Genomic DNA, 124035 nt, shown 5'->3' on the forward strand with positions numbered 1-124035 from the left:
TTCTACTGAAAAAAGTCTTCATTTTCTTTTACATGCCTACTGAAGACTTGTTTCTTCCCTTATAGGAGAAGCAGCAAGAAGTGTACCGAACTTGTGCCCACACATCCCTTCAAATTATTCCTTCTTTTGTGCTCCCATATGCAGAAAAGCAAAGTTTGCTACTTACACTTCAGGGAAGTCCTTACATGCCAACACCTCATTGCCATTTCATTGTGTAATGCAGGCCAGATCCTGGAAGACAGCTTCATAATTTTGGAGAAGTACTATACCTTGGAAGGAGGTTGGTTCACTAGATACTGAGAAACAGATCAGAACGCAGCAGAAAGTTCAACTACAGAACTTGTATGTACCTTTCCTAAGCTGTGCCACATATGGGTATACTCTAAGGGCTGCTTAAATCACAACGAATGGGTGGAAGATGCCTCAAAGAAGAAATACAGACTCACAAACCTGGCTGGTTGGGGCCCACTGAAGTGAATGAAAAGTGGCAATGACTGGGGATAAGACAGGAGTTGTCCCCTAGGACAGTATGTGAGGTAAATGAGGGGAGGGGATAATCATTACAGATTGCTAAGAAGGTATATCTTAATTAGTAGGAGAGATTGGATCATCAGGATCTCACAAAAAGCTACTAAGAGAAGAGCTCAAGTTAAAAGATGTAATGAGAGGCAGTGCAGGAGACACTGTTACTGATGGTTATGAATTGCTATGCGCAGTGTGCATCTATGAAAACTGTTGCTATTAGGTAGAGCTTTGAGAGTCTTCTTTCTTCATTACTTACATTTTAGCTGTTCCTCCCTCATTTTTAGTGTTGCTTATTTCATAGTGCATTCAAATAATTGCTACCTTATCATTATCTTCCTACCTATGAATCTGAAAAAAAGAAAAATACAATAAAAGAGTAGGTCCTATTGCTATCTGGACAAGCCTATCCAGTGCAGTTAGCACTTTTACCTAATTATTCCAAATACCTTACAGATAACAATTAGGGCCAGTAGTATCAGCCTCACTTTCCATTAACACACTTCAGGTACTAGTCTCAATTCCATGAGTGTTTTTACATATATTTCTACATTCCAGTCTTTCTCCAAATCCAAGAAAGCAGCATATCCTCAGTTTTCCTCTCTTAAAAAGTCACTAATGGAACTTCTCTCCTCTAGGCTTTTCCTCTTGAATACATGACTCCTATCACTGGTCACCTGGTATTGGTAACATCTTTCCCATCTCATTTATTCATGTCTTGATTCCCTACCCTTTACTCATCTCTCTAGCACCTTTCACATCAATAACTCATTTCCAACATCCCATTTTTCACCTAACACACCTCTACACATCAGTGTTTTACAATCACCTAAATTATATGGAACATGACAGAAGATAAATAGAAGGTAAACAGAACCATTTGTTCTCCTTTCCTCCTCCAGCTCTTATTCTTTGTACGCAATGTTTATGAAAGGACAACAGCAGTTGCCTTTTGGGGAAAACACAAAGGCAATTTCTACTGCCTTTCAGTATGCTCTAGGTCATAGGCAACAGAGAAATGCTGGTATACATCAGATTCATGTAATATGTTACTGCATCTACAGATACAGCTGTAAAAAAAATATATAGAACTCACTGCTTAAAATCAACACCTTATAGTTTTATTAAATATGGATTAAAAACTTCTGTTCTTCAAAATAGCTTTAGTTTACAAGTATTTAATTTTTGCTGAATATAACCATACTACAAAGAACACAGAAACCTGTAAACTTAAAATATATCTACCAAAAAACGAAGCTGTTCCAAACCAGGCTCTGTAAAGTTGTTGTGACTTTAGAAGAAAGCTGTTTTGCATTATCAGAATGTCTTCTTAACACATTAAGAAAAAAATCTTTTCAGGGTAATAATGTTTTTTCTAACACATTATTTTCTATTATAATACCATTAGAAGTAGCTACTACTTAGACTGTTACTGAGTTCACACATGTTCTGTTGTACTGCATGTCATAATTTAAGTGATTGTCTATCTATAGAAATTTTTAAAAATGCAAGAATACTGACATATTCTTTTAGAAGCTAATATCTGAAACCTTTAGTTCTATCAATGTGTTTGTGATCTGCAAATATATACTTTTTTTTTTTTTATAGTGACATTACTTCTGAGTAAGTCAGGAAAAGCAGGAAGTGTGTTCGATTATACTGCTTTGATTTTCAAAATACTGTGTTTCTTTGTATCTGTGTATATGAGGTAGGATTCAATCAAAAACATGGATAGCCAAATAAAACACCTTAGGAGATGCTATCCATTCTCCACCACGTAAATTAGACATGTTAAAACTAATCCCCCCAAAATCACATGATTACTGAAACAGTGATGTGCAGGGGAGGGGTGTGGAAATGTGTATTTGCAAGCCTTTCTTCCTTCTTTGAACGTAACAAAGAGATGATACTGCTATCCCCAAAGAATATAAATCTTCATTACAGAAATGAATGTGCTATTAAAAACTAGATCATAACTGTAGTGAGGCACTGAATCAAAATGCAGTTGTGAAACATTTTAATTACTGCATACACACGCTGTATGATACTGTTTATCCTACGTATACAAACATAACAGCATTTGAACTCTGTGCAGGTTAGACCTTATAGATGACAGAATCTGAAGAACTTTAAAGCAAATTGTTTTGCTCTATGTTTCTATCCCAGCTGCCAACAATCAGATTCTTAGTTCTCCAATAGCAACAAAATGTCAGAATCTCTACTGTACATAACTGATGAAGTGTTTTAAATATGTTGGATAAACCTATTAACACAGCAGGAAGTTTATTTATATCTGTGGAATACAAGTCACTTCTGTCAGCATTAGGAAACCACACCTAAATTAGTAAGCATCTTTTGTGAAGGTGACATCCAACATAGATGCAAAGACTGGAGTAGCAAGCTGTAAGCATAGCAGGAAACACACACATTTGGGTTCTTCTACTTCTGCTGATGACTGGACAGATGGTCTTGGTTAGGTTACTTCTATCATTTTGCTCCTCATATTGGTAAAACAAAGAGCCAGTCTAGAGTCTAGTCCTGATGGCCATCAGAAACTCATCTCTATGATGTGCTTGTGGATATGCTGCTTTAGACAACCACGCTATTACACCTGAATATATTTATTTTTAAAATTCTAGGTAAAATACTTACTGTACCTACCTTGATGAGGTAGAGATGCATCCATCTCTACAAATTATTTTAATGCAGAGACAGGTTTTCAAAAAAATTTCCATGCACAAACTCAGAATTTTGTATGTCTGGGGTACACATTTACAGTACACAGACTTTTTACAGTACATGCCCTGTGTGCATAAGTGTTTGAATATTCAAACATATCTATGTATTTGGTTATTGGAATAGGACAAATGCATTTAAGAACTAATCCCACAAAACCACAGGCAAGTAAATTTGCAGGATCCAAAGCCTACTGTATATTCACAAAGACAAACTTTGATAATTTCTCAAAATATATACACACAAAATAGTAGTAACAATAATATTGCACACACACCTCCATGTAAAGTTTTTGGAGAATCTCAGATGACAGATGCTATGCCAGCATGAAGTATTTAAGTTTTTTGCAAGTTTGTCACAAATCGAACATATTCATATTTAGTGGAAATATCTTTAATATGAGTGCTTTTTTGTTGTAAATTTTAATTTTTTTGTTCACATAGATTGAAATGTCAAAACAGCAAATGTCAACATATTGGAAAAAAGTTCAATTTTGCTATATAAAATAAAGTCAATTGGCAGAGTCATGTATAGTTAACATAGGGATCTAGTTTATCCTAGGTGGAAAAGGTGTACTCACACTACAACTTTCAAGCAGTTTCATATATTTCCTTCTCTATTAGTGGATTATAGGTAGTCCTAAATACTAATAATTTCAGTCAGTGACAAGTTAAAAAAAAATAAAAAACATGCTTCTGGAATCTAAGTGAATTATTCTTAAACACTAGTATCAAGATGACAGTCAGTTTGCATTTTACATATGAACTCAAGATCACTGAAAGTTTCCTGTTGCATTGCAGCAAGAAAAGGAAACATAACACAAATAAGCTCGATTTGCTGCAAAGTACAGCAAGATACTTCGGGAATCTCAAAAATTTCATACTGGAACTTGTTACAGTGAGTTCAATTTGATTTTTTAATGTAATACAGTACATTTTTATAAACTTAACATTATCATTGCAGAAGAGCGTGCTAACTGAACGTTAGCAATTTATCTTTTTATACATAATTATACTCTACTGTAGCTACTGTATGCAGATCTCAAAATGTTAGTACATAAAATATTCATTTTCTTTATATGAGATGAGAATGAACTTAAGAGGTTTGAATATAAGAATGAAATATTTGCTGTGCCTTTTTCCCAAGGAATAATGAATTACATATTATAACCCAAGAAATCAACATTTAAATCGCGAAACTATAGTTTAAATTTACATGAAACATTATGATCAGTAATGTGCATCAATATTCAGTGAGTTCAACCTAACCATGTTTATGCACATAAAGCCTCAAGAGTCTGCAGTTTCAACATCAATTTTCATATTTTTGTATAAAATGGACTTAAAGGTACATCTTCCATAAATGTTTTCAGTGCAATTCTGTCAAAGAGGAAAATATAAAGCTAGCTTTCAATTATTTTATACCATAAAAATCAACTTGCATTTGCACTGCCAAAGCGTAAGTAAGCCATTTTAGTTGTGCCAACTACTTCAAAGTCAATTAAAATCACATCTGCCCTTTTAGGCAGCATTCCCCCCATACCTATGGGTATGAATGTTGAAAAGCTGAACACTGGGGAAAAAAAATAAGGAGAGGCAGAATAATCTAATTGTTTAAATATCATTTTTCCATCAGTAACAAAAAATGCATAATGAAAAATTCTAAAGGTTTCTTTACTAACGCTAATATAGTTTGGAAATCAGTAAATCCATGTTTCAGTGTTATTCTAATCTTTACACGCCACCTTGCAATTATAACTTATTTCTTGATGAATTATATGAAAATGCTCCATTGTCAATGAGATAAAAATTTAATAAGTTACAAATTGATTTTTTTCGTATGTTGTCCACTGTAAGGAACCAAAAAAAGAGCACCTGAAATTATAATATGTGCTTGGCTAAGCATAGTGTAGTAACCTATACATTTTGGTTCAAAGACAGTTTGTATAACTGCATACAGGATACTGCCATAAGCATTTTGTGTCTTTTTTTTTTTCAGATTATATCTAAAAGAACAAAAATCCAACCTCTCTACGGTAGCACAAATAAAAGTGGAGCTTCATTCAAATTTTGAATACCTTGACTGTAATCATCTACAGCTGGTCATTCAACAAAAAAAATTTAGCTCTTCATACCAAAAAAATTTGGCTCACAAAAAAAAAAAAATTACAATAAACTCTCAATAGAAGGTTCTCATGAGGCAACCTACCATATACTACTGCTAAATACGAGTTTCCAAAAAAACATTACATCCCATTTTCAGCACATTTTTCATAAACATGCAACTTCACTATAAAATACAAAACACTTGGCTCTCAAGAACAGCTTTATAAAGACACACTGCATCAATAAAATTTTTCTTTGTGATTAACTTTACATTGTAATAAGAACTGTATTTTCACTAATGTTTATATATCAGATTTCATATTATAATGTAGTAATAATTTGCTCTGTGAACATCATGTTCAGAAGGAAATATCTATACACATTAACATACTAGACTATTAAAAACTCATTCAGTTACAGAATTTTATTGATACAGTAGATTAATAAAAACTGATAGGGAAGATAAAATGGGTAGGGTATTCAGTACATTATTTAATAACACACTTTTAAAATATTTTAAATCCTTTTTGAATTTTCAATGCCACTAGAAGTCCAGAAAAGTCTGGCATCAATACTGAGGTGTAAAACAAGTCAAACAACTTCTTTCACAATTTGCATCTCTTGTATTATTCTCTTCAACATTGTTCAACTGTAAAAGTAATATAGCACCTCTGATGATAGCTAGGTGCCTAAAAGTAAACACTAGGTTAGATTCATAAAGGAAACAAAGATTGTTTCATTTCTTTTTCTTCTCAACAAATAGCGGCAAAAGACAGTGGCACTATTTGTTCAACTGATTTTTTTTTTCACAGTTAAATGTCAACAAGAGTACAAATACAAACACTGACAGATATTGCTTGAGATCAATGTTTAACAAACTCTGTTCTTTTTTTTAAATCAATAGATCCAATAAACAGTGGGGCACTGTCAGTTTAAAGCCGCTGATAAAAGCTATACAAGCACTTTATAAGTCAGAAACATTAAAAAAGAACTATTTACAGTTTTCTTCTTTAGTTCATATGTCTACAAAGCCAGCGCACATTACACTTCACAAAAATCCACAGTTAATGATATCAACATGTGTGTGGCTAAAGCTTGTGACTTAGGGACTGCAAATGCAGGGGCAGTAAAAGTAATACAGGTTTTGTCTTTTTTTTCAGCAACCCCATTTAGTGCACTAACAGCTTCGTTCAGTCTCAAGCTTTGTATTAAAAGCATTCTTCAAAACTTTCACCTGAAAGGCTGATAACTGCATATTCACTCATCGCCTTTCCCTTTTGGAAGTTCTGCGACGCACCTGTTTGGGAAAAGGTATTTAAAATGTTTTTACAAGGAAAACTAAGTTTTGAAAAAAAAATCTCAGAATAAATATATTTTATAATAAAAAACGGTTACTCTCACAATGTGCAAATAAATGTATACAGTATCATTCATTACTCATTTTTTCTACAGGTAGAAGTCTCAGTCAATGACCAGGATGCAACTATGTTTAATACTAATGATCCTGCATCCTTCAGATATTAAAAAATAATCCAGCATCCTGTTTTGGGAGTTTTCACATACCCAAATGGCTTAATCAGATTTGTCCTAAAGTGTAAATTGAAGCAATCACAATTACATTTTAAGTATTATTAACATAACTAACAAATTCATATGAAACAAATTTATATTTATTTCAACTTATCTTCATGTGCTAGTAAGAAAAAGAAATTTGTTTAAGATTCTGCTCTGGGATTCCATGGTTACCATCCAGTACTATTCAATACTTTCTCTTTTGTACAAGGAAGCATTACTTACTATTATGATCTAGCTGAGAAGAATGGGAATGAGTTACATGGGATATAATTCTCATGAGTTACTACCCAACTCAGGTATCTAGATAATAAAGCTGCACAAAACAGAAAATTCAGGATGCTTGACAAAAACTGACATTTTCTAAGAAATGCAGATTCTCTAAGAAACTACAGTGCAGTGCCACTATACAACACAGACAGTTGAAAACCACCTCATTTATTTTAAAGGAGAAAGGTTCTCCTGTATCAAGAACAGGAAAAGTCAGTCTCTGCACATCAGTACAACAGAGGCCACCCCAAAGAGACTCAAAAGGAAGTCTCATGCTTTCTCTTACATTGATTGTGGAAACTTCCTCTTCTTCCATTACTTCTTCCTGGGGAATGTCATCACTGACAGGTGAACTGCTCTGAAATACATCCATCTCTTCACTAGATTCATTTTCTTTACTGGCTGCTTGTTTGGAACGTCCTGCACGGCTACAATCAGAAGAAAAATAAAGATCAGTTTCACAGTATATGGGTCTGTGCATGTAAAAACTTTGCATAAGAACAAGCATTCCATCTAACCTTCTAAGAACAGTCTTAAGATTTTGCTTTACATATTACTTCTACCACATATGGCTTTCTACTTCATCTGTATACAGAATAGTAGAAGTGTAACTTGGAGGCTGAACAGTATTTGAAAACAAAATTTTTCCAGAATAAAGAGCCAGGAGTACAAAGCTTAACAATTTTTGTATCTATGGGACTCAACTGAGCCCACTGGCAAGAGAGATTCTTCTCTTTAGTGCCAGAACACAGGCTGAAGAAGGCTGATGCAACAGTGACAATGGAGAACAGGAAAAGCTTGAGACTGAATACTTTTTTTTTTTCTCCATCTACTGATTTCCATGAACAGATGTACTCCACTTCTGCAGCAGTATATATACCATGTCATTTGAATAGTTGCATCTATATTTTTACAGACCTAGAAGAATCCATATTACCATTTATGAAATTAACATTATAATGAACCTAAAAGCAAATCTACCAAGCTAGCTGATGCTAAGTCAAGGATAATCAGTCAACAATATCCAAAATTATCTTTGTTAGTTAACAATTACGGGAGCTGAACCATAAGCAAACACATCCATTTGCTTAAAATAAGAACTATAGACTTCAAAAAAAAAAAAAAAGTCTGACTAGATATGTATACAAAACTACAGCTGCATCTACAGTAGCATTTTAGCACAGTTTGGAAGTAAATCACTGAATCCTCCCCCTGACAGTACTTTGGTTTGGTTAACAAAGCTGTTTTTGTGCATGCAAGTTAGATCACTTTTTGGATGAAATTAAATCAGAAGCTCTGTTCCAGGTAAGCAACACACAAATCCCCAGTGGAGACATACAGATCCAAACACCTGTCCTTTGACTCTTTCAAACCATACATGTGATAGGAATTTTCAGTCCAGAGGACCACACTAAATTAGTTCAAAATAAAAACCCCAAACTGCATATAACAACCATAGCACAGTAGGTGCTTTAGCACCAACGAACATGACCTCTTTTGAAAAACAAGACAAAATAGCCCAACTGAGGTCTTTCATGAGGCTGATAAAAGCAACAAAATTGAAAAGGAAATGAGAAATATTCACAATCTAGGTTCATGTTTTTGCATATTATAAAAAATAAACCAGCTCACAGGTGCTGGTAGGTAACCCTATTAACTATTAGAAATAGGTTATACACTATAACCTCACAGTTAAAGACCCTGATTCATTGGCCCACACACTCCAAATCCTTCACAGAACAGCCTAGAAAGCTTTAGGCATTTAGGCTGAGCAGCATTGTGTACCAAAAGGGAGAATATATCTAATCTATCATTTTCCTTCACTTAAAACCCCTGTAGATAATACATGGACAGAAGGGAGAAAGGTCTGACTACCATCAGCTCATGTTAGCAGCCACTTTGAAGACTGAGGAGTCACTGCTGCCTAACCTTTTTCTTGCAAATTTGAGAAGTAACAGTCTAAAGTAGGGGTCTGACCACAAAATTAGAAGACAAACAACCGCCACCCCAAAACAAAACAAAAACACCCCACCAAATACAAAGATTTTTTTTGAGATTAAGTCTAGAATAGACCCAACAACTTCTGAACCCTTAAAGCAATTTATTTGGGCTCCTCATGCTACGAGCTACGTACAGACACATGAACGAACCATTCTGCCGTTGTTATTGATCATGCGTGCTGATATAGTTTACTTTGTATTTACCATGGGATAAATTAGCTCACTGGGAAGTTCACTGATTTCACTAAGAAGTAAACCAGAAGCTACTTAAGTATTTACCAAAGGCTACCTCAGAAAAATGCCACATAGCACGCCACCCAACAAATAATTTGTTTGCATGTCCTCTACACATGGTGAATTGGCTGCCTGCAACTCTTGTTCCACTGCTCCTGTAGCAGAGACTTCTATAGTAACCAAGACAGTGTTGGGACCTGTGCTTCCAGTTACAGAATATGGGAGTGGGAAAGGTTTGACTATGAGGCAGGAAAACAAGAGTCTTGGTCCAGGAGAAGACTGGAAGGACTGGGATACCAGAGGTCCAGAATGTCAGCACAAGGAATTAGATGTGAAACTGGAAGCTGATTGGAGGGGACAAACTTATTCAGGCGAAGATCTGGGGTACAGGAAAGTAACTGCTGGAGACAGGCAGATTGGTACATTAAACTACTAGAGGACCACCAACATGCTGATATGTCTGGAAGCTAGAAAAACTAAACTAGTTGCCAACAGAATAATACATAACCCCAGACTTGAGATGTGTATAAGTAGTGTCCAAAGCAATTCAACACCAGGTTCAGGAAAGGTATCTTGCAAATCTGCTCCATGAGCTGCAGACTGATGCCAATAGGCCCAGTTTTTATTGTTGTATCCACTTGTACACTTTTGATTTACATATATTGTATATATTATAAAGAAAAAGCTATAGTTTCTACAGTAAGTACAAGAAAATGAAGCTAGCCACAGTTCACCTTCATTTTAGAGACAGTATACATTAAAATTTTCAAGAACAATTATCCTTCATAGAGCGTAGCACACTTTATTCATTTGGAAACTATTCAAGTGGATAATACATTACCTTACAACAAGGAGGCCACAAATTAGAGAGGTACTGAAAATTAGTTTAAAAAGAATTAGAAAAAAACCAAACTATTCTCCACAACACCTTTTCCTTAAAGCAACAATTTGATTCTTCCTCCCTATCCAAAATGAACCGGAACAATTTTCTGCTCCTTGAAGTCGTCACAAAGCCTTATCCTCAAGGCCCGCATGGTAATATTGACTTTTCTCCTAGAAGAGCAGAGCTACACATATGCTACCTGAGCATGTTAAACTTTTACTTGTAGCCTATTGCTCTGATTTGAGATGCTCCAGGAGAAGCAGATAGGGAAAACATTTCAGAAATAACATTGGTAATTTATTTTCATAACTGTCAATTTAAGTATTCTGAAATATTTTCAGTAAATGATTGTTTTGGGGCACAGAGGTATATTTTAATTTTTACTAAACACAAATTCAGAAAATATTCACCACTTACACTTTTTTTTGCTGTGATGGTGGTGTTTTTGATGGCCTTCCTCGTCTTTTCTGTGGCGTAGACTGTGCTGATTCAACTGTACTAGTTTCAGATGGTTCTGCTCTGTTTTGAGGAAGACCCAAATTGCAAAGTATCAAATTATAACTAGTGTTCAAGGATAAAAGAGATGCAGCTAACAAGAAGATGGACTTACCTCTGTTGCGTTCTTTTCGGTGTCCTATTTTGCCTGCCTTTTGGTTTTTGTTCCATGTTTTCTGTTTGCCTTTCTTCCTCCTCTTCCTCCTCTTCTACTGCTGCTGCTGGTGTTTGCTTTTTTTTGCTCCTTTTTGATGACTTTGCTGTTGGTTCTTCCTTTGGTGTTCCCCCATTATTTGCTTTTGGAGGGCGTCCTCTTCTGCCTTTCTTTGGTGGACTGTTCTGTTCATCCTCACTTTCTATCACATCTTCTTTTAGCCTTTTTTCCTCTTGCCATTGTGATTCATCAGATTCTGAAACAACTGCAGGTCTCTTCCTTCCCCGTTGACTACCTCTAAGTTTCTGCTCTTGCCCCAGTTTATTCAGGTCATCTATGCCTAATTTCTCTTCTGAGTCTGTGATAGTTGCTTTCTTTCTTCCTCTAGGCTTCTCCATCTCTGACTGAAAAGGTAAGATTACATCTTAAAATTAAAAAATTAAACTGCTATAATAAATTGTCAAGTGCAAAAAAGCTATGGAAACTTCTGAAGAACGTCTTAAAGTTGCTCAAGATGACAGGCAAAGATTTTCCATCATATCCAATTCAAGAGCCTTTGCAAAAAGTATAAATGCACATATAAAGATAAAATGCCAGAAGCAAGAGAGAAAGACTATTCTAAGGATAAATAGTTAAATCACAGAAATGTGTAAGGTCTTCATTTGTATCCTCAGCTGTGGCAAACACAATCAGTTAGAATATCTATAATCATATTTTTATCATTAGGAAAATAAGAAGATAATATATAGGACAGAAATGGCCAATCTGTGGCTCAAGTCTTTTTATAGGTTGATAGGCGCTTATGCCTGGCTCTCGCACTGGCAATGGCAAGGCACTAATACAGGAGACGGTTGGCAATTTGAATCCATAACATTGAAGGAAGCACGGAAGTTTGCAGTGCTTTGACAGCTACAACTGTCAGAGCTACACTGAGACTCAACATTTGCTCTTCTCAGCAACAAAAAAAAAGTTAGAAGAAAAGCAGAACCATTTCTGAATCATAAGCTTTCAGAACACAACCTATTCCCTGACCTCTCTACCATTTAGCTCTCACTGTATATGGCTCTTCACTGTATAAAGATTTCTAGAGGTAGCTGTTAGGTCAGGCAGATGGCCCCTGTGGTGTAAGAACAATCTAGAAAAAAAACGCTTTCTAGTTTGGGGATTGTGCTTACTGGGGTTAAAAAAAGAGATATATGTTGACCCCACTTACCATTTCATAGGGACGAAAGTCCAAATATTTACTGTATTTCAGTTTCATACCAATGTTTATTTCAAACGAACATTACCCTCTTTCAACAATACAAGCACTCATTTATTGATATTTGTCACATTGCAACTTAATTCACACAGTAATAGTTACACCAGTTAAAATCACACTGGACATTTTTTTCCTTCGCATCACTTCTTATGACTTAAGATAGAAGTTAGCTTACAAAAATGTCTCTACTTTAGCAGTAAACCTTGGTCAAGAAAAGCAGAAAGAGCAGCTCATTGTTCCCTGTTCTACTTGCTTTTGCAGTGATTGCAGACATCTCTCACATTGCAGCTGCTTTTATTAATTCTGGTTGTAGCTGAGTTTCATAGTAAAGTTTCTTATTCAGGTTTAGCAAAGTGTCACACAACCTTAGAACTAGCATGTTATTCTACCTTGTAATCTGGACAAACATCCTGAATTATGACATCTTTAAAATAGGAACTTTCTGGTCCACAATTAAAATTCTGCTTCTCAGTTGATGTCATGTATCAACATAGGAATGTAGTTTTTTTTTTTTTTTTTAATAACAAAGTTAATATTCCATCAAGAGCAACAAAAGAGTGTATGACTGAAAGTGAAGTTAGCTCACTACAATTGCCTTACTCCCTGCAATCTAAATTGAGTTGTTAAACTAGTTTTGGAATTAACATAAGTGAAGCTCACCACAAACTTTAAGTGACAGAATATCAACTAATATATTCCAGATTGTCGTATAAAGAATGTGTGTGTGTTCAGCTGGCAATATTGGCCTGAAATTTAAGCCTGAAAGGGAAGCCAGGTATAGGAATGCAAATTCCAAAGTCTGTTATATTATGACTCATCGGGCTTTGATATAAAATTCTAGATTTTTCTGGTTTTGTGCTATGCTAGCTTGTTTTCCCCACAACCTATCACAGCTTAAGATGGTTATGTGCACTTGAAGGCTGGCAAAAATATAGGGCATTTTTACCAGACAGTAGCTTTCTATGTCCTAAGCAACCTGGAAAAATGCAGTGGAGAAGACTGTCGTCACTGCTATTTTTTTTTTTTTTTTGAACCGTCTCTGACATTTCCGTATTCTATTAGGTCAGACATCACATATCGTTAATGTATTCTAGAAAACACAATTAATGAATTTTATCTTGTTCAGACTATTTTTTCATGCATATCCCAAATTACTATAGTATTTGACAAACTGCCAACTGTTATTAAGGCAGAAAGAGAACTGAAGTTTACACTAGTGGTATGTGAAACTAATTTATTAGAACTGCTCTTAGAATGAAAATAAAGCAGTACAGTCATAATTTTTCCTTGGTGGATGATTTTTCTGTATTCTGATATAGTGACAGCTATAGATGCTACAGACTTGAGAGAAATATTTAACTTGTTTTTAATATCAATAAATATATTTCAGCCCTACATTTGTGGGAGAGTACAAATACATTTTCATAACCTTATCAGAAACTTTTAGCATCGCAGACCTATAGAAATACAGAAACTCACCAGTAAGAATTAAAGATAGCCCTACCACACTCAAAAGGCCCTGTAATCATTCACTTAAATCTCTCAAAGATACAGAAGTTGCAGAATTACTCCCAAACAATGCTGATGCTGTAAAAAACACATACCAGTGACAACATTTTGCTATCCATGGAGTTCAGCAATGTTCTCACAGAACAGCTGGTTTATATAACAGTATAAGCAGTGTGCTTGTTAAGCATTAAGACTACTTAAATCCTGCGAGATTGTATTCGTCTATAACTGTCAGTTAGCTAGCTTACTCTGCCCTAAAGCCAGAGAAGGACCATTCCATACACAAGCAGATTTAAAATCATGCTACAACTTCTACTTGTGATACCTGGCACTCAGGACTACGCACTTTTCCTGCCTTCACTGCTATACAACAAGTTTCATGCAAGAAAAGATTCAATATGGCTACTGAGACATCTTTTCCTTTAACATCTAAATCCAATATCAAATCATCGTCCCCTCCTGGTATTCTAGATAACTAAAGAAAGAGCAGTTGCTGTTCCCTTATAGCTGTTGAAAGGAACATATAGCTAGCTGGAAAAGGAGAACATGCCTTAGCATCAGTAATGGGAAAATATCAAAAAAAGGTGAGAATTACAATACCTCAAACCTGTAATGAAATATTACCACTTTGCTATCTACAAGCCAGAAACCATATCTAAAACAGATCTTCATATCCTCAGAGGCCGTATGAAATCTCAGAATGGTTAAACCACTCTCCCTAAACTCCTACATAGCTAATCATTCTCAAGCTAATTGAATTAATTCTTGCAAAGCTGTATTTTGAGTAACCAAACACACATTAAAACAATAAATCACTGCATATTAGGTAAAAAGAGTCCAAGTACACTGGCAAACTGAACATTCTGAATGTTTCATCAATGAATTTGAGCATGAGACAAATCACAGACTAATCCTCATCACCCTCGCTCCAACAGCGCCTGATCCTATCAATATCCTGCAAATCATGACAAGTAATCTCGACAGCTTACAAAAATTGTCAGTATGATACAAATGTAACATGCATATCCAAAACGGACAAACTGAACATCTTTCATTGCATTTTCATCTCCAAATCTACGTACTTTTTGCAGTAGCTTACACCATCAACGCAGTTTCATGTAAAGTCTGAATTAGAAAAGCATATCTGCTTGAATATCAAGTATCATCACGTTAACTTTTTAAGTTCTGTTGACTCAAGATGAAACATTTGCAATACAGCCAAACAGCTCACCCTTACAAGATCAGAGTCGTCTCTTTTGTCAGTTTTCTTCCCTGGTAATGGCGAAGTTAGTGTGAAATCTTCATTTTCACTATGGTCCATTTCAGTACTATCAAGCCTAAAAATCAAGAAATTTATTCTACTCATTACTATAATACAGCAAACACTCATTTAAAAAATATTAGTCAACAGCAACAATCTTCAGAAAAAAAAAATCTATTCCTAAATCAGGAACGATCTGGTAGAACCCTGGCTACTATAGCTATCACATGATATCACAAGCCAGAACAGCGAAGTCTCAGGACAAGACTGTCAATCTTAAACCACATTGCATATATTTCCCAGTCAAAAGAAGAGAAAATTCAGCTAGTTTTGAAACAGAAAAGCTTTACTGAGTTACAAAAAGATCTGTGCATCTGCATATACTTGCATACACTTTTATATATCAAGCATGATATGACTCCCACAGACAAACCAACCAAAGCATGCATACTATGGTTAGGTTTTGCAATAAAACAGCGTATTTAAGTTTCATAGACCAGTTCACCCCTCAGCTTTCATTTGTTATTTGGCATAGCACAAAATAAACAATTTATTTTTTATTTTAGTTTCTGCATATGTAAATGGAGACAATGACACTTTCCCTGTCTGTAGAACACTGAGACCCACAGATAAAGCCAGTATGTGAAAGCCAATACAGAAGAATCATCAGCTCTGTGGCTGAAGGAGCATAATTTTTAATAACAGCGCAGAGTTTTTAGGGAAAAGAAATATGCTATGCACTGAAAGCAAAAGGGACATTCAAATACACCAACTCTTAACTCCCTTTCCTGGGCATTCCCTAAGCTGAGAAAGACATCATTATTCTTGCAAGTATAAAATCTGTAATAGCTATGACATATTAGAAGCTTGGTATTAGAGGCTGTCTTTATACATCACCTTAACAGATGCAGCATTTCATGTATAGTTAGTCATACCGATTGAATCATCATAATCAGTTACACAGAACTTCCCCCCCCTCCCCCTTTGGTGTCTTCATTCAAAATACTGACCAGTTTAACTTACATGAACTGAGAAGATTATAAAGAAGCCAGAATAGCTTAGGCTGTGAATGCAGCTTTTTTTTTTTTTTTTTTTTTTTTTAAATAAACTGGATGTAGAACAATATTAGCTTCAGATTTGTTTCACTGGGTAGAGAGGAACCTGGACTCCAGCCTGTCTTTAGCCAGTAACATGAACCTGCATGAATTCTAAGAAGCAAGTCTTTCCATGGACTTTCCAGGGACTTGAAAAGTATTTGTTACAAGATATTGCACTACATTTAAAATTCATATTAAGTATTAAAGAGTCACAGAAGAATCAAATGAAAAGTCTTAGTTCCAAACCTAACCTTTCCTCAGTCTTGAATTCACGTGAAAAAAGATGAACAACAGGGGCTATGCAATCTCAAAATACTTCTGTGAAACAAATTAATATGACTTTCAGTTAAACAAATGAACATTGAAAGATACTGTGACTGATGAAGACCCTAGAAAATCGACACAAAATAAGGTATGAATTTTACAGACAGCTAATTAGAAGATAACCTCCCTATCATTACAGTATATTCCTATCCATCACAGAAGTAATCTAAATTCCAAAATGCTTATTCTTCTGAAATCTCTCAAGTTTATTCTCATCTGCAAAGTCCAGGACAAATTTATACAGGAGGAAGTCAGCCCAGATCACCACAATGCCTTATCTGTCCTTGCTGTCTACGGCATGTTGTTAACATTAGCAACCTTGTGGATTCCTTGCTCTAGGAACTGCAAATGTATAAGCTATGAGGCTCTCCTCCTTCCTTTCTTCAGCCAACCTGGATACAATTCGATTGTATTTATGTAATTGTGATTGAAGTATTATTTTTTTTTAAGAAATTTATTTCTGGGGTTAGAAAGCCAAATTTTTCATTTCAGTTATACTGATATGTGGTATTCTAACTTCAAAATAAGAGAACAGAATTCTGTCTCTCACTTAGAAAGTGATATAGAAATATCCAAAGCTTCCATTACAAATACTTGAAATATCAAAGCTGCTTTGTTGTCTACCAACCTCCCTTTGATCCTTCCTGGAGAGCTTGGATTTGAACTGCTGCTGGCATTGCTTACAGTTTCCATTCGTGAAGATTTGGATTGAGACTGCTTGCCTGCTGACGAAAGAGGCTTATTAACTGCTCCAAGAACATTGGCTGCTTTGGGCTGAAACCAAAAATATATTTCCTTTATTTTAATCTATACATTTAGACATTACATATCTAGCCTGAAATAAAATGTACTATGCCTAAAATATTCACAAGTTTCACATTCTGCAATCAGTATCAATTACAACACAAAGTGACAAACATTTAAATACAAAAGTTACAACAGAAGCCAGAAGTTCAGAGAGCTGTAATCAAATAGCTAGTTGACACTACAGTGTCAACCCTCTCAACCCTTATTCAGTCATCTTCTCATTGCTGGCATTGGGTGCTCATCTGACTTTGCAGCAAGCCACTTTTTGTGCAGTTTGTTTTCTCCTGATATAGCTTCCTAAACCAGCTCACCATTTTTATCAGCTAAGCACCTGTACCTGCAATACAGAAACAGCAGGAGTAGGACAGCCCTTTCAGGAAGTCAGCCATTAGACTGGCTTAACTGTAATGACAAACCACACTAGTTTCAATTAGGAATGAATAAGTCCCTCAAAATAAAATATTCTGGAGGAAATTCTGATGCTTTATGCACAAATTTAAAAATGGTTAGGTTTTTAATAGGTGCCAAAATGGCTTCCAGACATCAGTGAAGTCCAGGCTATTTATTTAAGTGGGTTATCTTGCAGACATGCCAAATACCTCCAGTTCATACCAACTTTCAAGATAGTTGAAAGAGTTCAGCTGCTCCTAAAGAGAATACATGTTTACGGCAAACACACATGAACAAAAATGTCAAACAACTAAAAACCATTCCTATCAGTGAACTCCAAATTTCACAGTACTTAAGATGATCCATTTTCTATTTCAATATTGGATTGTGGCTGTGACTTACGTTGCTGACAGCTGAAAAACGCACATGCACATCATAGCAGCTTTGAGTGCTCCTTTTTGAGATATATATGCCATAGATGTACTGATTATGTTTTTACAGGTAGAGTGAATTCTACACTTAAAGCAAAGAACCACTTTGTGTTGAGTATGAAAAACATGGAATAGTCTCTCCAAAAATAAACTGAATTTTGTTCTCCAAGGCTTGTTAAGAATTTACATCTATTAGTTTAGAGCTTAACATTAATCAATAAGAATATACAAAAAAGCTCAAAAGCACAGGTTCAGACTCAAAGAGGACTGGGCTCCATACTGAGATTCGCCTGCACTAACAGTTCTCCCTTAACACAGAACCCACACTCAAAGCCCTGCTGCCCTCAGATATATGTAGCACTGTTCCCTGCTTATATCCACGTCACTGATGTCCACACAAGCTAGTCTTCCAGTCCCTTAAGACAAGACTCCCTAGACCAGCTCTCATTCCATGATGTTCTGGTGATGGAAAAATGTGTAAAATTGTAAAAATTATAAAATTTTGTGTGTCTAAGTACACTTCCACTGCTTTTAACCCAGTTCCAGATCAAGAAAGCAGCAGCTAGAGCACCTAGCTCTAGAAGTTAAAATACAAACCCAGGATATTTCATGGTAGCATAAACTGTGTATTTAAGAGTTTCTACACATATATCAGTAGAAGAAGGGAGACTAAGGGAAACATGGGCCTGCTGCTGAATGAGGTAGGGGCCCTAGTGACAAAGGACACAAAAAAGGCTGAGGTACTCAATGCCGCCTTTGCCTCAGTCTTTACTGGTAAGACCAGCCATCAGGAATTCCAGGCCCCAGAGACCAGGGAAAAAGTCTGGAGAAAGGAAGGCTTAACCTTGGTGGAGGAGGATCAGGTTAGAGAACATTTAAACAGACTGGACATGCACAAGTCCATGGGATCTGATGGGATGTACCTATGAGTACTGATGCTGAGGGAGCTGGCTGATGTTATTGTAAGGCCATTCTTGATAATCTTTGAAAGGTCATGGTGATTGGATGAGGTTCCTGACAACTGGAAGGAAGCAACTGTCACTCCTATCTTCAAGAAGGGCAAGAAGGATGATCCAGGAAACTACAGGCCAGTCAGCTTCACCTTGATCCCTGGGAGAGTGATGGAGCAAGTAATCTTGGAAACCATTTCCAAACATATGAAAGACAAGAAGGTGATTGGAAGAAGTCAGCATAGATTTATGAAGGGGTAATCACTCTTGACCAACCTGACAGCCTTCTACGCTGGAATGACTGGCTGGATAGATGAGGGGAGAGCAGTGGATGTTGCCTACCTTGACTTCAGTAAGGCTTTTGACACTGTCTCCCATAACATCTGTATAGGTAAGCTTGGGAAGTATGGGCTAGATGAATGGACAGTAAGGTGGATTGAGAACTGGCTGAACAGCAGAGCTCAGAGGGTTGTGGTCAGTGGTGCAAAGTCTAGCTGGAGGCCTGTAGCTAGCAGTGTGTGCCAGGTGTCAATATTAGGTCCAATCCTGTTCAACTTAATCATCAGTGACATGGATGATGGGACAGAGTGCACCCTCAGCAAGTTTGCTGAAGATACAAAACTGGCAGGAGTGGCTGATACACAAGATGGTTGTGCTGCTAGTCAGAGCTTGACAAGCTAGAAAAACGGGCAGAGAGGAACCTCATGAAGTTCAACAAAGGGAAGTGCAAAGTCCTTCACCTATGGAGGAATAACCCATGCACCAGTACATGCTGAGGGCTGACTTGCTGGAAAGCAGCTCTTCAGAGAAGGACCCAGGATCCTCGTGGTCAAAAATTTGACCATTAGCCAGCAATGTGCCCTTGTAGCAAAGATGACCAATGGTGTCCTAGGCTGCATTAAGGAGAGTGTTGCCAGCAGGTCGAGTGAAGTGATCCTTTCCCTCTACTCAGCACTGATGAGGCCACACCTGGAATGCTGGGTCCAATGCTGGGCTCCCCAGTAGAAGACAGACAGGGACATACTGGAGCAAGTCCAGCAAAGGACCACAAAGATGATTAAGGGACTAAGGGACTAGAGCATCTCATCATATGATAAGAGATTGAGAGAGCTAGGACTATTTAGCCTGGAGAACAGAAGTATATGTGTATTAATATCCCATAAAGAGGATGGAGCCAGACTCCTCTCATTGGTGCCCAGTAACAGCATGGGAGGCAATGGGCACAAACTGAAACACAGGAAGTTTTGTCTGAATTTAAGGAAAAACTGTTTTACTATGAGGGTGACTGATTACTGGAACAGGTTGTCCATAGAGTTTGTGGAGTCTCCATCCTTGGAGCTATTCAGAAGCCATCTGGACAGGGTCCTGGTCAGCCTGCTCTAGCTGACCCTGCTTGAGCAGCGGGGGGTTGGACTAGATGATCTCTAAAAGTCCCTTCCAACTGCAACAACTCTGTAATTCTGTGTTTCTTAACATTGTCATATTACATTTACTATACTAAGTTCAGAACAAACTAGCAAGAACGCTCGATGTCAAAAACTGGATGAGGGAACTTAATACTGACTACCTATCAGAAATTTCAAGATACATAACTTCTTTTTTAAAAACTTTTGAGTCTTCAATAAAAAGTGAATCTCTAATCCATAAAGTTCAAGCAATCTTATTTGTAACCTCATGGTGATTACATGTTTGGATCAATAAATGTTAGCTTTCACCTTCAAATCAAAAGATGTTCCTGTATGTATACATTTTTTCCTGATATGCAGTCTTCCTCTGTTAGGAAGTTACTAACTCTCAGCCAATGCTTCATTAGCAAAGCTAAGGCTAAGATACTGCAGTTTCATTTCTCTTGCAAGGTAGCAGATCAAAGTTTTCCTGCAATCATCAATAGGACACATTAATCCATATAAAAAACAATTTTTTTCTTTGCTAGATTTCATTCTAAAGAGTGTCTACTCTCTTAGTAAACAGAGAGCATTACCATTGGACAGAATGCATGTTTAGAGAGAACGAACTGATGTAACCATAGAACATTAAATTTGAAGTCTACCTAGTTATCTTCTAAGCTATTGCAGAATGGTACTCAGCTTTCACAAAGATTAACTTCTGGGACTTTTGAAGTTATTTGTTTTAGAGGTTCCCACAGCTGTCACTTCACATATATTATTGTGGTCACCTGCACAAAAATCTTACCTATTTTGTAAATTTGTTGGGGTTTTTGTTTGATCGGTCTCTCTTTTTTTTTTTTCTTCCCCCAGACACATCAGACTATGGCCATTATTACTACCAACCCAGCATAAATACTAGCAGTTTTCCCTTTTATCTATCCTTTTCTCTCTATCCATTCACTATTGGTTGGTATATAAACCCTTCAGGCAGAAATCACAAACTCTTGACAAGTTTAAGAAAATATGTACTGCACAGGTCAGTTTTTCTAAGAAAAAAAACACACACAGAGAAATACATACACACCTTTCCAGGAGTGAAAAAAGACTTCATTTCTGGAGGAAGATAGTTTTTTGTGTTACTGAAATTCTGTAAAGAAGGGAAGAACAACAACAACAACCAACAAATAAGATAAATAATTTTTGGAGGTAGTACTCACAAAACAATATATTGGACTTTCTTTACATCTTCTGAAATGTTAAACTTGAACAGTAATATCTCCTTAAAAAGTGTGCACACATATATAAATATATATATATGAAGATACATACATACATCTTCAACTAAATTATAACAGGGAAAAGTCTAAAGTTACAAGAATGTTGTAATAAAACAAATTATAACTATTCCTAAAAATTTAAATTGACTGTTATCTTAAGAAAACTTAAACTCCAAGGTATACCTTGTCAGGTTGAGTAAAATATCGGGCTGGAAGTACAGGGTCTTTAGGGGATTCCAAACTGTATGTTGTGCTCTTTGACATAATGATATTCATTGCTACATCACAGACTGTGTAGAGTTTCTGTAAGTAATAAAAATTTAAACAAAAAAACACTTTAGAAGTTTATTGCAAATTTTGACAAAAACAATAGGTTTTGATTACAACACTGGAAGTACTCACAGTTTAAAACAATCATCTTAAACACTAACACTAGAATGCATCTTAAACAGTATATCACAGTATTAAATGAAAGGAGCAAAAGACAAACAACTGTACACCCAGCAGTTAGAGACAGCTTTCATGTTCTTTCTACACTCAAAAATGGTGTACTCCATGGTTTGGAAGACAAAGCTAACAAATCTCTGTGGGGGAAGAATAAAGAAGTTACAAACAAAAATTTGTATATTATGTGATGCAAAAATTTAAAACAGGATGAGGGGTGGATACCTTTGTTATATAAGACAAATTAGAAACATCTGATGAGTGTAGGAAGAAAAATACATGCATCTGTATTATCTTGCACTTTTTTAAATATTACAAAGCAGAAAACACTTCACTGGATTACATAAGGAGTAAAAATCATAGTTTACGTATATGTAAAGGTAGTGTCTGATAATGTTACTGAGACAGAAACAGAAGAATGACAGTTACAACTCCCTTGTAAACATGCAAGATCTATTGGGGCACAGAAAAACTGATAGAGAAACTACAATAAATATAATCATTACAGTATACAGAATATTACCTCCCACACACAATTTTACTGAAAGACATTTTAAAGCTGGTGTGTTAAAAAAAAAAAAAAAAAAGAAAGAAAAGAAAAAAATAGCAACTCCTTTCCAGAACTAGGTTAGACCTAAATGCAATTTCCAATCCAAAGCATCACCTACTTCATTCATTTTTGGATCATCTGGTCCCTGAGCATCTTTAGTCTGTTTGATATTTTCTACCATTTTTCTGATAAATGCATGACTGTTGTTTTCATTTTTAGCCATCAGTATTTCCAGTATGAACCAGAGGCACCTAAAGAAGAAATGCAGCATTCTTCATTAACAAAAGTGCAAAAAAACCCCACAACATTTTTAAAATAAAAGAGAATTTGAAAAAAAATGGTTTACTCTAATTCTACCAAGTACTACAAATTTGACAGTCAAGCAGTCTAACTTCAGGAAACCAATTCACTAGAAGAAGAAATGAAAGCAGGATGAGCAGAATAAAAATCCTTCAGGAGAGAAGGTGAAGGTCCCTCTATAAGATACCACAGAGCACTAAGCAAAGCATAGAATATTGTGAGGAAAAATCATATAAGAAAAATACCATCATTATTGTGCACTGGAAAATTTATCAAGGTACTCAATAAATTAAAATTTCATTTAGAATAAAGTCAGAACATTGTAACCCTTGGAAATAACAGTATTAAAAATAGTCTTACTCTTTAATGTCCTTGAGCTGTTCAATGTCCTGGACTTTGACATAATCTGGATCATGAGCTAGAAGGTGGATAGTATAAGGAACAACATACTCTGGTAGAAGAGACAACAGTTTCTCTGAAAAGCAGAAGAAAGATGCATTAGAAGACTGCATATCAAGAAGTGTACTTTTCGACTACATAGAAAAGAGCAAAATTTAAGGTCAGCATATATTAAAGTGTTGATATATGTGAGCCTAGCATTGCTTTGTGATGCTACTGTTAATATGGACCTCATCACTGATGTGCAGATGTTTCATGTATGAAAAGAAAAAAAATCAAGATTTTGTTTTAAGTATCTCTCAGGGCTGGGTACTTTCTAGCTACCTCAAGAATACAGCTACAGCCCTTCCCCTCAATCCTTTCCTCAGTTCAAAGCCTGTATTCTGAGAGACTTTGGAAAAAAGAAGTGAAGATAGATTGCAAAATTCATGTTAATTGTAATGTCTGGGAGCAACACAATTACAGGATGAGCTACTATCCTTTTTTTCGGACATGTCAGCATAGAGCCTTGCTGTCGAGAATAGAAAGTGCCTTTTTCCAAAATAAGTGAAAATAAGACATTACAGTCAAATTGCAGTAGTGTCCTCCAAACCTAAAGCCTTCCTTATCTTTTTAGAGAAGGGATGGGAGGTAACCTGACAGCTACAGTGACAAAGTAGTAGTGGACTGAGTCTGAAAGGCTCAATCCCTCGAGACAGAGTAGCTCAACTGAGCTATAACATCCAAAGCTTTCAAATTTTTTCTAGCATCCTGTGAGAGTTGTAACTAGTCTTAAGCAAGGTCATGTAGGAGAAAGTCTTCCTTGCTTCAGTCCGATGACCAGTTTTCCTCAGGAGATTCAAAAGTGAGAACTGTTGCCAAAAGGCCCGTCAGAGTCATGAGTATGAAATACACGTTCCATTAGGGAACAAACACAAATTCCTAAGCTAACTAGCCTTATGCCGAATGAATTTTTCAATATCTCAAAGCTTGGTGAAGAAAATTAGAATGAAAAAGCTTATATCCCAGAAGATTGCTAGAACAAGAGACATTGCTATGGTAAAAGCATCTGATCTTGACTGCTTGTGGCATATGCAAATATATAGTATAAACATGCCTATGAATAAACATTTGAACTTATGTAAGAAAGGAGGCAAATTCCTGTCTCTGCTTTTGAAAGTATCTAATCACTTTTTGGAGCAAGTAAGAATGAGGGCTGAAACACATGACTAAGTCTGAAAAAAAATCTTGTTTCAATAAGCTTTTATCTATCCTGTATTAGGTTGCAAATAACAAGTCCAGACATCTATAAGTCATTATATATAATCATATATGAAAACTAAACACATTAAAATGTTGACACTTATTTCCAGTACATGTATTCATATGAAATGGGCTTGACAACCACTGCGTACCTCAAATAAAATATATGATTATTGCACATTTCACAAGATCAACTGAACGACTGCCATGCAAAAGTCAAGTCTTACTCAATCTATTCTATTTTTAAAGGTCTGCATAAATAGGGAGAATGCACAGGCTATACAAAATACTTAGATTCAGTCATAACAGCATAGAAAGCATAGAAAGCATTCAAAATTAATGAAGGCCCACAGAAAATACTGACAAGTTCCAAGCATTGGAACCATTGCAGTTGATGCAGTTAACTATAAAGAGTAATACATCTACTACACAGAATCTAAACCATCATGAGATTTAAAAGAAAAAACAAAATCAACCAGCTTTTTTTATATTTCAACTTCTATTTAAGTAATTGAAATCCAATGTACTTTGTGAAGCAGTTAAGTGTTCCAACTGACATTCCACTATTAACAGTCTTCACTCCTTCAAATACTGTCCTGCATTATACCCATTGGCTATATGCATAACAATAAAAACTGAAGAGGTGGAGAGAAAGAGAGTACATCACTGATTTCAGAATACTAGTAAAACTGGCTTGCTTTAGACATGTCCCAGGCAACTCAACTTGCTGTTATTTGTACAAATTTGCAACTGCAATAGAATGCTCATCAAGAGTTCATGAACTTAAGTGTTTAACTTCTGCTTTATATACTTTCTAATATAACTATCATAATTGTTTTCCAGACCCAGCTGGAACTAAGTGAACCAGATCCAAACAAAACAGAAAAAGAATAAACCTTCATGCAAATGATACCTAATCCCAGGCATGACAAAAATATTGTTTACACAATCTTCCCTCATCTTTATCAAGCTATTTAGTCTGAAATAAGATTGAAAATCCCTTTAAATAACCAAAGAGTCTGGCTCCAGATATAATTAATATGTCATTTACTATCCAAAGCCAAGCCTTAAAGAAATAAGGTACATAGAAATGAAAGTCACACATAATGAAAGACACATAACGAAGACATTGCCTGAAAGGTGCAACAGCTTTATAGATATGAACCGCCAGCACTTGTAGCTAAAATTTGCCCCCAAACCCTTGCAACAAGCATCTATGAGCATTTCAGAAAGAATCTTGTTAAAAAATAATAAGTTTATGCCAATTTATAATCTTTCACTTCCTGACTTGGAAGTAAAAGCCTCGCCTTAGTTCAAAAACAGGATTTCTATGCAAGACGTAAGTCTCTACCCAGCTGGAACAGTATTTGGTGCACCATCAAAATAAGTCTCATCTTGAGTGGCCTCCACTCTGAATTGGACTTAGACGTCTGAGAGTGATTCCTGCCAATCTATAAAATGGTCAGTTTGGAGGGAAAAGACATTTTACTATCGTGTGCCAGTCTTAGAAGGTGCTTCCTTAGGCAAGGTATAAAGAAATATGTCATCTTTTCAACAAACACTGAAATCCCAGTAAATACCTGAAAGGCAATCTCCTTACCTTCTTCAGGTTTAAAAAAGCACAAAATCACCAGTTTGTAGATTTAAAAAAAATCTGCTTCTTTGATTAATGCAGTTTTCAAGTCTAGCTTTTTGTTGACTCTTTTCAAAGTATGTATTATACTCATTACTACCACGAGTTACTGCACAGCCAAGTAAGGAGAGAAATAGGCATTCAAACAGTATTATCTTACAAGAAAGGGGCTTCAGCTACATTACTGTAATAATGATTTTGTAAGATATAAGCAATTCAGGACTTTGTTAAAAGCTCAAACTTGTAAGTCTGAATATCACAAAGATAACATTGTAATTCTAAAACATCTATATCTAAACCAGAGTCCTCATGGATTATAGTGCACCTCAAATCAGTGGAATCCCACAGTAGTCACTTGGTGAGCCTTTCAACAAGGAAAAAAAAAAAAGAAGAAAGTCACATGCACCTAATCTCTTCATTTCTTCTATAGATTTTTTGAATGCAACTTTGCAATATCTATTTTAATGTAGTTAAGAAATCAGCAATTACTTTTAGTTATATGAGAATTATTACACATTCCTCCTGCAGAACTGAAAAATGATTTCAACCTTCAAGAGGCATAGTCTTAGGATGACTTAGAGGTGCCTGCTGAATGAGGGTTTTTTTTGTTTGTTTGTTTTTGGTTTTGGTTTTTTTTTACGTTATTGAGTAGGGAGAAAAAGGAGGGTTTTTTTCTTCCCCCCCCCCCCCCCCCAAGTCTTATTAACAATACACAAATGGATTTCTCCACATACATAGCCCCCGATCAAAATCTAAAGGGGACTGAGGTATACATGGACTGGCACAAAGCTCTTTGGCTAATATAAAGTCTATCCTTCATAAATGCAGAATTAAATCAGTTATTTGATAGCATCAGTGAGACCAAATTCACAAAAAAGGTCTGGTCTATCCTGTGACAAAAAAGAAAGAAAGAAAGAAAGAAGACTTCATTTCATATAAGACCAAAGCCGAGAATCATCAGTAACCTTTCAAAGAAAGCTTTTCATAAAGGTCTGCTTCAAGCATATGACCATATACCAGTATTGTCATATTGTACGTACATTTTTGGGGGAAAATCAAAAGGGGCAAGACAGACAGCTAACACTGGTCCATAACAACTCACAAGCATATCATGATACAGACTGCTGTCACATGGAAGGAAAAAAAATTATATAAACTGATCCTGAAGCACATACAAATACAGTCCTTAACCAAAATAAGCTACTCAGTACAGCAGCTCAAAGACAGTCAATTTAGTGCAGCATTTATAGTGTCATTAAGGTTGCATATTACTTATTAGTGAATTAAAATAAATCATTGTCAGTTCATTTACAACATAAAAAAATCACTAAGTTCTGACAGCACACATAACAGTGCCTTTGAACAACTGCTTTACTACTAATATACCTAAACCTCAGCATTTGCTAAACTCCTAACAAAACTGAAAGATTTCAGAACTGTTTGTTAAAAGCTCAAAAGAAAATTTGGCCTGCGCGTGCAGTTTTCATTAAATACCGCTAAGTGAAATTCACCACTAGTTTACAGCCATTCCGCGTATATAAACAGAAAACCAGTATTTTCCCAGTCTATTCCTATTTGCATTTGAACAGCAGTTATACTGAAAAGTGACTTCTCTTTTCTTACCACTAACTGCTGCATGTTGCTTCAGATACTCCCTTCTGACATTTATGTTCTTCACAAGGCATTGCCTAGCATGAGCTCTTCTCTCTTTCACCGGATCTTTTGCACACAGTGCACAAATGGCCATATATTCTAGTGGCAGCCGTAGTCTAGAAAGGCCTTTGTGAAGCTTCTGAGCAAATATTTGTCTCACTTGGTAACATTCATCCTATTAAACAAAACAAACAAACAAAATAAAACAGTAAACTTTCAGAAAAGTAACAGACTCTGGAATGAAACATAAAAAGCTGGGTAAATATGCCAAAATCAGTTGCAGACCTTGCAGCCATAGAAATGGCTCCTATCTTTTCAGAATGTCTTTTTATTCTAATTCAGAAGGATCATATTGAATAATCAGTGGAAATTTTCCTGAAGGTCTGGAGGAATGTTAAAGCTCAGAAACCTTGAGCAAATTTCACACTCAGAACCCAAGGCCTAATTTAGCATAGTACTTAGGCATTAAGTTAATAAAATTGCTTCCAATGTGACTGCTTGCTTTGCAGAGCCAAAGTTCAAGATTTGCACTGAAACAGCATTTAGCTACCAGTAAATATTATTTTGGATTTTACCACTGCGATGTCACAAATTTTCCTCAAACCATCAATGAATAAAATTCAACAGAGTAATATAAAGGTCATATGCTTGAGAGTACTAAGCATTTCCATTATAATGCAGAAACCTGGCAGCCAAGACAGATGATGGAGAATAACGTGCCCACTAGTTGTCAAAGTACACAAAGTAAAATAATATGAACAAAAATAATCTGCATATTTCAAGACATCATTCAGTATACCAAGACAATATACCAATATAGTGACAGAGGCCAAGAAAGGTTAGTAGAAGCAGGAGCAGAAAACAGTTACGAGACAATAAACAAAAATGAACAGCCTATTATAAATGAGACCACCAAAACAGCCTGGCATATTTAACCTGCCGAAACAAAGGTCAAGACTATCTCTAAATACGAAGAAAAAAACATTAGCAGGAATAAACAGCTATTTTATTTAAACGAAAACACTGAGACCAGAAAAAAAAATTTAGAGGGTTCCAGCCATCAAATTACACCAACAGGGAGAGCAGAGAGAAAACCTAACCATTGATAACATGGAATCTGCTAAATTCCTAAACGGGATGAAAGATGTTGTACACCAGATAAGACTAGCTGCTCCTCCTCCTCCACCTCCCCCCATCCAGCAAATATTCAAACCCCATTTTCACTCTAGGCTTCAAGGTGTAGTCATCTTTTGCAGACCCATTATGAATCCCCAAAATGTTTTCTGTAGCCAGAGCCGAGTGATGAAACTGCAGCCACCCAAGACTACAACCCTGGTCTGTAACACCCCCTCAAGATTTATTGCCTCTTTATATAACCTATCTTCACAGGAAAGCCACACCCCAGCAGAAGGCTAAAATACAGCCCTCTCCTGCTCATTGACACTACCTAAGTCCAAAAACCTTTTAAAGCTCAAAACAGACCTGAGCCTTGCAGGTGCACTGAAAAAGCAGCAAGCTTGACTCCAAGGACAAAGGCACCAGATGCCATTGTGTGGCACAAATTGGAAGGATTTTTATTTCTTTTTTTTAATCTTCTAAAATAGAGAAAAACCTTAAATTCAGGTCAGTACACTAATTCACTGCTGGGAAGGGGGACCAAACCCAATCCAGTCCTACATTTTTAACAGAATACAGCTAAAACCCACACACAAGCCCAGTTTCACCTATTTGCTCTCTGAATTGAAGGAAGCCAATAGAAGGAAACCCAAGAAAGTTTTTAAACATGAAACTTTAGCAGTCTAAAGATTTATTCAAATAACAATTAGAACAGCAGTTTCAACAGCAAAATTTATTAAATCTTGTGTCTGATCCTGAAGTCTGTTAAATACCGAAGTACTTAACACTATGCTCAATTATTTTCTATTTCATTCAATATGAAGCTTTGCTGTCAACTGAATTTGTTCAGATGAAAGAACGTAACTACTGGTGAGGTTAGGGTTTGGCCAAATGTATGCATAACTTATTTTAGAAGTGACTACAACTAATTTGTAATTAATTTAATCATCATAAATTCTCTGTTTACCAGTGCAACCTTAATAGAGGAGTGAGCAATAATATTTAATTGTGTGTTCTGCACTCTAATCATTTGAGATCATCAATACATTATTACAAAATGACAATATCTCAAAAAAAAACCAAAAAACAAAAAAGACACAGCCAGCACAGACCCATAGCGGAACTTGTGCAACCATTACGAACCTTAAAAAGAAATCAAACTTTTTATTTTGTTTAATCTGTTTCCTGATCTGTCCACTTAAGAAAATTTGCTATAAATTAAACTATGGCTTATCAGGGCTGGCCTTGATGCCACGTGGATGTTCTGACTTGTGACGAGACACAATAGCATTAAAAAGGAATAAGCTCTTAGAATGATATTAAACATCTACCTTCAAACGGATTCTAATACTAAACATTCTAAGCATACATATACATGCAAACATCTGAAAATCTCGGATATATGGATGGCTGTTTATGGGAGACTAATACAGTACCACCTAGAAGTGCAAAAGTTCCATTAGCATCAACAGTTCAAGAAGTCATTATAATCACTTCATATGTGAGTATCTGAACTCAATGGACTGGCAGGGAAAAAGGAAACTGAAGAAAACATCAAGAAGATCTAGAAAAGTTACTTATATATAAATAAGTATACAAAATCCCTTGGGAACCTCGGAGGGAAATGGAGGGAAACCTCCTGTCCTGATAGAGCTTACAATCTAAATTTTGGTAAACACATAATGAGAAGGTCACAAAAAGACAAAGAAATGTCAGTAAATGCGGAGAAGAGTGACAAAAGTGATATTACAGGAAGGCATGATATTAAAACATTTCTTAATCTTGATAATCCTATTAACTGCTTTTCATTTAAATCTCATCTCTGAAAATTCCCTTTCAAAAATTCAGGACAGGTGAGCTCTGAGACCCAAAAGTAGCAAAAAAGGTGACCACACATACCAACATCCACAAACAGCTAAGACAGATACAGCTGGCAAATAAAAAGTGGAAAAAAAATGAGAGAGAACCAAATGACAGAGGGCAAGAAGCTTATACCTGATACACTGAGAAGAGTGTTAAACCAATAAAGAAAAATTCTGAGAGAGGAAAACTGCAAGGTTAACATTTAGCATATTTATAATTTTTAGAAAAGAAACAGATCTTATTTGTCACTACAATAAGTGGCTATTTTCCTCTCTTCTAGTTTTGTTCTGAAGTGTAAAAACCTTTAAAATTAGTTTTGACATATAACTAATATCACTATTAATTTTTGAGATAGGAAGACTGAAGAATATCAGTCCTCTCAGGGGACATGAACCTTCAATTATTGGCATTGAATTTCTGCTGCATTTTTGTTAGACTTCATCTGTCTGTCTCTCTCCCCCCCCCCTTTTTTTTTTTTTTTTAAAGTTTTGTTGCATTTCCTTTTGCTTTCATAGCATGTTGGAACTGAGGAAAGGCTCTTCTCATATAGGAGACAAGTTCAAGAGCCACACAAATTTTATTAAACCAATACAAAAGCTTAATATGGACAGTCTTATTCCAGTATATGAATGATTTTTCTAACCTAACCATACCCCATTTCCAAGAACTTAACTTAAAAAGGCACTCCTATACCAAAAAAACCCTTGATATTCATACAGGAGCTATACTTTATACTTTTTAGTATTAAAAATCAATTTCAAATATCCTGACATTTAAAAGCTCAAACACATTTTAAAACCAGGGACAGGAGTTAAGGTCTAGAATGGAGTATCATTGTTCCTGACAACATCTTCTGGAAGGGTTGCTTCCAGAGGATCTCTTGACTTTTGTAAAGCCAGTAAAATACCAGCAGTTGCACAAGTACCACATATATGAATCCCTTCATGATCTCCTTACTCCTCTTGGGCTTACTAGAATATATAGGAGGGGAAGTGATGGCAGGGGCAAGAGGAAGAAGTTAATTTCTGAAGAATTTACAAGATTTATGAGGCAGGAACACACAAGATTTCTGCATTTCTGCTTATATTCTGAAAGTTATTTACCTGTGACCTTGGGCTCACAGGTAGAAATCAAAGACAGTGACTCCCTACATTTACTGAGAAATCCTTGCTATCTCTTAATATTTAAAGAATGGCAACTCCCTTTGCAGACCTCAGCGTCCCAAGTATATTCTACCAAGGTTTCAAGAAGCCAACATCTTTAACGTCATCACAGTCTGAAGAACCTTATATCATCTTGTTTCAACTTTTAATAATGTCATAATGCAGTTGGGGCATTTTTAAAAGAATATTGGATTTCTTGAGAATATTCTAACATCTCACTGCTTTAAGTTAGTGTTCCCCTACTGTGAGGTATTGGGGTACTGTATATAGTGGTGTACTGGGTAGAATTATAGAACTACTTTTCTCTAACAAGATAGTTTAAGGATTATGGAGAGAAAAAATAAATTCACGTCAAGTCTGAGGGTTTTGCATAAAATCAGAGATTAGCAGCAGTAATGCACAACATACAGAATGAACATACACACTCAGATATTTGCTGAAATCCACACTTTCCCAGTGTGGATATCCCAGTTTCCTTACATTTATGGCTAGTGCACACAACTGGTACTGTTCTAAGGTGATGATTTCATGGTAACAAGGTTCCTGTGCCAGTTTCACAATAGCACTCCCTGCAGCCAGCCTCAAGCGAGACATATCAGGTTTACTGAAAAATAAGGACATAGATACAAGGGTTAATTAGTTAAATATATACGATATAAAAATAATTATTTGATTAATTAGATCCCATTAAGTTGGCATTGTTGAAAAACAAGTATTAAAAAAAGAAGGAAAAGTGGACTTTGCTTCCCCTTTTCAGAACAACAACAGAAGTAATTTGAAACCAGAAGTAGTTTCCCAGCCACCACATTTCAGGGGCTATTACCACAAACCAATTACGTTGCACCAACTTTGTAATGAAAATACTCCTTGAAATTTCCTAGGAAGTTTCACATGCATTTGGTTCAGTTTTACTAATGCCTTGGATCAGCGCAGTCCAAATGGCCCTTCAGAGGCCTGATTTGGCCAGCAAGATACTTCTGTCAAGCATCCTGATGTTCCTTTATCAGTGGTTCCTGCCAAAGGAGTAGTCCAGTTCTAGTCCCCTGAGTTGCCAAACCTATTCCAGCAATGATAGCTCAAGATCCATGCTGTACCTCAACACCTATTAAGATCAATCAAGTATTACGATAGGTGACAAAATGAATTGTATTTCTAAGATGATGTCAGAAAGTATGTGGGAAGTAAAAGTTTTTCAACATGTTGAAGGTAGTTTTACTTGAGTTGCATGCCCAAATTGCATTCCCACATACCAAAAAAACCTCCAAACATTTGCTATTTGGATTGGTCTATAACCTACTACCATGTTTACAAAGGTCATCAGAATATCAAAAGTATGTTCGCATGGCCTTTACAAACTGACATCCACTTAATTTGTGCATTAATAAACTTAGTTTAACTTCTAGTGTTTTTAGAAAACTCATTTCAGTAAATTATTACTTCTGCCTTACTTCAGTTCAAACAGTAAAAAAAAAAGTATTAAGATGTTTTATGCCTCCTTGTTATTAAAGCATGAATGAATTCTATTTAGAAGTAATAAATACAGCTTTTTCCTCTAATAAGTTGGAGCAGGAATCAAGGTTTATTCTTATTCATAAACAAACATTTATTCAGGGAAGATAAATAGTGTTTAATTCCTTAATCATTTGCCCTTTATCCTTAGGAACAGAAACCACTCAGTCTTAAATCTGTTATCATTAAAACTGTATAAAGCATTTCAACAAGAAAAAAGCCACTGTCAAATACAGTTAGAGCACGCAATAAAAATACCTGAAACGCTTAAAGCTCAAAACTATCTAGTCAGGCTTTATATATTTCTCTGTATTTTATGGAAATCAAAACTTTTTAACACACACATAAATCATGAGTAAACATGACAGGACAAAAGGTGCACTGACTTTCAAACAGGGCATAAAGACAAACATGGTAATTTTTACTTAAATGTTAAATTTTACTTTAAATTGCATCTACTGTGATAACTGAAGCCAATAAAAATTCAATTTTTGCACTCCAATGACAATTGAGCAATAATGACCTACTATTACAGAATGAGTAAGCCAAAGGGAAGGATAAAATTAAGAACTTTCAATCTTACTCAGCTTTGGCAATGATAACATTTAATTCTGAAAACTGAATCAAAGAGATTTCACATAAGTTGGCTAAATCTTTAAGGAGTATGTGTCATATTTGCATCACAGAAATATCCACAAGCATGTACACAGGAAGGAGGAAGAGGACAGTGTCAGTGGTTAGTGTCATTCTTGCAATTAAAAATGGCAATCAGATCCTTCTTATTCCCCCAAGAGGAATAGGCTGAAAAAAACCCACTCTTCATCGAGGATTTATTTTTGATCAGATTGCTGTAGTCAAAAGCTTTCTGATCTAGCTTATTCCAAAACATACAGGCTGAAATAAAAAATTCAGTCCGATATAAATGTAGTTTTCAATCTCTTCTAATCATTTTGAAAGTTAGTACCAAGGATGCCTTTGTCCTAACTAGTTATCAGAAGCTTCCCAAGAACTAAAAGGGGGACCTGGACATTTATTTTCCAGATTGCTACTACCATCTCTGAACACCAGATGTTTGAAACAAGAACAGAAGTGCAACCCCAGGGAAAGATGTTATCAAATGGAAGACACTTAGTCTTAATTATGGTGGTAGACTGCACAAAGATAATCTAAATAAATGCATCTTGAAAACATGTCTGGTGCATAATTAGCTATCTTCTCTCACTTCACAAACCAGTAGTTAACTGTTTTTTCCTCCCACAGAAGGCAAATGCCAGTGTCCAATTTTGTAAGCGTCTTCCAAGTTCCACGGGACAAAAAGTTTTTCCCGAATACAAGGTCTTTGACACTGCTGCATGTCAGATGGTACAGCAGATTATAGCATAGAACTATGAAGCTATGAAAGCCGAAGTACTTAAGTCATTTTCCTCTTGGTAAACTTCAACTTGAGGAAAATACAGGTAGCATTTCAGAAAAATCTCAATTCAGATTCATACTTAATATCAAAACTTTCTGCACCAGCTGGGTCCCCAATAGTCAAACACTCTTATTTTATGATTATAGATTAAAGCTGAAATCCCATTACAGAGGAGGCATGTAAGATCAAACTATTTTACTTAACCAGAAATAGAAAATTAGTACCATCTTGAGTTTGAAATTTTTAAAACTGGTTTTGATTTATAAAAATCAAAAATAAAGACCTGGAAAGGACCCTTGAGATTTTTTTTAATGAACCAATTCAAGATTAATTAAACTATTTCTGACACTGGTAAATTTAACCTATGTACACTAACATTACAAAGCAATTATTGTCTAAAAATTACAAGTAATTCAACATAGTCAACAATGTCATTACTTCAAAATGAGAAGGATAAACAGCAGTACAGGTAAGTTTGTTTGTTTGTTTATTTTTTTCCAAGTGGGGCCTTATCTTTACTTGAGATTCTGAGCTTGAATCATGCTTTGAAATTCAATAAATCCCATTCCCTTACACTGTCACTGAAAAGTGCAGTTGCATGGAAAGGAAGATGGAAGCAGTCATTTTTACAGTTGATGAAGAAATGCTTGCTCCAGAAAATTTTGTACAAACTTCTAACAATGTGGAACACTAAGATTAGAGCATTTTATAATGCCAAAACAAATGGCACTAAAAACAAGACCATGGCAACAGGATAATCAGCCCACATGAAATCAAACACCTGAAACCCACCCCTTTTTCAGTTAACTATCTTTAGCATATTATACATTATTGTTTAAAAGACAAATACAAGCCACGAACCAAAAAAATGACACTACACAGAATGACATCAGATCCAGCACAGTTTAGCAGGTTAGGTGCTGTATTACACAGATACAATTTTACTTTTTCCAAAACCCACCTAAACTGGAAGAAACAGTGTCAGATTTGCATGGTAGGGACCACTTAGCAGTAAGTACTGCCAGACAGAAGATATCATCATGTTCTCAGTGGGTGAAGAAAAAGAGTCAGGGCAGCGTCAGCTAGACACCAGCAAGCCCCATGCAGAGCTAATGCACATGAAACATGATCCCCTATGCTTCAGGTTTTGGGAGTACTTGTTAGTGTAGGCACTATAGCTTTCACAAATGGAAACAATGCAGATCTGTACTGCATACCACTTACAGCTTTCCCAAACTTGGAAAAGCAGAGATCCATTTGAGAAGCTCTGAATAGATCCTGCTATAACCTGTGTAAGTATCACAGGTTAATGACTATTCAGAACACACTCAAAGACCAAACAGTGATCAGAGGAACAAGGAGATCAGGATCCAGGAAGACAGAAATTAAGGTGGGGAAATGAGACACCCTAATTTATTTGTATGAGCTAGCTACCCCTAAGACCAAACCTGAACTATTAAGCCACTGCTGCCCCTGTTAAGAAAATGTACTAAGGCAATTTAACAGAAGAAATTACCTCTAGAAGGTTTTGCAAACAAAAGGGGGACTACAGAAATTATTATGAGATGCCTGGGGGTAATTTCATGATTAAACAAGAGTATGTTGGGATTGTACAGGACTTACTGTGGGATGTTTAGAGGAAGGGACGAAGGCAGGGACAGAGAGAGATCAAGGCTGATAAAGGAGGAAAAAGTGAGGGAAGTGAAGAGGAGAAGGCTATAAGAGGGGTCTGTCACATGTAAGCAGGACTGCTGCTCAGAAGGCCTGTCTGACCGAGCCCTGCATTTGATCACTGCAGTCTGTCCTATGTTCAACTCTATTTCTCAGCATTTTCTATGCAACTCTGTTCTCTTTTCTGTGTGGGAGAGAGGACAGGGGAAGGTGGGGTGAGAGAGGCAGACAGCTCCACTATCAAACTTCAGCCTGAGCTAGTTAGTGAATAAGACAGCCAAACAGAGGAAAGACCAGTGAAAGGAGGCCTTCCTTGAGCAATCCATCCTTAGGATTGAACTATGTGCACTGTTTTATGTGGGTACCTATGAAGAAGCTGTCCTCCTGCTTATGTTCACCTGTTTGCAGCTGGCTGCATGTGCTCTCCCCTTCCCGCATCTGGAAATTACACTCAGCCTTGCTATTGGCTAGACCTGGAAAACTGGAAGAAGGAGCAGCTCTCATCTCCATCAGACCAGGAGACAAGGAATCCCCTGGGTCCTCCTGTCCAGCAGATTCAGGTATCTTTAAAAAGTAGTAAAGCCTGTAAAGAACTGTAATAAATTACTCTAGCTTGACCCAAACTGTTTTTAACACAGAACAGCTCACATGTCATTGCAGCTGTCTCCCTGCACTAAGTATCTCAGCCCCATCATTAGCTTGAATAACAGAGCTGATCACATTACTATACACAGTTTCTATCATTATTTATAGTTTTGAGTACAAAAAGAGTGGGTAAAACTTATATTTCAAAAAGGTGCACTGTATAGAATCATCACTCCAAGTGTGACAATGTGCAGGACCTAAAGAACTGACAGTGTTCATAGCTGACTGGATAAGCCAGCTTCCAGCAAAGTGGTCCCAGCAGGTATGCTGAAAAACTAACTTTACTGTCACTTTTTACACTTACTGACACTATCCAGCTATGTCATATTGAAAAAGCTTCCACAGACACAATTTTCAATATGTTTGGCAAACAGTAATGGCTGACAACTTGTCTCTTCTGCTACAGCAGAGGATTAAAAAGTCACCACGGACAACAGTAAGCTGTCTAACAACCACCTAAAAGGAATTTATATATTAGGAGTTAATCCTCTTTATACATTTCCTTCTTCCTTTCCCTTTTAGCTCCTCAAGGGAAGACAGGCTGCCCTTCAAGCAGAAGTGCCTTATCTTACGTACCAGGTATTCCCACCTGTTTTCCCGCAACATGCTACTATTTATTTTTTTATTTGAAAGCCTTCCTACCAGCCTTTGGCACATGCAACAATTTGTCCATCGGCAAGGGCAAGCTGCATAAAAACTTAAAACCAATTTACAATGGGAAAGAGGAAGCTTACTGTTGCAATATGAGTAATAGGCCTTCAAAGGAGGAGATAGAGGAAAGAAGATAAAAACATTAAATACTGCTATATCATAGCTACAATGTTAAAAACATTACACTCAAACTTTTATGTAGAAATTCAGCCAAACTTGCTATTAGTTCATATAAAATTAAGTAAGATGTATATAAATTGTTAAGCAGTCTAACATAACAGTTTAAGTACTACTTTGACTAAAATGTGTGCATCTCTCCCAGCATCTCAGACATCAAAAAGTTACCATCTGTTATGTACCTAATTTTCCCCTGTTCTGTCAAGTCTCCATCACTGTGCAATATTGTTGTTAGCAACCTCAAAGTAGATGTTCCCGATTTACTGTGGTTGTTCTTCATTCCTAGCAACCATCGAACCATCATCTTGATGGCCTGAATCTGAAAGAAATTGAGAAATGGGAGAATCAAATTACATTATGTGCCTTATTTTTTTTAAAAAAATGTATACTTAGTTTAATCATATTGCATTTTCCCAAGAAGTTTTTATTACTGAGAACACTAGCCTGTGAAAGCTGCAAAACATCACTTAAAGTATTGTACACCCTACTGAAAGATAGCTAAGACATACTCCAACAAAGAAAGCAAGTTTTCACCAAAAGTCTCAAAGCAAATGAAAAGCATACAACCTCTAGTCAACAAAGGTTGAACAATTTCTTCCATTAATCAATCACATCTTCTGTCCTGTGAAAACATTATCTTAATTGACACTATAGCTATTACTGTGGAATAGGCAAAACAATTTATACTCGTTAATGAAATGTTACTTATTAAAATGCAAAACAGATTTTCATATAACTTCTGTGCTTAAACAAGCCCTACATAATCTTTTTAATATATTTAATATAACATTTAATAATATAATATAACACTATTTAATAATTTAACATAACATTTAGATACAAAATTATTTAAGAAATGTAAATTAAAAACATTTCATAGGCATTATAAGTGTTTATCAATCCATATTAAAGATAACCAGGTCCTGGAAAAGTGTGTTTCTTTCATGGCTATTTAAGGAAAGGCCTCAAAGCCTACTACTTAGGATGTGTCCTTTTCCAGAGGAAACATTCAGTATTTTGAGGCAAGCTTCTAAAAGTATGCAGGATCCAGCTACCACGAAACACTTAATTTTGCACATACTCCTTTAGCGAAAACAAAGCATTAATTTGAAGATTAAGCTCTTTTTAGTATCTGAATCCTTCTGTTTTATAATTTTCCTTAGATTTGAGAGCAGACACAATAAAGGAACAGAAAGAGTATCATCTTACAACAAAATAAAAACGTTCACCTCAATCAAGCAGACATCCTTGAAAAGAAATGCAATTCAAAACAGAATTCAAGAGCTCTGCAAAAAGTATGATAACTATAGAAAAAAACAGAAGCTAGGATTGGAATGAATCTCCTGGGTGCTGAATCCAGTTACCTTCTTTTAATATAGATGTTTTTGTACACAGTATCTTAGAATTTTCTCTTTAGCAGAAAAGGCAATTGTAATATGTTTATATCAAACATTCGTAATATTACTGAAGCTCTCCAGTTCGTTATATGGAAGAGATCAACTATACGATCAAAACTGTCACCTTCAGATCTTAAAATTCTTTGATTATAATCTATAACTGAGTTTATTTTTAGCACTGCAGCTCAGCTACTCCAGCTACAGTACTCATCCTACTTGTAACACCAGCAGGAGGCAGGATGTCAGTCACTCAATAACTCAAAATTCATATACAGTTTGTGGAACAAAACTGAAGCTCATTTTTCCCCTAACCTTTGACAAATCTTCCACCAAAATAGCTGGGAAGTTCCAACAGGATGATCTGGCTTATCATAATAATAGCTCTTTCGACAGTTTATCAGTTCAATTTCTTATTGCCACAACAAATAGCAGTATCATTATTGCTTTCCATTTGGTGGGGGGAGAGAAACATGCTAGCTCTATTTGATAGTCAAGTAGATGGTGTATGAGTCAGCTCCACTCCTAGAACTGTCTAACTGCATTGATACAGGACTGCTGTGCATAAAAATTCAGCCAGAGCACAGTCACATGCTAATTTGCACCAGTACATCTCTGGTCAGCTCCTGATGACTCTCAGCTTTTGCTTCTCTCTTCCTCCTTCACCCCAGTTTACTGTCAGAGTCCACTCTAGTCTTCCTCACATGAAGCAAATGCTAAGCCCACTTCCTCCACAATTTTGTTCTGCTCCAATGCTGTTCCTTATTTCTCTGCTGGCATTAATGATGCTGTGATGACACTCCAGCAACTCTTCAGAATTAACATATTCCCATGAAATTAGCATGAGACATGAGAATTCCCCAGTCACTATGTTTCACTACCTGAAGACTTAAACGTGACACAAGTTGGCATTGTCGTCATGCTTTAAGTTTTCTCTTCACAGTCACGTAGAATAACTATCAAAGGATAATTCAGGTTGGAAGGAGTGTCCAGAGGTTCTCAGTACAATCTCCTGCTTAAACAGGGTGAGCTATGAAGTCAAACCAGGTTGTTCCAGGTTTTATACAGTTTGGTCTTGAAAGACTCCAAGGATGGAAATTGCACAGCCTTTCCGGGCAACCTGTTCTACTGCCTGACTGTTCTCACAGCGATGAAGTTTTTTCCTTATATCCAGTCTGAACCTCCCTTGTTTCAATTTATGCCCCATGAGCCTAGAATCTTCCTCTAGGATTAAAAATGAAGGTTTAGATTCTATACAAAACAAAAACATCAGGAAAGTCAAAATTCCACAATGGACACAACCATCCAAAAGGCCATGAATGATTCCCTTATACTAGATATAGGAGGACAACACAAACTAGGTGTATTTTAAGTGCAAGCAAGAGTGATAGGATGTGATCATTTCTTTCTAAAATGGTGATTTAGCATGATAAGTCTCTGACTTGGCATATGAGAAAATTGGCTTCAAACCCTAGCTTTCCATAAACAACCAGCAGCGTGCAAGTATTAATTTTGTAAAAAACAAAAAAAAACATAAAAATGATAAATAATAAAAAAGAAAAGTGATAAAAATAGCTGCAGAGTAATTGTAGCCCCTTTCTCTGACCTAGGGTTATCATCATGTCTCCCTTGTAAAGGTATAATGACCAACCATCCCACGTAGCAGTCCTGGAAAACAGTCCTAGAAACAATGTCTCCCTACTGCATCAGCATTATGACAACAGCTAGCGGAGGTTTCTACTACTTTAGTTTCCAGACTGCAATCACTGCAGGAATATCATAAAATTTAGATGTTTGTGCAAGACTGCAAGACTGAAAAATGAAACAGCAACTAAAAGCACAACTAGAGAGACAGGATTAAAAACCAAATACCGCAGTGCATATGGAAGGAAACAACAAATACTACTGCTAATTTATAAGTCTATATCCACTGTGCACATTCCACCAAAGTATTCAAGACTGGTCACTGCCAAAAGAGACTCATGCTTCAGAGCAGACACTCACATGCTAGGCATAAGAATACAAGTTTAACTTATACAATAATTACTCTAATTCGTATTTAATAGTGCACTGAAACATTTTTCTAAAGACATCACTTCATTTAGGCTTAGCATCCAAAAATATGCCAGCCCACATCTAACAGCCGCTTTACTTATTAAGTTGGACAATTCCTCCAAACCTAAATGAAGATGTAGTTTTGTGTTCGGACCCTCACCTTTTGTATTTAAGCTATTAAAAACTTCTGAAAAAGCTGCTGGCTTTAATATTTCCATTAAATATATTATACATTATACAAGGGGAAAAAGACATTTTAAACCAGATTAAAAAAATACTTTGTCAGAGAGATCTGTTTATAGACTAATCAGGTGATCTGGTGATCTGTAGTGCTCCTTAAATACAGGCTTCAGTTATAATCCAAACCAAGAATAAACTTGAGATGACTTTTAAGCAGAAATTGTAGGAAACATTTCAAAGCTTAAAAGAATTTTTTTTTAAAAAAAAACTTTAATACACATCGCTCTTCTCTGTGTACAATGTAACATATTTACTCTTTGTGAAAACTGACAAAAGCAAAAACAGCTTTTTCCTTATTCCAAGACACCACTAAAAGTTTCTTGGAATGTCTTCAGAATTCCAATAAAAGCATAAACTTTAAACAAGTCTCTATCGTATTTAACGGTTAAGCAGAAATAATTAAGTGTGATAATATCTGGCATATTTAACTGTTGCACACCAAACATAGGACCATAATAAAAATTCAGTAAGATATATATGTAAATTCATTTACACATTCTTCTCTCCTGGCAACCCAATCTCTCTATTCTGATAAAGTCCTTAATTTAAAATTGTTTCTCTTAACTTTTAGAAGCTGAAAAGGAAATGGAGAAAAGCAGCTTACAGTTTTAGGAATCTTGACATTTAACATATTAACTATTACACACTCAATCACAGAAAGACATATTAAGTGCTACTTACTTTAACAAGTGTTTCAGGAGAAACTTCTTCATCTGGAACCCAAAGTTTTGTCGTCTTTTTTCCTGGAAGCTAAGCCAAATTTTACATTTTGTTACACTACTGTTACTTCACTGAAACCTGCTGTAATCTCCTGCCTCTTGATTGCTTCTGTAAACAATACAGCAACACTTACTGGTTATCTTTATGCCTTCTGTATTTTATAGAGGTGACCAGTATAGAAGTGAGGTAATATTCTTACCTCACTATTCAAACATCAGCAAATTTAATGTAGTAACTTTTTTTTTTTAATTGTTAATTCCTGAAAACTGTGGCTTTAGAGTGCAAGATACAAAACAGCTATTGCTCTGAACTAATGTTCATTTTCAATAACCGGTAGACTGGGACCTCAAGTGCATAATTTTAGACAGTAATTACCTCCCTAAATGTAGTTGGCAATACATAAGTTTTTTTTTATAATCACTATCAATACAAAAGTATCAAACAAATTAAGAATCAGTCTTGCATTTAAACAGTGTATTTTAGTTTCAATGCATCGTACTTCCTAAAAATCACAACCTGCTTGCTTAAGACAAGAGACAAAGTGAGTGAAGCCAATAACAAAATTTCCCATTTTTAACAAAGGACAGGACATAGCTGATAGTCAACTTGTCATTTTTGTAATGACTATAAAATTAGTACTACCACCTTTTCTGTACTGTGGGCTTTCAGCTGGGTCAAATGATACATGCAGAAAACCAGAGACAATTATATGCAAAAGGTAAAAGCAGCAAGTCAAAGGGTTTTTTTTTGTTTGTTTTAAACAGGTACTTTATTTGATGATTACCCTACAGCAGGAAAAGGGGAACCTTAAAGCAAGATTTAAAAAATACTTACCCTGTCATTCATTAGCAAATCTTTAACAATAAAAGTGGCAACCAAAGATTTCAAAGGGGCAGCAAATTGATCAGGTGCTAGCATGGCTATATGGCCAATAGTAACCAATGGTGTGATGAGATGCTCAAAATTGCTTGGATCCAGACTCTTATGCAGTGGCTAGAATAAAAGCAACAAATTCAGATATTACTGATGAAATCTATGTCTTATTAAAAACAAAAGAAATTAAAGAAATTAAAAGAAAATAAAATTCTGTACCAAGCTGCTCACTCTAACAATTGTATTAACTGTCCATTTAACCCATCTATTTCCATTCCAGAAATGGAATCTTAAAAGAACTACTAATCATTTAGATTTAAAAACCACATTCATCAACCTTACAACAGGCTTCCCAGGAATCACAAGACAAGGCAAGAAGACAGACAGGAATTGCGAATCACATTTGGGAAGAATTCAAAAAGTGGTAGTCCAAGCAGGACCATTTGGGAAACGGTGTATTAAAAGGATATTTTCTTGTTGAAGAAGTGGGCATACTACATCTCAAGATGGCAATTTCAGTAATGAACTATGATTCATCCTTCAAGATAAAAGGTGGATGGGCACTAATTAAAAAGGACATTGGCAGTTATAACTATAAAATCTGTGCAAATAGTTTCTACCACAACTTAGTTTTCCATAATTTCTGTAACCATTTAAACATTTTGTGCTAGTCACAATAGGGTTGATGAGTGGTGTTTGGTTCCTGTTTCCAAGAATAGTTCCTCGTTCCAGCAGACAGTCCAGCACTTCTGCTTGTTTGTTTTTTAGTAGATTAAAGTAAAGCTAAGGAAGATGGATGATGGGACATTAAAAACACCCTGCCTTGCTACCATTTTTGAGGCCAAACTGTATGGGAACAAAGGCAGAAGGAAAAAACATCTCCTCTAAATTTGATACAACTAACTTACAATATGAATTGCCTCTACGCTCCTTAGTTTACGTATGCAATACGAAGATTAATAAAAAGTAACCTAAGTATTTTCATCTTACCTCAAATATCTGTGCAAACTGTGTTTCTTTGCTGGAAAATATTGCATGGATGCAGTGAATGGCATACTTGGCTTGACGAGGGGGTCCTTTTTTAGCTTTATGATGCAACACTGGAAGCAAAGCACTAAAAAACAAAGAATCTTTTCAAAAATTGTAAAGCTTTCAAAATATTAAACCAACAGAAATGTAAATATACATATATGTATACATACACACACAGAACACAGCACCTCTTCAAACACGCTAATTCTGGTTTTAGCAACTTCTTTAAAGAAAGGAAAACAGGCTATTTACATGGCTTGGAAGTAAAATAACTGGATTTTGTCTACAGATTTATCATATGGCAAAACAAACATTCTATCTGCACAAGCTACTAAAACGCTTTTGGGGAATTATTCTTGTCTATATGTCCTCACTCTGTGAATATTAAATTGCAAAGAACATTTTTACACTGCCATATACTTAATTTAGAGAAAAAAGTATAAGTAATTCTGAATGGCGATGATACAAATTAGAGTGGTATCAGCGACATGTCAGTTATCACTTTTTTGATATATTTATTGCACTTTTATCCTTCAAAAATTAGTGCCTTTTAAAAATCATTCAAACTCTTTCCTGTTTTATCTGAAGTAATACTTTTTCTCAAAAGAACGCGGGATAATAATGTAGCATGCAAAAGGAAAAATCAAAACTTCTAGAATCCCAAATAATAAAGAACACCACTCAAACAGAATAAGAAATACACTTACGATCTTATATGAGGAAAGTCTTCTTCAATTTTGCTTCCTGTGTTTTTGAAAATTTGTAAAGCAGCTTCTGCCACTTTTTCATCATCCATTTTCAAGCAAGCCAGAAGAGATTCAAAAGTTTCAGCTGAATGAAACGAGATAGGGTGTGTAAATGAAAGTACCTGCCGAAATAAAATGCAAGTCACATTAATATTTTTCGAAGGTCTACTTACACAGAACACCACATCAAGATTTACTTTATACTGCCATTTTGGACTATTTACAGTACTGTGTCTGTTGTGATCACATGATCCTTATTGCTCTTATTCTGTCCGTTTTTAGCACCTCCTAAACTTCTCTGATTCTATATGTGATCTCACCAGCTTTAACTGACTTCTCCAGTCTCAATTTCTTTTCGTATAATTACAAGCCTGTACTTCTCAGTGGCTACATCTACATCAGCAAGTAGTGCGTTACAGTAGGAGTAGAAATGTAATTGGTGCTAAGGAAGCAACGTTCATACTTTATGCATTTCAGAGGTTTTATTTCAGAGTAGCTGTGGTCTGACTGAACCAACTTTAGTTACTGTAGCACAAAGTGTGCTCCTGAAGCATATTTCCTAGTGCTGTTTCTCCAAAAGAAATTGAGTTTGTGCACTCCCAGGCTACTCAGCAAGGCAAATAAAGCATGGTAAGCAGGACAATTAGAAAATTCACTTCAAAACACATTCCCAACTCACTTAAAATACTAATATAAACATACCTGTAATTACAGGATTACAGCATTACCATATCTTCTTCTCTTCCCAAAATGTGTCATGCCAGTTCATATGAACATGTAGGTACCAACCTTGAATCCTTCTTTTAAATACATTGACCTCCATGACATAACCCATTCTTACTCATTCTTACTCAAATTTACTTTTGTGCTACTGGTTTTTCTCACTTTTATCTTAATGCTCATATTTGGCTAAAGAATCACCTGCCCCCAGATGAATCTACCAGGTCCTTAGGTAATCTAAGATACTCTGAATGCTTCAGTACTGCAGCCCTATGGATCCTGAAGTGTCCTACAGTTTTGGACATCTCTCAACACTATCATATAATTGAGATGGTATGATGGCACAACTACCTGGCTGTGCAAGTACAGGATAAGCTTACACTACACAGTATTGTTCAAATAAACTTAATGGTTTTTGCCTAATGTAAGTGAAATGAAAAACCCTATGTAGTTGCATTTAAAGAGCTTCAGACTTTTAACAGTATTTGTAAATAAAAAGTGATCAGCCCTTTTCCTCCTGGGGGAAAAAGGGAGAATATGAAGATGAGAAGTCTCGTACAGTGTCCTGGGGAATGCATCTTGATGGGGTTTGCTGTATTAACTGAATATCAACAGGGATTACACAGACTAGAAACAAAGACGACCCCGATTTATGTGGAACTCGGGATACCCACAGTACTGTACAGATATATAAGTACAGGTCCAGAAGTAGTATGGCTACATTCACAAACTGCTGTGTCTGTACTAGTTAGCCCTACCCATCAAAAGTATCAATAAACTGTTTAGGAGTCCATTCTAATATCTTTGTACTGTTATCACTGTATTTACAGTTTGGAGATGCTCTCACAGAGCCAAAATAACTGTATTTGAATCCACAGCATAGGCACAGATGTCATCACAAATCTTTTTTTTTTTTTTAATTAACACTATCATAGGTGGCTAATGGTAGGAGAGAAGAGGCTGGAACAGGTTACCTCACAACCAGCACACAAGTCCACTTACAATCTGTATATATACTGAAAGCTTAAATTGTTACTCTAGTGACTGCATGTACGTACAAAAGCATAAAAACAAACCCAGGATAGAAACCAGGAAAAAAAAATTCACATTTCAATGATCAAAACTCAACTGCTGATATCACACATGCAACTACTTCAACTTTATATTTCAACTTTATTTCTAAATGATGGATAAAATAACCTTAATGTCTGATTTATAAAATAACCTTAAAATAACCGTAAATGTCATATACAATGAGCATGGAGAGGAAAAAGACACCTATACTACTCTTTTGGATAACTGCCACAATGATTATGATTGAAGATACTGAGTGCTAATTACAAATGCATTTTAACAAAGTTGCTTTAGAAAGTTTTCACATGCTCACTGATCACCAACAGTATACTTGCCTTAAGCAATTCAAGACCTGCCCTGATTGCCTGATCAGTAGGTACACCCTCATCTTCATCATCGGCTGTTCCATCTATAGACTTATTTACTTGCTTGATAAGAGCACTGAAGAGAAAAATTAAAGAACAGTCTTATTACCGCAATTCCAGCCAATATGACCACTTCATAAGTTTAAAACACAAGTTTATTAAATAACTTATTTAAAGCATGTAAAGCATACGTTTATTATAAAACAAGTGCAAGTCAGCTACGTACATAATCTGGTTGCCTAAATCAAAGATAATGAAACATTAATTTCAAAAATGTTTATCCATCATGAATTAGGAGCTACATATACCTTACTCTGGAAGGATGACCAAAATAAGGAAACAATATGAGCATTACAGTAAGAAATTCAGATAAGAGTTATGCTGAGGTTACTAGCTGCTATGGATTCTTATAATTGATGGAAAACAATCATTAATAATGTTTAGCCTATAACCAAGAGACAAAATAACTGTTAAACAGCTGTGGTAGGAGATGATGAGAAATTCAAAAGACTTATCTCCTCCACATTTCACGTTGACAGTAACACTTGTTTTTTCTTACACTGTATCCTAAGAAGGGAAATGGTGAGTATCAGACTGAGCCTATTAGCAAGTGCTGTAGGCAGCTTCTCTGATGAGGAATGAACAATATTCAGAATATTTCTTCAGTACACACTGCAAGTGCTATTTATAATCACTGGTAGTAAACCAAGGGAGAGACCTCCTAGTTAGACTTTCAGTCTTTTTTTTTTTTTTTCCCACTAACTGGATATTCCTAACTGGATAAAAATAGCCTCCTACGAAAAAAGAATTTAAAGTAGTCTGATAGCATCAAAATGAAGCAGAAATTTAGTGAAAATTTACAAAGTTGGGAAAAGACCAGTTCTGTAGCAAAACTAATAACAACTGCCTTTTTACTATTTAAGTTTACTAATAATGTTTCTGAAGCAGATGTTAAATGAAATCTCAAGGTTCCATTATGCTATACATACGACAGGCAAAAACTGAAAAGTTCAAATTTACTACAGCTGGAATTAACAGATAAGAATTTACCAGTATTTAGAACCAGTTCTCTCTAATAGGCCACTACATGTTTCAAATAAGGCTATTAAAATAACCACTTTACCCATTACTTTTTACCTATAACTTTACCAGCTTACCCCTCCTTAAAAACTTAATGCCTTAACACCTTGAACTTCTGTTTAAGTCACTGTGAACTAACATCCTATTTGGAAAAATTTTAACAAAGTTTTCAAATAGCCAAGGATAGAAATTTCTTTAAAAATAACTACGGCACTCATAAAACAAACTTTCTCAATCAGCAACAGATCCATTTTTTCCTGAAAGTTCCTCCTAGTTGTGCTGAATGACAAATCATTTCTTTGTACTGTTGCACTCTGAATGAGGAGGCAGAAACCCCTAAGAAAGGGGAAAACAGAAGAAAATACTGAAGGTCACTAGGCTTTAAAAACTTTTTACAACCTAATCCATTACTGTTTGTTCTTAAAGGCAAAATTAGAAACCCCAATTTCAAAGCTTGTGATCTACAGCCATACAAAAATATACCTGATGGATTCAGTATCAATGTGAACAGGAGCAATTCTCTCCAGAAGAAACTTTATCATTTCCAGGAAAGGATTTGTTGGTTGTTTTGGGTTGCCCAACTTCTTTGTAATTTCCCTCTGCAATATAAATTTTAGTTAAATTAAATAATCAATTGAGTTCCAAAAATATTCATAAATATTAAGAGCTATTCTTACCACACATCCTTCAGCCTGTTTGCAAGAACATGTTGGGCTAACAAGCATTTCTAACTGACTTCTTATTTTTTCATCATCTTCTAGAACTTGTGTAAACTTCTTCATGAAGTCCTGAGCTTTGCCTGGATCAGGAAGGTTTCCTTTAAGTAAGAAAAATAAATAGTCATTTATTTTTAATAAGTATCAGTATTGTAAGTTACACAAGTTTGGAATTTCACACATGTGTGCATACATACTTTCTTGGAAAGCTAATCAAAAAGAAGCAGGGGGAAAACCCACAAACATCCTAACTCGTGTAGATGTATCTATGAGAATACCTACTTCAAAAAATGTTTATGCTTGCAGACCTCCCCTGGCTATTACATTTGTCTCCCTTTGTGCTCCCCTTCCCTCATGCTCCTTATTCAAGCTTCCCTCATATTCACCAAGGCTTCTTGGTCCTTTTAATGACATTAACAGCTTAAGTTGACCTCAGAATCTCTACAAGCAACAATAAAAAAACCAATATTCCGCAGAAAAATAAACAAAGTATTTAAGTACCTGATATGGCAAGCATCAAAAACATCAAAAGGGTATTTTTGCTAAATTACCCCTCCACTAAACCTAAACTGTCCATATGTGGCTTGCAACATGAAAAAAAGATATAAAAATGCACATCTTAAAGAGTATATTAATTTGATATTTGATCGTACATTTACAGGATAATCTATTGACAAAAGTATTAGTATACTGTTTAAGATGTTTCAGCTTTCAGGTACAGTAAGTGTTAAGCAAAGTTGGCACAGATAATTGTATAAGATTACAGGATAGCTTGTGGAAAACAAGTTCTACTAAGCATTCATTTTGTTGTTGTTTGGGGGTATTGGGGTTTTGGTTTTTTTTTTTTTTTTTTCTGAAAATGCAACCTAGAACCAAAGGAATCAGAACAATTACAAACGGATCAGCTTTTATATTATAAGAAAAAGGAAGAAAGCATTTGGGACATAGCCAAAGCTAGTAGCAAGATTTAGCTTTTCTGAAGATATTTTCAAAAATGCATATATAAGTAGTATCTCTTTTTTTGTTGTTTTTGCCAAAACAACAGTTTGCATTAAAAAAAAACTTGATTAAAAACAACATTTTGGAAGTTTTTCTTCCTCCCACTAGTTCTAATGCTTTGGGCTGCAGCGGGGTGGGGTTTGGCAAGAGTTCACATTACATGGGAAGTTCTTCAGTTTCCAAAGTGCCTTCCTGCTTCTGAAATCCAAACTCCTTCATATTCCCCAACAGCATTTACGGTACCAACACCTCAAAAACAGGTAAGTTAATAGCTAGTTTAATGTCAGTTAACATCAGTTAATATATATTCTATGATAAATGCTGACACAAGTGTTAACTTGAGATCATCTACATTTTGAATTAATCAACGACAGTTAGAAATGCAGCCAGAGTATCATATGGTTAGCTTCATAACTGGAGATATTTTACAAGAAGAAATTAATTCCTCCTTACAGGTGTCTTGATAATTCTCCAAAGCATAGTGTTGTATTATGATTATCAAGATTTGTTATAAAAGTGCATAAACTCATCTCAAATGATTTTAAAAGAGGAAAGCAACATATTTCAACAGCAAATTTTAGACAATTTTTAATATACTTCAGCTGACTTACTTGTTATAACCATCACTTTTGAGAATATAGCTTTACTGCTGGCATCTGTCTGCAAGTCAAAATAAAAAAAGTATTAACTAAAAATTTTACATTATGTATTTTCACTTGAATACAGTGCACAATATTCCATAATGCTGTATTATCAGCAAGTAGGCCCCATCATTTGGCTAGTACATGAGCTTACTAGCAATCAAAAAGCACCACTGCGAAGTTAATGCTAAACAGTTACAATAAGTAAAAGATGAATCATGACTACAGTAACACTCTTTTCCTCACATATTTGTATATAAAATATTTTTTACTACTTCTTAATTTACTATGTATTTCATGAACAGAGCAAATGGCTTTTTTCCTGCAACAGTGTTTTCCATGTAAAGGCTCTTTATTTTTAAATAAAAACTGAACAGCAAGCATTAAATTCGCCTTATCCTCTTGTTCACATACTGATTCTAAATAGTCTCAGCAGTATCTCCCACCTTATTGTAAAGAATGGAGCAAGTCGATGTTAAGACTATTTCTACTGTAAAGCTGAACAAGGAAGACAGACAATATCAGTGTAATTACAAAAATAACAACCAAGGACCATAATAATAGTAAAATATGGAAAGATAATTGCATTTCTGGAGATCAGTGAAGCCAGTATTTCAGTGAAACTGACTCCGATTTTTAAAAAAAGTCCAATAGCTCCTCACAGGCACAATAAATGACACAAAACAGACTTCTTTCTCAATTTTTTTTTCCCATCACCATTTCTTAGGGTACATGTTTTCAAATTTCACATGAAAAGTCCATCTTAATAATCAATTCCCTTTAACATGTAAAGAAAATAGAAGAGGGAAAAAAAAATTCACAGCCGTGTAAAACTACACAGCAAATGATTTTCTTTATAAGACTATGTTTCTTACAAATGAGTAGTATTCTGCAACGCATCACTTACTGCTGCAGGTACACAAAACAGCTTCTAAAACAACTTTTTCCCCTGTTAGCTGTAATCTACAGCATTCTATAGACAAGGAACTTCTGTGGAATTCTGTCAAAATATGACAGAAATACAAGTAGAAATGGCAGAGGGAATCCTTAATTGTAAAGTTAGGATAACGCCTTAATCATCTTCATAAAAGTGTTCTAAGGTGGATGAAAGAAAAAACAAACAAACTCTTCATTGTTAGGTAAAAATAAGTGTTGTCAACTCTGAAATCCTCATTCTTAAAGAAGATGAAAATGAGAATCTGAAAATTTAAGCTTGCAGCAGCAGAGTCAAAAAGCACACAGACCTAGCAGCTTCCAAACCATAATGGAAACAGCTCTTTGGCCGAATGACTTCTGAAAGAGCAATCGTGATGAGACAGCTTACAAAGTCTGCAAGGCTTCATAAATGAAAGTAGCATCAATTATGGCCTACAATTATCAAACGATATTCCTCTGGGCAAAATTTTAAATGAGAGCACAACCGCCATTTATGAACTTTCATTCAAAAGTATATAATATTAAAGATATTAAAGAGCAGTGCTTAGCCACCATTGCTAGAACTGTCTTTTAGAGAACTCCCTTTATAACAGACAAAAGTAATTTTTAGGCTTGCACATTACCTTAAAAAAAAAAAAAAAAATCAAATCAACTCAGAAAGGAGGCTCACCATTGTTAAGAAAAGCTTTTCTTCTGCAAAGTACTTAACAGGAGGCAAATAAGGACCTAAGCTGGGCCTTTTCATCAGATTCAATCAGGAAACAACCATTAAGAGGTAACATTGCAAGACACTTCAGTATTTTCTTGAAGATGGCTTAAAACTATTATGGAGGAATGGCAAAAACATCCAAGACAGAGGTCAAAGTCTTTTTCAAGCAAGCCCAACTTCTTTGCATTTTATTAGTGAAGACTGCATATAAATTTCAAATGTAAGGTTCAAACAAGCCATAATTGGCTCTGGAAACAGCAAAACTACTAATTATTACAATAACTTTAGCTAACACACATGAAAGGGCTTGTTTCCAGAGAAGTATCCTTCAAACTTTTTCAATTCTCAGAGTAAATTTCTAGGCCCTGGACTAGGTACTATGATAGAAAATAAAATTTTGAGTTCTATCATATATTTGCACACTTGCATGTTTAGACCCACACAAAAAAAGAAAGAAAATAAATTAATTAGACAATTTGTGTTCTCAAACATTGCAGAAGTTTCCACTTGCAGTCTTGGAAATATCAGAATATAGCAAAAATATAGCATGAGATTAAGACAAACAATGTTTACAGGGAGAGTCATCTCTATCTTGCGACGTGGACACCTGGCACATAATTCCTGCCATTAAGTATACAGAACTTTCAGTCACTTTCTAGCAGGGGCAGAATGCTATCACTTTAGGGAGGGGTTGGCTGTCACAGTTTAACAGGCATGTTCAGATGAGAAGTGAAAAACCACAAAAATCAAGCCTGCCTTACAGAATTCAACTAATGATGTCAACAGATAGATTTTTCTTCTGAGTCAAAAGAGAAGCAAAAATACCAAGAACAGTATCATGGAGTTCCTTTAGTTCAAACTGATTTGGTCATCTAACACTGGCTAAAGCTCCCAGTAGAACAGCCGTTAAGTTGAGCAAACTGCTAATCATTCATCCAAACACGAAATAACCTGAGTCAGAAGTATTCTTACAACTTCTGAACATGACAGATTAGAGATGACCAAGATATTTCTTTTCAGAAGATCTAGTGTGGCATTTTATCAACATGATCTTGGATTCATGATACGGAAGAGCAGCAGCATAGTTGCAGCAAACAAAGCTTATATCTTTAATGTAGACATAACAGCTGTAACACTTTTCCACATGCGAACATGCAAGTTTAATTATTTCATTTAAATTTATATCACCATCATAGGAGAACAGGACAAGCTGTGAATTATGCTTTTGCCCTTCAGAAGAGTAATTCATTTTAAAGGGAAGTTTGATGTCTACTCTGTCCCCAATTAGGAGAAATTATGATCAACAGAAATGGAAAATTTCTTAACAGACTTTCATTTTCCTCAACACTGAACACAAGACAGCTTGCCTGATTTACCTGAAACTGGGCTATAAATCTTGCCGAAAGCTGTGGAAGAACATAAGAATAACACAGAATTCAGACCACTCCACTTTTCCAAAACTGCCCAAGTTTTACGTTCTTCTGATTTAAAAAACAAATAAACAAACAAACAAACAAACAAACAAGAAAAACTTTTTCACTCTTCCAAATTCTTCCACATTTCCAAAAACTTCCGAAACATTTCAGGCCAAATACATACTTCAAATTAAAAGGTCTTTTTTGCAAGACATAAAATAGAGCCTTACTCATCTGTCTATCCAGAAATGGACAACACCATGATCAGTGCATAACGAGGTAAGATACTGGTTTGAGGACAGATTGGAAGAGCAAAGTCTCTTGCAGCAATATTAACAATCCCAGGAAAGAAAGCAGAATTAAAGATAAGTTAAAAGTAGAAAGCCATTCTATACTGCTCTATTGTCAAAAATGTGTGTGACAAGGCAGCAGGGGAGTAGAGGGGGAACAAACTAAAAATCATGAAGAATCTTCAGCAGTTACGTAGGGGAAAAAGGTAAGGAAGAAGAGCTAGTACCATCTTATGCTTAAAGGTAGGTAAACTGAAGCAATTACCAAGAACAAAGACAACTGAAGCATCTCACTAAATATCCAAAAGTTGTTTTTTGTTCATTTGGTTTTTTTTGTTTGTTTGTTTAAGATGAGAATAAACAGTGGACTGGAAAAACTCTACTTTAGATTTAGGATCACAGTCCACTTTTAGATTTAGAATCACAGAACAATTTAGGTCAGAAGCGACAATGGGAGGTCACTTGGTTGAAACACATACTCAAAGTGGGGCCAACTTAGATCAAGTTCTTCTGGGACTTGTCTAGTTGACTTGAGTATTTCCAAGGATGGAGATTTCACAATCTCTCTGGACAACCCGTTCCAGTATTTGATTACCTTCACTGCACTTTTTATTTTTCTCTAATATCTACTCAGAACTTGCTAGTGGCAACTTCTGTACATTGCTTCTTGTCCTGTCACTGATCATCTCCAAGATAGCTCCCACAAACTCTACACTGGCCTCAGGGACAACACTTACAGGAGAAAAACGAACTAAGCCATCATGAATAACTGGAGAAAACAGTGCAGAGTGAAAAAGTACATATGGTAATATTAAGCTACATTCTAAAACGCTACTAGTTCATTTCAATTTTGTTTCTCGAAATTAAAGAAAAAAAAGTTTCCACAGTTCTGAATGGCCAGTGAATATTTGCCTCAACATTATTACCACTTTTACTGTTTAGACTCTTTCCCCCTTCATTTCCACTGTGATTATGACAATATACACTCAAATTGAGGGGAAAAAAATGCAAACCATCACAGTAAGAAGAGTTTTGCTTAAAATAGTTGAGCATATCAGACTGTCACAAGCCCCCTAAATTCTCACATGTAGCCCTGTTACCCAAAAATATCTAAGTTTAGCAAATTAGTACTTAAGAGTGAGATATGATGAAAACCACATGGATAAAAATGTGGACACATCAACAGCATACACTGTTTTAACTGTGATGCTGATGTTGGCATCTATTAAAACTAGATGTTTAATTCCATGTCATATCAGATATTTTACAACTGAGAAGGCACATCTCTCTGAAAACCAAACAGAGAAGGCTGAAATTTCACTTTCAACTGAAAAACAGAAAATACTAAGAAACTAACTCAAGTTCTAGATTATACAGGAGTGTATTTAAATTAGATGAGGAACATAAGAAACAATTAAAGTATTGTTAAAATTATTTGAATAAGGTCACTGAAACAGGATGAAATATTACTGTATGTGCAATTACTTCACTTATGATTTAATACTCTATTAAAACATATTTTAAATGCACTAAATCAAAATTATGAGTTTCACTGCAATCAATTTCATTATAACTATATGATTGAAACAGTAGGGGATTAATTTTGATTTGATGAGTCTTCTTCTATCTGCAAAACAGCAGCATTGCCAAGTAGATACATTAGATAATACAAACACACTTCTAAAAATGCAGTTACCATCTCTTCCTGTTCAAGTTGCTTCAGCAAATGGATAATTCAGTCATTACGCTGCATTAAATTTATCTGTGGTATGCGAGTATATACTCATGTAGAGCATAAAATTGACAAATATATGAATAGAAACATGGCAACGCTTTATAGTACACACTATTTCTTTTCAAAACAGCACCAACAGATTAAAGTTAAGTTCTACTCCCATTCCAAATCATACCCATCATTTTTATTTTCTATGATTTTTCAACATGAGTACACACACATAGCCAAAACAAATATGAGTTTTACTTTATTGGGATATCATAAATAATTCCTCTATAAATGTCACTTTTTTTCTACTGAGTAAATATTCTGTACAAAGAATTTAACTGTAGTCTGACATTTTCAACACAACATTTAAGAAGTTTCCAAAGAGGAAGAAAACCAAGCCATTTGCTGTGATAAAAATATTCAGATTTTTTTAAATGTTACTAATCATGCATAAGATAAATTAAGATACAGCAGTAAGTTTTCTTAATAATTACTCAGTTTGGCAGTCAAAAACAAGTGTGCTGTTTTTTCTTTGATTTTCAGGAATCAGAACAATCCTGGCAAGATGTAGCTCTCAAACATGAAGAGGAAGTATTTCATTAACAGACAAAGGACTGACAATCTTTAAAAACTTCTAATCAACCCTATCTTTTCACTCTTACTGAAGAAATGTATACACATTTCCTACTGCAAACAGAGTCTAGTGGAATTTCAGTTAAATTTCAAAATATTTCATATCTATCATTAAGAATAAGCTTGAGATACTTCAAATGCTATTTTTTACTAGAATTAAACAAATAGCATATTATTTTAAATAAAATTGTATATTCAATGGAGGACAAAGGCAAACTGAACTTACTTTGGGCTGTTTTATCAGGTCAACCAAATCCTTTACTTGATGTCGTAGCAGATTCTGACATTTCCACATTTCATTCAATGCTCTAAAGGAAAAAATATATGCATGTTTATATAAAGTCTGAAAAAGAGCTGTCAAAGTCTTCTATACAATAACACAACTGTTCAAAAACAGCCTTTAAATTCTTTTCAACTTCAGATGACTCAGGAAAGTGCTTACCACCTGAAATTTCATTGCTCTGTGTGTCAAAGCCTAAAGTGTTTCCTACTGGAGTGATATGAAATCGGTCAAATTAGACTGGAATGAAGTGAGATTTTGAAATGAGTTTCATTTCAGATGCCTAACTACACTGCCTTTAAAAGAGGGAAAACAAACTGGTATGTCTGGGCTATAAAGAACTCATTTGTACAAGCCTGCGATTATTCTTCTAAAAACATTCCAGGGAGCAGGCTAAAGCAGATGTTTAAGACTTTTATCATCAAAACAATGTCTTTCTTGCATATAAAAGGCAAGTAATGGATCAACAAATGGTGAGGAATAGGCAAGATTACACTTGCAAGAAAAGCATTAGAGACATTGTACAAAACTGAAAATTAGCACACTTTCTAGAAAATATAACCTCTCGGGGGGGGTAGGGAGGAAGAATCACAGCATTGTTTGAACAACTTCTAGAATCCACAAGTAACAAAAGTCAGTTCTATTAAACTAATTGACTATACTAAGTTTATAAAATATATACTGTCACATATGGCAACAACAGAAATTGGAAATTATTTGTTGCCCAAAATAACAAGTACTGAAAAAAAAAACCTATGTTTTGTATTTTTGTTTAACCAATACTAAAGAAATCTAATACAATACTAACCATTTTTATTTTTAAAATATTATTCTTAATTTTCATATGTTATACCACTGCAGTATTTTGACCCAGGTAATACGGCAAATATAGGGGATTCAAACATCATTTTATGGAGTATTTGAAAGCTTTGGGGTTTTTAGCCATTCTATGGTATACAGAACTTTTTCCAGTCTGCCACATGGGAAAAAATATATTCAGTTTTCAAGCGGCATGCTACCATTAAACAGAAGCAAAGTAAAACCAGCTAAATTCAATCAAATTGTGAACGTGATACACAGAAGTAAAATTATCATTAGTCAAATTCATTTTCTAAGCAACAGAAGGCAAGTATTGTAGCTCATAAGACAACCATAAATAAAACACACAGTGAAGGGAAAGAGGCCAACAAGTAATTCCTTTCCACCTTTAAGTCATCCTGGCTGCTAAATGAACAAGTAAATTAAGTCAGTAGTTGTCAGATAGGTCTAGGGCTCACAGATGCTCCCACAAACTTACGCTATCTTTTTCAGTGCATAGAAGGACCGAAGTGCACTCAAGCTTTCTTCCAGACCTTCAACACTTTTTAGCTGCTGATGGTTAAAAGGTACCATGCCTTGTTAGAAAACATCCTACTATTTTTTTTTCCAAACTCTCATTTGAAGAATATATACTGATGCTATATTCAATTTACTGATAATTCGTGAACTATTTTTGTCCACTGGCTTAGGCCACTCATAACAATTTAGAATTAACTTAACTTACAATAATAATCCTATTATACAACATTTCGTAAGAAGTCAGTAACAGCACATACTTCACAGCATTTGAATCCAGTGTTGCATAAAGGTAATATAAACATTTCATTCGTTCATTTGTTTCCAAGTTGTGAGGGACCATGTACTGAGCAAAAATGCGTTCAACAAGTAATCTGAAAGACAGCATTAAGGAACTTAAATGATAAGGCAAAAAAGGTCATAAACTGCTAAAATAGTCATTCAAAAATTCTCAGACTTACTTAGATATCAATCATTGCATATAGAGACCAGGCTATTCAAAGAAAAGTTAAAGGTCAAGTCACTTAATTTCCAATAAAACTCTGTGTAAACAACAAAAAAAAAAAAAACCAAAAAAAACCCCACTATCATTATGGAAGAGGTAACACACAACCATTAATGTTAGCCGTAAAACTATTAAGAAATGGTATTATCAAGATCAAATGTAATAATCTGGATAGGAACCAAAGGATTTTAAGCAAAGAACGTCTCTTAATTATCAGCCCAAAGAGATGTTATTAGTGAATTTCATTAATGTCACTATTGGGATCAATAATTTATTTTCATTAATGGGCCTAAAATATAAACAAAATATCAGGTGTTATAACGTGTGATATAATGAACACAAAGGAGAATTCAGATATTAGTCAGAAGGAATTGAATTTTTTTCCCCCAAGGATTGAGTTTATTCAATTTCTCTTGCTTCAAAAGTGAAAAAATACAGTACATTCACATGGAAATTAACAAAAGCTTCTGCTTTTACGTTTTTACACTGAGGATGCTTATTTAGAAACAAGAGGAGAGAAAGACTGGGTCTATCAGTTACCTAGGAAATACTGTGAGCCAAAGGAAAACCGAACCCCTGTTGCAATCTTAAATACCAAGAAGGCCCAAGCCTTATGTCAATTGAGGTCAGTGTCAGCAAAACAGAGTATATGGGTAGTATAAACTAGTCATTTAAGTTTAGGCTGGAAATGAGAAGTCACACATAGGCATAAGTTAAAGTCTTCCAATTGGAGCAGGTAGTCAAAATCCAAACCCAGCTAGTTTAAAAAAACCTCCAAAGACGTGGATGGATGGGACTGGAACTGGTGATCTGAACAGCTCCTTCCATTTCTGTGGTACCATGACATAGTTGCTTATTCTGGAGATGAATTTTGAGGGTGCAAGTTTTTGACAGTATTTGTATGGGGTTTATGTCATTTGTGTTTGATTATGCTGCGAAAGCCAAAGGCCCACTTCCAAAGCCTACAAGACCCCTTGATTAGTCAAGGCAGGCTCGTTTCCAAAACAATGGAAGCTGCCCCAATGTGCAGCTGTGCTTGAACTCAACCCACCTCTTCACAAATTTACAGCTAGGTTGACAGAGGCACTGTTTTCACTACAAATCCAGAGCAAGGCTCCAATTCATAGCCATTAATAACAAAGGAAAACTAAATTTTTACAGAGTGAGATGCCTTAACCGTTGTTACTCCATTTACTAATTAGACTCATTTTTAAAGCATGCAGGAGCAACATGCAGGTCCAAAGTTAAAGTAAGTTAAAGCAATGAATTTATTGAATTTTAGCGTAAAATCAAAAAACTACTGAAATACAGATGAAAATCTTTCTTACAGAAGCAGTTGTGAAGTACAGCTAAGAATTTCAAAATATTTCAACCTAACTCACTTTTTAGAATCACTTGTGGCCTTAAAAAAAAATAAAAATAAAAAAAAGCAAAGGAAAACACTTGGCTACAACCGTATCAGATTATGCACTGGATCAAAACATACAGGATTAACAAGTCTCTTCATTTTTGTCAGTGCTTAAGCACAAAGAAAAACAATCTGCATACACATTACCTCACTTAGTCACAGAATTGCCTAGCTTTTAAAGGAAATAAAGATCAACTTACCGGTCATCAATACTGTTTTGATAATATATATGCAGAAGTTTGTCCTTGATCCATGAAATCTGTTTTGCAGCTTCTTTTCCTGCTTCTGACTGTAATGAATATTTCTTGTATATCTGTGCAAGTCCCATCATAGCTTCTTTCCTCACTCTCCACTTAAAACAAAAAACAAAAAAACAAAAAAAAAAAAAAGAGAAAGAGAGAAAGAAAAAGTATTGCAGTGTAACAGCTCAAAACTCAAAATAGAAAAAAACTGAGGAATTTCCTGGTAGGTATTTCTGATTCTTTCCAAAATAAAATATTTTCATTTATGAAAAAGTTAGATTGAATTTTAAGTGCAATATTTACTCATTAAAACAAATATTGCATCATGTGTGTTGTTGCTACACATTTCAACATCAGTAACTATTATGCATATATGTTTCCTTGAATTTAGAATTTAATTTCGAATTCAAGCTGGCACCCTTTCTCAGGGATCTACACTTAATACCTGCCTTTTTTTTTTTTTTTTTTTTTTTAATGATTGCAACAGGGGAAAAGCATGTCATCAAATGAAAAAAAGAGGAAAAAAAAGATCAGGTGATAACAGTAATTGTAAAAGTTTGTCTTTAACATCCTTTAACATAGCAGCAAATAATGTGAATTTTGCCAAATAATGAAACATGAATAAACTAAATTTCAGGGATATTTAACTTTGAAAGCTACTACATTGACTTAAATAGATCACTTGATGGCTGCAAAAGCAGGCAATCAGGCTACCTTTGATGGTAGAACATTTTTCATCAGTAATCTGAAACACATTTTGAATTCTTCTTTCAAGATCTTTTACAAGAGATGTTAAAATGTCTTAAAAGTCTAATTTTACCTAAAAAATATTATTAAAACTAGACAACATGAGTGACATTGTTTTGCTTCAGCCTATTAGAATTTTTTTTGATCATATTATCTTAAAGCACAAAACAGCACAATGGAAAATATGGCATTCCAGTCAAGGGCAAAAGATGCCTCATACTATTTACAAATGACTACTGCACTGAACACAGCACTTTGTCATGGATAAATCTGACCCATGAGCTGAAGCAGCAGTATTCTATCATGGTGCAATATCATTTTTTGTCGAAGTGCCCCTGAGAAATACCATATAACATTTTCACTATCAAATATTAAGCAAGGTTTAATTAAACAGACAGCTTCATAAATTTTTGCATTATATTTGTTTTCATACTTAGTCATTTTAAAAATTAATTCAGTATTTTTAAGAAGCATTGTTTTCAAGAAAAAGCATATTGAACTATAATAAGATACAGGAGACTAGAAGTATAATACATAATTAGGTAGTAATAACGGTTACATCTTACCCGCTTGTCTAGCGTTCGTTCTCTGACAAAATTAAGTAGGTGATCATTGACAAGCAAAAGATCTTTTTTAGCAGCAGTAACTATGGAAACTATAACATCATGCCTAATGGCCTCCTCAGGATCATGTGACCTTACTTTAAGATATTCTGAAAGAAAAAATAACAGTACATTAGCAACTACTATAGCCCAACAAAATTGTATCTGCAGAGCAGAACAGCTAGTATTAAAGAACTTGATATCTGGACTAAATATATTTTAGAAGTCTTACTTCAGGCTAGAGGCTACTCTTCCTACAGACTTCACGCCCTTTGGTTGTTGAAGCACAGTAGGTGCACTCCTGAACACAAATTCTGTTTTTATATTATCCGAAAGGAATCTAGTTTACATGCTCCAGGAACACTCCACAATGTGAGCCAAAGCATGGTAAGTAGGAAGGGGAGGGGGGGAAGCTTCAAAAGCATGCTCCTCAACCAAGCTAAAATGCTTATTTGGACATATGCTACCTTATTCAATTTAGATAAAGTTTCTATGCTGTTTTAGGATATTGCTACCTCTTTGATACTATCACTGATCTCATACTAATGACATTTTAATGTTTCTGCTTACAAGTGTCAAACATTTAGCTACTTATTATCATTTCAGAACGCTGCCAAAGTACAAAACAGATGGAAAAGTTCATTTATCTTTTTAGAAGTGAATATTTTAGGTTAATTTAGAAGCAGTACATAAATGGTAGGAAAACGCACACAAAAACAATCAAGATCACTGTAGCTAACATTACAAGGTGAAGAGTGTCAGGAGATACAAGACAAGGAAGGAGAAACAGCACACCCAAAACACTTGAGAACAACTTGAATAAGCAAATACAGGATGCCAACTCAAAGTATGCTCTAAATAAACTAAACAGAGGTTACTCCACACATTACTGTTCAATGACCGGTGAAAATTTTCAAGCTTGAAATACTAACCATTAACATTACTGGTAATCAGCACAAGTATTGAAAATGCACATAAAGAGATAAAGCTTTGCATTTATGAAAGTTACAAGATTTGAAAACCAATTATTTAAAATAAGTTAGCTTTGACTTTTTTCCCCCCCTCCTTTAGCACTTTTGATCTGCGGGGAAAAAAATGCACTAAAAATAATGAAGAACAATACCATTACCCAAAAGTCTCCTGTTAAAACAACAGTGAGTGGCAGATATTTTTCGAAAATTTGACTTTGCTAAGTGCTGGGAGGGGAAGAGATGTGGGGCAGGCAAAATGACATTTCCCAAAGGATACCATTAGAGGGGGCACAAAGTCCTTCATCAATGAAGAAGAAGAAGAAGAAGAAAAAAAAAAAAGCTTGGAACTACATTTTTGATAATGAAAGAGGAAATCTCTTTACCATTCCATTTAGAAATGTTTTCAGACCTTTCAAAACAAACAAAATAAACAAACCTCCACAAACACAACTATGAGATGGTTCTAGTCTGTCTAATTTAGATGCCTATCTTCACAACTCTCAGCAAGCATATAATACCAAATACGGAGGACAAAACCATACACTTAACAGCCCCTTAAATTCCCTCCTTAGGGCGAACAGACAAAGATACTACCTCCAAAGAATTACAAGAAGTGACCATTCAGTGATAGGGGGAGAGAGAGTGTCTTCATAGAAACTTTGAGGGAAAAAAAAAAACCCCCACAGTTTCTCTAATTATGCTTTTTTCAGTAAGACATGGGGAACAAAAATATGAAATGCTTTTATCCGTTCAAGTTGCCTTCTTCCTAGAGAGGTCCTGAATTACAGGCTGTGTTTGATTTGAAGGAGCAGGAACCGATGGCTGTGGTCACAGTTACCAGGACTGTTTTCATCTTTTACAGAGACTATATAACATATACACGTTTCAGCTTCCTGGAACTGAAGTCTTAGCTCTGCACCCAAATTCATAAGCGCCATGACCCCGGTTAGCCAGATTGCCTTTGCCCGATCTCATGGTGCTTGCATTCCCAACTGCTGTTGAAACTTAACTACTGTAAAAAGGGAGCATGTTCTCTTTCATTAAGGCATGTGTGTGTGCAGTCCCCTTAGACTGAGAAGAAGCTTCAAAGGGAGGGACTTAGTCTCTGTGACTTAGCACTTTCACCTCAATTATGTCCACTACAACATCAGCCAAAGCTACTTTACAACTGCAACTAACCTACCTGACTTTTCCAGGAGACTTAAGAATAATTTTATATTTTAATGTTATAGTAAATCTGTACCTGTTAAGTCTTTCGCTAGATCAGGATGGTTCATAAGGCAGTGGCTCGCAAATTTCACACATTCAAGCCGAATAGGTACATGGATATCATTAAACCTATTTAGAAACAAGATAACACATTAAATAAATCACTTCCACCAGAGCAATTAGTCTACTACTACACACAAATTAGCACTACGAGCACCAAATTAGCAATAATCAAAGACTTATATTCCCATGTCTTAGGGTAGTTCTCTTTTTTCGACTTATGCCATCCCAGCCCTATTATAAAGGACGCAAACTTGAGTAGAAACAATGTAGTCCTACATGTTTCATTCTGCTTTAAGAGCATAAATTACTGTCAACAAATTAAACAAATACACTGTCAAAGTCTAGGCAGCATGAAGTAATCTGCTTCAACAAAAATATAACATGTAGCTCCTTTCCTATTCTTACAACTTTCTCAAATCCTCTTAAAACACTTTTATGCTTCCAATGTACAGTTGTATGCATAAAACAGTTCTGATTTCACAGTGTTAATCTGACTGGTCTTTTACTTTAAATAAATAAATTAATAAATATATCCTGTACTCATGTAATTAATTCACGTGCCAAACACAAAGAGATATATCTTCTCCTCGAATCCATGAAAAACTCCCAGGAACAGTTATTTAACAGAAAGGTGTCTCGCATATTAGCTATAATTTCTGTAATGTTCTATGTATATAAACATGAACTGTGTAACACTGACTAAAAAATTGTTTGATTTATTGTGATACTCTTTTCCTCTTTAAACTATACAATACACAGCAAACTAACAAAAGCAACTAACCTAACACAAACTCCTTCCAAGATGGACCACTTCAACTTGTGCAAGTTAATTTTTCAAAGACCGAATTACATTTGATGCTTGAAAACTAATGTTTTCTCATGTTTAATTTTTATGCAAGTAATTTTGTAATAAAACTGTTGATGTAATGAGTTACAAATAAATCTTTAGAGCAATTAAATGCATTTTCAAGCCATCTTCAAAATCCCTGTTTTTAAACAACTTAAAACCAAGTTTTAGAACAGTTTTTATTTGATAAATAGGCATTTCTGTAGCAAAAGGTTTTAAAGAATACTTATTTTAGTGAAACCCAATTCTAAATCAAGAGAATTTAAGAAGGGCTCTTTTAATAATATCTATTATTATTCTGCGAGGATTTCAAGCAAGTCTTAATTCATGTATCTGGTCTCCAAATTCATAACTAGCTGAAATCAGTAATTATGAACAACAGATTGCACATGGTCACATTGCTTCTTCACATTATTAAACAATTTAGTATTTTCTTTCAGGTACAATTAGATCTGGTATTTTTTAGTTCATGCAATATTTTAAATAGTCACATTAAAGAGTCAGTCCTCACTTCAGTTTTAAATGTAGAATTTCTCTAGGAACATTCTGGTTTTGATCTCATTGGATATGAAAAATATTTTAAACTACTGCATTTGTAATAATTTATACAGTTTATCTTCTTTTATTCATATTAGAAACATTTTCACCATAGTAGCCATAGTTAAATTTTCTATTTATTAGCACCAGTAAATGTTTCCTATTTCTCACTGGCAGAATATTTCAAAAACAGATGATTTGCCACATTGTAAATACTATAATTTTTTAGGCACTCCAATCATTCAGTAAAATGAAAACAGCATACAAATATCATATACAAAGGCCTCAAGATCAATTGGTAGTATCAGATGATACTATAATATATAATCTATAGGATGCCGTTCTAAAATTAATACATCATTGATTAGTTTCACTTGTGAAGAAAAAAGTGAAACTGTTCTTCGCAAAGCAAAGAAAGTTGCAAAAAATGAATTAAAAAAAGGGATGATTCATAATCATGCACTCTACAGAATCACAGATGTCATCTCTTTAGCATTATCTGCCAGATTTCAGGAAAAGCAGCAGAACAAACCTCACATTTAGTTGTATCACTTATCTAAAAACAGGAAAATTTGAAAAATGAGAACTTATACTTCACTGAATGTTTTTCCCCTCCTGGGAAGGGAACTAAAATAGCATATACCTCCCCAAGTAGCACTGCCAAAGTGGTTTGTTTTGAGATGCCAACTCCGAGTCCTTCGCCCCAAACATTTTTGCCAGAAGTTTTACAACCTGCAGGCGTTCTTCATTGTCATTGCTCTGGAAAATGAACACATTTTTTATTAAAAAAAAGTCTTATACAGTTATTACACTGATACATGCAAACGCCTTCAGAAAAATTATAATATGGATCAATATACTTTTCTTATATATAGATAATGTGTTCCTCAAGACAAAAGAACGTTCACTAATACAGGGATAAGACAAAAAAACGAAGGCAGTGAAAGTAAAAAGCAAAAGGTAGAGTATCTTGCTGAAGAAAAACTGGTGAAAATACTCAAATGCATAAGCTAATTTAACCCTCAAATACAGTTGACTGATGCTGTTAAGAAATCCAGTGACCAAGGGATACATCCCTATATAGACTTATGCAAATTCAAGCACAGCATTAAGAAAAGGACTCAACTCATTCTACTTTTGTCTACAAATAAAAGCTTACAGTGCTCTAGAAACGTCTTTAATTACCCAGTGCAAATATGAATAAAAGGTTCACAGACACTGAATTTTGGCATTAATAAACTAATTTTACAGAAAAAAACAACCTGTAACAATGTGGCTCAAATACTGGGACTTTACTTAAGGTGACACATTTTCAAAAGGAACTATTCACCATAACTCTAAAAAAGAAGGAAGAAGGAGAAAAAAAAAGTTTTCAGAAAACAGGTTTTCAGACTGAGTACCCAAAATCTGTGATGCACAGGATCTCGTCTCTTCTGACAATACAAGCCTATATTTAAAATGCTGAGTTACAGCAGATGCTTTTCTTCCATACTTAAAACTAGCACCAACGTAGAGATAAAGACCTTCTCCAGTGTATTTTGACTAGTATCAGTCTGCATTCCACTTGCTTAATACAGTACATGGCATTTGAAGTTTAAAACATAAGTGCGTGTTAGTATTTCTGCAATTAGCACACACAGTTCACCACATCATCTGCTTTGCTTATGGGGGGAGAAGGGGGAAAGGGAGCACCACCACCACCACACAACCGACTGCAACACTTGTTTGAAAAAGCAACAGCATAAACAAGGTGATGTTAACTAGATATTATTCACCCCTTATACTTCTGTCATCTTGCTGGTATAAAGATGTGGAATTTTTGAAACACTGTTCTCTCCATCTCATTTGACATCCTTATTAGTTCAACACCAGGCTTTTGAATTAGGCCCCAGGAGGAAGAAATAAGAGCACAATGTAGCTGTCATCAGAATTCTCTAATAGGACACCATAGCCTCAAATACCAACTACTTCTGTCTAACTCTATGCCATAAATGGGCTGCACAGTCTTCCAGTATGTGCTTTTGATTCAGCTTCCTAATAATAGTAAAAACATATGTAAAATTCTTGCAGTAATAGAGCAGGAAAATTAATTAGGATGAGGAAATCTCAAACACTGATATACTATCTGCATTACAAGAGACTACAGTTCTTCTAAATATATTTTAGTATTTTCTATTAGTAGCATTAATAGCTGAAGCCATAATACTTTTTCCTCTACATTTGACTAATTTATCTAATTAAAATGCCAATTCATGTTGGTAAGAGCCATCTACAACCTCCTGCTCTTATTCTGCACAAAAAGGTATCTTTTTCCCCAGACGAGTTTTGGGTTGTAAGTTTCCATTACAGAACAAATTCCTGCCCTTTTGGTTAAGAACCTGGATTTGTCTGGAGTTTGCATCAGTCCAACCTCTGCTCGCCTCACATTCCGTGCACTCCTATTTAAGCCGAGAAAATGTTAAAGATACTAGGCACCTCTGAATTTCTCTAGATAGCTAACATGGATCCAGAACAAGGTTCCCACAGTGACAAAAGAATACACTGAACACTCAACTACATTCAACTACACAGCTGGAAATACAAAAAAATAGTAGTAATAATTAAAAAAACCACATCATTAACAAATCAGCCACAAAAGAAGCTTTTGCCCTATTAGACAAAAGATCCAATTACAAGGCAACGCCCCCACCATGTTTCTAGATCTGGTCGTAGAAACAATGAATACTTGTCATTACAGACAAAGAGTATCAGGTAATTTCTAAACTTGTGCCCAGGAGTTGTTTTCCTTGAGATATTCTATAATTCACTACAGATAAAGACCAACATGTAACTGTTAAATGAATGCACCACCGCTATAGCCTATTGCCTGTATTCTACTTGTATCTCTACTTCTCTCTCTCTTTTTTTCTTTTTTTGGCAGGGGGGTGGATCATAAACTCCAGAAAAAAAATTTATCCTTCTCCACCCTATGGCACATTTTGTACTTGACCATGTTCTCTTTCACCATGTTTCTTAGACATGATCCAGCACTCTTTATGCTTAATAGTCTTATTAAGGATTTGCCAATAAAAATTGACATTGAACTCTTATTTTCAGCTTCCCCATATCCAGCTGTCAAGATACACACAGCTGCTCTTCTGCCTAGATATTATGGACTGTCATTAACAATAGCTGAAGTTGATCAGAATACAATGATTAGCAAGTCCAAAAGACAACACTGAGGATCTGGAGGATTTGGGAGTGGAAGTGGACACAAGACATGAAATTTGTCAGAAGTTTTAATTAGCATGTCCAGGAAGAAAGGCAGCTCTGAATAAAAGTCAACATGTTATTAAGTAAGTATGGTTTAATAGGTCTGTAAAATAAAAAGACCTATAATCCATTATAGCTATTTCCTAAACACCTTGCTCATGAGCTTTTCATTCTCCTGAATGATATCTGAATTTTAGGAACTGGTATTACTGAAAGTGAATATCAGTAAAACAAATGCAAATGCAGCAATATCAATTTTCTTTACAAGTTCACCTACACAACAGTACATTCTTATCTCTGATCTCTCCTGCACCAGTAATGCTTCTGTGTCAACGCTAGTTCTCTAAGCACATCACTTTTTAATGCCAGGATCACAGATTAATGACTGAACCTCTCCAAGGGGAAAGTTAAATGAATTCCAACGAATGTTCTCCTGCTAGTCTAACAGTCCCCTTTTCAATAAATAAATAAAATAAAATAAATTTTTAAAAAGGCGGAGGGGAGCAGGATTACTTACCCATAAGATATGACCCTTCCGCATGAGAAGAGAGGAGTTTACTCTTGCAAAAATATATAAAGGGTAACTAGTTCATCCACTTCTGTTTGGTACATGACATAGCACACACCTGACACCATTTCAATTCTCATCAAATGAGAGATTCCTGGCATAGATAGAGCAGGAAAAGCAACTGAGGGAGTAAAGCATACAAAGACTACATATTTCAAAGAATACCAGTTATTGCCAAGTAACCTTTCACTCTTCAATCAAAGTCAACACATACAATTCTCACAGTGGGTAAATTACCCTGGCACCTCAAACCTCATGAGAAAACAGCAGCAGCACTACCTCATGACCAGGCTGCATCACCACGAGTTATGCCAAAAGGGCAAGGTGCTTGAACACTAGGTGGCCACATTGTTTACACCCAAAATAACAAATAGGCATAGCAGCATTACTGATGCATCTAAGCACTGTCCAAGTTCCACATTAACAGTTTCATAACCATTCCATATGTAGTCAAATATTTATTTGGTCACCGAGAGCAAAGCTCTTGGATTTTTCCCACAGTGAAAAGGGACAGTCTAGAACTTCCATAAGAGCCTAGACCCATGAAGATGAACCAAGAGGCCTCCTGCATTGAAGAGCACAAATGAAGTTGAGAGAGAAAGAGCGAGCGCACGTGAAAGAGCGAGCACGCGCGAAAGAGATTTGGATCCTGTCAGGGAACAGTTCACAGACACACAGATACTTCGCTCACCTCTTCAAAAAAATCTATGAGCCAAAGAGGCTGAGAACAAGGCAGTCCAGTCAACTGGACAGTCAAAGGGCCGCAGATATTGTTCAGTGAACGCTCATCTGGCTTTTGGGAGAAAAACACCACTTTCTCGTTTCCAAGAGTTACCACAAAATGGCTAGAAGCAAAGAAGAAAGACACCACATGGAAAATCTGGTTCATATATCAAATACACAGCCAGTGGAAACCTTGCTGACACCAGCAGGCTGTACCAGCATTTTGCTTTGGGTGAAGAAGTACAGCTGGAATGGCTCCCCTTAGTGAAAAGGGACTTGTCTCATTCACCAAATAAAATTCTTCAGTAATTACATGGCTCCAGGACCAGAACAGCTGTCTCCTTGATGCATTTTCAAATAAAAAGGAAGGTAAGAAGAACTAGAGCATATTCCTCTACAGGTACTGCAAAGGAAAATTTAAGCCTTGAGTAGCTGGAAGCAAAACACGTATGTTGTCAGAACATAGATGTGGACTTTCTAAAGGACCATCTTTCTAAGTCTTTAACCACATTATCATTCCTCCAGGAATTCCTGTCTACTCTTGTTCAGCTAATAATTTCCCACTTTTCTGTCAAATGACATCCCAGAAGTAATAATAAAAAAGATCAGATTGTCAGTAACCAAGTTCAGTATGATCTGCCTTTAGAAACCCCATGTCACATTATTCTTTTCCTATATGGATGCCTAATTATATCCCAATTTGCTCTAAAGCCCTGCACGCTGACATGACATTCTTTGTTCTTCTTGTCTCACAAAACAGTATTAGTAAAAATCTATTTTGCTTAACATCTGTATGGTATTAACCATTTACCATTCTCTATTGGTAAAAAGAAGTTTCAGACAATGTCAAAAAAATCTACAAAAAACAGCTCATAGATAGAATAGGCTCAAACTAAAGCAAAACAAAAGAAAAACTGAGATTTTTTTTTTTTTAAATCCACGCTTCATTGAAATGATCAAAAATACTTGGTTCTGTTCAAACTCATGCAGAACTCACCAAGTTCATACCTGAAAACATTTTTTAAAGCATCCTGCTGACTGGAACACTTGGCCTATAGCTTAGAAGTCATCCACCGTAAGTTTACTCCATTTGGCCAAAATCATTTTAACTCGCTGCTTTTGAAGCCAATCACAAAGCAAATACCAATGTTTTCAAAACCACAGAAAGCAATTACTTTATTTTTCTTTGAAAAGTGCCTCATATGTCCACTTCCATTTGCTCTGTGCACATAAGCTGAGATAATTCTGACACTTGGTTCCTCAAAACTGATAACCCAACAATCAAGACAGTCACAGCTTTCCTTCAACATGGTCACCTTTAAAAGTAGTACAAACACCTTTCGCAGCAGAATAGTAGTACAAGATCTTGGTATACTACCCATCATAAGCTTTATTTGAGTATCTGCCCCCATATCGACTTCTATCACAGTGTATATTCAATAGTAGCAGCAGACACTAACTCACAGAACAAGAATAGAACATCTCGGTGAAACTATGCACTTGACCTGAACATACCCCAGAAACCTCTACTTAAATACCTATTGGAAAGCCCACAGAGCCTGAGCTCAGGTGGCAAAACTCAAACTATGAGCATGGATATGGATACACTGTTATGTGCCAAATCTAGACAGGCCAAAAAACATCCAGACAAGCTCTGAATGATATGCAGAATTAAAGTTCATGTTTACTGTATCAACTTTAACCAACTTGTATGAAAAAGATCTTTCTGCTCTCCCATATTTAAATGTGGGCTGCCAAGTATCTTCTTCTCCTTCACCATCCACTTGACCCAAGGCTGCGTCAAGTTAACAGGGATGCCATTGTCCAGTTTTTCTTCAAAGCAGCACAGCATTAGCCACCTTCTACACTATGCACCCTTTGCGCTTTAAGAATTACCGAAATCACTCTCTCTCAACTGGCTGAAAGAGCTTCTCAACACATCTACATGTAATTTACCTGGACCTAAATTACAAATGCTTGACACTAGCAGCCCTTGTTTACTATAAAGCTATAACTATGGTTGGAGTGGAAAGTATTTCCATCACCAGCAAGTCTACATAATGAACAAACATACGTTGAGATTAGACAAGCCCACACACTGACTATATTTCATGAATATTTCAGAACACTCCTCTTCAAAATATCCTTTTAACCACACAAAGATTTTAGACCACTCCACTTAATGCAAACCAAGACTATCCCACCCTAAACAGAGTTTTTTTCCTGTAAAAAATGGGTCAACGTACATTTGGCAGCCAATGACAAAATACGCATGTATTATTTCTCCTTTTAACTCAGTCATCAAACACACACATGAAGTAACAAGATGATTCATATAGCAGCTATACTATGCTCTGAGAATATTCACAAGCTGTACTTAACATATTACAAGACATCAAGGAATAAATAAAAGCAATAAGAATGTAATTGTAAAAATGTACATGTCTATTGGAAACAACATTCCATTACAATGCACAATAAAAATGCCAAACGTGAACCACCTTATCTTTAAGGGCTTAGACTACAAGTCTAAATCTTTGTGTAAAACTACACAAAGGATTACAGAGATTAAAAGCCAAACTACACAATAATGAATTGACAGTTTCTTTAGTTGTGTGATTTAAGAGTACACTGAAGAAAGAACGAAAACACACACACGATAAAGTTTCTTAGAAATTAAGGGATATGAAGAAAACATGGAAATACTGAGGACTGAAATCACTCAGTTGAAGGAAAAAGCCCAGAAAAAGGTTGGGGGTGGGCAGCAGTTTGAGGGGGTTTCTGACAACATTAGGCTACTAAACCTATCAAGTCCAACAGGACATGAACAAGAAGCTTGCATTCAAATATTGAAATACGATGAGTAAATGAAGGAATTCATGAAGGGGGACATATAAGCGCAGGAAGATGATCCAAGAAGCTGCAATTTGAAATTAATTAAAGATGGAAAGGTTACTTTAATTATGGCTATGAAAGAGGATGTTGCACCACTTAAGACTAAATGCCTTGAATAACAGCTTCAGCCATAGAAGTGTTTTTATTTTGGTGAAAATGGTAATTGTTCTCCATCTGTAAGAACAGGAATTAACAGCTGAAAAAGCTCTACCTTAACACATAAACAGCAAGTAGTTAATTGAACCCTACTTCTTTCAGAAAAATGAATGAAAGACAACATAACCACTAAAAACAATTCATCCAACAATCCAGCGTACCTATGAAAAACTAGTTAAAAAAATAAACAAATAAAAGGAATGGATGTGAACAAGCCACTACAGCAATAAATACTAAAATGAGAACAGGTCACAGATACTGCAAACCTAAAATCCATCCTCAATAATAAAAATACATGTGAATTTAAAACATCACCTGCTCCACATTAGCCCTTAAGTTTAACAACACATCACTCTCGAATTTAGTAATACAAAACATTAATCTGATTCCCTGTTTTCATAGAGACCCCGTGGAATGACAAAGAATATGAAAAGTTAGCCAAATAACGGGAATATCAAAATTATCTCCATCACTTGAAGAAAATCCATATACTCTGCAGTAACAGAAAGGCAAAACCAAAAATACTCGCTGAAATAGATACAGTCTTAGTATCAGCTGTCTTTCAGACATAAGAAATCAGCTTCAAAAAAAAAAAAAAAAACAAACAAACAAACAAAAAAAACCTTAGAAGTCATTGAAGCAATGAATACAGGTTTCAAGGTCCAATCCTCTGTTTTCCATCTGTCACGTACCTTCTAATCAGAGCCAGTTCATCAGTTTCCATGAACATGGAGCCCAGTTCTTCCCTGCTAAACTTCACTATTCTGAAAGGATACAGTTTCTCTGCCCAGCTAGCAGTACAAAGCATTCTCAAATTATCAAAGCCCTTCATGATGAATACTACAGTAAGCTAAGCAACAAAAACGGTCAGATTCTCCAAGTCATCAAAAAACATTTTGCACCTTGAAAGACATAAAACTCTAAAAGCCCATATGCACACATACACAATTGCTTAATATGTTTAAAGTCTAATTACTCTTTTAAGTACTTTTTTGAGAGTTTTTAAAACAACACTGAAGATGTGTTTTACACTTTAGCATTAGTTTTATACACAAAATAATTTGTGATGACCTTGTCAGTACAGAATCATATCAACAGTCAAAACAAATACTTTCCACCTATTTGAAAGATGGATAAGAAGTAATTACCTTAAGTTTGAATTCAAGCTGTGGTAGAACAGAAAGCAAGAGGTGACTGTCAATATTGTATAACTCCAGAATTAAGTCAAACACGTGCTCTGACAGGTCACTAATTGATGTTTTCCCAAGCATGAGAACTTGATTGAAGAACTGGAAAGTAAAACAGAATATATATATCAGTATCAAGAAAAAAAAAGAATATACACTCTTCTAAATTCTAAGCCTGACTACCACTAAATTTACCTTTTAATCTTACAAAATAATGTATTTCTTCACAGTAATAAAAAGGAATGATCAAGATTATGTAGTAGAAATTTTAACATATAATTCTGTTTTATAGTCAAATTACAGATAAAGGAAATGTGACATTTAGTTTACTACAGCAAACCTACAAATAATAATTCAAGCAGCAACACAACTTTAGAAGAGTTCCAGTATGTCAGATCTTTTTATAATGTGCTTATATTTAGGGTTATTTCACTATAGAGACCAATAATTTACTTTAAAAGCATTCCAACCTTTTAGTCAAAACAAGACTTAAACAACTGGCTAATTACCACACAACTCAGCTGACAGTTTAAGAAGTTTTAAGTGGAAGCGTAGGAATTAGTAACCAACTACTCCAGAATTTATATTTCTAAGCAGTGTAATACAGCTGTAAAGCAATTATTCTTTCCAGGTAATCTTGAGGGGTTTGAGGCAAACTTCACACTTTCACTTGCAGAAAATATTTTCTAATATCAAGGATTAATTACACACTACTTTCTACAATACACTCTTACAACGAAGGGGTAACAAGCAACTAAATTGGAACGTACTGGTTTCTATTCTTAGCGGAGAGGACACAATTTGGAAAAGCTGTCGTCTTTTTGGATTAAAACAAGTGCAGCTAAACAATGTGACTAAACAAGTTATACTATTTCTATATACCAGTAAGGTGGCAGAATACATTTAACTAGCACTGCAGCTTCTTAATCCCCAGTTTGGACAGACGAACATAACTACTCTCCGTGCCTGACAAGGTTAATCATATCAGTAAAGACACTACAAACCTGGGGGGGGAAGAGTCAACCAAAAAAGCCCACACATTTTTAAGGTTATCAAGCAAATCCCAGCAGGTGATGTCATTAAAAAAAAAAAAAAAAAAAAAAAAAAAAAAAAAAAAAAAAAAAAACAACAGCAGTTCCTAGTAATCTTGACTAGGAAGGAACTGATACGTATATCTCATTAGAAGTTAAGACTGTGTAGTGACTTGGAGAAAAGCTCTGCTTTTCCTGGTGAACAAACAATTGCCTAGAATGTACATGTTCCCAGTTAAATAACTGACCCCTACTGTCTCTAGTACATTTTAAGAAATAAAGCTACTTTTAAAACAAAGAAACCAGAGAGCATAGTATTTCCATTTGTGGGAAATCAAGAACAGAGGAATATATGTATGCGTTCTTCATAGGAGGAAGCTTCTCATTGTAGAGACTTCCTTAAGACCACAAAAGGTCACCCAGCTTGTAATTTAACTTTACAGCTGCACAACAGTAGGTTTGACTAACAGGTTTGGAGTGAGAGTTTTTACTTGAAGAGGACACTATCTTAATCTTAGAAGGTACTCACTTCCCAAGTACCATGGGTGTTACAAGTCTGAAAGCAACAAAAAACATCGAAGACTTTCAATTATTTTCAAGCTCTTAAGGTTTGGGGTAGCTGCAATAAGACCTGCTAAATCCTTAAGTACAAAAAAAAGCATGGGATTGAGGGAAAGGGAACAGAAAATTTATTCTGTTAGGTAACTTGACTTGGAACAACATTCTCATCTGATCTTTCCTTCCTCTCATCCCTATTCTCCTGTCTATGAGGCCTTCTCACTACTTTTCACTGAACTCAGCTACTCTTCAATCCACTCATAGTTTTTCCTTCTTACTCTCTGTTCTTCGATTCTGTTTCATCCTCCTTTCCTGTGATTATGGCATTAAAATTATACTCTGTCTTCACTTCTCTTGGCTTCTGTTTCTTCTCCTAAATAGTCTCATCTCCTCACCATAAAAGTACATTGCCCCAGGAATAAAGTATCTTTATTTTTTAATCAAACAATACATACAAGCACATTTAGTCTTCTAGTCACATCAGGGATTAATTAAGTGTAAGGTCCCCCAAGAGAGCAGAAAGTAAACTACCCATTCCATTTCAGAAATCGAAATTGCTAATGGCTTAGTAACTTCTATACAGTAAAATATTAGACTCAAGGAGAGAAGTTGGGCAGCACTTCATTAATATAACAATTCTTCCCTAAAAGACAACTGAGAGTTTCCAAAAAGTTACCCAGTCCTATTTGAGTATATGCCACTTATCCTTTTTTAAATACAGTTTAGTCTTTGGAAGTTTACTGATCTCCTCCATATTTGTTTAGTCTTCACTTACATTAGTTATATACGGCTCAATTGCTTGAGCTGTCCTCTTTAGTAATGCCTTCGCCAAATCATAGGCTTGCTTGTTTAAGTTCTGAAAAATAAACAGAAAAATTAAGCACTTGTATTAATCTTAAAAATAAATATGATTATTTAAGTTTACCACATATTAGTAAATGAAAATACCATTAAAGAAATAGCCTCTTGTCTTTATATGTTCCATAGTGAAGATAACGCAGTCAAACCAAATCTAGTCCAAATATACGTTTTACATAGAACAGCTTTGAAATCTCTATTGACAAAGTTGAGAAAACAGTTTTTCCTGGCAAATCAGGGCTTACTTTTCAGTCGCCTTTCTGAGCCTGACAGCCAGCAATGTGAATTCCTGTATTCTACGATCACTCTTTATCACCTTCCCCAGACACCAGAAAATCAACGTAAAACAACACAGAGGATTTACAGTCAAGACAGAAGCAAGCCTCCAAACAGGACTGTGATAGAAAGCAGAGCAAAAGCCTCCCTTCCATTCTTCCCTAGCAGCAAAGGGCCACCTATGAAGGGGTATCAGCATAGTGTCTCTATAGTATCTCCCACAGATGCTTGACTGGGTGACTGAGGTTGGGGGGTGGGGGGTAAAAATCTTAGTCCACAAGCAAAAAAGAGGTGAAGGATACAAACTGACTAACAGAGCTCTAACGTAAGTTTCAAAAAACATTTCTATCCCTTCATTTCTGTAGTAGGATTATCGTACCTACATTATTGTTTCCTTCCCTTCCCAGCACTAATTTTTCTACCAGCCTCTGGCTGGCTGCTGTGTTCTTTTCCTCAATGTCTATATTGCACTTTCTTCTGAAAATTTCTTTTTATAAATTACTGCAACTCAGCTATTGTGACACACACCACAGCACATTTCATTAGCATGTAGAAGTAAAGTAAAAATGTTCAGTAGCTCAAAACAATCTTTTTAATAGCTAAAATGTCTCTGTGAAAAGCTGGCATTCCTTATTTTGATTAGTCTTTGCAATAAAAAAAATTAAATCAGCTGCATAGTCCATTTACAAGAAAACAGTTAAAAAGGTAGTTTTGTTATGCACATCACCCATAAAAGGAAGGAAACTTTTCATCATAATGAAAAGCAAACGCAAGATATATTATCACCAAGAAAATGACATTATTTCCTTGCCTGCATACACTTCACTTCTGTGTAGCTATCTGAATGAGCAAGGCAAGATTTGCAAAAGGATAGAGAGTATCATGTCTGAAATCCTCAAAATTGAGTATAGAACTACAGGCTTCTAAACAACATGGAGAACAAATTAATGTTTTCCATTAATATAAAACAAAAGAAGTTTCTGATTTGCCTATGGATAGCAGTAAGTTAGGTGACTGAAGTAAAAAAAGACTGTGAAGACAATGCCTGAAGAATCTGTTGTACTCAAAACCACTGTAGAAGGTGAATAAAAATTTCAGTTCTGGAAAGATACTAGATACTTGTATGAAATGCTAACATAGAAAGAAATTATTAAAACCAAACTACAATGAATTCTACCTTCTTGTAAAAAGCTACATGTGAATACGAATGAGAATAAACTACACTACTGTTTTTCATAAAAACAAAACAACTATTGGAAAAACTAAACTATAATCACCACAGCCCACCATGAATAGGAGAGATATGAAGGCTAAATTTATGCTGACTTCATGCTGTATCAGTCAAAAGCGGTTCAGCAACAAGTTTTCCTCTGGTAATTAAATGGATTTTGCTCACTTAAAACTCTTTCTTTCTAAAAGTCATCTGCCGTTATCACAATCAAGAAGCAAGTAACAGTACTTTCAAGCAGATCAATTAAACAGTAATCAAAGGAAAGCCAAAAATTATTAAATTTAAACCATTAACTAATTTGAGACACATACTAAGAAATGAAAGACTCTCGCACAGAGCCTTAGGAAAGGTAATCTGAAAAAACTGAGGTGATCTTTCATAATTAAACCACTCCAGGCCAGGCAAAATATCTCCCAACACCTTAACCTCAGCTCAGATGAATTCTAGAAATAGCTATTTGCAAACTTGAATAAAGTATTCATGTTACTCCTCATTCTATCTTAAAAAAAAACAAAAACAAAACAAAAAAAAACACTACACACAACAACCTGTGAAAAACAAAGTCTAGATCACAGCTAGATAAACAGAGCTAGCTATTTCTTCAAGCCTCCTGCATTTGATTTAGCTGTGCTGATAGCCATGGCCCTAAAATACAGGGAGGACAAACTTTCTGAAAATAACACTGCTGAGAAAGTCTTAAAAGCATTATATGTATATACATAAGAAAATTTTCTTCTTTCTTTTTCCAGCTGTAGCATAAAGGCAGAAACAGGAAAATGCAGCGTTGCCTTAGTTCAAATGAAAACAGGAGGAACCTAGGCCAAATCCAAACAGGTTCACTGGTCTTCTACAAAAGGTCAAAACTATCTTTTTGACCAACATAATACCCATAAAAATACTTCAAAATTTGTATGAAAGGAAAGACCTAATTTAACAAATCTGTTCTCTGCATATATCTAAACTCTTGCTAGGTTATCCTCAGTTCAATCTTTCCATACATTGAGGAGCAGAGGGAGGGGAAAGACATGAACTTCAAGATCTTTTAATGATTTAAGAAATCCCTCATTGATGGGGACAATCATCTTAATCAGAACGTCCCTAAAGGCACATGTGCATCCAGTAGGGATAAGCTTTCAAGAGTTCTGCACTGGACAGAAACTAAGCCATCTGATTCACATGCTGTTTAAAGAAACCATTAATAATTACTACATTTTGAAGGAAAAAGCAAAAATAAAATGGACTGATCAGGACAAACAAAAGAAGAATCCACAAAAGGGCAGAATGTAGATCAAAAAAAGTCTTAGATAAGAGTCGAGAAATTAGTATTACTATACAAAATAGACTACATAATGTTATAAACAGACATTTTTACCAGAAAGCCTCCGGTTTCCTTTCAGAGAGAGAAAAAAAAAGTAAATAAGGGAGAACGTGTTTTTTTAAATTTTTTTTAAGCTCAGAGAATTTCAGCAATAATTATTGGAGAGAGACCATCTTCACCAGCCATGAATTCTCTCCATCTCAGTTGCAACCATTATTTTTCCATACATACAGCTGGCATTTCAAGTTGATAAGCTTCTGGGAAAATACTAAGAACCTCACTATTTCATTTTTTATATTTGTTCTCTTCGAGAATTTTTGACAAACTTATGCTGCAGATGAAAGAAGTAGTGGCAATCTCTCTGACAGGGTGACACAGACATTTTGGGGAATATACAGATAACATTCTTCAAGACTGTTGGCCAGAGAGCCAAAAGCCGGTTGTGCTGGCACAACAGAGTTGGCAGAGCTGAAAATGCATGCCTACTTTTTCAACTGCCTCTCAATGTTCAGCTTAACACAGCTCAAAACAATTTGTTAATTTTCTTTTCAAGGATGAGTACAAATTAATTATCAAATGCAGGACCCTTATTTTTCCCCCAGAAGACTAGCTAGCATCAATCCTGTCCTTTTTAATTTTATATCTTTAAGAGTGAAATTAAATGTTAAGCCTTTTTTTCCTGCTCATCTAGAGCAAATATTCTTCAAAAATGTAAGTTTTAACATTTTATCTCCTTGTAATTTGTAAAGGTCTTCAATTTTGTTCTGATTATCAGGGCACAGTGGCAGAATTTGTATTCAAGAGAACTTCAGAAAGCAGTTTCAACAGATTCTCTACAGCTGTTAAATCTGGGGGCAGGGGTGCAGAATAGTCTTTTAAGGATGGCTGACAATAAAGAGGGAGCTTGGCTGAAGTGTTGCCAAGATAGATAACACTAATTATTAAGCAAGCTTCTAATAAAGACAGGTGAGGAATTTAATTGTCAGTATCACTTTTGGGGGAGATAAACATGTAAAACATGTGGGATGTGCAATGTGCGTTTCCGTGCAGTACACCTGAGGCTGAATCATAAAAACAGTACTGTCAAATGAAGTTGAACACAGGACACACTATGAAACAGAACAGATGCTTAAAAACTAAGAAAATACAAAGTAACCCATTTTGCATAATTCTGTTTTTATGTTTCTTGTATTCCAAGGCTTTACATTGTAAATCTGAGTTTTAGCTACGTAAATTTCAGTCCGACTTTGGCACGAGAGTACTACGATCCCTGAAGGACACAATTAAAACATTTCCGATCAAGAAAACCCCTGACCACTATTGAGCAATTAGTCCTTCACTGTCAATGGAAAAATAATTTGCACTGTTTATTTACTAAAATTGATGACTTGTGGTAAGGCACATTATGTTGTGCTGCACCTTATGAAAAGCCTATTCAACCTCTTCAGGGATGCCACAGTTTCAAAAAACAGTATTTTGAAGCTGCAAAAACTTCTTTTCCACATTTAACTTATAAGAGCCGACAAGAAGAGTTCACCTTCACTTCACTTATTGTAGCTTTTAAAAATGCAAAAAAGTCTTTTTTGAAATAAGAAAAAAAGAAAAGAAAAGGCTATATTCAGGAATAGTGCTGTCGGAGGACTGCCAGAACTGGACAGAGTCCAGCTAAGTACACATTTGCTAGATAACTTCATACAACAATATTTTTTTAATCATACACAACTCACAAGGTCTTGTTCTTGCCCATAGCCCAACAGATTCTAGTAGAACACAAATAGTTTTCTGAACAAAGAAGTCAGACTTTCTTGCTTTTTAACACTAAAATTTCATGACACACACACGCAAAGTTTGAAGTTCTTTCTCAGGTCAGCAGAATTTTTTTTTTTTTTTAATAAAAATATTGCTTACTAAGGTAAGACAGCCATCATTTTGCTCTTCATGCACCACCCTTTCTGAACACAGTTACTTCTATGGCTACATCAAAAACACACCAATGTGCTTCCAATGACACAAAGTCAACATATTTGAAATACAATAGATCCATCTGCAAATCATCTGTTATAACAGCTCCCGTCACCCCCCATACTTAGAACAGTACAATAATTTCCAAAGGCTATATATCATTTATGTGAAATTCTAGCAGTACAAACCACATATCAAAAATGTATGTGTAAACCCTTATAGTTGCATAATATCAGCACTCAAAGTCATCTAAAAATTTTAGTTTATGACATGTGAATCAAAACAATGAAATGTTATTGAATTTCATTGCTATTAAAATTGCTGTTTGAAAAAAAACCTAATAGGAACTTATTTACTACAGCTATTCTCTCAGTGAAATCTACATAACTGAATACATACATTTGATAAATCTTGATTATTATTACAAGAAAATTAAACCACTATTAAGTCTTACCTTATGTGCTGGCACTAGATTAACTAACACTGTATCCAAAAGTTCCTGCGACACAGTATCTCCCTCACAAATGATAGAGCTCATAAGATCAACCATGTGCATGTGTACTTTCTGATTATGACCATTGCTGAAATTAAAAATGAGAATTCTTAGTATATTATTAATATAAAGTACAACTTCCATTCAGCGTATTCTCCGAGATAATACCAAACAACAAAGAGCATAATAACCAAATGACAAGTTCTCTTAGAAGTCAAACTAGTCAAATTTCTGGACTGCATATATCACTTTTCAAAGTATTCTTAAATTTCATTCCCTCTCCATTTCCTATTATATTAGAAGAGAAATATGACTGTATCTGCCCCTAGGAGAATAAGATATGAGAATAAGATAGCACATTAGAACATCCTTCCCCTCTCCTGAGCACTGGCAAGGCCACATCTGGAGTGCTCTGTCTCATTCTCTAGTACGAGAGAGACATGAGCAAACTGCAGTGAGTCCAGTAAAGGGCCAGGAGGATGATTAAGGGACTTGAGCATTTGTTATGTGAGGAGAAGCTGAGAGAGCTAAGACTGTTCAACCTGGAGAAGAGAAGGCTCACGATGGGGGGAGTTAAGGAGGAGATCTCATCACTGTATATAAATACCTGATGGAGGACAAACCATGGAAAGAAGCCAGCAAAGGGATGAGTGGCAACGGGTACAAATTTAATTACAGGAAATTCCATTTCAACACAAGAAAGAAAAAGCTTCTTTACTGTAAAGGTGATAAAACACTGGAAGAGGTTTCCCAGAGAAGTTGTGGAGACCCTTGGAGATGCTCAAAACTTGACCGGACAAAGTTCCTGGGCAACCTGCTCTAGCTGACCCTGCTTTGAGCAGGGGACCAGACAATCTCCAGAAGACCCTTCTGACCTCAACTATTCTGTGATTTGGAGGATTCTTGCTATAAAAGTATGAATGCCTTATGAACTGCATATTGCACCACTCATTTTGTATTTCAAGAATAAAGTAAAATAAATGCAGTAAAAGACAATCAAAGTAAATTTATTGTAAAAAAAGACATTTTCCAGTTAATCTTGTCATAATATTTAATTAAAACAGGCAGAATTGATAGCCTGTTACATTTAAACTGCTACCTTTAGTTAACCTGAATTACTGGGATATCTAAATTAAGCTCTTCTTGTTAATGCTACAGTCACACAATAGATTGAACATACAAGTTCAAAACATCTCACCTCAAACACACAACAATATATTATAATTAAGACAACAATACTTACTTTATTACTGAAAACAGTGTTCTGTACAACTGCGTAAAAATTTCATTGCTGTCCTCTAATTCAAAGCATATGTTGTAAGACTTCACCCAAGCAATATTCTGTGTTGGAAAGAAGGAGGGAGAAGTAGTTAATACATAGTCACGTTTAAAAATTACATAGATTTAACACTTACTATGAAACAGTAAGTTATAAAGCTCACCTCAAGTAAATAAAAATAGCGATTGAACTGGGGGCTTTTTGTATCTTCTAAACCCTTAAGTTGCCTTGTTATGAACATAAATATATCCTGGAAATAAAGAAGTGATAGTTATTTATTCAGTCACAATGAAACTTTTACAATTATAATAATAATCATTTTTAATTGCTAATATTATTCAGCACAAGACACAGTCATGTCAGAAACACTATTTCACTGTCCAAAACAACAAGATTTATAGAACATCAGGAGGAATGTCAAGAAGTAATTTTAGAATGCTTCATCTTTTAAAAAAAGATTTAGGAAGCAATTCCACAGGAAAACACTTAACATGACAAATACAGCTGCACCTACCTAATACGCTACATAAGCCACAGTATTATTCAAGAGAACAATGAATTTTGCATTTTCACTTTATGCTGCAACAGGTGTGGACAGGCGGCAAGAAGGGAAAATAATAGCAGCCAACTGCAGCTTTCCTAAGAGTACTGTAATAGACTTATATGGTAGTGTTTGTGCATTTCTTAATCATCACTCCAAACAATTAATTCTTCTACTGATACAGACCACATCTCTGGCAAAACAACAGGCAAAGCTAATAAACCAAACTTCTCATGCTTTCTTTATCAGCTTTCAGTATGAGAGGACTTCTTTAGAGAAATGTCTCACACAATAATAAATTCAATCAGGTAGTAAGCAACAAAAAGTCAATTATGAACAGAATGGAAACATACAGAAAAGTATCTTTATACAATCCTTTCTGCATTAAGATAATCAATGGCTGAAAATTCATAACTACTATATAAAGAAAAGATTCAGAAGCATATTTCACCATCATTCAAGGACGGTCTTTACAACCTCAAATGTTTCCATAGTATTTTATCTAACAACCTAGGTATAAAACGAATTCCTACCTTTGAATTTGTTTTTAAGCTTCAATTTTATTTTTAAAGAATCCAAAGGTCTGATAGGATGTACTGAAGTTTCAGTTAGGGGTAAAGAAAGCTTTACCTTTTAATAAATTCCAAAGTTGCCATACTAAATATGTGAAAGCCTTAGAGTCAACCTTGAAAACAGGATTCTTAGAGAAAAAAATAATTGCAACATGAAGCAGATTTTACTATACTTTTCCCATTAACATACACTTTCTCTATATGTTCAAATTTGTGTAAGAGCTAAAGCCTAGAAAATTTTCCTATAACAAAAATTTACAACGGATCATTGTTGTTGTCCTCCTCCTCACCCCATCCTGAGGATGGTGAGCTGGACAAAAGAAGAATATGGTCTCTTCTTTCCAAAGCTACAACCACAAAACCCAACCTTTCTCAATAAGCCAAGCATTTACTGTGGCCCTACATAAAACTAACCACATAAAAATTAGATACAACAATATTACCTCTTGGTAAAAAAAAAAAAAAAAAAAAGAAAAAAAAAAGCAGCACAGCAAGGATACAGCTAAGTTCATGTTTGACTTTGGATCAAAAGTGTGCTTTTGAAGCAAATCTTCTGATCATCCCTAGTTATTACTGTTTAGTTCATACTGCAAATCAGTCACAGAGCACATGAAGAGGACTCTTAGGTTGAAACCAAACTGGAAGATACAGTTCAAAGGACATTCTACTGGACTCCAGCCACTAAAGAGCATTCAAGCCACAGGACCAGACAAAAGCTAGTCCAAAGAGGCTCCCCCACTCTCCCTTTAAATGTAGGGCCTGAACCACTAGCAGGCCAGTAACCCCACTGAAATGAGTTCCAGCATCCAAACAACTGGTATGCCAGAAGGCGCTGTGAAATTTAGGGGAAATACAAACTGAACCTCAGTGATGGGAGGATTCAGTCAGTACAAAAAATGGATTGTGTTCATTTAACAGAATATCTTTATTTTTTATACTGCTGTTCTATACGCAGAGCTGAACATAACTCAAAGCCTGTACTGAGACCAGAATTAGTTTTCCTCATAGATTTTTATAAAGCATACCTTACTGTACTGTATAGGAATATGTACATTAATGAACAGCATGAACACATATATGCAATGTAGCATTTGAATGCTTCACAAATAATGGCAGCATCTGATAAAGTGATCATTTATTCCTATTTTACAGGAAATAAAACAGACTAACATCAAAAGTACTTACTAATTTTCAATATTTAGTGTTCTGTGACCCCAAGCTTCTAAGTGTATACAGTACGCCATTTGAACATGCATTTATACACACAAAACACAGGATTAACTTTGGCTGCAGCTAAGAAATCACAGCTTTTATAAATAAGACAATATGGTTTCACATCAGACTCCATAAAGTAAATATACATTAAAGTCCAAACCCTAAAAACATAGGTGCTTATGCTTCACTTTAGGGAGAACATTGGTATCAAGACAGCAATCCACAGAAAAAACATTCAATTAACCACACAGAAGCTTCAGTATGCATCAGAGCCGTAGCTTTTACCACAGAACATACTCATATACCCGGAATTCTGCTACCACGCACACCCTGAAGCATCTCCATTTCAGCCGAGTCAGGCAGACTGTACGTAAGGCAAAGCATTTTCCTTTGACACACAGTAGTGATTAGAACATCTCCCCCTCTCTCACGAAAAAAGAAAGAGTTGCACATTAAGCTTTCCTCAGACTGAGGACTGAAGCTAAAAGTTTCCACACCCCAGAAGACCAGTCTTGCTCCAATTCTGCTTTTAGCCTATTTGTGGCATTTTCCATTCCTGTTGTCAAAACTCTTTCAACACTCAGTGAGGAATGTAAGATTTATACTGAGGATACACATAGGAGAGGAGCAACTCAAATTCTGATCCCTTCTCTCTTTACAACTTATACACTGTCCAAAATGATATAAAAGATCTGAACAGGCTCTGAAGCAAGGGCAAAAACGTCAAGACTGATGTTTTCCCCTCTCAAAAAACTATCCCTCTTCAGCATTTTCCATCTCCAGCTTGGGTACTTAAACATACAAGAGGAGACTCTGAAAGCTGCAGTAGGGATACAAATATTAAATATTGGGTAAGAATAGTGCCAAAATATGAGCCAAGAGGAAAAACTCTTCCTCTTACCTCTTCTCATAAAGTGGAGGAACTCTTCAACATTTGTATCAGAGCTTGTCCTGCAACCACAAAAGCTATGTTCAGCGGAAACTGGTTTGCAAGAGTCTACCTCAATACCTCTGGGCAAAAGTCTCTACTGTCTGTCCATTCTTTATTTCTCAAAATGCACTTAGAGATCTGCATCAAGAGACTGAATACTGAAATTTGTACAGATTACAGAACCAGTTCTGCAGAGGAAATTCCCAGTCCGTTTACAGCTCTACCAAAGTAGTGGTAACATACATACACAGTGTAAGTAAAAAAGTGTAAAATCAGTAATGTAAACCTTCCAAGATTATATATAATAAAATTTAAAACTTGTTAGCATTTCATAGTGCAAATTTGGTAAGAAGAAATAATTTCACTTGCTAGGTCGATTCAGACAGAAAAAAAGAAAAAACCCTAAGACTAATGAGCAAAGAAAAATATATATTCAAAATTGAAGCAGAAACCAGGAAGGCTCAAAAACAGACTTAAACATAACATGGTAGGGAAAGCTAACATTTGTCTTCAGCTGTAAATGGTGTAATCAGTAACAGGCAATTGGAGATGCAACGATTAAGAATTAAGAAGACAAAGCTAACAAATCCCTACGTCTCTCTCCGGCATGTCAGCTAAACAAAGCATGTACTACAGCTGAAACTGTCTTGCTCATCTCACTTATAAAGCACTTTTGGTGCTACCACTAGATTAGAAATTAAGTAATTCCTTCCACCATAACAGATGCACCTTCCACCACAACCATCTTTTTCTCCTATTTGGCAAAAGAGACTCTTACAAAAGCAAGACATGACAGTAAGAAGCACAAGTTCTTCAGTGTTATTTTCCCCTGCAAGACTTCCTATAAGAGTCAGTCCATCAGTCTAGATTCAAAAGTTGTTCAATTGAGAGTGGAAAAAAAGTTTTCTATAAAAACTGTATAAAAAAAATGAAGCAATCTAAAATGAAATTTTCTGTAACAAAAGGGGCAAATTTGGAACTGCCTTTTCAAAAGTGGCATTTCCCAATCAACCATCTCCATCTAGTGGGATCAGAGATATTGTAATTGTGAGATTCTCCAATTCACATCAGAAATAAATTATTCTCTATATAAAAATCATTTTTCTTGCCTTCTGTAGAGCTTGTCTATAAAAATACACTAGTCATATTTTGACAGTTTAACTGGAAACAACGATATTTTGCTAAGTTATTAGCTGCCTTGCAAGATATTCTTGTAAAAGCTTGTCAGTATTGCTAATGTACTAACTCATCATCTGTAAACCCCAATCATAGTTCAATAAAATATCTATTTGCAATATAAATCCAAAACCCTACATGTTACTGAAAGATGCACTATATATCACTTTATCTGGTGAACATTTGACCTGACACAATACTCCTACCCCACAACCAAGTGAAAGCCAGGTATCACTCAGGCTGAACAGAAATAACAAGAGAGATAATAAAATGTATCGATTATATCAATCATCCGTTTCAAAAACCTGTTGTGGAAAAGCAGATAAATTTAATTTACCTTTAGTTTATCTGGTGAAGTGTATGGAGCTTCAGGGGCATAAATTCTGAAAATATCAGCAAGACAACATGCTACCAGCAAACGTACATCTTTATCAGGATGTTTGAGGAAAAAATCTGAAGCAAGATGTAAAGCAAGATTTAGATACAGCTCCTTTTCTTCTTCAGAGTCCTGGTCCATATCCATGAAAGTTTTCACAACCATCTATAAAGAAAGGAAGATCTCAGTATATAAAATGAAGTACTCTGTGAAGGGGTTGTCACTGAAAGTTTCTTCCTGTGTTTGTGTAACATCTATCAGAAGCATCCTGAGCTTTCCCTATGACTCTTTAAATAATATTAGCAATTCAGTAGTACTTGTTTGAATAAAAGTTGAAAATTATATACATTTTTTATTAATAGAATGGGAAGGACCTAGTCAAGTTCCCTGTCATTTGTCCCAGCACACGCAGTCTTAGCAGCGTTACTGAAAGCCTGGCAATAAAAGTTCCCATACCTTTAATAAGCAGCCACACCAGTAAGTTCGCCAGGAAGTCAAGAACACAAAAGCATTTACTCTTACAAACATTCAGTGTAAAACATGAATAAAATTGGTTGTGCTATATTCAAAAATATGTATTTCTCCCTGAAGTATTTAGAGTTATGATTTATTTTTCCTCTATTCTCTTCCAGTTTCCGGATTTTTCTGCTACTGCTTCGGAGGACAAGTTTCTCACCTGTACAGCCCACAAACAGAAGTAGTTCACATGACACTTCAACAGAAGCATATATAAAAATAAAAATCCAGCACTGGCCAGCAGCATGAATGCTGTCCAACAGGACTAAAATGCTAATCAGTATTAGGATCCAGTGGACCATGTTACAGGAAAAAAAGAAAAAAAAACGGGCCACATGCAGTACTTTATATCCTAAATAGACCAAAAAGAGACAGAAGGAAAAATCATAATTAGTAACCGCTAGTTAGTGAAAATTCTTATATTTAAAAATCTGTTTGGAGGAGAAAAAGTATTAACAACACAGGTAATTATGCTTCTCTCCAATTTTTTTATTTGAATCACAGAGATGCAGTTATTTTAAGGAGTCTAACTCTTGTTCAAGTTAAAAAAAAAAAAAAAAAAAAGCAATAAAGATCAAATTACATAACCCTGAAAATTAAAATCAAAACTACCATCTATTCTACCAGTGCAGGAAGAGATATTTTTCAAAAATAACAATGCCAGTGAAGTCCCTCAGAAAAACTGAGAGCTGCAAAACTTTTTCTCTTGCTATAGTTTCATTGCTTTATTTCTAAAATTTCAAAACTGATCATACATATCTGGTCAGATACCAACACATCCTATTGTAAAAGTCTCCTGAATACTTACCATCGTAGCTGCTGCAAGATTTTCAAAACATGTTAGTATCCTTTACTAATGGGCAAAGAATAACTTATGCACAGATATAATTTCCATTGAGAGAAAAATAAAGTCCTCCCTAATCAGACAGGAGATCATCTGCACTACGTTCCTCACATACTGTTAAAGGAATTTAAAAACACCAAGGAAGAAATGTGTTTGCTGATATGGAAAGTAATTAAATTTGTTCAATTCATTAATGTGGTAACAAATATTCAGGTGTCACAAGAGTTCTTGCAAGAAGTATGGTTTATGTCAACTCTGGAAATGAATATTAAATTTCTCTTTCCAGATGATATGAACTTTCATACTGATCAGAACAACTAAATCAGTCACCTTGTCTCCAAAGCAGTCTGTCACAGTGCTCAAGGAAAAACAGAAAAACAAGCTAATTCTCCTAGCATACTTTTCTAGTTTCTTACAAATCAATAGGTTAGGGGACTCCTGAGCCAGGAATTGGACCCAGACCACCATGATTAATACTCATGGAGCTTCTTCCAGATTTGGCCAGCCTTTTTTAAACCATTCAATTCTTCCTGCTCCTATATCATCCTATAGCAATAAGCTTTGCTGTTTAATTATGTATCTTATTGAAAAGCTATTTATTGGACTGCAGTTCTAAAATTAACTTATTATGTGACGCCTTGGGTCTTGTAAATTAAGATAAACTGTGGAAAAAATATGCCCTCCCCACAGCATCCATCACTTCCAAACCCTTATCACATTCTCTCCCTCTTCAGTGCTAGCCCATACCTCTGAGCACTTTTCCTCTTTTCTTATTCTACTAAAACTCTGAGACATGGCATGGACCAGAAATGCATACTGTTTGCAAGACAAGGTATGCCAATGTATAAATTCACCATGCTTATTTTCCATTCTATTCTCGAAATTCCTGGTAACTTACATTTATATAAATGAATGTCATTACTAAATAAATAACAAACTATTTGCTTGTATGAATTACAAATCCACAAAAAAAGTGCTGCTTCCCTAATACTTATGTGATTTTGGCAGTCAAGGAAACAAGGGTGCTAACAGTTCACCTCTTCTTAAACTACTTATTCTCAGCACCTGCAGCTGTGTTTATACTGTGAGGCTATGCACTTACAGTATCTCCAGTAGCCTAGATCCTCTATAAGAGGCACCTGTGGAGCTAGGGTGTAAAGGAGCTCCCTGCCTGCACAACCATGTTCACTTCTTAATACACAGCCAGAATAGCCAGCTGGACAAGAACTACAGGACATCCTGCAAAGTACACTTCTCCTGCAAGACAGATCATGATGACAGAGGACACAAGGGACTGTAGGAGCAAGTATCAGTAAGAAGCTGCATGCATATTAATACACTAAAAAATATGTTAGTGCTGACTGATTTCTGGAAGAAATAGTTTCTTCTGTTAGGATTCTCTCATACATAAAATTATAAATGCCTTCCTCTATTCAGCATAGTATATGCCAGGCTGAAAAAACTCTATCAATCAAGTTCCCAAAGCACAAAAAGTGGAGGAACAGCTCTGGTGTTTCAGGATGTGGCTTTTTTTTTTTCTTGAACACACATAGTAGTTCTTAAAACTACTTAAGACTTAAAACCACTTCTTAAGACAATACAAACTACAAATGAAGCTTTTCTAGCTGTTAGAACATTTAAGGTCCCTCTCCCACATCTGTTCCCTCATGTTTCACAGGGCAAGCACAAGTCACAGGCATTCCTTCTACACAATAATAATAATAATAAAAAAAGTAGGCCTGTCTTTTTGTGAAAGTAGATGGGCAGATAAAAGATCTGCAGTCACACAATTATCCCTCAAAATCTCTCCATCCTTCCTATAGTTAGGTCAAAAAAAGGCCAAGAAGTTCAGGAGACAGAAATATACAGTATAATCACAAAAAATTGCCTATATGATAGAGGTTAAAATAACCAGAATAAAGTGGGGTTTATAAACAAACTTGTGAGGAGCATGAATGCGTAAAAAGAATATATTCTGATGCAGCCGCATTATTTCCAAGACTACGACTCTCTCCATCTTTTCCAGCACTTCCATCTCTAAAAGCACCAACCTTTCGTAGGAGCTGAAATAAATTTTAAGAAGTATTTGTGGCAGAACAGAAAGCACAATAGCCAAAAATTCCTCCTTCTGAGTGTAACAAAGGTTCTTCAGTTGTAAAACCAAAAGAAAAAAAAAAATCCTTTCAGATAGGAAATATTGTAATAGGATCATTGAATGTTGTGCAGGAAATTTCAGTCTGCAATCAGCAAACCTCCACTGGTTTTTGGGGGGTTTGGTTTTTTGGTTTTTTATATGCTTACTAACCTTTAACCTTCTCACCATCTCTTCTTTGGATATTTTATCAGAGATTTCTTTGACTCCTGGAGGATATGTGATTTTTCCATCATTGGCTCTCGTCTTCGAATGAGCCATGATTTCACGATTTTAAATCTGTGGAAAAAAAATTTACACATCAATGTTGTTTTGCTAGCTTATGCTTACCTTACCTGTCCTACTTTTTCAAGCAATTAGATGAATTTGAAGGGCCCAAATGCAACCAAGAAACTATATAGACAAAACCACATAAACAAAGGAAAAAAACTGACATAAGATTTTGTTTGTCCGTTTCCAGTTATCGGTGTTGTGGCAGCCAGCAGTGGTTTTGACATCCAGATAGACTGTCCTGTATTACAATTATACTTTCAAGAAGTATGTAATGGAAAAGCCAAAATCCCTCAATCCCTGAATGTATTTGATCATCACTCTTAGAGATGCAACTAAGAATCTTGTACCTTATTGTATGAACCATTACGACCACTTGGTAGTAACAAACCCTAGGCAGCTTGGACTTTTAGACCTTCTCAGACCAGACACTGTTTTCCAAACACTTAAATAGAGCACAATTCCCCAGAAAGGCTAAGTAGCTTTAATTTAGTGCAGTGCTTTTATAAAATATATTGACAAATTAAAACTAGTGGTATGTAAAATTTTTCAACTTTTTTATCCCACCCTAGCTGACAGTAACTCAGATGAGTAGCCGATAGAGCATGCAGTAGGGATAGAAACACAACAGACCAATCCAAAGTCTTTCCTCTATGCCATAAACCCAAATTTTTTAAACAAAAGGCTGCAGACAAGCAATAGTATCTTCTTCCTATGTTCCAAATATAAAAGCCAGTCCCTTCCTCAGTCCCTTTAAACTGATGTAGGTAGAAGATACTACCCAATCCATCTTAAGCCATGCAAAATTCCACTGTTGTATAGGAGGAAGCTGTGTGTTATTTTTCTACTTACACAAAGGAAAGTGTTACTTAAATAAAAGCAATTTACACAAGACAGGCAACAGTGAATAGAAGTAAATGGCATGTGCTGAGATAATTAGGATTTTAGAAAAAGACTATGCAAGTGCAATTACAATTCAAGAATGTACTAGAAATATAAAGGAAATAGAATTTACAGTTCAGAAGGGTGGAGACAGAGAGGACATGTTTCAAACTTCTAAAAAATAATTAAGGGTGATGATGGTGAAATTTTGAGACAGGCATTTTCTCCCAACTAAGTTCCTATATGAGGAGAGCCTACACAAAAAAAATAAAATTAAATAAAAAAAAATCAGAACTCAGAACTATAACAGAAAGAGTCAACCAGAATCCACAAAGAAAAATGGGACAGAAACATGTTCTGCAACAGGATGGAATAACCTGCCATAATTTAGACTTACTGGCCTGAAGTAAGGTCATTCTAAACAGAGAAAATTGGAATGGGAAACATACCCCTCTCCAAAAAATACCCCAATGTATTTTGTATGTATCAGTCCACATTTCATGACAGTGTAGAAGTTATAGATTTTGCCTAAACATTTCTAACCTTCTGCAAAGCAAAAGTTAACATTGATATTTAAATAATCTTTGTAAAGAGTACATAGAGCACAACATATCTTTATTTTAGGAAATGGGAGGGAAATCAGAAAAAATGAACATTATCAAGACATAAGTTCACCAGAAAGTTAACAGTTTTAAGCAACACTTGTGAAACTAATTCTGATAAAGGCAACCCTAAATTATATAATCATTATCCACTTTTCTTAATTGCAAAAGGTCATTTAAGGATAAAAGTTAACAAGTCAGATTTCTTCATGAATTGTTAGCTCAAACATCAGGGTACATTATTTGGCCATTACTATCAGAAATAAAAACAAGCTGTATTTTTTAATATAAACCATCTTTAACACTGTTCAGCAGGAGATTTTTTTTGATCATTCACTTGCACATCCCTGGATGAAGCTGTTCTGCTCACTTTAGACATCCTTCTTCTATCACGTCTGAGACATACAACAATGTCACCTCACTTACCATTATATGCACTAAAGCCACTAGACAGGCATAATATGCAATGGAGTTCAATAGCTACACAAAAGCCAACCAACTCTGTGGTTCTGTCATCTCCTCTGTATCTGCATAGACATGGCAGTTGAACTGAGCGCTATTTAGTTGTGATTTAAGTAAAAACAGATAATGAGAAAGTCGGGTGAGGAACAAAACACCTTAAAGTAACTATTTCTAATTCTCCTAGGAAAACAGGACATCACCTTTATCCCCTTTATATTTCTGGATACACTGTTGCAACAGTAAGCACAGCGCTCCTCAAAAATGCACAGAAAATGTAGCTAAATTCACTTTTGTTGCTGTTTGATGCAGACCCTCCTTTATGGTTTCCAGCTGGGATAAAGTTATATATCACAGCTTATGTCATTTCAACAGCTCACCACAGTAAAAGGAGTCCTGCTCCTCTCCATCTGAGGATACACCACAGCATCTAATGCTTTGCTGGACCAAACCTCACCAACTCAGAAAATAAAGCTCAGCTGGTCTTGAAAAGCATGTAACAAGCATCAAAATTACTTCAAGGGAAGGATTCAGGACTAAGGGAACTGGAGATCAAAACTCTCCCTTTCAGCTGCAGAGAGCTATCAGATCAGATCAACTGCAGTGGAAACCAGCTTAGAATATAGTCGCACTTGGAGCGTATTATGAAATAGTTTGAAGGATAGAACTTGTACATTATGGTCAAGCTGAGGTGTCCAGCTGACACGTCCAACTTACATGCAACTAAGTTTCTAATAAGCTTTTGTGGCACCTGCAGTTCTGGGTTGAAATTTAACATTCTATATGATCTGGTGAGGAACTACCAGAAAGATTTTTTCTCCCCATGAAATACAAGATTGTTGTTATAATTAGAAATGATCAAAATGAACCTTCCTTTTTAGTCAGCAGGTTTTTTGATTGACATGTACTGTCCACCAAATTGATTCAAACTAACAAATCCAGAATCTACTACCACAGAATCAAGACTACCACAAAATAGCAAAACCTTCTGGAACAATGCAATGTCAATAGGTGTGGGGTTGCATTTCCCTTGCAACCCTGAGATCTGGGAAACCCATTACTGGTTAAAAGAGTTAGGTTTTTGCTGAGAACACACTTTTGTAGGTATTAGGTCAGGTGTCTAATTTCATTTAAAATTTATTTTGCAACTAAAGCAAATATAAAGCCTGACAACTCTACGGTTACATTGGGTACACTACACACTATTCCTCTCAAAGGTACAGAAATTGGTAAATAGGAAATCATTTCCTATGAACTTAATACACCTAAAAATCTAGGATAAAAAAAATTTTAAAAGGCTTACTGTGAAATATTCTTTGCCCCAATGATCTAAGTAGTAGAATAATAAAAGCTTTTAAATATTCCACATAATTGAAATTTGCATATCCCATCTTAATAGGATTAACGTTAGACTTTCTGAAGAAATTTCATTTAAGAGAAAAAGTGGGGGAAAAAACTAGCATTCAACATGAGAAAATTGTTAAGACACCCTATTATACAAGTTGTCATTTCAAATATTATTTAAATAAAAACAAATTAGCTTGTTGCACCCCACTGCTAGAAATTTCTGTTCTTCTGGACTGCCAGCATAGCTGAGTATTCCTAGCTCTGACAAAATAACACACGCTGAGTACTTAAGAATTTAGGACTTCTTTTGTTGTTTTTAACTTGATTCTATCCAAATGAAAGTTTCAGTGATTTCACATACACACCAGTGGTTTCGGTTAACTTCTGTCAGGGAAAACAGTGACACAGCTAAGCACAGCAACCTCAAGCTTAGCTGCATCTAGAACATGTTGACCATGAATATCTATAAGTCAATGTGAAAAGATACCCACTGATTCAATTTCATAAGGTTTTTTAAATTTGTTTTTAAGGATATACTCTCTTCTTTTGGAATATACTGAAAGATGACAGATGTTTTGGAAGAGGACAATTCTTTGAAAGTTTCTCTGAGATTCAACACAACTAACCCAGATGACAGATTTTTATAACTGAAGCTTTAGGAAAAAGTTATATGCAATATTGTCAGAAATCCAGTATTATTTCATATACACGATCAGAAAGCAAATAAAAAGGGAAATAACAGAGTGCTCGTATACTTTGATTTTTCTGAGAGAAGAAAAAACTTGGGACAGAGATGCTTAGCACAAGCCAGAATGTAAACTTATCCTAACTAATTAGTAATACGTGCATTGTTTCTGCTCTTCTGAAAACAAAAAAAAGCAGATAAGTATAACAAGAAACTTCAACAAAAACAGGATAAAAAAGTTAATCCTAATACACAGGAAGAAAAATCATGATTCAAACAGGCTTTGAATATGTTAAACATCATAAGCTAAGCCAAGTCTTAAAAAACTACTCTCCAGTGAAAATAAAACACATGATCTGAACAAGTCTCATTTAAAATATGATTTTCTGTCCTTTTACAGAAGGAGACGATGAAGGTAGAAGGCAAGTTAGGATTTTAGCTTTCTATGTGCTGCTTCTTTCAACACAGATGCAGGAGAAGCACCTATGCAACTATTACTTGAAAGACACAGGAAAACAAGAACAAGCCTGAAAAAGTACACCAGAAAGCTGATGAGTAAAAAGGCTGACAAGTTAAAAATATATTTATTTATATATAAATATATATATATAAATATATTATATATTATAATGTATTATATATTAATATAGCATATTATATATTATTATAATATATAATATATTTTATGTTTATATTTTGTATATATATATGATATGTATTTTTTTATATATAATAAAAAATATACTTAAAATAGATAATGTACTTGTTTCCCCACCACCACCATGTATAAGAAAAGAAATAGGGAAAAGAAAGAAATAAGAAACAAAATGCATACTATTTGCACAACTCTAACAGGAAACTAAAAGCATGAAAGAAGTAACAAAAATGGAAGTTGCATTTATTGGTAATTAAAACTGGATGGATTAAAGTCATTCATCTCATCTGACAAAAGAAGCTAAACTGAAAGATCATATTTAATGCAAAATTATGGTCATCAACCAGAGCATGGATAGGGAACAATTCACTACTGTTAGAATTAATTCGTAATAGATGCCATTGCCAAAGCTTGGTCAAATTCAAATAAAACGCAAATGAGTAGTTCAGTAGATAGTTAGCAGGACTCAAATTTACCCAGTTCCACTTGTATGAATCTACTGAACACGATACTAAATGCTAAAAGATTCAATATCCAGTTGGTTTCTGTACAGTACATAACTCTTTACGAATAGCCTAACTACACATATTCTGCTTGCTCAACAGTATAAAATACAGATTATGCATGTGCAAATAAAAGATGGATTAGGGTCTTGCATGTTAAGTATGTATGTAATATACTTAACAGTCCAATAAATATCACTACAGGATGTTAAGTCAATGATCTAAAAGGAGGACTTAAACCACATTCCATTAAATTGCATTGTTTGGATGACAGTTCACATGGCCTATGGAGATTTAATTAAGTGTGCTAATCACTAAAATAAACTATGCCTTAACATACATGCAGCCATGTATCTACAATACTTTTTCAGAGATCCATATGTGCATTTAAATCTTAATCCTTCAGATATTTTATCTTTTCCAAGAGATGAAGGAAGTGGTAGCAAATCAATTCTTAAATGCCTTACCAATCTATCTACTATCCTACTATTGCTTCTTCTTTAAAATCCAAAATAAGGGCACAAAAATTCAGCAGAGAAACAGATCAACTTTACAAACTTCATCATTTTTAATTTTCAGAACTTTCACTGAATCATACATAATTTTATTTATATATACACACAAACACAGTAGCTACATCTAGACAACAGTATTTTGAAGTTACATGTACAAGATTAAAGCAAGCTTCCATAAATTTGACCTATACAAATATTTCCATTTTTAATTTACGTTTGCAAGGTATTTTACAATGAGCTGCTGAGAATAACACTCTCTTTATATCCATATAGGTATTATAAACTTAAGTGAATTTAACAAATTGTAACTTTTTCCATGCTAACAACATCTAGAGGTTCAAATACATGTTTTTACAGGGCATATCATTCCTACAGGAAGAAAGGGTAGCCAAAAGAGAGGATTTGCAAATATTCACTAACCTGTTCTCCACAGTCAAGCAGCATAGCCAATGGCCTCTCACTATCATAGCCATTCCATCAAGGGTATAAAAAAATATATAAGGGTTTAGAAAAAAAGTTCCAAGAACATTTTCCCTAAATTGTCTCAAATAACACTGGGGAAAAAAGTCAGTTTTGTTTCAGCTCCTAAATGGTAATACAGAGTCCATTCCAAAGCTCTTTTTCGAAATTAACATGTTGTTCATCACTTATTAGTATTACTTGCATCCAGTTTTTCCATTTTTGTACCCTCAGTAGGTAACATCCCCATATGAACAAGTATAAATAATACAAATACTTTGAGAGCCCTAAATAAAAAATTTTTCACAAAGTTTGTCACTGAGGGTTTTTTTTTTTTTTCCAACAACATAGTACACATTAAGAAATTGGTCAAGTTATGATTTGCACAGAAGCTACTACAAAGTATTTTGAAGAGATTATTGGCAACTTGCAGAAATGGAAGAGGCAGATATCTTTACTTCTGCAAGATTAATAATCAAAAAATATTTTTACAATTTGTCATTCATGGAATTTTTTAAAGTTCTGTTAAACTCCTGCTAGGTTTCAGTGATTGACAACACTGTTCAAGGTCAGATCTGACTTAGGTTTTGAAGACTTTGATTATGTTGGTGCCAATCAAATCTATTTCCATAATAAATCTACTACTAAGGAGTTATAACTTGGCTAGCCGCTCCAAGCTAGAACTCGGCAGGCAATTTTATGCTATTGAGTAAAAGAGAAAACTTTAGAGTGTTGAACCAAGTGTGCTCATGTAAATTTGAGTCATGTTTCACAGTGATTCAGAGATAGTGTCTACAAGCATACTTTCTACTCTTTTTTAAGAAGATGTCATACTGTTTACTTAACTATCATTAAATCAAGATACTAGTGTATCATTCATGCTATGAAGAAAACGCTAGCTTCCTATTTCTGCAAGGCAGCTTTTTTTTAAATTAAAGAGAATCAGAGAATTTACAGAAACTGCTAGCAGTTTAGTTTAAGGTCTTCTGAAATGAAGAACCATACTGCACAGGCAAAAGTAACACTCTCAGCCAGGGAAGTGATACAAAAGGTACTGGTTTCACTACAGAAACATCACTAACAGCAATCCTTCAAGAGTCAACATATCAAGTAACAAGGGTTGTTTAAACTAGGTAATACTTTATTTTTCAACCCTGTATTAGAAAACACAGCAAAGAGCATTAAGTTTATTAATATATTCAGTAAACACTTTGTAGAAAATAAAAAGGCATGTAGGCAATAACTGAGAAAGAGGAGATATTTCCATGATTTGTAGAGGATTTGGAGGATTCAGGAAAAGAACTGACATGCAAGAATAAGCAGCAAAGCACTAAGGCAAGCCACTGGTACCAAGGTCAGCATACGCACAGAAAAAAACTGCAAACAACTTATGGAGAATATAGTACTGTCCCTTCCAATTAATTAGGAAACAATCACAGGCAAGTCTCCATTTCTGCAAATATTAATGTTTTTCAAAATTCAGCATTAGGAAGTCTCCCAAAGATTAAGTATACAGTATTCAGTACTCTTATCTCAGTGTACAGCTCTCTCCAGTGGTGTTGCAGACACTTGCAGCTTCCACAAGATGTAAAAATGACCTTACTTACAAATTTCCACTATTTTTACATATGTAATTAAAAGCAAAAATGACAAGAATAGAATTTCTGTCTTTCTGCCATTTAGGAAAGAACATTTTCATTGAAATACAGGCAGTTTAGAAGAGGGATGAGAAGCTACAGAACACAATTCACTACTGAACCAACCAAGAAACTAAGGGATAACAAAACTATCCTGTAATTGTGGGATCTTGATTTTCACACTGCTACCCGAGATTAAGTACATCAATTGTAGGTATGACGGACAAGAGTTTCTTATTTCTGTGCACCATTGAAGGAAAAGATTATAGCAAAAGATGCTGACAGAGAAAAAGGCAAAAAAAAAAAAAAAACTAAACAAAGGAATGCTGATAAAGATCTTTTTTAATGCATAATTATTTGTTTCATAAAGTGGAAAAGACTGCAGGCTGATAAAATATCATGTTGGTAAAACAGACATCTGCAATATAGGTTTTCCCTAATATTTGGCTATCTCATTGCTTTTTAGGTGGTCATATTATTCAGACACACTATGTAAAAGTATGTTACAAGTGTGTAACAGGCAGAATCTATTACCAGTTCCCAGAATGCTTAATATTGAATGCAAAATATGTGGCAACATTACAAAGAAATAACAGTGCAATTGCAAAAAATGGTAATAATGTGAAAAAGTACAGTAAGAAGTTCAAATTGGCTTGGACTTGAATTTGGCTTGACAGGAGCATGGCAGTTTTCACATAATACACTTATTAAACATTTACAGTCCTGTACTACCTAATTTGTTTTATTGTACAAAAATACATCTCCATAAAGGAACCAAAAAGGAATGCATAAAAAAAAGCTGTAAATAGGCAAGATGTCACTATACTCATAAAATCAGAAATGCAGTTCTTGCTTAAACCAGTTCAGATAGAGGATTTTGTGAAAAGATAAAACTTTTTTTGGAGGAGGGAGGGGGCAGGAGGGATTGGAGATAAGTTTCATTAAGTCAGAGAGAAAGCCATTACATTTTTGACATTGACCTTTTCACCCTAACATTCAAATAATGAAACTTTCTGACATACTAAAGGTCACTAGCAAACACTACAAAGTTTAACTTCATTAGAAAAGCTGCAAACACTTCCTGTTAAGATTTCTCAATTATGTCCATTAAAAAAGTATAATTTTCAATTACTTCAGCTTTGACAAACTTGAAATACTTAAGACTGATATAACACATATAAAGGTCTTCAGCTGAGTGTTGTTAATAGCTCAGTCACTTAAGAGAATGAATCCAAGACAAAATAAACTAAACCTGATGTAGCACAAATTGACAGAGCTATCTTAAAAAAAGGCTAGTTTCCCTATCCTCTGGAGTACAAATGTGAATTTAAACCAGCAGTACTCTATCATAAATATATTCTGTCCCCCATGAAAGTTTGCCCAAAGCCTCTGAAAAGCCACACACTACTCTCTACAGACTCCTAATTTTAATAGTAAAATCTACAAAAATTCCATCCCTATTGATTACATACATGCTTTTGCAGCCTATACTTCAGCATGATTTGAATTAAGTTTAAGAGAGAACACAGTCATTAAAAAAATCTGGTATCTACAATAAGGCATGGTCTAAGCAAGACTAAAAGTGAAACTGAATGTATCGACCCAGCTCAAGAGATCAGAATTCTCCCATTCTTCTTGGTAACGTTATGGCTGTAATAAGAACAACATGAAGTCAATTGCTCAAACAGAAGGCTTAAACTAATTGCTACTAAACTGAAACACTGGTGTTCATGTGAAGTCATACTTTTTGAAAATAATACTGACCAGATTGAAGAATAAAACACAGTAGTTTAATTACTACAAAGGGCACTATGGGAGAACTATGCAAGACCACAAAGCTTACAAAAGCCCATTATGTCTGCCATTGGTAAATGAAGAGGGCTCATTTCATACAAGGCCTTATCTTGACAGATGCACTTTCCTTGCGGATTCATTCCTGCTACTATGTGCATGCAATCTGTCAAACACCCATCCAAATATCAAGCTCTTTGATGTAACGAATGATAGTAAAGATGTCAAATTATTGATTCAAGACCAGAACAGTTATTATTTCAGAGGTAGTTGAGAGCAATATTTGAAGTAACTTTGATTTCCACACACTTTTTCTATCTTGGTCACATAGAAGCTACTAGGCAATTGTTTTGCCTCTTTTGTTTTTTTTCCATGAAGCCCTTTGGGAGAAATTCAGTTAATATATTAATTTTGTAATTCACCTGGCTTCTTAAAGGGATGCCTTCGAAATACAGTACCTTGCCCTTCCGGCCTCGGTGAGAAACCTGACACATTGGTGCTCAGAACACATTTGCCAAGGGACATACTTGCAATCTTGTTTATGCCTCCAGAAAAAAAGAAGATATAACTTAGTGGAATTCTCAATATCAGTTGAGATCATAAGCATAAGTATCCCGAATGCCTTTGGCATTTCCCAGCTAGTGAACCAACAGCATATGGAAGCAGAATTGTCCTGGGACTGATCCATCCCACAACATGAAACAGTCACACCAATATTACCCATACAGGTGCTTTCAAAAAGATAGGAAATGTTCACTACAACCTCTCTGTGCTTTTGAGCTCTACAATATTCAGGTGAGGCAGTGCAATCTGTCCATATGAGCTTCCTAACTAATGCAGCTGGAAAACTGTTCTCAGTGAGAAATGGTACAAAAGACTTCTGCTGTTCTGTCATGGAAAGCACATACACGCAATAAGGAAGACTAAAACTATCTTCTGTGTCACACTTACCCAGGATATGGGTTATTCCCCAGCAAACATGCACATGATGAAACTGGAACTTGGCAAACAGTATCATGTAAGTATATAACCCCGTAAGACATGGTTTTGCCAACATTCAGATACCATGAGTGTTTACATATAATAGAGAGACATCAATAGTGCATAAATACTCTATTTTGAAAGGGATAAACTGAAAAAAAGTTATTTGATTTGGAGACCTATATAATCTCAACATGGTGGAGATAGGCAACGTGCATGCCAAAGGCACAAAACTGAACCTCAAATTTCTAAGCTGTTCTTCCCCCTGCTTTGAGTGCAAGGAAAGGTTTCATACTAAACTGAATGAACAATCACTTAGTAAGAGATATAAGAGATAATCAAAGCCCTCAAGGAATGTGAGTTACACCATGAAGATCAGGAAATACAAAACTAAAGCGAGAACTGGAACCAAACTCAGCTAATCAGTGTAAATAAAAGAGATTAATATTACACTTTAATAGCTTAAAAAAAGGAAAGTGGCACTATTCAATAAATTAATGCATAAATGTATGGATATAAATGGATACATGTAATTTAGAAGGACATTGTATTACTCTAGGATAATTTCTATTTGATCAGTCTATGATAAAACAATTTGCACTTTCACTGAAAATCATTTATTATCATCTGAGTTCTGAATTGGAAAGCATAGTTAATACACAGATGGGTTAGACCATCATTCAGGAAAACAGTAAGACAAGACTAGAAAAACAGAAACATTATTAAATATGGTGGCCAAAGCAAGAATTACCACTATCAGCTCAAAAAAAAACCAAACAAAAATGTTAAAAAAGAAAAAACTAAGGATAAGGAAGGTTCATGTGTAGATGATCACAGCTAAGAGTATACACATTAGTGCTATGCAAACACCGTTCCAGACAAGGTACTTCCAAAAAAATATTAATTTCTAACATGTATTTTAAGACACTGGCAAGAACTTGCTTGGAATACTAGGTATTGTTGTTGTACTACATACAACTGTCAGCACCTATAATCAAGATAATTAATTCAAAGCAGAAAAGGTGCAGATAAAGTCTATGACCTCAGAAGAGCATATCTACAGAGGAGACAAGAAGAGATGGTCAGAGGGATAAGTTTGAGAAAAGACAGAATACACTATGAATACCAGAAAAACTGAAAGATCTTTCCAAGTTAAAAAAGAACAGTAACTTAAAAATAAATAGAAACATTCCAGTCGATGAAGAAAATACTGCTAAGACTTCTAGTTTTCAATGTAACAAAGTTTTAGAACAACTTTCTGACCAATAATTGCAGCAAAATGCCCAAATAGACTAGGGCAAGAACAATTTTTTTTACCTTCCTCTGGCACTTGGAAAGGAAGCAGGTGGAGGGGATTATTATTTTCCTTTACATTAACTGTATTTTCAAAACAGCATAATAATTCTAAAACATAGTAATAAGTCTTAGATACATTGTGTTACTGTTAGAAGGTTAACACTTGTATTCATACAAGGGGAGAAAATAAAACATGTAAGAGCACCATGGATGCCCCAGGAGGTGAGGAAGAGGGTAAGAGCAAGATGACACAGTGTAGAAGACTACAAACAGACATGAGTTACAAATCAAAATTAGTCTCTGTACTGCCTCTGGGAGAAAACAGCACTTGGGATCATTTTAGTAGTTGATTTATTTGTCCAAAAAATAAAAAATAAAAAAAAATAAAAAAGAGTCTTACTGAGCCTTACCATGAAAATCTAACAAAAATTGAAAAGAATACCAGCATACTACCACAGAAGAAAAACTGTATTTTATAAAACTTTGGAGATGGATAACAAATACAAAATTATTTAGTAATGAGCCAGAATTTGTATACAGAAATGAGGTTCCCTCCAATGCCTAACTTCATACACAGTGATAAAAAAAATTATAAATGCCTAACACCCTATTACAAATGATACAATCACAAAACTATTACAGAGCAAACAAAGACCAGAATGCTCTAAATCCTGTATCCTAACAAAAATAATGGGCACAGCTGTCATCCTGCAGAGACCAGAGATAAAAGGAAAATCTTAACAGAAACTCTACTAACCTCATTTATAGGAAAAGTCAACAAACAGAAAGAAGTAAAAGAAAAAAATGCTTGTGGAAAGGTTTGAATTGCAAGACTCAAAGGAAAGCTTGGGTATTGCACTGCAAAAATAAGATGTCACGCTACATAACACTATGTCCAATCCTGATCAATGTGAATTATGAATGAACATTTATATTAGGGTTGCATACAGAAGCTGAGTGTCTCATAAAGAGAATTTGTCTACATTGCTGGCTCATATCAGTTTAGCTTCTTTTTTTTCAGACAGCTACAACATTTTTAGTTAAATTTCACATAAGTTTTTTTTCAATCTATGGTTTGCTGGCATGTACAATAATAGTGTCCCTGAAAACAGAAGAACCACCAATGACTGTATAACACAAATGAATTAAGACTTACCACAGTCAGGTGACCTGAGTCTTCTAGCAGTAGGTTTTTAGGACCATTGGACTAGAAGAAATTTGACCAAGCAGTAGACTCTTGATGTTTCAATGTCATCTGCAAAATCTAGCTTACCTTTGGCATGTATCTCTATGCTTCTCGACTAACACATAGCTCTCTTTGCCAGTGAAAGATCTTTGTTTAGGCCTATAACTTCTTTTCACTCTTATATAATTATTTATCCCTATGGGGTTGTGTTTTTACCTGGCTTAGGTACAAACAAGACTGTACACACTGCTGGCTTACAGCTATTCCAAGCCTTCCCTACAATGAATTTCTGAACTCTGTAGTTTGTTTTCCCTTTTCAAATTCATCCTTAAACAGCTACTTATCCCTTTATCTAACATTTTTAACTGGAAGTATTTGAGGTAAGCTAAAGGAAAGCTAATAAAAGATAGGAAGTAATGACAACAGTTGCAACTCATCACTTGCATCTTCACTGCACAGTGATAGCCAAGCTCTTTGTGCGGATTACAGCATAGGTTTGCTTTGATTCAGGCTCAGACTCGTGCTCATATGCAGTAAGGATCTACGCCTCATCTTGCTAACAGACACAGGAACACTTTCGAACAACATCTCCCAAGAAGTACAAAAATCTACCTAGAAGAGAAACCTGACGCACATCAGCATTTAAAAAACAAACAAAAAGTCAAGACACTAACACCCAGAGGAGGTTACAGTAGAAAATTCAGTAGAAGCTAATCTTTAGCTGTTATTAAAAAGCTATGCTTTCATAACAAAAAGGAATAAGCTTTAAAAGTATAAAAATAGACAGAACTGCTTGCATCACCTATGGTTATGAGCGTACAATCAAGACATGATAGCTCAAAGAGTTTCCACCTATTTCTTGCAGCATAGTAACTGTTCATGCACACATTCTATGTTCTTCTCTCCTGGCTCCCCATTACTTCCCTTGAAATTATAAGGTTAACATAGTCAAGCTCTGAGACTAACAAAAGTTTCTGGCAAATCCTGTTGACAACTGAATCCATCACTAATCCACCTGTTTGCTCACAGTTACTGCTCCTTTAGCAGAAATAGCTGGAATTGTCCATACCTCAGCCAGATTTTAGCTCAACACACACCTACATTAAACTCTTTAAGCCAAAAGGCTCAGTTTAGCATAGAAACAATTGAGGCACTGAAACTTACTTCTGCCAGCTCAGCTGTAGGGACCAACCAGCTTTATCAGACAACTGGAGAAGAAAGTTTAGGGGCTGAGGGGAAGGCATTCAACTGAGAACCAAAAGGTAAGGGGGGGAGGGGTTGTGGAAAACACACATCACACACACAAATGGTTCAAGAACATCCAGGTTTAAAGTCTAAGAATCACTGAGCAAGGTGAGAGAAGGAGTAGGATTTCTTGGGCAATGAAGGATTAGAATCAGAAGCCTGAGTAGGTAGAAGGACCAACTAGAGAGAGAAGTCAATAGAGAAGTAGAGAGAGGCCATAGCAGACAGGTCAGGTGCAGTGACAAAAAAGAGACGTACACATCAGCTAGAATTCAGTCCTTTCCAGACTCTGTAATAGAAACTAGAATCATCATATTAATTACACCACTCTTCTACCAATAATGAATATTTGCAAGAATCCACTGAAAAGTGCTCATATCTCATACCACTTAATGCTGGTTAGCGGAAAGTAATAACTTATTGCTACTAATAGCATTCCATTAATCTAATTAGTAGCAGCTACATGTAGCTAAAGGTTACAATTTAACAACTCACAGGAGCACATCCATACAAATAATTTGTTTACCACTTTTCCTGAAAAAAAGGAACAGCAGATGTAAGTTAAAATGACAGTAAAGTTACAAGAACAGTTGTTCAGAGTTCAGAAACATCAGAATGAAGATTTCTTATACAATATTAAATATAATAAATACAAACGAGTTGATTTGCCTGATCCTTCATCACTTTTTTCCCCACCACAGAACTTCTGTCCCATTCAACCTTAAGCATATGGTCCACTTAAGAAGTAATTACTCCATTTTTCTCCTTGTCACTTAATGTGCATCCCGTGTTACTCAGTATTTAAACCCTGCTCTGACAAGACTTGATTTCCTACTGGGCTTCTGTATGGGACTCATAACTATAGTATGTTAGCATGCCATAAAAATTAACTTATTTTCACATTTCCATGAATTAGGTATTATTCTCATTTCACAGATGACTAACCTGAGTAACAGCTTGTAGTTTAAAAAACATTCACCAATTCTGACTGCACAATTAGAGAAATTTAGGGCACAACTTTCAAAGCACTCCATATTATCACACTACGCCTGAAAACAGAGCCTCTGTTAAGTCATGCAAAAGAGAAGTCAGGGCCTAAAGCCTGTCACCCAGGAAATCGGCACTCTACTAATGAGCACTCATGAAAAGTTGGTTTAAACAGACTTATCTGGCATCACAATAAACTGACAGAAAGAATGAATTCCAGTATTTCAAAGTGACATTCAATCACCCACATCATAAGATATGATTTCCCTTCCCACAGTCCCCTGTCAATTCATTTCACATTTTCCAGCTTTTGGAGCACACGACAACCATCTTCCATATGCAGCTCTATTTCCTAAATAAAGTAAGATGAAAAAGTCTTCTATAAATCATAAGTGAAGCCTAGCCTAACATATACATAGGAGGAGGAAAGGAATGAATTAAAACAATGTTTCCTAAGTTTTAAGAGAATTGGCAATTTGCGTAACTTCAATGCTTTTTTATGTAATACACAAAAGGATGGAGGAAATAACCCATTAAGAAATAAAAAGTTACTCCAAAGTTACTCTTTTATGACACTGTAAGAAAGCCCTGATGCAGTTAACTACAAGCAACATTTGCAACTCAAGGAATTACAGTTAAAGGTTTTTGTTTTTTCAGACAAAGTCTTTTTTTTCCTCCCTTCTTCGTAAGACTTTCAAAAGGCTGATTCTTGATGCTGGATTGAACTACAACGTGGATACACTGGGGATGCCTCAGAGGGAACGAGAGGCTGCTCTGAAAGAAGCGGTGGACAACTAATGGGTATCTTCACACAAAAGCTGTAAAACCCCACTCTACAGTTACTTTCTCCATCTTTAGCTGAACGATAACCTAATCTTCCTTAAAACAGCTATAAACTGTAGTTTAGCTGACTACACTATGAGAGCAATTAAGACAATAACATTTTTGAGTGCGTAACTTACGCACTCAATTTAGACAGAAGAAACATCTACTAGGATTTCTAATTAAGCCAGATAAAAAGTACACAGAGTTAGGACTGGCTAGAATCAATTCCAAAGGAACAGCGCCTAAATCAGAAAGCTCCAGATGGGGTCCTGATCCCTGGTTAGGTACCACTATATAAATGGTGACAGACACAAGATGATTTGTACAAACATGTCCATCTGTTCCCAGTGAGGTGTGGCTTCTCCTTTCTTAAAATTAACTTTTCCAGCATATTAGTAACAAAGTTGTCATCAGCTGAAGATCACTGAATATAAAACAAGAATACTGTAGAATGTTTTCTGTTGTTGAAATAGGATGCAGAAGAGTAAATTCCATAGATAGGAACAAAATAATGAAGGATTTAATCTTCAGAACCTACTTCAAGGACTATATATTTTCTCACATATTGGAGAAGGTTAAAAAGCAATACAGGCAGAGAAGTAGGGACAGATAGTAAAAACCTTTTAAAATAGCTGAAGCATTATTTTGTTTTTAAAAATCAAAATGTTAAAATATTAGTCACATTTCAGGGAATTGTTTCAAGCCAGACATGTTACAGTAACTATTCACATAAATACTTTATTTTTATTGTAGAATCCAAGGTGTTCCAAAGTTTTTGAAATAAGTCACTAGCTTACTAAAATAACAAGGTTTATTTTCATTCATACATTGTATTTGTAATAATATATTCTAAGTAAAGAATACATTCTGATAAATATCAAAACTAAGCAGAAAAGAATCAGATTTTCTAGGCAACAACATTAAACTAAAAAAACCTCACCAATGGAAGAACAACTGGTATGTCATTATCTACATACATGCGCAGTTTTAATTTTAGCCTCTGAGGAAGAGATTTTTTTTTTAAAGCTTATATTTTGCGATTCTTCAGAAGTCTGCACATAATTCCTTCCAGGATCTGTCAATGCTTTTCCAATATAGTCCAGATGATGCTACAAATCAGGGTAAAACACGAATACTTTCCCAACAAGGATGATTGCATTGCCTGACACCTTTTAAAAAAAAACCACCACGCAATGAGTTTCCTCAGTGTTCCCTTACCAGCTAGTTCCAAAACTGACTGACTGAAAGCCTTCAAGATTCTCTCAGTCTTTCCAAAGCTTATTTCAAGTTACAGTAGTGAGAGTCTGTGTTCAGGGTACAAACACCACTACTTTAGAAACTTACTGAAAGAAGTACAATACACAACCTTACCACTTGTCAGTACCAGACAGCAGATCTACCTTTTTGTTCTAATGAAACTTACTGAAGAAAAAAACCTTATCAAGAAAGCAGAAGGTATGCATTTGGGCTAAATAATACTAAAGAAGGGTGGGAAAAGGGACATTAGAATTTGTTATTTTTCCCTATCAGTTTCATTCCATTTATATCATACTTTCCTCCATTTCCTACTTGGCACACTTTTACCATTCATCTTCACATTTTCCTATACCCTGCTGCCCTGAAAATTCTCCTTGTGCAACAAGTAGCTTGTATCACCTCTTCCAAACTTAGCCTTAAAGAAAACATTTACTCCAAAAACCTATAAATGATGATCCCTCACTAAAGGACTCCTGCACATGACCATACAACCTTTTACTCTTCTGTATGAACCCAAGTTGTTTGAATGAAGAAAGAACCAGAGAAAAAAAACATAACCTGAGATCCTGATAGAGCAATGTATCCCAACAGAAAAAGCATCTCTTTTGATCTATGGAAGGTAGCACAGCCTCCTGTTGCACAGCCAAAAATGGATAATGCCCAATGTTACATCCATATTTTATTACTATACTCTCTCCAAGTGCTATCAACTATGAGCGTTACTTATATTTTTAATTACAGCATAACAATAATTTAGCTGACTTGCTCAATCTAAATCTAAGTAAGCTTGATAGACACATTCTAAAAGCAATATTTATATGGCAAACAAGATAAAAAGATTTTAGCATACAAATATTACATATATATGATTTTCCATTTGAATTTGATTTACTTAAATTGTAGTTTATTTTTTGCCGAAACAGTTATCCAACCTGTCCAATCAGTAAGAGAATGCAAGAGACACACAGGCAATTATAGTTGTATAATAAGTACTAAAAAAAAAAAAAAAAAAAAAAAAAAAAAGCAAAACCCAAAAGACACCCTCACTATAACAAAGTACAGCCTTACTTCAAACATAGACACAAGATGTCATGCAAGTACCAAACTACTTTCTACAGTAGTGCACACTTTGAGATGCAAGTGATGAACGTGATACATACACCTCAATTAAACTATCTTTATCTGATTGTCTATCACTCTCAGTTTTCTTTTAGAGTAGTCTGAGCATAAGGTAAATTCAGCTGTTTCATGTCTTTTTGAGGTATTACTTCGTACAAGCACATACAACATTTAGAGCATATCTATATTACATATAGGATGTGCTGAGCAGAATTTCTACCAGCTAAAAACAGAAGAATTCCACTGGTTTGAAAGCAAAAAACCTTAAGGAATGCACATCATCTTACCTCCCTCCTAAAACATGGGATTTGATACTCACTTTTAACTATACAGCCACTCAATTTTTAAGCATTCCATCTATGCCATCGCCAGCATACAGAAGTCAATTACAGCCAAAGCACTTACCCATCAAACACAAAACAAAGACCAACATGAAAACACTTCAGCAGTTGCGTTAGATCAGAAAAAAGAACGCCTAAGAAAATAATCACAGTTCTTTGTAAGTAACCATTCAGGAGTCAAACATGCAAGTCAGAATAAGGCTTGCAGAACAAAACCCAGCTCTGTAGGAGCTGGTCTGCTGCAGTTTAATTTTCCAGGATTGTTCACCATCATTAATTGTTGATTTGTTTTGAAAAACAGATAGTGATTTATTTGCAGCAGGATGAAGTTACAGACCTAGATTCCTGACCAAAGGCTCTCAACGTAAACAATACAAAACCTATAAATTAATCACTCTCCATCTGGCAATTCAGATGAGAAACTATGAATTTTACATCTAACAGGCAGCCCCTACTCCCCCCACCCCACCCCCCAGCCCCGGCCCTTCGCGAGTGCTTTCTAACAGAGCCTGATGCAAAGGAAAAAAAAAAAAAAAAAGAAAGAAAGAAGAAAAATATCCAGCCTTAAAGAAGCGGGCTCGCAGCAAGCAGGGACCCACCGAACCGAGGTCCTCCCGGTCCCCACCTCCTCCCGGCCGAGGATCACTGCTAAGTGCAGAGCGGGGAGAGAACGAAAGCCGGCGGGGGGGGAGGGGGGGGGCGGTCCTCGGCCAAGCCCGGGCAGCCGCGCGAGGCGGCGGCGGGAGCCCTTGGTGCAGCCCGAGCGGGGCCAGGCCGGCTGCACGGGGCAGGGAGGGGACACCCGCGGGAGCCGCGATCGCCAGCCTCCCTCCCCCGCCCGCCACCACCCCCCCGCCAGGAGCCAGCGGCGCTGAGCGCGCGACGCCGCCCGCCGGGCAGCCGCGAGCGCCCCGGCCACCGCGGAGGGGGGCAAAGGGGTGACCCCAGGCCCCGGCGCCGAGCGAGGGGCACAGCACGCCCCAGCCAAGGTCACCCCCTCGCGGGGCCCCGCTGCGCCCGCCGAGGGGGGCGGCAAATTTAATTTGCGACACCGGCCCCGAGAAAGGGGGAGGGGAACAGCCCCGCGGAGGGGCATGGGGGGATGGGAGGGGGCGCAGCTCCCGGGCCACGGGGAGAGCTCTTCCCGCCGCCCCCCGCGCCTCTCCGCTTCCTCCAGCGCTGGCCACGGGGCTCGCCCCGAGCTGGCGCCCCCCGCCCCCGCCGGGGAGAAAGGAAGACGGAGTGGTGGACGGGGCGGTGGTAGCCGCGGCCGAGGCGCCGGGCTCCTTACCTCGCCGCAGCTGCCTCTCCTCGCTGGTCCCAGGCGGGTCCGCTCCGCGCCGCCGCTGCTCTGGGCTCGGAGAGGAGCTGCCGCCGTAGCCGCAGCCAATCGCCTCTAACCCCCCCCCTTTCGCAGCTCGCCCCGGTCCCCCTGTCGGCTTCAAAATGGCGCCAACATGTCTCCGGCTGCTCCAATAGAACCGCCGAGGGAAGCGAGCGAGGCCAGTGCGGGGTAGCAGCGCCGCCTGCCGGCCCGCGCGGCGCCGCGGAGGCGCGGGCGCGCGCTGGGGCCGCCGCTGCCGCTCCCCGGACCCGCGGCGCAACTCCCCGAGCGGCGTCCCGCCGCCGCGCCGCGACCCGCCGCCCGTGCCGCCGCGGGCGGGGAGCGCGAGCAGCGCCTCCGGGCGAGGGGAGGGAGCCACGGCGAGCCGCCGCCGCCGTGCACACTCGTGCCCGGGGCCCGAGGCAGGCCTCACTTTCCAGCGAGGGAAGCGGCGGCGAGCCCTACCTCCCCGGAAGACGTTCGGTAGTTACACACCGCTCTGTGAATCAAGGCTTAGAGCGAGAAAAGAGACTTAGAAAAACTACCACGAGGTTTCCCGGCAAGCAGACAGCCTTACTTCAGCAATCATAGCAATATAAACTGCCAACAGTTTCACAAATCAAAGACCGTGCGCAGGAGATCGAGCAAATGGCTCGAATCCAGAGAGGAGGACTGTGCAATCAGTTGACAGATGAACTGTGGCAGATTATTTGCTGTTCTGCTATTCAGATTAATAAAATAAATATTTCTCCAAGACAACATGAATTATAAAAGGCTTATTATAAAACAATGAGGAATAAAGATGCTTAACTGTGGAGAAAGCAGAAAAAAGTAGTAGCAATTGTTCATCAAACTCTTTAGTTTTGCTTCAGTGAATGCAAGGGTTTCAGGGGGCACTCGTACAGAAAAATATGAACAGAGAAGTGATGCAATTTCATCTCACTGCTATAGATAAAATGCTACATTTATGAATGAGATGCCTGAAGACAACAGATGTATTTAAAGTGTTATGATTTAAAAAATGTGAAAGTCCTGCTCAGCAGATCTGCTGAAATACACGCAGGTCTTTGTCTGTGGTGGGATACAATCCTTTTTTAAAGCATGTGTTAGCCAAGATGTTATAACTAATATTTTAAATCTTTAAATAAGTTCTTCAAGCTTTCGCTAACACATTGAAAACAGCTTGCTTTACTTTCATTCAAGTTTTAAACTCAGTTAAATACCCACATCTTCTAACCAAATCTATGTCTATCCTATCAGGATAGAATGCAAAAAAACATTACATAGAAATGAGTTTTCAGGCCCAAAACTACCCTTGCTTAAATTTGTGAGAGTGAATTGTTTGTCCTGCTCTTCTGGAAAATGAAAGTACTACTGCACATGCATAAAAAAGAAAAATATTTTGTCTAGCAATTTTGTATTACTGATTATTACTGGGAAGGATCCTGCACTTGCAGTCAAGGATATAACTTTTTCATGGAAGTTGAACAATTTCCCCACAGTCCTCCCATTGTGCTGGCTTACCTAGATATCAACTCGTCAGTTATGGAACGTATCTTTTTTTTATGGAGCATTTGCACATGTGTACAGTGATACGTACAAAGCAGTAGAAAAGCTGAATATTCATATAGCTATTGAAGTTGCAAAACGGTATGTATAATTGTGAAAGTAACTATTGTGTTGCCATACTCCATTTGCAAATATGTTTATCTTTTGCTCCCTTTTACTGCTGGAACAGGCTACAGTAGCTCTTAACACTTTGATCTCGTATCAGGATGCCTAGGAATGATTTGAAAGTGAAATAAGGTGAAGCCCCTTGGTAACAGGGCAACCAGAGGCCAGCTCCCCAGTTACTGCCCAGCCTTCATTTCATGCCTGGACTTAGGCTCTCTAAGATTTCAGAGGTCAGCTTTTTAGAGGTATTCCTCCCTTTTTCTATCCCCTCTTAATTTTGAGATAGTCAAAATACAACACACACACACACACACACACAGAGACACACCCCACCCCGCAAGAGGCTTACTACAGGAACTAATGGCGTTTGGCTCTCTGCAGCTCAGCGGTAATAGCGGCCCTCACCCTCACGAGGGAGCCCTTCCGAAAGCGCTTCCCCTTGTCAGAAGAAACCGGTCGCTAAGCTCCAGCCCGCCCGCCCCGAGCATTAGCGGAGGTCCCGCTCCGGGGCGCGCGGCGCTGCCCGCCGTGTGGGGAGCGGCGCGCGCCCCCATGGCGCCGGCGCTGCGGTCCCCAGGGCGCCCGCCCGAGCGGCCGTTGCTGGCGGCCGTTGGAGCGGCGAGGGGGCGTGCAACGGCCAAAGCCGCCGGCGCGGGGCTGCAGGAGGCAACATGGAGCCGCCGCTGCCCCGAGCGTCAGCCCGATCTCTAACCGGAGAGCCGAAGTACCAGCTTCTCGATAGTCATTTGTGGACTTAGATGTGTTTCACAGGAATTTCTTCAGAAAATACTTTGGGAAGTTTTAATTCTGCTGTGTGGGGACCTATATTCCGCGTTAGGGAGGGAATAGCAAGCACCCAGTGCCCTTCTGAGTCAGTCCTAAAAAGAACTGTGCTATGCGACCTGTATGAGCAGGTTCCTGAAGGTGGACTCAGCGCCTCACTCAAGAAATGTCGCATCTCACAGGGCACTGGCTGACTGCAAGCAGATTCATTTTACTAGTTTTGCCTCCTTCTAGAAATACGGGCAAAAGTAAGGATGAATGTATGAGGTTACTTACCAAAAATATGTATAATCTTAAGAAAAATTCACTATATTTACACAAAATTAACTAATCCTTTGCTTACAGTATGATATACAGAGAAAACCAGATTACGAAGACCAAGCATTTTACAGAATTTTTTGAAGATACTGTTCACGTCTCTATGTTCAAGGGACAATGAACATCCCAAAGAACATCCTAGAAAACAGTACTCTCCTCATAGAAGTGTCTGTATCTCAGCTTTTTATCTGTAAAAACATTGTGTAAAAATAGCAGAATACAATGGAAAGGCAGCTCTGTACCTTAGCCAGAGAAATACACAGCACCTCCTCAAAATGGAAAATGCGCTTCTGAGACAGACCAATAGTCCATCTAGCCTGGTTTTCAGTAGCCAACAGCAGCACCATGTTCCCAAATGCAGGTTTTCCAGAGTGAGACTCATACCTTGCACTTCCAGTGTGCTGGTCCCTGCAATTTCCCCAAATGCAGGAAACTTTTTAATGCATAATTTGTGGTAGCAGGAGACTGCATTGATGCTTTCCTCTATATAAAACTGGAACAGTAGCCAAAGGAGGTACACCTGCTTACTTTCTGTTGTCCATTGTACACTCCCAGCATCCACAGTTGCGGTAATAGGCATGTTACCTCTCTTTTTTGTACAAGATGGTACACCCCTGCCTATTCCATATAGAATCCTTTTATGGATCTGTTGTCCATTAATTTGTCTAGTCCCTTTTGGAACCTGCCGATACTGTATGATTTCATAGCCTCCTTTGGCAGCAGATTCCAGAATAGCAAATGCCCCCTAGTTCTAGTATTCTTCATACAGCAGTTCTGAATTCACCTTATCCAGCACCTTCCTGATTTGTAAAATTTGATCATATGCCTCTCAGCCCATCTCTTTACCTATTCAGTTTTGTGGGGCTTTCTGGAGTTCTTGCCACCAGCACAGCATTTGATTACCCAAAAGAGTTTAACATCATTCAAGTATCATTCAATGTGCACTCCTTTGTCCAGGTCATTGATGAAGATACTGAATAAAACAACATCTTCAAACAACATCAGAAAACCCAGATATCTCTGGTGGACAGCACTGCTGACTTTTCTCCAACTGTCAAGGTAACATCACCACCAGAAGACTGACTAAACATTTTCACTGAGTCTCCTTCCTTATTACAGTAACCCTCAGCCATTTGCATGAGTGAATTTCTATTTATCTTTTGCCTTTTAGTCCCTCCAGGTGTACAAGAATTTTCATGTATTGCCTGAATTTAACACCTCAAATTGCCTTCTGAATACCAAGAGTGATAACTTTGCCATTCCATTTTTTCTCACACCTACCTTTAGGTCCTTTAAGCTACTCTGACACAGAGCAAGATCCTAACTCCAGTGCACCAAACCCCATATTCTCCTTATTGAAATCACTCCCAGAAAGAGTGTTTTACAGAAAAAAAACAGCATCCAAGGGACAGACTGTCTTTATTCCATTATATATTATTGCTTTTTCTATAAATCTTAGCCATCTCCAGCACTTTCATACAACATATAACACAAGGAAAAAAATATTAAATAGTTCTTTCCACTACCTTTGCATAATTTTACTTTTTTTTCCTCACAGCCTTTGAAACCTGTCTCAAATGCACTATTTTTAGCTGTTGACCTGAACCAGAGTAGTACATGAAGAAGTAAGTAACCTTTAGGATATTTCAGAACAGATGCAATCATTCTTACTTTACCAGTCATACCTTTATTTAAATAAGAGCTGTAAGATACACCTCACAGGACTGAACAGATAGGAAGCTTAGGAAAAAAGTTGACAGGTGAGAAATGACATAGACTTTCAAACCATTCTTTTCATCCCACTGTGGTATGAAAGAATGCTGGGAAGGAAGCTGGGTCCTAGAATAACTCAGCATTGTAAACCTCAGCAATCCCTACTGATTCACCACAGCTAAATATTAAAATTGCATAACAGCACCCTTCCCAGGCAGAGCTAGGAAATAAATTGACTGAAGAGACTAAAATCTCTTTCTTTTCAGGGGAAGCAGATACTTTAGCTTAGCCAGATCATAAAATTCTTGCCTGGCCAACAAGCTCATTCAGCTTACAGGAGGGTGAACTAACACAGGGAAGAACAGAGGAACTGTGCAAGACCTCCTACTTTCAATAGCAGTAAATTTTAAGTTGTTATGTCAGTCTGGCTGACCATAGACTAATATTACGTAGCTTCAAAACAATTGTTGAGCAAATCCCTCCGTACAGTCATCACCAAGTCAGAGAAAGAGCCAGCACATATAACAAAAAATCAAATAGTAGAGAAGCCAATTGATGTGTCTATGATTTGAAGCCAAATCGCAAAAGTTGCATTCCTAACATTACAAGAGTTACCTGAAAGAAATCAAAATCACCTAACTGAATCCTAAGGTACCTTTTGTTTTCCTTTATCAATAGTTTAGAGAAAATAAAAGCAGAATATAAATTTAAAAATAAACTTATCAAAAATGTAAGAAATCAATGGTCTTTGTATCCATTTCTCAGCTTGCTTATCTAACTTCCCTTTCTGAATGTAGCAGGTTTGTGGAAATGATACATTTGTTTCCAGCATAGTTATAGTCACCTTTCCCTTTTGTTTGTTACTCTTTTAATTATGATGCTTACTTGAACAGTTTAATCAAAAACTATTTTACTAGAAAAAGAATTCAAATGTCATTTATTTACTAAGCCCTTCACACCAAGAGGGTTTTTTGTCAATTCAGAGAAGAAAACAGTGCCTATATACATCTTCTACTTGCAGGTGTAGTGATTTGTCTCAGAGACAGAAAAAAGTAGCTCATTGATTGATGTTGGATCTTGAGCTAGATGACTGAAATGGTTTTAGGTATTCCATTTTACTTTTAGTTTTAGTATCTTTTATGTCTTTTAAGTAATTTGCAAGGAAGCCACATGCAAACTGGGACTTAAAGTGAATGGAATTGCTAGACTCTTGCTCTGTGTAAGTTCTGTTTCCAACACCGTCTTCCAGTAAACAACAGTCAAAAAGCTGAATAAGACTGTGATGCTCAGAAGCTACTAACTTTAATATGTGTACAGTATTAATTCTGAAGTTTAATAAGCAGCACTTAAATATTAGCTAACTGGTCTGACTCTATGGAATATATCTATCTGTGTCTGTCTTGTGGTTGTTTTTTAATAAAAGGAAAAGAGCCAGTAAGTGGTATGTGACAGCTCATGGAAAAATACAAGAATTACTAGAGAAGATGATTTTATGTTACTTTTCAGGGTGAGGACAAGGAGGAAGCTTCTCTCTATCTACCACCCTACTCCGCCTACTCTTAATATAATAGGAGTTAACATCTACAGCAGGGTAGCAGTAGTTGTAAGATTAAATGACCTAGTAAAAGAAATCTTTTCTACTAAAATAAAAACTAGTACTCCTTCCCAAAATCTGCCTCCTCAAATCAGAAGCTGTAAATCTGTCTTATCTCTGACCTCCTTCAGATGGGATCCTAAAGAGGATCAGAGACTTTGGAGACAGGTATGGGAAGGGAACAAAAAAAAATGTTTCATGTTACAGTAACTAGAGGACTGGAAAATATAATTAGAATTGTTAATGTTCTGAAACAGGATCTGTCTCTTCAGTGCAGCAGGAAATCGATTGTGTTTCAGTTTGGTACCAGCCAGTGCACCTTTTACACTGTAGCTATACAAATCTAATCATCTTGCTGTCTGACAGAAAGAGTGAGTTAGAGAACATTAATCCACAAACCTTTACTTTAAGGCTTCTAATACCACAGGGGATTGTTTGGGGGATTTTTTTTTTTCATTTGAGTCTGACTTCACAACTGTTTTGTTACCAAATGTCATGGAATCTTCTTGCTACCATCTCTTGAGATAACTACCAGGGTAGCCCACTGACCATTCCAGCTATTTGCACTATGCATGTCTACAACTTAACACTAACATAACTCATGGCAGCCCTTATCTAAAAAGCTGTAATAGTCAGGAAAAAAATTATTCTTCCCTTAATGCCTTGCTGACGGTGTAACAGTAGAGAATTAGTACTTTGGGAGTCTGCGCAAGCAGCCTTTCTTTCCCTGGTGATTAGTTCAGTTTGGCAGTGAATTAAATTAGTTTCTCCTTTGAGTTACCTTTAATTGATTTAAATGTTTTCCATCCTTAATTGAGATGTAGGATGGAATGTGGGAGAGAAGAGTACATAACCTAAATACTCATCAGCAATGCTGTTAGTATGACAAAACTGGCAAAATATTTAACAGGTAAAAGTGCTTTTATCATAAGTTGCATCTGCAAAGTGAGAATCTTAGTTGTTAAACTTCAAGTAGTCATATAAAAGTAATTTCAGGTAACAAAAATTAGCACATATTCTACAAAACAGTGAGGATGTCAACATCATCATAATTACCCCTGTTGCACTGTCTCTTAATTATTTCATCATCTCTTTTCCTCTCATTTAAAGAGGGATTAGTATATTAAGAATTAAATACTTAAATGTATTCTGCTGTATAAAATGTTGGGTATTTTCAGTTGCTTTGATGCTCTTTCTCTTCTATTCACACTTTTTCCTTTTATCATTCCATTGTCTGCTTTCTATTTAGAGCTACTTCTTTCAATGCCCCACTGAATTTAAGTCTACTGAAGCCAGTACACTCACTCTTTTCAATTTTTATTTAAATTTGAGCTGCTATTTACAGATGCGCTTGCAGACTAAGCAGTGCCTGGACTTTCACCAAAACTATTATTGGATATTTATAATTGAAACTTTGATCTGGCATTTACATATCAATATAGTTTTTAAGAATATATATAGGTTTCCAAAAATTTTCATCAAGAAATAATCATAGCTGGCTGACTAAGCCAGTTTTTCTCCTAAGCTATTACCTTGGGAGAAATTCTGGTGAACATTAATTTCTGATTTAAATTTAAAAAATCATACAACAGTATTTCCTAAAGCACTTTTTCCAACAAGATGTAGCAAAGTACAGATGGGCAAGACAAACTAAGAGCCAAGGTGATCATCCTTAGGAAACAGGCATGATTGAATAAGTATGAGTAGTCCTACTGAACTCAAATGCATATCTTATAAAGAAAATAAAGAGCCTCACAAGAGTCATGAGGAGAAAAAGAAGTTCTCTGTGACATCAAGTCTGACTACAAGATCATGGCACAAGATCTAAATGATTGAACTATCATTCCACAGTAACCCTTAACTGTAAAAAATAATCTTAAGTAGTGCCTGCTGGGTATTTATTTTGATTTTTTTCCTTATTATTATAGATGGAGTCTGAGGGTTCTGTCTATGTTATTATTTCCTAATCTCTTCTATTATAAGGCAGGTTTTAGGCATTTATTGCTTTGCCAAAAATTTTTTTTAGGCTAATATTTTTCATGCCAGGTACCTCCTTCATGCTGAATTATTTTGGGAAGTTTTATCTAAAACTTTTCTAGACACAAACTCAAGGAAAATCTTTCCTTTTACAGAAAAAAGTAAATTTTACTCAAAATACACAATGTTCCCTCTTTATGAAATAGCAATTTGTCAAGTCTGAAGAATTTTTCTCTTCTTGCTGCCATTGCGGCTCACTCAAGCTTGATTATATGTTCTCTGCAGAGAATTAAAGGTGTCCATTGCAGTATTTCTCCTTAGATTTATTTGCACTGAGAAAATTTGGTCTTACACTCCGCCTGTGTAGACAGATTCCATCTGACACTTGCGAAGCTGAGATTTTTTCTGCAGTTTCTCCTCAGCAACTGAATGCTATTGTGACACTGTGTTCCAGACTTACAAAAGAGGATAAAGTCAGAACATTAATCTTTAAAAAAATGGGAAAGCGATAAGCACCAGAAGGAATAAATACCCTGAATCAAATGGAAAGGGAAGGAAAGGGAAAAAAGAAGGGCATTAGAAGTATTTGGAAGTGATAATATGACTATGGAGTGTAAAGGAATACTGGGAACAAGGCAGAAAACAAAATCATACTGAAAAGGAGCAGCAGAGGCCCAGAACAGACCTGTACTAGCAGAGGAAACACCAGAGAATAACAACAACTGCAAGGGCCTGTGGGTACATCAACATGTGGTATAGCATTGTGTTGGTTGGTAACCATTAGGGTGAGGTGATAGAGTTAAGCTGATCCAACTGCTGAATGCTGCAGAAAGGAGGGGTACCATCCCCTGCACCCTCCCCAGCTACACATCCCTACCACTTCCCTTGCATTGACATGGTCTTGGCCCACCAGTGATGAGCCACTGCAGGAGCCCGGGCTCACTCTGGGCTCAAACAGGAACAAGAATTCGTACAGGGGAGGAGGCACAGCAGCAGCTAGGGATGTGTGTGTGTGAAAAGGGAGAAGCAGGAGCACCCCTCTGACAGCTTAGCTGCTAATGTGGGTTAGTTGTAATATGAACTTGCACCTTGAGGCATGCTCTTCTACAGAATCTGAAACTGGGACTGTGCAGGGAAGAGCAGTCTGTTAGTGCAATGACTTACATTAGTGCAAGTACAAGAGGTCTGTACCATGGATCTAAAGCTTCAACTGTACTGATAAATCATATAGAAATCTGGATGATCCTCCAAAATGGAGAGTTGTATTCTTCCCTTTTTAAATGAGGCAATTAAATACAAAAACTACTTTGAGAAAACACTACATTTGCAAAATCAAACATTCCAGTTACATAATGTCAGAACTACTTTTTTCATAGATCTTTATTCACTTCCTTTATGCATACAAATTATGATGCTATCTATAATGTTCCAATCAACTCAGCCTATAAGGCCCCAGAACTGAATCAAAATCTGATTATATAAACTGAAAAATCTTCCTTTCACTCTTTTCCTAGATCAAATAAAGCCGACATTTCATCCATCAATACTAAGGGGATAGCATAAATGCCAAGGAACACAAGGATAGATAGTTAATTTTCACTATTTTGTTACCAAGGCAAAAATAGTACTACACTCCTTATGTTTTTACTTCTACGAAGATTTCCACCAAAACCATAGATGAATTTCATATGCTACAGGAAGCCTGATTTGGGTAACATATAGTAAAGATTATAAATAGTGAATGATGGAGCTCTAAACAAATTTATAAATATTTTGAAAAAATGAAATTACAAAAAAACCTTCAGACTCTTCTGCACACAAGGAAAACCCACAAACTGTTAATGCTTCTTTGTAAATATTTTCACCATTACCATGCTTAGCTCCTTGAACACTCCTTTTACCTACCTATCTGGTTCTTCTGCTGATATTTCTAATGGAACTTCTTTTGTAATCTATTGCAGCCTTGAGATTCCAAGGGAATTGTTTGTACCTTTGTCTGAAAAAGGTACAACATCTTCCCCTATGGGATCTGTACCAGCTGTAGTAATATCATCAGGAAAAGCATATTTTATTACACTCACTGAGGTTAAAAAAATTGACATTAGGGTATTGTCAATTATAACATGTGGCTCGTTTAATTAGATACATGGGTACTATGAGAATTCCCCAAATGAAATACATCTGAGACAATTACTAGACACACAACATGAAGTGCTTGAGAGCTTTCATCTCCAGATACTCATTTCAAAAGGTCCAAGTGCAGCACACTCTTATTCTGTCTAAAAGGTTAAATTAGGTGTTTTGTGATTTAGTTTGTGTAGGGAAGCACATAATGATGATTTTGGATGGAAAATAACTTTTTCCTTAGGGTCAAATAATCAACAGTATTTATATTAGAAAATAATTCTCTAAGAAATCAAGAATGCTTGGTTGCAAAATCTTGTCACACGTTAAAATTAAGGCGTAGCCCCATTATTTTTAGATAATCTCATGAAAAAGTGAGTGAAGAAGAATAAAGTGATATAGCCCTTTGTATTTCTGAAAATATCTGTGCTAAAAATATTCCATGTCCCTGCAATAACGTCTTCCTTTGTACGTCTTGCTTCTTTACTTCTTTACATTTTTCTCAGTGGCAAAGGTCAATTCTTTATGACAATCCCTGTTTTCCTTCCTTAAAGAAATCCTCATGGTAGAAATGACCAGTTTATTCTTCTGAATTTCTCTTTACTTCAAACCTGTTTTAGAAATTGTCTCTTTGACCGTGGACTCCAGAATATGGTATAAATGACAGGCCCTAAAGGCTCAGGAAGGGCCATGTCTAAAAACAGGATTGTTCCTGTTTCCCAGGGGAAGTCACACCTTGTTTCTCCAGTCTGGAATGGAGTGAAAAGATCATGCCATCCTTGTTCCTTAGAAACAATGTGCATACACATTTCTCAGGTCTGGTTATGGTGCAGGCAATATCTACATCAGTAACTAGTGCAGAGCCATAGGAGCAAATCAATACAGAGAAGCATTTGATGCTAAGATTGTGACATTGATATGTTCACATTTCATATGTTCACATTCATATTACACATTTCAAGAGTTTTTAAGTCAGACTAGCATTACTCTGGTCCCATGGACTGCACACCCATCAGCATTAGCAGAAAAAGTGAACCCTGTCAATGCATCTTCTGACTTCATTCCCCTGCAAGGAACCCAGGACTGTGAGCTCTGCAGTGCAAACTGAAGCATAGTTAAGTGGGAAGATTCAGGAGATTCACTTCAAAAGCTCACTTCTGATCTTAATTAAAATGCCATCAAAGGTGCATCCACACCTTCTAACAAAACAAGCCTATTACCTGGCACAGGAAAGGAGACCATGCTTTGGTCTCTGGGGTAACTGAAAGGAATGCCTGGCATGGATTTACCAATATTTTGTTTTTACCATGTATAGCAAATAAACTAATTCCAGAGACTTTATCCCTAACAAATACAACCATTTCAAAAATTTGTATTTTATTCAGGTAATCTGAAAGCATAATGTCGCAGACATTTAGAATGGACACATCATTTACAACATCTCTTGTGTGTACTAATGAAAACTGGGAAACTACTGCTAAGAGACTCTCCTAGAAAAATGTATTTTGCATTGCATAGTCCTGTAAGATTTGAAAAACAATGCAAATACATCATGAAAAATATACGGTATATATGCTGCAGGGAAAAGGTGCAAGTTCATGAAAGAAGTATGATGTATGTCTGGGAAGCAGGGACAGCTCTTACATTGGAGATAGTCCTCTCACAACTTTATAAATATTGCTAAAATATTTCTTTGTTATTATGCCTTAAAAGCATGCAGCATAGTGCAAAAAGGCAGTAAATTTCCATAATTAAGACCAAAAAGCTTTAAAGAATTCTTGCACATTTGTGTACCTGCGGAGCAGTAAGTCACGGCATTATCATGGTGTTGTTGTGTTTTTCACCACCATTTGACAGTTTATTCAAAGGAAATCTAAAAACGTCACAGGAAGTCTGTCAGGAAACTATGATTATAAAAATCAGTTCTTTCATGAAAGCCTCAAGAAGTGTACTTTGAAGTAAGAAAAATAATCAATATAAACACAAAAGTCAGAATACCACTTAGAGCAAAGTAAGTGTTCCTCAAATGATCCTCAAAACTCTACAGAAGAAAATAGTTTAAGTAACACAATAGTCTAATCTAGCACAGGCATACATGCAAACCACTAAGGGAAAAGATTTTATTGGTTAAAGACAAGAAAATAAGGTATTCAAATTAACATTGACAGGCCTA

The 124035-nt window shown here is 36.0% G+C and overlaps 1 protein-coding gene across 4 annotated transcripts; it reads right to left on the reverse strand.

Annotated features, from left to right (window-relative positions):
* Window positions 1–3635: 3635 nt before the first annotated feature.
* Window positions 3636–111844, reverse strand: PDS5B (PDS5 cohesin associated factor B). Of its 4 annotated transcripts, none has more exons than XM_026108866.2 (35): window positions 111647–111843; window positions 91467–91592; window positions 87763–87966; window positions 83154–83240; window positions 82955–83052; window positions 81673–81799; window positions 76349–76429; window positions 73946–74086; window positions 65847–65962; window positions 63791–63885; window positions 61541–61686; window positions 60186–60337; window positions 58333–58446; window positions 56684–56765; window positions 50722–50770; window positions 49073–49212; window positions 48879–48994; window positions 47286–47391; window positions 45118–45278; window positions 44369–44492; window positions 43340–43498; window positions 42467–42535; window positions 38279–38415; window positions 32510–32633; window positions 27858–28062; window positions 23321–23435; window positions 22779–22911; window positions 21850–21969; window positions 21474–21536; window positions 17052–17197; window positions 14979–15078; window positions 10933–11375; window positions 10740–10841; window positions 7492–7633; window positions 3636–6660 (listed from the first exon to the last, which is right to left on the reverse strand). In XM_026108866.2, the coding sequence occupies exons 2-35, from the start codon at window positions 91572–91574 to the stop codon at window positions 6625–6627; spliced, it is 4341 nt and encodes a 1446-aa protein (XP_025964651.1). In that variant the 5' UTR covers window positions 91575–91592; window positions 111647–111843; the 3' UTR covers window positions 3636–6624. The 4 variants fall into 4 exon arrangements, with proteins under 4 accessions (XP_025964651.1, XP_025964649.1, XP_025964650.1 ...); XM_026108864.2 differs by having other exon boundaries at window positions 14973–15078; XM_026108865.2 differs by lacking the exon at window positions 111647–111843 and adding an exon at window positions 110955–111045 and having other exon boundaries at window positions 14973–15078.
* Between the last annotated feature and the right edge of the window lie 12191 nt (window positions 111845–124035).

Source organism: Dromaius novaehollandiae, chromosome 1 (genome assembly GCF_036370855.1).
Source record: "Dromaius novaehollandiae isolate bDroNov1 chromosome 1, bDroNov1.hap1, whole genome shotgun sequence".
In the NCBI taxonomy this organism is placed as follows: Eukaryota; Metazoa; Chordata; class Aves; order Casuariiformes; family Dromaiidae; genus Dromaius; species Dromaius novaehollandiae.

Coding starts and splice junctions, on each gene's coding strand:
- PDS5B (XM_026108864.2), bottom strand. CDS start 91,574: ATGGCTCATTCGAAGACGAGAGCCAATGATGGAAAAATCACATATCCT. Junction 74,087..76,348: donor TTGAGCCGTATATAACTAAT/GTAAGTGAAGAC, acceptor TTTACTTTCCAG/TTCTTCAATCAAGTTCTCAT. Junction 65,963..73,945: donor AGCTTGAATTCAAACTTAAG/GTAATTACTTCT, acceptor TTCATTTTCCAG/AGCAATGACAATGAAGAACG.